The 124,849-nt window shown below is 39.2% G+C and overlaps 1 protein-coding gene and 1 long non-coding RNA gene across 2 annotated transcripts; one reads left to right on the top strand and one right to left on the bottom strand.

Moving 5' to 3' along the window:
* Window positions 1-21,192: 21,192 nt before the first annotated feature.
* On the bottom strand, window positions 21,193-85,548 carry HTR2A (5-hydroxytryptamine receptor 2A). Its single transcript, XM_033176917.1, has 4 exons — window positions 85,146-85,548; window positions 83,970-84,713; window positions 80,877-81,077; window positions 21,193-25,294 (listed from the first exon to the last, which is right to left on the bottom strand). The coding sequence occupies exons 2-4, from the start codon at window positions 84,379-84,381 to the stop codon at window positions 24,492-24,494; spliced, it is 1,416 nt and encodes a 471-aa protein (XP_033032808.1). The 5' UTR covers window positions 84,382-84,713; window positions 85,146-85,548; the 3' UTR covers window positions 21,193-24,491.
* LOC117063273 lies at window positions 41,903-46,057 on the top strand. The gene is made up of 3 exons (XR_004428845.1): window positions 41,903-41,987; window positions 43,707-43,849; window positions 45,850-46,057. It is a non-coding gene; the product is annotated as an uncharacterized LOC117063273 (long non-coding RNA).
* Window positions 85,549-124,849: the final 39,301 nt, after the last annotated feature.

The following is a 124,849-nucleotide window of genomic DNA, read 5'->3' as shown; positions in this document are numbered from 1 at the left end:
TCCTCCTGCTATCATTTCTTTCAGACTGAAGATCTTGTAACTTTCTTAGTGTTCAAATCTGCCTATAACAAATTCTCCCAATTTTTGTTTACTGAAAAAAATGCCTTCATTTTGTCTTTACTTTTAAAGAATATTTTCATTGGTGGATATAGAATTTTAGGTTGCCATTTGTTTTTTCTCTTTAAAAATGTTTTTCTATTGTCTTCTGGCCACCATAATTTTAGGTGACAATTTAGTTATTTATTTGTAATGTTGTCCCCTGTATGCAGTGTGTCTTCCCTTTCTCCTCTGGCAGCTTTTCAAGATTTTCTATTTCTTTTTAGGTCTTCAGCCATTTAACTATGATGTGCCTAGGAATGATTTTCTTTTCATTAATTCTACTTGAGCTTCAGTGATTTTTTTAAATATGTAAATTTATGTTTTTAACCAAATCTGGGTGTATTTTGACCACAGTATTTTTTCGAATTTTTTTCTGTCCAATTTTCTCTCTCCTCTTCTAGTGGAACTGTAATTATTCCTCCAAATGAATTCCAATGTTAGATGTTTTAACATTATTGCACAAGTCACCCTGGCTCCATTAAATTTAAAGAGTTAGTTTCACTTTCTGTTCCTCAGGTTGAATAAGTTCTACTGATCTATCCTCAAGTTCACTGATTCTTTTTCCTACTGTCTCCAATTTGCTGTCCAGCCCACCTAATGAATACTTTATTGCAGAATATTATGCTTTTCAGTTCTAAAAATTCTATTTGAATTTATAATATCTTCCATTTCTCTCTTGAGATTTTCCACATTTGCTCATTCATTATGACCATGTTTTTCTTTAAGTCCTCAAACATTTTTAACAGCTATTTTAAAGTACCATCTGCTAATGTTGCCATCTTGTTCATCTTGGGTGTGGTTTCCACTGACTAATTTTTCTCTTAATTATGAGTCACATTTTCCTTTTCTCTTCACATGTCTAATAATTTTTGGTAATATGTTGGATAATGCTAATGACATGTGGTTTGGTGTTTGAATTATGCTGTATTGTCTCCAGGGTAGTGAGTTTTTATCAGTAGGCACTTCATTTACTGACAATCCTTTTATTTTTTTAGTCCTGTCAGACCTTTTTGATGGTAGGCAGGTCACTTTTGGTTTGAATTTATTCTTAGGGCATACCCCTTAGCCTGGTATATGCTTTTTATTCCTATGATATGGTGTTTCTTGAGTGACAATTTAATATGTGAAATGCTCAGTGACATCTCTCTACTCTGGTTGGGATGGACTCTAATATCTTCCAGTGTTGCATAACTTCTGGTGTCACTCAGCCCTAAAACACATGATCTTTGTTTGGTCTCATGAAGTCTTGTCTTGTGCATGTTTGTGTCAGACCTAGCCAAGGGCCCCTGTGAATCCTCATGCAGAATTCTGGAACCAACTTTGTATAGCTCCCTCTTCTCAGGTACTTTCACAAATTCTAGCTGCTTCAGCAGCCCAGAACTCTAATCTTTGCCTCCTCAGGTCAATAATATCACTGCTGTACTTAGGCCCCACCTTTATGACCTGTGGCAGGAGGGTGCCACTAAGAAAAAAACTTGGGCAATTATGGGAATCATCTTGTGGTTTTCCTTTTCTCAAGGATCACCGTGCTTCACTGCTTGTTTTTCAGTACATGAAAACATACTGCTGCATTTTGCTAGGGGTAGAATTTTCTTCAGCGGAAGGACAGGTACAGTGCTAGTTACTCTGTCATAATTGGTAGTGGTAATCAGAGTATATTCACTGTCTTTTTTAAAAAATCATGTTTACTGAGGTATAATTTATAAATAGCAAAACTTACCTCTAAACTGCATAGTTCAATAAGTATCTGTAGTTATGTAACCCACACCACAAACAAGGTACAAGTACAGAAAATTTCCATTTCCCCCCTAAAGTTTCTTTGTATCCTTTCTCCCACCTCCTGCCCCTGGCAAACACTGATGTAATTTCTGTTCCTTTAGTTTTCATCCTTGAGTGTTAGTCCATTGTCAGAATGTATCAAAATGTATTTATCGATTCACCAGTTTATGCACCTTAGATTATTTCTAGATTTTGGCTTTTATGAATACATCTTCTATAAATATCTACATATAGGTCTTTGTGTGAACCTAGATATTCATTTCTTTTGGGTGAAGATGTAGGAATGAGATTTCTGAGTTGAATGATAGGTATGTTTAACTTTATAAGAAACTTGGCAAATTATTTTCCAAAGTGGCCGTAACATTTTGTATCCGCAGTAACAATGTATGAGAGTTCTAATTGCTACACATGTCCACTGGTGTTTTACCATAAATTATGATAATCAAACTGAATTCAAAATATGAGGGATCATATCTTTGCTTAAAACTAATATGAGCTATTTTGTTCTTCACTTCTTTGAAATCACTTGTAATCATTTCATTTACTATTATTGCCACATGCAGAGAAGGGCTGCCTTGTTTTTTTCTGACAGAAAAACACAGTGAAGCTCACTTCCCCATGTGTAAATTAAGGTTAAAATTAATAATTCAGCGAATAATTTGAATAGTTCCCTGATTTAGGTAATAATTTTAAACTATAAAATAAAATATTAAATACCAAATAACATCAAAGATTTAAAATTTAAAAATAAAACCATCAAAGTACTAGAAGAAATGATAGACAAATTTATTTGTAACCTGAAGGTAGAAAGGTCCTTCTAATCACAATTCATATTTAGTAGCCATAACACTCACCCAACGTATGCATTAAATTTGACTACATTAGCAACAGCAACAACAGCAGAAACAACATTTCTGCATAAGGGAAAAGCACAATAAGTAAAATAAAAAAGGAAAAAACAGAAAAAGATAATGAACTCATAGCATAAATTAAAATTTAACTTCCCTTAGAAATAAAGAGCTCCTAGACATCAAGCAGAAAAAGATCTAGAAATAACCCCATAGAAAAATGGCAAACAACATGGACCTTCACAGGAAAATGAATGCAAGTGAGACTTCAAGGTATGAAAATATGCTCAACTTCACTTATCATAAGAAATATAAATTAAAACCACACTGAGATACCATTTTCTACCTATTAGACAAAATTTGAAAAGTTAACAACACACTGTTGGCAAGGCCATGGAGAAGCAAATTCTTTCACACACTGTTGATGGGAGCACGAGGTAGAAAAAAACACCATGGAAATCAAATTATGATATTTGTCAAAATTAAAAATTCATTAATATTTGGACCCAGTACTAGTGGAATTATTCTTACAGATATGACTGCTAATGTATTAAATATTATACCTCCAAGGTTATTCATTGCAACATTATTTATAACACCAAAACAAGAAAAACAACCTGAATATCTGTATATACTAAGGTACATTACAAAATGGGATTCTATACAGCCTTATGTAAGAATGAGGTAGTTCTGTGTATAGAAATATGGATCAATCTCTAGTTTAAAAAATGTGAGGTATGGATCAAGTATAGATGTATGCAGTGTGCTGCTTTTTATATATAAAATGGAAATAAAAGTAGGTATTTGTGTTAGTGGATATTGGAAGGATACACAAAATCTAATAAAAAGGGCTACCTATAAAACATACTATAGGGAGCGAACATGAGGGAACAGGAAGCAATAAGATTCCCAATTTTATTGGTTTTAGTTTTGAAACTTACAATGTTTTTTAAAACTTCTGCTCATTCATAGCTGAATTAAAGACTATGTCTAAAGAAAAATGTGGCCTTGTGCTGTTAAGAATATGTGCCACAGAGCTGTCCATTTGATTTTCTACTTTAGATGAAAATGAACATTTTATCACACCCATTATCTTTTGTCTTTAATTTAGAATAACCATTCTTTGTAGTCCAGCTTTTTATTCTCTCAGAAGAAAATAAGTGATCGATTCAGGAAATGGATGCTACCAGCTATCAAAGGACATATATTTACTTTTAGCTATATTCTTTTGTCAACTTCTAAGTCTTTTATTTCCCTGACTCTTGAAACTTTTGTGAATGAATTGTTCTCCCAAATGTTAGGTTAGCAAAAGAGTATATAAGTACTGAGAAATATGGATTTTCTGAAAAATAATTGACAAATGAGCTGTTGAGAAAAATGCTTGTTGTGTGCATAGGAAAAAATGCTGGTTTGTGTGCGTAGAGGAAAAATGCTGGTTTGTGTGCATAGACCACTTACTCCTCTCGGTTCTGCATCTGGCATTGTGAGCCCACGTAATAATAGAGCCTTGTATAAGAGAAACAAGCAAAATGAGCAAAGTCTGGCTAAGCATGGGCATGAAAGGAAAGACTTGGGTCACCAGCTAGAAACATTAAATGAGGGGAAAAAAAGATGTCCACATCATCAATAAAATACCTAAGAATAAGTTGCATCATAAAGTTGAGAAATCAGTAAAAGGAAAAAATATAAAACCCAAAACATTACTGAAGCTATTCTCCTGGGAAGAAAAACAGATAATTAAAAAAATGCAAATTCCTTCTAAATTGATTTACAAGTTTTATGTAATCCTCATCAAAATTCCAAGGGTATTTTTGTGGAAATTGGCGGAATGAGTCAAGATTCATCTGGAAGAATAAGAATTGAAAATTTACCACCATTAAAAAAAAAAGCCAAAAAACAAAAATGAAAAATAATTGATAGCTAGGTACTAGGACAAATAGAGATAAGGCAAGTGTAGTAATACATAATGGAGGGTCCATGTGATGCATAGACGGTGTTTAGTGTACAGTTCTTTCAGTTGTTTTTGATATTTGCAAATCCTCAAAATGAAACAGGAAAAAAAGTCTTCCACAGTTCCCTATTCTTATTATATCAAGTTGAAATACCTCTGCCTGGCCTTTAAAGAAAGATTATAGTTGTGCTACACCTGTCCAACCTTATTTTCTGCTGCACCCTATCAGGCCATCTGCTGTAACCAAGTTATTTCCCTCATTATCCCTCCCTCCTGCTATGCTCATTTTCTCTTCACACGTTTGCTCTTATTGTTTCTCCTGCCTAAGGTGCCCTCATATTCTCTCCTCATCCATCCCACTCTTGCTAGTCCACACTGACTTCCTGTTATAATTCCATGGAAACTCGATAGATCCTGCCTCACATTGTTCATTCTGGTCTACTAGTCTGTTCTCACATCATTGTGAACCTGTTCTGATGCTTGTGTCACTCAGCATGTAGCATAATATTGAGCAGCAGATGATCAATAATTTCTAGTTGGCTGGTTAATTATTAATAACCATTGTTAGGAGTTTATCATCCAAAGTACCACCAGGATGGCTATAAAGTAGAAAGGAGAGTTTTATTGGTCATATCAGTTTGCGTGCTGGGAAGAGACAGTCCCTGGTGTGAGAAGATGCTCTGTCTCAGAAGTGGGAAGGAAGAAGTTGCTTTTACTTCCCACGAGTCTGTGCTACATAACAGAATCACACATACTGAGTAGGTTTGGGGAAAATCTGTACATATTTACAAGGGGAGTAAAGTGCATGCACAATAGGTAGACATATGTAACATACAGTCCATGTTTGCCTTGGGACAAGGTTTTAGTATTAAAATGGGGTGGAATTTGGCTCTTTACATCTAAAGATGTACTAGAGGATACAAAACCAATTTGTGTGCAGTCTCTATAAGCTGGCCGAGACTGGCTTGGGCTTTGCAGTTGCTTATCAGGAAATGGTGTTTCCAAGGCCAGTCCTCTGTCCAGTTAGAATTATAGTGTTCTGGGTTGTGAATCAGAGTTGGGGAGGGTCTGACATTTTGCCTGATAGCTCCTATTGTTAGGGAGTTTAGCAAGTGTTTTTTTTTTTTTTTTTTTTTGGTAGTTGTAGGAATTTAGGAAGTTGCATGCTGGCTGAGTCCTGAACCTTCGGCTTGTAAGTAACTTTTGTTTCTTTAAACGTAGGGTCCATTTTAGTTGATAAAGGGGCATGTATTTTGGTCTCTGAGATCATAAACTCAATTTTTGAATGAATCTGTTTCTTTTATACTCCGTAGTAGCCCAGTGCCTACCATGGTTATGGTGTCTGCCCCCAGGGAAGCTTTTCAGTAACTTTTGGATAAAATTGCTTTTGCTCTCTCTGCCTTCTCTATTCTCTCTTTGAATACCCGGTTGTCTACACATTATGTCTACTGAATAGGCCAGGTTTTCAGTTGCCATATACTAACAGAAATAACAAGCCACACATTCACTAGGAACTTTGTGAAAGTTAAAAGTTGGAAGCACTTTTCCCACTTGTGTCTAGAAGGGATGCTTGCCTGTGGCTACTCTGAAATGAAGTTTGGATTTTGTATTCGTTTTCTATTGCTAATGTAACAAATTATTTATGGCAGTGGCTGCTGCCATCACGCTGGCTGCAGCAGGGAAGCACGGCTGAGACTGCACACTCCATGGAGCCAGTGGGAGCCCTGCCCCTTCTGAGTTGGTGAGGGATCTCTCTGTGCTGCTGCAGCCTCCCAAACCGCAGCTGCAGACCCAGGCCTCCCGCTCTACGGAGCAAGCAGGAGTCTCCGCCAGGAGGGCATGGCTACAGCCGCCCAGGAGCCCTGCCCCTTCTGAGTTGGGAGGGCGTGTGCGCATGGGTGCAGCTGACCTCCCAGGCACAAGACCCGGGCATCTCTGCAGCCTGGACCCTCGGGAGCCCCAGGAAGGACTCATCCCCTTGGTCCTTGCAGGCTCAGGGGTGTCTGCTCCCACCGCCTGGCTTCTCTCCACTCCTGGCTGCTCTGATCTCAGAGCCGGGTTGGGGCCAAACCCCGGGGCCACGAATGGCTATGGGAGGCAGACAGAGTACTGGGTGGAAGAGGGCAGATCCCCAGTGAGGCCCCACCTTCAGGCCAGGGAGGGCCTGAAGATTGCCCTCCTGGCTACCAATCCCTGCAGGACTGGAGTTGGGTCTTATGGTGCCACTTCTGGGCTGCCCATGGCCGCCCATGGACCAATCAGTGCTCACTTCCTCCTCTATGAGGTCGGTAAAAGCCCTGGGCCCAGCCAGAGCAGGGCAGAAGATGGGCAGACAACTAAGAGAGCAGAGGATAGAGAGATGAGGAAGACGACCAGCAGCTGCAGGGAGGAGTATCTTCTCCACTGAGAGCTGCAGATAATGGGAGGGCCAGAGAGGAGCTACCCTCTCTGCTGAGAGCGTCAAAGACCTGCAGAGACATTGGAATGACTTGCCTGAGGAGAAGAGCCAACCACTCCAGAGCCTCCTCTCTGCTAAGAGCTGAACATTTGACTGGACGACCTGCCTACAGAGAAGAGTTACCCACTCCTCTGAACTGTTCTAACACCAAATAAAACTCTTCTTCTTCTTCAACCTTTACTTGTCTGCATACCTCATTCTTCCAGGACATAGGACAAGAACTTGGGCAAAGGTGCTGTGGTCACAGTTCCAGCCGGAAAAAGTGACACCCCAGTGATCCTGTAACATCACAACTTAGTGGCTTAAAACAACACAAATGTAGTGTTTTACAGTTCCAGAGGTTAGACATCTGAAATGAGTCCTTTAGGCTAAAATCAAGGTGCTGGAGGAGCTGCATTCATTCTGGAGGCCCTAAAGTGGCCCCTTATGTTTCACATTCTGGAACATTTGGGAAGCCGAGTGTGGCTGCTCACAGCTCAGGGAGTTACAGAAAAGCTCAGAGAGATGACGGTTGGGCAGGTTATGTAGGAATTTCTCAGGCATTTACTCTGCATGAGATGGGGAGCCATTGGGGGCTTTTGAGCAGAAGATTGATTTTTGTAAGGGTCCCTCTGGCTGTTGTGATGTGAACAGATTTTCTGGGTGGGGTAAGAACAGAAGCCAGGGGACCAGGAAGGGAGCTACTCAGTCATTTATGTGAGAGTTGATGGTGGTTTTGGTGTGGGGTGATGGATATATTTTGAAGACTGAGCCAACAGGACTTCCTGATGGAGAAGATATCAAATGTACGGAGAAAGACAGACACACAGGCAGGGTGAGAGGGAGAGAGAGGGGAGGGGAGGGGAGGGGAGGGGAGAGGAGGGCAGGGGAGAGGAGAGGAGAGGAGAGGAGAGGGAACCTAAAAGAGAAAAACATTTGAATTATTTCTTTGAACTCCTGGAGTGAAGGAAGGAGTATGGAGGATGGAGTGACTTACATTAAACTGTTGATGTGAAGTAGAAGAGCGTGAACAGCTGTAAAAAGGACCCTCCCATTTGGCTGTGAGCTGTTGTATATTTGAATAGTTTACAGTGACAATATGTTTTTATGTTATTTGTATATCTTCTGAAAAAGTTATAAGCAAGACTGACAACTTCTGCAAAGGACACATTTTGTTTCATTTAGGCAATGTGTGCAGTTTTAACATGAGCTTTGTCAGAGATGTGGATTAATTCAGACAAATATTTAGTATCTACAATTGGCAAGGAGAATGCCATGTGCCATGGAACCATCTGATAAATATAGCATTATAAAGAAAATGCAATCAAGAATGAAACAATTAAATTTATTATTGACTCAGGAAATTGAGATGTAAATGTAATTGAAGTTAATAGATTACAATTATAGATCATTGTGCATTTTTTAGAAGGAAGAAAAGTTTACTGATTGAAATGAAAATAGTGATCAAACCATATAAAGTACTTGAAGAGAGGGAGGTTATGGGCTGCTATTTTTTTCTCCAGCAGTCCAATAATGCTGTATTATTTGGTGAACTCAGTATAGACTTCAACATTTTTCACATTGATGTGGGAGTAGAACTAATTAGGCTGAATGTGGTTCTATAGATTCTTTTTCTTAGGATATCAAGCCTTTCCTTGCACTAGAGTCTTTTCTAGTATTGAATACAATTTTTGAAACTTCACATGTGTAAAAATAAACTGAATGCCTTTTTGAAATTAAGATTTTGCTAAGTCTATGAGCACATGCATATAAAAATGCCTTAGGGTTGTTTAGAGGACTAAATGGAATAATTTTAGGAAAGAGCTTTGTAAGCCTTAAAGTGCTACACCAACACAAGGCATTATTGTTTTCATTTTTGCTCATCTAGTTTTGAAGAGTTTTGAGAGGTTCTGGACAAGCGGATTTTCTAGATAGGTGTAAAGTACCCATTCCAGTACTATTTTTAAAGAAAATAATAATTTGAATGGACACATTCCTACTGTGTAGTCTAAACTCCCATTGAATGTTCTTTAATCTTGTGGCTCGTTTATTCTTTCTCATTCTTGGGTAGTGAAAGTCAGTGTCTTCACTTTATTTTTCATAGATCCACAATCCCCTATCCAAGACTCTTGGGCTATATATGTTTGTGAATTCAGATTGTTCTGATTGTGGGAAGGTATTCTGAACGCCAAACCATGCGTTCCTCATAACATCTCCGGCAGGATCTTGAACATCTCCCAGGAATCATATACTTTCGTATTTCTGAATGGAAACATAAATAATTACATCAAGTGGGATAATTAAAATTATGCATATTTTCCTATCAGCTCAGGGCAGGTTTTGTCAAAATTACTTTAGGTCAATCAGGTTTTGCTACCGAATCAGTTAGTCAATTTTTTTTAGTTTTTAGAACTTTTGGCTTTGGAGTTGAGGATAAAGGATTTTTGGAATTGAGGTTAAAAGATTGTGTGCCTGTTGTATAATAGTTTCCAGAGGGCATCACACAACAAGTTCTCCCCTCTCCAATTCATCCTTTATATTACCAAACAATTTCAACATTGTTGTATTCTCTACTCCTGCTCCCATTGCTTTAGAAAAGGCCCTGGCATGTGCATTTGCAACTGTTGACACCTTCACCATCAATTCCTTTACCTTTACAGGATACTTTCCATGGCCCTAGTTATCAAAGGTACAAATCTGATTACATGTTTTTGTTTTGTTTTGTTTTTGTTTTTGTTTTTTTTACTATTTTGTTTAATGGCTTATATTGACCGCAGGAGAGATTCCTAACATGATAGTTCGCAATTTAGAGTTGTCTTTGATCTAGCCCCTACCTGTACAGTTCTACCTTATCTTCTGCTGTTCCCTTCTCTCTCTCCTTCACTCTCAGTGTAAGACTTTAGGTTCACTGAACATCTTCACTTTTTCAACCTCTGGACTTACCTGTTACTTAATGCTTTTTCTCTCATGTCAGCTTAATGAATTTGTATTTGTTGTTCATGATATAACTCCAAGACCTCTTCACCTACAAAAGATTCTCAGACCTGTTGAAGTAGAATTCATCATTCTCTTTTGTTCTTTTTTTGGTTACCTATGTGTTTTATATATATATACATATATATACACACACACACACACATTTATGTATATGTGTATATACACACACACACATTTATGTATATGTGTATATACACACACATATATGCATGTGTATATATCTGCACATATATATATATACACACACATATATAAATTTATGTCCATGTAGTATAGCATTGATCACACTTTTGCAGATTTGTACTTTTGCAGATTTTGTTTACCTGTTTGTATTTTCAAGTAGGCTGTGGGCTTCCTGAAGGCAGGGACCATGCCTTTGCCATTGCTATCTCTGTAATTCTCAGCATTCTGCTCAGTACCTGGGTGTATTTTAAATTAACATTAGTTGAAGGAATGAATAACTGGGGTGCAATTCTACCTTTAGGTCCATGCTTCCCGAAAAGTGGTCCAAGGACTAACTGTTGCAGAAACACTAGGGTCTTAAAAATATAAACAAAAACAAAAAAACCTTCAGATTCCTGGGGTCAGTTCTAGAGAGGATCCAAACAGAATCTCTGGGAAGGGGGCTCTGAAATCTGCATTTTAAACCAGTTCTCCAGGGATTCTGAAGATTTAGAATTTAGCTTTGGGGACCTTTGAAGAATGTGAGATTTGTTGCCAAAAATGAAACTGTTAGGCCTAAGGTGCTTTTCTTCCATTTCCCTACCCTACTTTGTAGTTTTACTGCCTACACCTTGACCATGGTGGTCACTTACCTCAGCTGTTCTTTATTTCCTGTTTCATCTCCATTTTCCAATCTTATTTTCTAATTTATTTTGCAGTGACAAACAATACAACAGTAATTAATAGCACTTCATCACCCTATCCTCACAACAACGCCAGGGCACATGGAACTTAAAGTTCGTAAGTTGCAGGCAACATACTGTTGCTTATTATACCCATAGGCTCTGCTTCTATTAATGTCCTCGAACCTTGGAGCAGAGCCTATGGAGGTATTAAGGACAGACTTGAGTCTGTGGGTCTTGATGAAAACTACTTTGGCTACTCAGAAGCTCTTTTCACTCCTTTCTCTATATAGCTGTGTTCTGGAAGGCTGAGATTGCTTGACAGCTGATGCCCAGCCAGTGTCAGCCAGTGTATAAAACTTTCCACTTAGAAGGGGATTATTCTGCTCAGGGATGGCTGAACTGGGATGGAATGCAGCCTCCTTTTGCCCAAGCAGACAGGATGGATAATCTATTATATCATCAAAGGACAGATTTGAAAAGGAAATATAACTTCTTCATTCTTCCTTTTTATTACTACTCTAAATAATGACCCTGAAAATTTGTTTTTCCAAATGAAATAAGTTTGAACCTGATTTCTCCTTTGTCTCCAAAGGTCAATGGAAGGTCCCGTTGTGGTCACTGTTGCCAGGGACCTCACACCGTTACTTTACAAAAATCTGAAGGTTGTAGTCCAGAAGCCTTGAGGTACTCATGTAGTGGGAAGCTGGGAGGCTCACTGTCTCTGTGTCAGGCTCAGGCCTGGAGCTCTTTTGCCAGGGTGTCTGATTTTCTGTCCTCTGCCGTTCACTGACAGCCTGGTAGAGGTCTTACAAACCTTCAGGGTCCCAGATGGGGGAGAGTGCAGTGCTTTCTCACTTGTCAAAGTTCTTAGCTTATACGTTTCCTAGTCTCAGGATAACCTTGGGGTCAGGCTATCACCCCCAACTTCAGTTAAAGCATTAGTCTCCATATCCTTTTGATACGCCACGACCCCAGCAGGACTGAAAGACCTGTTTACCTGGCCCCTTGTGGGAAGGAGCCCGTAGACCTTTAGAAACAGGTGCAGGCAGGGAAAGGAGACATCTCTCATTTTACACCCATACTTGCAAAAGGGCCTAAAACAGTGATTGATTTTTTTAAGTTAAACTTTCTTCTTTATAGCAGGAATTTCCAGGAGTTTTATCTTAAAATATATTGTGAATCTTCTAGAAAAATTATAAAGTACATTTCCTATTTTTTCCTAGTTTTATTGAGATTTGACAAATAAAAATTGTATATATTCAAGATGAATGATGAGATGATTTGCTATACATATGTATTGTGTAATGATTACCACAATCAAATTAGTTAATGCACCTGTCACCACACATAGTTACTGTGTATGTGTGTGTGTGGGATGGTGAGAACACTTAAGATCTACTCTCTAAGCAGTAGTGAGATCTGCATATAAGTGAGATCATACAGCATTTGTCTTTGTTGATTGTGTTTTCCTTTGATAACCCACCTTATTATAAGAACACCAAGGGAGAAACAAAATGGGGATAGATTCATTTGAGAACCTTGCCAGACCTCATGTTGTAGTTTTGCTTTAGGCACGTTAGCTCTAGAGGTCTCTTTGTCCTCATTTTGACCCTCCTTTCTGTTGGTTATAGTCAGGAAGGCCCCACTGAGAGGCAGTTACTTCTTTTTCCTCTAGCTAGTCATGTTATTAACCATCACATATTAAGTTCTATTATAGGTCAGACTGTTCGAGAAGCTCTTCATAAATTACCTTAATTTTTGCAACTCCACAAGACATTATTATCCCCATTTAGCAGATGTATCTCATAGAGTTTAAGTAATTTTCTTACATAGCCAGTAAATTAAATAGAGAATTTGAAGTAATGTCTATGTAACTCCTAAGGCCATGCTCTTTCAAATATCCTTCTAAATCTTTAGAATTAGATTGAAAATACAACCTCGTGTAAGTTCTATGAACTTCTATGAAGTTCTATGAACTTTGTCTTTGTAATATTCTCTAAAAGTAAAGTACCCAAGCTCTATTGCATAATTTTTTCTTATTGTTTTGAACCTAATGGATATGAAATAAATAATTCTCATTGTACTACAAGGGAAAATATTTTATTCCTTTATTTTTATTAACATCCAATTCCCTAATTTATTCTTAGAGTTTTGGTTTGTAGGGAATTAAATCCATGGTCTTCTCGGGCATAATCTGGCCACCCTCCAGGGGGCTGCAGGTACAGGGGTCATCCTATATTTTTGTTCTCATGGTTATGAATTGTAACATTGGTGGATCCAAGGGTTGTAGGACTCTGTTGCCCCAATGACATAAATGTTTCAGCTACTAAATGATTTTCTCCTCCACTGGGGCTTGGCAGCTTTTTCTAGAGTGTTCAATTTTCATTACATTATAACATGGCTGTTTTAATCATGGTGCACTCTGATTGCTTGTTGAGGTCATCAAATCACAATTCCCCGGGCAAGCCCTGAAAAAGCATCATTGAGGTTGGTTCACCTCCCATCCGTTGTTTTCCCAGGATTTCAGATTCAAGCTTCTCTCTCTCTCTCTCTCTCTCTCTCTCTCTCTCTCTCTCTCTCTCTGTGTGTGTGTGTGTGTGTCTGTGTGTGGGTGTGTTTTGCAACAACTATTTTGCAGATAACCCCATAAAAGAAAATTGGCTGACTCACTTCTTGGTTATATTCTTTAAAGTGTCAACCTGTGGATAGGAAATTGGAAATAACTACATTAGAAGGCAAAAATGTAAAGTAGGAAAAGGGAGTGCTAGTTGAAAGAGGTGGCTACCCTTGCCAGAAGAGTAAGTCAATAGATTTTCTCTCTTTTCAGATAAGGTATTGATTAGCATTCAGATCCAGTGATGGATATACCCTAGCCCTCTGTGTGAAAACTCTTCTTCTGTCAAGAGATTCAGCTGGGGGAATATTCTGCATAGCCCACCACAGCTGATTAGACTGGGAAAGGCAACTGGCCATATCCGGTCAGTAGACTATAAGGGAAGCTTGGAACAAAGTCTCTGCCCATGTAGGGAGAACACGGACTGACCTAACTAGCTCTGTCTTAGAAATCTACACAAGCCAGTATAGAGAAGTTCATGTAATTAGTGGCAGCTGTAGAAGATGAAAGTCCATGAGGTAGAGAGGTCATGGTGGACTGTAAGTGAGCATAGGCTATATGTAAGAAGAAACCAAATGGAAACCAGCTGGTAGAGGCAAGATGAGTGTATCGGGGGAACCCTACCCCTGATATTTATCGTGGGTTCTTTTCTATTTCCTAGGCATCTCGGCTGGCTTGAGAAATAAAGGGAAAGAGTACAAGAGAGAGAAATTTTAAGGCTGGGTGTCCGGGGGAGACATCACATGTTGGCAGTTTCCGTGATGTTCCCCAAGCCATAAAACCAGCAAGTTTTTATTAGCGATTTTCAAAAGGGGAGGGAGTGCACGAATAGGGTGTGGGTCACAGAGATCACATACTTCACAAGGTAATAAAATATCACAAAGCAAGTGGAGGCAGGGTGAGATCACAGGACCACAGGATGGGGTGAAATTAAAATTGCTAATGAAGTTTCAGCAGGCATTGTCATTGATAACATCTTATCAGGAGACAGGGTTTGAGAGCAGACAACCTGTCTGACCAAAATTTATTAGGCGGGAATTTCCTCACCCTAATAAGCCTGGGAGAGCTACAGGAGACCGGGGCTTATTTCATCCCTTCGGCTTCGACCATAGAAGATGGATGCCTCCAAGGGGGCCGTTCATAGACCTACCCTCAGGGCGCATTCTCTTTCTCAGGGATATTCCTTGCTAAGAAAAAGAATTCCACGATAGTTCTCCTATTTGCTTTTGAAAGAAGAGAAATATGGCTCTGTTCTGCCTGGCTCACTGGCACAGTCAGGGTCCAAGTCTTATTTCCCTTGTTCCCTGAAGACTGCTGTTATCCTGTTATTTTTTCAAGGTGCCCAGATTTCATATTGTTCAAACACACATGCTCTACAAACAATTTGTGCAGTTAACGCAATCATCCCAGGGTCCTGAGGTGACATATATCCTCCTCAGTTTAGGAAGAAGATGACGGGATTAAGAGATTAAAGACAGGTACAGGAAATCACAAGGGTATTGATTGGGGAAGTGATAAGTGTCCATGAAATCTTCACAATTTATGTTCAGAGATTACAGTAAAGACAGGCATAAGAAATTATAAAAGTATTAATTTGGGGAACTAATAAATATCCATGAAATCTTCACAATTTATGTTCTTCTGCCGGGGCTTCAGCTGGTCCCTCCGTTCGGGGTTCCTGACTTCCTGCAACATGAGTGAAAGAGACCAAGTGAAACAGGTTGAGAGAGAGTAACTGAGTCCTATGGATGACTGAGGCCTTTGATGAAAATGGAGGAACTTGTGCCTGCATCCCTCCGGTAGCCTTTGATTTGGTCTGTACTGGGTTATGTGTCTCTGAGCTTCTGTGAGGCCTATTTGACATTGATTCAAAACAATGATTCCTGTTTTGTCATTTCCATGTGTATTCTGACAATAAGATCCATGTTCTCCCAAGGAACTTGGAGATTTTTCAATCTCCCTGATTTGTATTAATATCTATAACATTTATTTTAAATAGTATTTTTTCCAGTCAAAATTTATTATTTTATTGATTAGCACAGGAGGTAGAAAGGGCATATAAGAAATTTATTTTTGAGCATTCTTCTACAAATATAAAGGACATAGAGTTTATACATTCTTCCTTTCATTTAGGAGGAAGTTAATATTAGATGCATTCTCTGTGCAAGGTGAGCTAAGAGAAAAGACAGCAATCAATATATTATGATTCAAGAATTTCCTTTAGAGAATTAACCATGTTGCTGATCACCACTTCTCAACACTTATGGGTTGAAATTATGTTTATTCAACAAAGTCTAATTTACCCTGCATTTTGTAAGTTGGAGGCTTTAGAAGGAACTATATCCTTCCCAAAGTTAAAGCTTTGCTAAGCTTCACTCTTTAGTCTAAGGCAAGGCAGTCACAGGCATAATGCAGCCATGATAGAGATGTGCTTTCATTCTTTTGGGTTAGGGAGGAAATAGAGCAAGTGGCTGAGAATACAGATGTTGATTCAGAACCCAGCTCTATTACTTACTATGTGTGAGCTTGGGTAGGTTAATCTCTAATTTCCTTATATAGAAAATGGAGGTGATGATAATATCCACTGTGTAGTGTTGGCATTGTAAGGATATACTAAAATATCTAACATAATACTTGACATTTACTAAGGGCTCAAATAAATAGATGTGATGGTAGTAGCAGTGTAGTAGTATATGTTGTTGTGGTTGTAGTTTGGTAATTATTGTTGCTATTGTTGGATGGTAGTGTCCAGAGATTAGCTAACTATATAGTCCAGGCTCAAATCTGACCCAGAGTCTGTTTTTGTAAATAAAGTTTTATTGGAACATAGTCACATTCACTCATTTGCTTGTTGTCTATGGCTGTTTTCGTACTACACCAGAACCTAAAACATGTACTATTTGGCTCCTTATAGAAAATATTTTCTGATCTTTAGCACAGTGGAAATAAGAAACAGTAAAAGTTTATCATTCACATAGTCATGCTTGAATTCTGACTCTTCTCCTTAGCTTGGTGGAATTGGTCAAATTTATCTTTGAGACTCAGTTTTCTCTGTGGTTACAATGATACATAAATAGACATGTTTTGGTGATTAAATGTGTGAAATTAGCACAAAATTGTTGCTCAATAAGTATCAACTTTAGTGTCTTCCTCTGACATTCCTTATGGTTTCCTTGTTGTAGTAAGATAAATAGATTGGATGTTTCTGGATTTGATCTCGCTGTTTCAAAAAATGTGAAAACATTGCTAGTTTATGCTTTATGTATACATAATTGCCCACTACAAGTGACTAGCTGTACTTTGCTCAAATTCTTAGAACCAAGTAGGACCACTTAAAGCTATCAGCAAAAGAAGCTGGTATTTAAGTCAAATAAAAAAAATTCTCATCTAAGTCAGAAATAGTTATTTTGTCTTTCAAAGTTATTAAACCAAATTTCTCAAGCCTGAATGTTATGTAAATGCACTAGCAGTTTCAATATTTTATTTTTTATGCTTCATATAAATTGAAGTAACTTGATACTTCACATAAATTGAAGTAACTTGAACATCATGACAGTGATAATAATTGTAAGTTTGACAAGAGTTTTTTCTTTTTGAGTGGTTCCAATATGTTTTCAGACTTAGTCAGGTCTATCTGGTGGAGAGGAGCCGGACCAAAAGTGAATCATAGCTTCCACATTCTATTTTAGAGAAGTGTAGGAATAATTAATCATAGTCAAGTTCTCTGGTGAAAGAATAAATGTAGTGTTACATTTTCATGCAAATCACTTTTCTTGTTCTTCAGTCTTGGAAATGTTTAGTTGTCTTCATTTTGTCATAATTGTAATCACTTGTGAATAACTAACATTTCCTATCTTTCTGCTAATTTGGAAAAAAAAAACTCACCATCTTGTCTCTAGAAATTAAAGACTAATAAATATATCCCCTTTTTAGAGTATCAGAGAGACACATCATTACATGTGTACATGCTGAACACATTTGTTTTGATATTTACCATCGTCTATTTTTTTCATTTCCTTTTCTCTTCTTTTTAAAAATTCTTCTTGGATTGCTTGTGTATGTTGACTAATTCCCATCTTTTAGGTATTCTTCTTTATATACCCCATTGTGATCCTAGGTCTTAGAATGCAGAACTTTAACAATGGAACCTGGAGATAGTGATATTGAACTTTCTATCTAATTTTCATTTTTTCCTCATAAAACTAATTTTAAAATTCTATATTCTTAACACTTTTGCCATTGGCTCACACAGTTTTGCTTTCACCAGCGTCCAGCGTCCAAAGTGGCTGAAACATCAGCATCAGGTGGTGGCAACGCTTTAAGGGACATCTTACCATACGCAGCGTGGCATCTCTGGGTAGGCATGTTAAGTTATCTTTTATTACTTAGGCTAATTTGTGACAAAGTTGGTAGACTCAATGAAATAAACATTTTGCACAGAGGCAGAAAAATCTCCCCACCCAGGATCTTATTCAAGTTTTTTAAAAGAGTAATTCCATCCCCAGACTTCCCACACTTAGTGGTCTTACATATAACATACACATAGCAGACTCTCACTAGCAAACCTGTTAAGAGAATAAATAAGTTTGCAGCACTAGTTGCTCAACCCAATTTGAGTATAGTTTTTGCTTATGTGACACACTGATCACACAGTTAAATGAACTTTTACTTCTTCCCTCTCTAATGCTGTTGGCTCCTTCAGGTCATCTCCTGCATAAATAACCTGCACCTGAGTCTTAACTCTGCTCTTAGGGTCACCCCGACTAAGACAAGATTATCTGAATAATGGCATATTACTTTTCAATATCTGAAATAAGTGTAGGACAGGAAGTACAAATTGTGCTGTTTTCTAGAAGACAGAATAAGTACTTTTTTTAAGATCTCATAATCTCAATTATAAATGAAAAACTTAAGTGACCTTGGCATACTGTCAACATAAATCTAGCTTTTAAAAAGGAGATCTTCTGTGCACCATGACTTCTAAATCTATTTGGGCTTTTAAATTTTAACCCTTTAGGGAAATTGAACTCAAATAGTAGAAACACTTGTTCTTCAGGAAGCCTGAGGGTTATTAAACAGGCCAATCCAAAATATTGTAGTAGTTATGAAACTGTGCGGAAGAGTGAGGAAAATGCCAATGTACAAACATTTATGTTGGTACTTGCCTCCTGGCCTCTTATCTTAGCAACTTCTTAGACATTTAGAATTTATTTCATAAGATTCCCATATAAAAGATGAAGTTGTCATTTATTTGAAATTCATCTAGAGAATTTAAGAAAATGTGAGGGTTGTGCATTCCAGATTATCCTTCGTACCTGAAGCTGTGCCTTGGTTCAACAGGGCCTTGTCTGGACTCTCTAGTGTTCAGATAAGCATAGACATAGAAGAGATTCCTTGCTGAGATCATTGGCCCCAAGTCCTTTATTATATGCTTCAAGGAGGAAAAGCTCAGATTTGTCCAAGATCAGACAACAGCAGCAGGCTGGAACTCGGTTTCCTGTCTGTCTTCTGCTGTGATTGGGCCATGTGTAAAAAGGTTCCAATTGGGTATGAAGACTTCCCATAAAACATTGGCTGAGATGGACATACTGGTGTTAATATCAAAAAAGAAAGTCAGAGTTGGGCCGGGCATGGTGACTCATGCCTGTAATCCTGGCACTTTGGGAAGCCGAGGTGAATGGATCACGAGGTCAGGAGTTCAAGACCAGCCTGACCAACACAGTGAAACCCCATGTCTCCTAAAAATATAAAAATTAGCCAGGTATGGTGGTGCGTGCCTGTAATCCCAGCTACTAACAAGGCTGAGGCAGGAGAATTGCTTGAACCCAGGAGGCGGAGGTTACAGTGAGGTGAGATCATGCCATTGCACTCTAGCCTGGGTGACAGAGTGAGACTCCACCTCAAAAAAAAAAACAAAAAAAAAAACAATAAGGTCAGAGTTAAGACTGGTGTGTAAACCATTAAGGAAAAATTAAAAAAAAAAAAAAAAGAAAAACATTTGTTTTAGCAAGCCACATGCCAAAATAATCAGAAATTCACAAAGAAGTCTTGTCTCATTGCATATTTGCTGGGACAAATACATCATTAATGTTCTCAATTTAGAATGAAATCTTCAAAGTCCTGAATGTTTCTTTCAAAATCATCATTACTATTGTGGATTAAATTCAATATTAAGTTATAACACTATATAAGTTATGAAGTGTTTGAAGGTGCTTTTTTGTTGTTGTTGTTGGTCATTTGAGGGATACCAAGAAAATATTTCGCATCCCCAAATTTTCTTCTCACTTGTCTCCTTCATGCTTAACATTTTTCCTTTGATTTCTGCCTTTTGGGTTTTCATCATAGTGGGCTGCTGAAGAGATGTCAATGACACACAGTAGCATATCAGCTTCAGTTACTTAGTAGTAGTCTTCCAGAGAGTTGACACTCAAGGGAATGGCACATGGGATGGAAAGTTTTTATGTAAGTCATAAGAAAGAGTACCAAAGAAGGGAGATCTGCATTAAGGTGAGGACAAAGCAGCAGTAAACTTCTTGAAAAAGAGAAACACCAAGAGAGTAGCAGAAGCTGCTGAATTATAATATTGCCTATCCCACAGTTTTGGCTAGAATTTGCTCTGATGGCTAATAATTTACAGAGGCTTTGGAGTTTTTCCTTTTTAATAACACACTGATTATGTTTACATGGTGTTTTACAAGTTACTGAGCACAGCCAGAGGCATGATCTTGTCTAAGCTACTCTGTCAGTTAGCCAGGATGAGTACCAGCAGCTCCATTTTACAGATAGTGAAATGAAGGCCCAGAGTTGTTAAGAGACTGGTTCCAACTCACATAAGCAGCGAATGGAGAAGCCAACATGGGAACTCTCCTGTTGTGGTTTTGACAGGTGATCTTTCCCCTGCACTGTGTGAGGTTGGGAAAATATTTTATGCTTTGGGGTCAGATGACCCAGGCTTAAACTTGCCAATTTTCTTGCCAGCAGTGTGACTTTGAATATGTTACTAACTGCTGTGAATCTCAGTTTTCTTCATTTGTAAAAAAAGAAAAATAATTCTACTTTGTGAGACTGTTGTGAAAATTCCATTTGGTAAAGACGCAAAGCAACCAGCTTAACGCCTGGCACACAATAGGTACTCAATATACTTTCCCTGCAGTGAAAGATGAAATGATGAATGAGGGTAACTGTTAAATGACACCATGCCTCCTTGGTTTACTTTAATTCCCAAAAGGATGTCCTGTGAAAGAGAGAGAGAGTGTGTGTATGTGAATGCATCTGTGCATATGCACACCTGTGTGCCTGTCTTGGTGTACACCACGAGCACCTGTGCACATCTCTTAAGGCACTGAAGTTGTTCTCTATGTTCCTAGGCTTTGTGGAACCAGACATAGTGATCAAACATGGAGGATAGTTCTACTGCAGATAACTAGAAACTGGATAATGGTGATAAAGCTAATCCAACCGGATGGATCCTAGCTCTGTGACATGGCTGACTTCCAGAAGCACAGGCTTTTTTTGTTCTCAAATATCAGGATGATACCTGGAGTTCTGAGTCTGATGACCTGGAATATTTGGGGTAATTCCCTTTAGAAGACACAGCTATGGACTCACACAAAATTGCTTTCATTTTTGAGTATAGTTTATTTACAGTTATTTATTCTTTCTTGAAAAACTTTTAGCATCGCCTTGATTAAAATAAGTTCATAAAATAATCTTCACTGTATTTGTTACATATGGCATGGAATAATTTAGCACTTTATAAATATGTCTCATTGATGTGTCTCATTGATGCACAAATGGGAGAAGCACCCTTTTCTAAAAGCAGTACAGTGACTTAGTTCAATTTGGCTACGGTAGCACTTTAAAAAATTACCATGAGATGGCGCTGTGGCCAAGTAGATGAAGTACGCTTTAAACTGAGTTTTCCCTAATTATGGCAGTTAATTGCTTTTTTTTTTTTTTTTTAAATATAGAGGAATCTATCATTCAACTTAAAGTAGAGCAAGGTTTGTTACTCCGTTTTGATAGTATTGATTAAAAGTGAGTCCTTTAATCATAGATCCATAAATCATTTGACAACTGTGTTTCACTTAGGTGTGAGTCTGTTTAAAAAGCCAGAGTAGTCAGAAAATTGCCAAACTAAACAAAGGGCCCAAAGGTGCCATTTTATTTAGGATCAAGAAACTATATATGTGGATCATTGTGTTCACCATCCTCATAGACTTGTCTTAAAGTTCTTCCACAAAATTAGATTAACTTCCAGTTTATTTAAAGAGCTGATATTTTTGTTACACTTTAATCTGCTTTGCAGCAATGGAAGGTCATAGAAATATTAGAACATGAATTCACATTTAAATAAACATGATACAAACATGCACACGTGTGTATATACTGAGTGTTTTCATTGACTTGCTTTTCCTCCATATAAATATATAAATATTGAATAAAGTGCATGAGAACATGTCTGTACATATATATAGCTACACATTTGCCTATACAGTATACACTTGAATAGATACTTATGGAATAAAAAAACACATATACATTTGTAATATATAGGTAGTCAAAAGACATCTATCAGGCAACATTAATGTTCATTCTGATCAAGATTGAGTATATGGGGGTAGAATCTGTAATATTTTCCCTAATATAAAATGAAATGTGCAGTGTCATAAGTGAAGGCAAAATACATTAGAGCAGAGACATTTTAACATTTATATTTTTATCAGTTAGTATGGTATAATCATAAGGAGTAGTTCAGTTCAAATGCAACCTTGGTACTAGCAGCATCTTACACATTCTATCTTTGAAATAGTGAGCTATCTTTCAACATATCTATGAGGACATAATTAGAATTTATGCATTTCCAAATTTCACAGTGACACTTCCCACATTCTTTAGTTTTCAAATCTGTAGCTTTTTCCAAAGGTTTAGGGCAAAAACTATTTCTCATTCAATAGAGATGCTTCAGCATTGTAATCACATCTCTAACACGGATTCCAATAACAACATGTAATTTAACCTTGAGTGTTACAATATCAAAGTGGATTAACTGTTGTTAATCTCTTTTTCTCTTTAGTAACAATTTCAACGGAATATTATAATATCTGCTTTTCTATTAGGGCGCCCAGTGCCAATGAGTAATACTGAAATGAGTGAGTTTTTGGAGAAATAGAATAAAAATTTTGCTCAAAACTGTGGTAGTTATAAATCGGTTTGAGATTGAGGTGTATATTTCTAAATTAATTGCAATGTTAAGCCTCAAGTGATATTTTCCTCCTCCTTTGTTTATTTGTTGTTTGTTGGTAACCAATCAAGAGAACTTATTTTGAAAACTACTCTCACTGTTGAAACAAACTTGTTTCTGAACCAGGTAAGAAGGAAATAAGTTGAAAGGATTCTAAAAATAAGTCTGTTTATATTTTTTGACTAAGATCATTTCAGTTTAGTCTTTTGTTTTTTGTTTTTTGTTTTGTGATAGTTGTCTCGCTCTGTTGCCCAGGAGGAAATGGCAGTGATGTGAACTTGGCTCACTGCAGCCTTGAGTGCCTGGGCTCAAGTGATCCTTGTGTCTCAGACTCCCGTGTAGCTTGGACCACAGTTGTGTGCCACCAGGATCAGCTACTTTTTTTTTTTTTTTTTGTAGAGACAGGGAGGTCTCACTTTTTTACCCAGGTTGGTCTTGAACTCTTGGCCTAAGTGATCCTCCCATCTCAGTCTCCTGAAGTGCTAGGATTACATGCATGAGCCACCGTGCCTGGCCGAGCCATTTTGTTTAAAGGCAAGGATTTTGTTTTAATTATTTTTATATTTCTCATATCTAGAAATTTGCTTCACACATAAATGTACACTCAATAGATGATTGTGGAACCAAGCGAAATGGTTTTAATAAATAGTATAAACCAATGGATCTGAAAGCATCAATTTACCTGACGAGTGTCCTAGGAAAGTCACCTGCTTTTTATGGAGATGTCCTGGGACTCTACCACTGTCAGTAGCCAGAAACCTGAGTTCATCCTCAATCCTGACACAGTTACATCGATATACTGTTTACTGCTCAAAAGAGTGCATGCATGATGCAGTCATTTCACAGCAAGTTACCAAATACCTCTATGGTGCTGTTTTAGAGAAGCAATTGCTAGAAACACATTTGGTAATGTTAAATCATCCTTTTGCTAGTTTACCTAGAAGAACAAATATCAAACAAGACCACATTGGAAATTCAGAGTAAAGCACAAGAAGTAGAAGAGAAAGCAGCAATAGTTGTTGAATAACATTTGAAATATTTTTCACTTCTGAGAATTAACTTGAAATGCAGCAACCTCGTGAATATTTCAAAATGGTATCTATGAAAAAGCAGGAATGAAAAATGTTGTCAAGTATTTCATTTAATTATCTTAGCAATACAGATTTTGTAACACTGACCTTAGTGTCTTTTTTTTCTCCTTTCAAAATATATACCATAGTAAGTTTTAAAGAGATTTTTTTAAGAGACCATTATGTTCAATAAAATTTTCACTATTTATAGCTATTTTTATTTACAGCAATAGGTAACCAACTCTATTCCATGCCATCAAGGAACAGCATAGCAGCAAGGTTTCCACTTGAAAATAGAAGTTAATTTAGATTTACTTAGGGCTTCATAATTATACAATAAAAGTGAATCATTTTAAAGACATCATTTACAATGTTATAAATAAGTATCAGAAAGCTCACAGCTGAAATGCTGTCAGAACATTTTCCAAGCACACATTTTGTAGCATTGAACCCCACTTTTCATTGACAGAATAAAATGAGGCATACAGATATGATCATTGGTTCCACTATACTGGTCTAATTTTTTCCAATCTCTTATTTTTTTTCCCAGATAGATGAAAACTTGCTCAGTGTGCCCTCCACAGTTACCATGGCAACTGGCCTGTCACACACAGCTCACCTTTTCATTCACTCCGTCGCTATTGTTTTTAGAAGCATCTTCAGAATGCTGCTTTCCTAGAGCAACCATTGAGCAGTCATTATCTGTTGTCTTGGCATCTTGCTTTGAATTCTTTTTTTGTCCCATTTGAAGTTGGCTAGACTTGTAGGCCAAAGCCGGTATAGTGTTCACTAAAATTAACTGCAATGGTTTTTTGTTTTCCTTGTACTGACACTGAATATACCGTGAAAAGGCTGACCTATAAGTCTTGTTGAACAGTGTGTAGACTAGTGGGTTGACTGCTGAAGAGAGATAACCGATCCAAACAAACACATTCAGCAGGGCCCCAATGACATCCTCATTGCAGGACTCTTTGCAGATGACGGCCATGATGTTCGTGATGAAGAAAGGGCACCACATCACCACAAACAGGAAGAAGACGATACCCAGCACCTTGCATGCCTTTTGCTCATTGCTGATGGACTGCATAGTCCTTCTGCCTGTGTAGGACCCTGGCTCCCTGTGGATCGACCGCTGGAACAGCTTTTCTGAAGACAAAGAACTCTGAGGGAGGAAGCTGAAAGAAGCTAATTTGGCCCGTGTGCCGAGATCACTTACACACAAAGTAGCTTCTTTCTGGAGTGACTTGATAGTTAGAAAGTAGGTGATCACCATGATGGTTAAGGGAATGAAAAATGACACAAAAGAGCCAATCAAGACAAAGTTATCATCGGCGAGTAAGCAACTCCCCTCCTTAAAGACCTTCGAATCATCCTGTAGCCCAAAGACTGGTATTGGCATGGATATACCTGGAGTGGGACAGAAAATGAAACATGATTATTAAGGAGTTGAGTATATGAAGGCAAGAGCATCACCACTTAATGTTGGCTATTGAAAAGATTTTATATCAACATTGTTTAAAAGCTTAGCATACTTTGAGAATTTAAAATTCCTTTGGACTTACTTATGTGTTTTGTAAATATATATTATGTAGTTCCTTATATGTTATATTGCCCCATATAGCTAATCCTTTACTTACAAAGAACTATAATCTAGCTTTAATTTTTATGCCATATTTTTCTGATTATAATATTATACTTATTAATTGAAGAAACACACAGAGAGGTAAATAACTAAAAAATGTCCAATAACGTCACCATCTAGAGATAGCCACAATTAACAACTGATGCTGTTCATTTTATTTATATATTTATTTATTTTTGTCTATGAAAATCTAGAATATAGATTTGTTTCTTTTTTTGATGCTGTTCGTTTTAGATACACACACACACACACTCTTACCATGTGCACACATTTTAGAACAGAATTGAGGTTCTTTCTCACAAACAGCTCTGTATCTTTTTAAAAAATCTAATAATATGTCACAAGCATGGCTTATATATAAAAATAACTATAAAATTATAAATATAGTATCTTTTCTCTCTAGACAATTTGGGAGGTACAAAAATATAACAATGAATAAAGAAAAATAATATGTATTCTCACCAACCAGGGGCAAACGTAATTTACATTTGTATCATTTCTTCTTCCACTTACATGTACATATAAATGTGTATATGCAGTACTTTATATGCAGTGCTTTGTATCTTATATGTTTTAGATCTTCCTATTCCATTTAACATTATAAATCATGATAATTGCACATAAAATATTTTTGAGAAATACAATTTTCTAATATTAATTTAAAATTAATCAATTTTAATTCTTTTTAAAAAAGCTTTTATTATGGAAAAATTTTTAACATACACACAACTAACAAACCAAAAACCAAACCCAGTACAGTGAACTCATCACTCAGCTTCAAAGATTATCAGCTCAGTCCCAACCTTGTTTCATCCATACATCCTCCGGCTGCCATCCCTCCCATGTTATTATGAACCAAACCCTAGACATCATGTCATTCAATCTGAAAATATTTATTATGTAGATCTAAAAGCTGTGCACTCTTAGACTAACCTAATATTTTCACAATACCATTCTCACTCCTAAATAGAAGTTTAATATTTCCTTAATATTAAATGTAGAGTTAGTGTTCAAATTTCCAATTGTCCCATAAAAGTTGTATGTTTTTAGTAGTAGAGCATTTATAAGGGTGGACTACAAAAAGCAAGACAGCCATAGACTTTTTATTGACAAATATAAGAGGTAGGTACAGGATGAGATAATACAGGGGAACGTGGGCCTATATGGTCCATTGCTCCATCACCCAGAGTTGGGGGATCTGTAAAGCTCCCTCAGGCACAGAGATTAGGCAGAGGAGGAAGCAAAAGTGAATAAAGGCAACCCCCACTGGCCTTTAATCATGCTCCATGCCCCACATGATGATAGGACCTTTTTAAAGGAAGATTCTACTGGCCATGTTGTGTAGTTTCACCACCCAACCCCCACCATGGACAACCTCTCCGCTCCTGGGGAAATAGGCGTATCTTTCTCTACTGGCCTGGGATGGTTGGTCCAAGTCAATCATGAGATGGCTTATTCTCTCTGCCATAAAGGTAGAATCAGGATGACAAAAAAGAGAGGCAACATGAATCAAGTACTCTGTATAACTTAGTTTAAGATTGTTTCTTTCATGAAATGGTAGATATTGCAGGGACAGCCTGGGATAAAAAGTCAGAAAAAAAGTTCCCTTCTAACTCCTGCCCATATTTTCAGCACTCTCAGAACTATAGAATAACGAGTGTCCTGGTTACTGCTTCTGACCATCTTTAGGGTCTAATACGTGGTCTCACACCAGCCAAGAACACGTTTATTCCAGAGTTGAGGGCCACTGCCTCACTCTTGCCATCCATCTGGAAAAAGATTTTTGTAGAATATCTAATCTAACTTCCGCATTAGAATTCCACTTCATCCAAGCACAGACATGACTGTCCTAACCTCATGTTACCTCACATTGGCCATTGCGACCAGGAGAGAACACTGAGTTGATGTAATATTCAACACAAATCTTTCTTAGTGACATTTGCCATTATCTTCAAAGACTTAATTGACAATATTTGTCACTTGCCTATGCAAGCCCATCCAGGATTCTTGGAAGGTGGAGATAAATGACATCAGAGCTGTTCATAAGGACACTTATTATGGCTAATGACTCTTCATTTCCTCCATCCCTCTCTGTTCCTGACCCATTGTTTGCAATGTTCAAGAAGAGATTGATGAGCTGTGTTTCCAAGGGGGAACATCCTCTGAGACCTTGGATATTGACCAGTTTTGCTTATCCTTCAGAAAACTCTTGATTGTAAAAGTAAGGGCATGGTTTCTAAGAAGAGTGTTTTTCTCCCAGTGTTTGACTCTAGATCTGTGAAATATATTTCCTGTACTCATGTACAAGGTCTTGTTAGACAGCATAGTTGCTCATTGATTAGAAAGGATGCTTTGTTCATCCATTTGAGACATCCCTGTATTTGAGTCTTGACTGTGACTCTGGGCTCCCGAATTGTCTCCTTCATTCCTATAGTCCCCACTTCATCTATTGTGGGAGGCTAGCACCAACATACCTTCATGCATTTGGTGAGGATAAAATGGATCAAATTTGCAGAGCGCCTAGCACAGCACCCAGTCCACAGTAATGTTCTACCAGTGGTCAATAAACATGAGAGTAGCTTTCTCTGCAGAATTATTTATATTAAATATATCAACATTATTTTATTCTAATCCATTTTGCTTAGATTGTATATACTAGATTTTATATAGCATATCTTTTTAAACCAAAAGAGGCTAAAAAGGGTTTTGGCTACTGGCCATAGAGTTAACACTGATGTAATTATTAGCTTCTGCCAGGGTGATGCAGGGTCTTAATCAATTTTAATTTTGTACAGCTAGAACTGTTGATTACTTTTCAAATGTGATGAATTACAGCATTACTATTAGCCATGATACACATAAACAAGATATCAACCATCCAAAAAAGGTGTGTGATTTTGTTATTAAACTCTTGGGTGTTCCTTTTTCTAATTAATACAAAGGAAGTAACTACCTTGAGAGCCTTTTGCCCTATTTGCTTATAACCTGGTAATTTACATAAGTGGCAATTCTCAATTAACCAGAATGTGGGCCTACCTAAAATGCCAAATTCTTTAATTATTTGGAATAGTGTCTTGGGTTGGACACACACACACACACACACACACGCCCACACACACATGCCCACACACCATTCCAGAATAGCCCAGTTTCTGAGAAGGGTGATGGAGTAATCTGAACTGAAATAGATAATCCCTCTCTCTTTTTTTTTTTTGAGATGGAGTCTCGCTCTGTCTAGTGGCCGGATCTCAGCTCACTGCAAGCTCCGCCTCCCAGGTTTACACCATTCTCCTGCCTCAGCCTCCCGAGTAGCTGGGACTACAGGTGCCCGCCACCTCGCCTGGCTAGTTTTTTGTATTTTTTAGTAGAGACGGGGTTTCACTGTGTTAGCCAGGATGGTTTCGATCTCCTGACCTCGTGATCTGCCCATCTTGGCCTCCCAAAGTGCTGGGATTACAGGCTTGAGCCACCGCACCTGGCCAATAATCCCTCTCTTAAATGCCTGGGATAAAAAGCCACTCTACAAGAGGATGTGGTAAGAGCTTACAGGCAGAGTTGTTCTGTCTGGAAGGGGGACACTAATTTGGAGGTGGAGAATCCAGCTGATCAGTTATTTAAATGGCCTATTCATCTTTACATATAACAAAAACATCCTGAATACTATTGTATACCATTCTTTTTCCATGCCTCACTCATAGTAACTGGTCAGCAAGGGTTGTAGAAAGAATAACCGGAAAGTTAAAGTAATACTCTATAAAGAGAAGAGGAAACTTTATGTCAAAAAACCAGAACGCATAGATAGGCTTTGTTGGTACAATAAGCAGCTCAAAAGCATGTGCCTCTACCAAGAGAGATGAAGACATGGGCTGATCTCCAATATTGTGGTCACAGCCATCTCCGAGGCATTAATTATCTGGCTGCTTTGTTTGATAATAGGTGTTTTTGGAGACCTGACATCTCCTCTCACTTGAAATTTCTGCATATAAAGCATTTTCCTTAATGAACAAAACAGTAACTTGAATTACGTGACTCTGCATTTTGTTCAATATATTTTTCTGAGGAGTGGAAAACAGCTGTCAAAATTCAATATCAGTATTGGATCCTCTGTGTAGCATTTTATTTATTTCCACTGAAACTCAGACAATAAAATGAATGGCACACCTTGACACCCAAGAACACAAAAGCTTTGGTTGGTGTCTTTCTTTCAGCATAGCTCTGCTTACCTCCTGCACATAAACTTTGCACCTCTAGTTAACATCTTACCACAGGCTGCATAAATCACTCACTTTGAACTGCCAGCTATGAAGGACTGGCTTTATTCTTAATCTTGGACTTTTTCTGAGACAGTGTACATTTCTTGGGAAATAAGAAGATTGCCTTCCTAGCTAACCATCCTCTCATAGGGAACAGGACAGTGGCAGTCCCTAGGGCCCTCAGCTGGAAAGGAGGTGGAGGGCACAAAAGTTATTTTGGGGCTCTTGTGAAAAAGATTGAAATTTGGGTTCATAGGTTTCTGTTCCCCTAAACTGCTACCTTTTCTTTGAATTTTAATGCATGCTGTATTTTTCAAGTTATAAGAACGAATTTACTAGTAGTTTGACAGAAAACACCCCCTGTAAACACTGCAGGATAATCCTTACATGAGAGGGAAAGAAAAATTGAATATATAGGGCAACTGCCAATGGGACTCACTATCCTGATACAGAGTTGCTAAATTCCTTCTAATCTGTGTACGGTGTGTTGACAAGGCAGATGCACATAAAAATGAGAGCTACACAAACATGTCAGTTACCCAAAAACTGTATGTGTCTTTTTCTCAGATTAATTCTGAATAGCTCTGATAATAAATCACAACTTTTCAAGGTATTTTCACACATATTCATTCACTCTAAATTGACTTTTACAAAATTGTTAAAACATTACCCACACCTTCTTATGGGGCAGATGAAAATTTCACTTTACAGATATGAAAACTTGGGCCTACCAAGCTTAAGTAATTTAGTTAGAATCACACAGAAAGTTGGGGGCAAAATCAAGACCTCTACTTAGGGTTCTTAATTCTTATGGTGGATTTGTTCCTTTGAAGATAGTTTCAAAAGTCTATGACTACCTCCGAGGTTTTTAACATTAGCTTCAGGAAGTCTATGATAGTCCTAAAATCTGAAACATTTGTATATGTGTATATTTCCTTGGAGATAGATAGATCTTTCCTTAGACGAAGTTCTAGCCCCTAATATGACTAATAAGCACTCAATTACACCAATTGATATGGTTTTGTTCTGTGTCCCCACCCAAAGCTCATCTTGAATTGTAATCCTCATAATCCTTACATGTCGGGACAGGGACGTGGTGGGAGGTGATTGGATCATGGGGAGGTTCCCCCATGCTGTTCTCGTGATAGTGAGAGTTCTCACCAGATAGATCTGATGATTTTATAAGTGTTCGACAGTTCCTCCTTCCCACGCTCTCTCTCACCTGCCACCATGTAAGACTCACCTGCTTCCCTTTCTGGCATGATTGTAAGTTTCCTGAGGCCTCCCCAGCCATGTGGAACTGTGAGTCAATTAAACCTCTTTCCTTTATAAACTACCCAGTCTTGGGCATTTGTTTATAGCAGTGTCAGAACAGACTAATACGCCGATGTTGCATGTACAGCACAAACTCTCTCTCTCTCCACCCCCCACCAGTAATTGGTTGTACAACACTTAAGAACCCATCCACATCTCTCTTGTCTCAGGGAAGATTGATTTTCATCTACCATTTCCCCCCTGGACAATACGTTACAAAACCCAAAGAGAGTCTGAACCATATAATGTAATTTGAATAAATTACCAGAGCCTTGTTTTGTTGTTGGAATCATAAGTAATAAGGCAACTTCTGCTGATGACTATGTTAGTCAGCTTGATTTCATCATTCTACATTGTAGGCATTGATCAAAATATCACATTTGTACATCATCAATGATACAATTATGATTTACAAATCAAAAATAGTATTAATAATAAAAATAAAACTTTTCAATGCCACAGAAAGTTGGGGGCAAAATCAAGACCTGCCTCTTTCTTTTTTAATGAGTGGATATTACACTATCTACCCACAGCAGTTGCTCTTTTTCTAGGCTGCACATCTAGCAACATGCTCATGAGTAAAGATTTATTTAGGAAAAAACTCATCTCTGTCCTACATTATTAGGCCCCATCTTAAAAGTATTGTATCCTTTCTCCCATTTGTATCAAGGGGACAGATTTTGGAGTGATTCTCTCTGAAAGCTTGGAGAATGAGTCTTACATGTGACATGTCTCATTTCAGAGACTCTGGTCTAGAAGGTGTGGGGAAAAACAGTCATGGTGTCTGGAAAGTTAGGTTGCAGCAGGTGTGCACACAATCCAAACCCACAGCAGTCAGTTCTCTTTCCTCCAGCTTCGCTTGTATGCAGCATCCTAAAGCACCTTGTCCATCATATTACACAAGAGCCTACAGTGTCCCTAATGCTCGAGCAATTACCAGCTATGCAGCCCACGCTACAGGGTCTTTGTAATCTGATTTAACATAATTATTTTACTTTCTCAATAGTCATATGGTGTTCTCTCTCTGTCGCTCTCTTCTTTATGTTATGTCTTCAACTATTTGGGAGGATATTACCCATAGCAAGATTTTTCAACCAGTCACAGAGTGTGATTTGCGGAGCCCCAAGTCCTGCCTCCCCTCACATGTGTCTCAGTAGCTTGCTTGGTATACAGTAGTCCCCCCTTATCCTTGCTTTCCCTTTCCATGGCTTCAGTTACCCAGTCAACCACAGTCTAAAAATATTAAATGGAAAATGCCAGAAATAAACAATTCATAAGTTTTACATTGTGAACTGTTCTAGTAGCATGATGAAATCTTGTGTTGTACTACTCCACCCCACCTGGGACGTAAGCCATTCCTTGGTCCAGTGGATCCATGCTGCAGATGCTCTGTGCCCATGAGTCACTTAGTAGCCATCTCAGCATATCAACTATTCTGGGATCACAATGCTTGTGTTCAAGAAACCCTTATTTTACCTAAGAATGGCCCCAAAGTGCAAGGGTAGTGAGGTTGGCATATTGTTGTAATTGTTCTATTTTATTATTAATGATTGTTAGTCTCTTACTGTGTCTAATCTATAACTTAAACTCTACCATAGGTATGTACACATAGAAAAAAATAGTATATATAGGGTTCAGCACAATCCACAGTGTCTGGCATCCACTAGGGGTCTTGGAATGTGAGCCCCAAGGATAAGGGGAAACTACTGTACTGCAGTGTCTCTCTTAGAGTGAGAGGTCCCATTCTGTGCACCTATAATTCCCTGGAGGGTTGACTATTAACCTAAGTTCATGGTGCAGCAGCACAGAGACGCATAGCAGGGAGGACTCTTGAGGGCATAGGCCTTGGAAAGGAAGGTTGCCGTAGGAGGGAAGACATACAAGATTGCTCAGGGATGCAGGTCTGAGGGAGGTATGGTGGCTGTGCCATACTGGGCTATTCCTAAGAGCCCAGAGCACCATCGGGAAGGGGCAATGTAAACAGCTACTGAGAGGTACAGAGACTCACTTTTCATTTTTCCCTGGACCGATTTTGATACCTTTCCTTTCCCTGAAATGCTATACCAGTGAGTAGGGGCTCCAGGATTTCTACGTAGCAGGGGCTTAGGAGTGGAGGCTGGAGGGCATGGGCAAATGAGGCAACCTGTCTTGAGGCTACATTTGCATAGAAAACACATTATTGTACTTTAACTGTACAATTATTTGCGACTGCTTTGGGAACCTGAAGATGGAGATCGTGTTTCCAAACCACACCCTACAATTTTTTTCAAAACATATCTCAAGGCACATCCCTTGTAGGAAACCTTCCCCAAATTAATTCTTTCTACAATAAGAACTATTTTTCTTTCTCTATATTCCTTCAACACCTCCATAAATAAATTATACTGTGCTAGTTCACACTTTCAATATCTTAGAATTTTTCTCTAGACATGTCATTATATTCATGAGATGACAATCTCATTAATAGCAGGGATATCTTTTCCTTTCTGTATTGCAAGATATTCCAGCATCTAATGTGCTTCTGCTTATACTGGAAGCTTAGTAATGCTTGTAGGATTGATGGGTAAACAAATGAGAGAGAGGAAAAAAAAAAGAGAGTTGGGAATTATAATACATGTTATAGACACAGCTTGAAATTGCTAAATAATTTCATAATGCTTCCCTTCATTTTTGTTGGGAAAACACAGTAATGAGGCTGTCAATGAGCCACATAGGGTGGAAAAATGGAAAATGGGTATTCGTATGATACATAATTTGTATACTCTTTTGAGGGAGCCACATACAGGAATAACCAGCACATGAGCTGACCACCTTAACAGCTAAAATCACAAGGGAAAAGATCGTTGTAGAACATGGTGCCTAGTGAGAATCAGGAGACCTGGGTTTATTCCTGTCTGTTCTGACTCGTATCTTGGATCTGGGCCCGTTATTTTTCACAAAGTGTCTTTCAGGTAAATGAAACAAGTATGTATCAGCAAACTGGAGCATGAATATAGTGGGAAAATCACAGAATTTGGAATCACAAAACACAGGTTTGCCTCCAGACTCTGTTAATCAGTAGCTGGGTGACCTTAGGCTGCTTAACTTTCAAGCTTCCGTCTGTAAGGTGGAGATAATATAAAGAGGGCCCCTCTAATTTGCATGCAAGGCTTTGGTGAAAAAGCAGTGAGGTAATGAGTCTGAATCATTTTGTAAAGTTTTAAGATTTATTTAGACGAAAGTGATTATAATTGACTTAGCACTATGTGAGACTCTGGGTAATGCAAAAGACCTTTGAGATATTTCATGATGTCTAAGATTTTTTTTAAGCTTTTTATTATGGAAAATTTTAAACTCATGAAATTAGAGAAAACGGTACTGTGAACCCTGTGTACACATCACCCAAGTTCAATACAATCATGATGTCTAAGATCTTGTAGGGAAAACAAAATATACACAATTGATTTAGGGAGGCAGCAGTGCAGGACAGAATGAGATCAAGAGGCAAAATAGATGACATCTATAAATTCCTATGTTATGTCGGAGTGTGAGGCTCATTGTGGGTTGGCATCTCTGGGAAAGGCACAGGAGCTGAGCTGGGCCTGTGAATGAACAGAATCTGGACAGGGATCAGGCAAGGAGACAGGAGTGATCTCTGCATCCTGGGCCAAGGTGCGCCTGGACTTGCTGGGGCTGAGGCAGTCTGTTGTCTGGTATGCAACTGTGAACTCAGGAGCAAGTGCACACATTGCTTATCACTTACCAGAAGCATCGAGCAGCTCCTCTATCTGTGATAGCGATCAGTTTTGTTCCTTCATCCATCAATCAAGTAGTAACTGAGCCTACACTGAGCTAGGTACTTGAGGAATTAGAGAGGGAGAAGGTGGTTGAGTCTATAATCAGTTACTTTACAATCTAATACCTTCACTACCATTCATTAATTCATCACTCCAAAAAAAAAAAAAAAAAGGCTAGGGAGGCAGAGGATACAGTGATATAAGCAGAAAACTAGGATCTTATAAGGAAATATATCTGCTTCTGCTTCAGTCTGTTGTGAAGTTACATAGTATGTATCCTCTGGAAAACTCCCTACCCTCTTAAAAGGGTGACTGGGAGAAAGGAAAATAACATCATATCATAGTCATGCCCCCATAAAAATGTTTCAGTCAACATCAGATTGCACACACAACAGTGGTCCCATAAGATCAGAATAAGATTATAACACTGTATTTTTACTATACCTTTTCTGATAAATTTAGATACACAACTACCATTGTGTTGTAATTGTCTTCAATTCAATTGAAGGGTTCAGTGCAGTAATACTCTGTACAGATTTGTAGCCTAGGAGCACTAGGCTGTCCCACACAGCCTATGGGGGGAGCAGGCTATACCATCTTGGTTTGTGCAAGTATACTCTGTGAGGTTCACACAAGGATGAAACTGCCTAATGATCCATTTTTCAGAACATATCCCCTTCATTAAGCGATGCATGACTATATTTTGAAAACAGTACTGACCCCCTGGACATCCTGAAAGGATCTTAGGGATCCCCGGGAACCTGCAGAATATGTTTGGAACGTCACTGATATAGGAGAAAAAAGTTATTAGTTTGCAGTGGGAAAGCCCAAATTTAGATCCCCTCTGGTTTTAAGCAAGTCATTTAATCTGAGTTTTTTTCCCCCCATAAAATGGGGATTAACAGTGTACCCTTCAAGAGATGATCATGAGAAATATAAATGAATATTACTACCCTTATATAGTAAATATAAAATAAATACTACATAGTAAATATAGTATTGTCTAACCGCTGGCAATTATAGAGAAGAATGTTCTACAGCTGTCCTTAATGCCCAGAGTTCTTCATTCTGTCTAAAAATCTCTGCTGTAGCTGAAACCTCCAACCACTCTTGTTTGGTGCTAACAGAAATGAAAACCAGTTTAATATTGTCTTTATATTTAGTTTAAAAATCTGTGCATTGCTTGCCACTGCACATAGGTCTCTGTTAATATGGAACCAGTTCATCACCCATGATGGAGGTCCTGCAGAGCAAGAATGTTTCCCAGAATGGCTGATAATGGTCTCCTCAGTGAAAATTGAATGACCTCCTCTGTGGATGGTGACAATGAAGTCAAGTGCCAAGGGTGCTGAGTAATGAGTGTGCAATGTCATATTGCCTTAAAAGTACACATTGGGATTCGCAGAACAAGGACTAAAGAGAGACATCCACTGTATACTTTCTCTGTGGGAACAAGGGTGGTCATATGAAATCTGGGACTTTTTTTCCCACAGGTGCTGTGTTAATATGGACTCAGTTCTTTGCACAGAGGTCTGTGTTAATATGGAATCAATGCCTCGCCCAAGACAACAGAAGTACCTGCCACAGTGTCACTCGTGTCACTTCTGTCCTGGGAATTCAGTCATGCAAGCCCTGGAAACATGATACCTCAGCTGTGCTGGCAAAAATGGGGGTGGCTGGCTCCTCCTGTTTGTTCATTTTGCTCTTTTCCAAATTGCAGTTTTGGCAGCATGCTGCTCTTTGGTGGAACTGAGGCTATAAGCCAATGTCCTAGCTACAAAGAAGGGTGGGAATTTGAGTTTTGATTCTTGGGAATTTCCCAAAATATTGAAAAGCTAGTTGAAAGAAATGTGGCAGGCACCCACTTCGCTTGACCTACGACATGATTTGTAGCTGCTGTAATTGGGGCAGTGAGCGGGGGTGCCTCTTTCAAAGATGGTTCTGCTAGGATTCCTACCCTTTTTCGATTTCCCGCTCTTCCCCCCTATGATCTTCCTCTCTTTTTCTGGCATCTCTGCAGTCAACATATGTTCAAGTGTTTAACAGTTAAAAATGAATCCATCTGAAAATATAAACTATGTACCGATAGTTATCATCTCAAATGCTTACAGGGCCGGTGTAGCAATGTAATTGAGCTACGTTTGGCAGAGAAGATGGTAGGAGGAGTGCTGCTTGGTAAACTGGATAGTGTCTGAGGGCAATCAAGTTCAATACCATAAAAAACAAAACACATTGTGCAAGCCAAACAAAACAGATCTGTGGGCTAGACACATTTTTCATTATTCAATTAGCTTGGCACAGGTTTAGAGCTTTAACAACTTTCTTTTGGGTTCTTTATTCCTATCTCTTATGGACTTCTCATCTTGGCCTTGCTCTTATGGTCACTGGTCATGTCCTGATCAACTGACACTATTTGTACCACAAGGCCCAAACAACTTTTTGTTTTGGTTCTAAATCCTGAGATTAGGCAGGATCTTTCTTAGTTTGGGTTTCAGATGCATGCCTCTGGGATTCAGATAAAAATTGTTATCATGCAGATAGATAAGTGCCCCTGGGCACTATTTGGGGCACAGAAAGTCCCTAACTAGCAACTCCTTCTTGTAACCCAAGCTAAACTTCTGTATCTCCCTTTTGTCTTACCCACCATTTCCTTGAGCTTCTAGGATTCTAGAAGCTTCTTCACAGTTTCACTTTTTATCACTCAACAGTCTGGTTGGCTGAGACCTCCAAACTTCCCATCCAGCTCAGGGAAGCCCAAGATGAAGAGCTTTTGGTTTTACTATCTTTCAGCCAGTGATATGAAAGCCACCACTCTATGAGATTTCATTTACTCCATCTCCTAAAAAGTTGTACATACCCTGAAACATGAGTGATTTGGAGGGAGAAGTTTGTGTTTGTTTTGCAACATCGGAGAGACATTGCTATGGTTTAATTTCTGCTTGTGAAAGCCCTGTCTTACCCAGTCCGACACATGCCTTTAGTTTGCAGAAAGATGCACTGAGTTCAGGTTAAAAGTAGCTTTAATCAAGAAGTTTATCTGGTTGTTTTCAAGATCTTGTACAGATTTTTCTTGAAGAGATGAAACAGAGCTTAGCGATTATCTAAGGAAGCAGCTTTCTTTTACAGTTAATGAGTCAAGGTAGAGCTGTTAAGCTCTCTGTGTAAGTTTAATAGGCAAAAAGTGGGGGGAAAACCCCACATTTACAGGTGTTCACAATGTGACAGATGCTGTATAGGTCTTTACAGATGTCAGCACATTTCATCCTCACAAGGAACTCACGAGGAAGGAATTATTATTCCCATTTTACAGATGAAGAAAATTGGGACTCCAAGATGCTCTATAACTTGGTCTAGACCTTATACTTAATAAATGCACAAGCTAAGACTCGAATCTACATCTGATTTGTTTTCTTCTGTGCTTCAATTTTTTGTTAGAATCTGGACCTCATGAACCCTAATCTAGTGTTCTTTTCATGACATCAGAAGAGTTTAGTTAGCTTTTTCATTGCTTTCATTTTGTAGTTCATACTTTTTGGGTTTTAAGGATTAAGAGTGTTTACTTGTAAAGAACTTTGAGATGCATATGGAAATTACTGAGATCTGATATTACTTATATGTGGGAAGCCGGAATAGAAACGGGGGATAGGAAATGGAAAACAAACAAAACCTCCACCCCAAGGGCTAAGCATCGTCATAGTAACGAATGAACAACTGAGATACTCAGCTGCCTCCTTGGCCTCTCAACTTGGATGTCTCCAGTGGGCATCCCTAAGCTTATGTGGCCACACTAGGACTCTGGGTTGCACTTGCTCACCCTCACCTTTCCTTATCCCAGTAAAAGGTCCTACCATCTATCCAGATATACAGCTTAAAAACTTAGGAGTCTCTTTCCATTATCCTGCCTTTACAAAAGACTCACCAGCATTCTAGTAAGTCTACCTAATAATCTCTCCTAATTTTACCTGCAAAATATACTTTTTGACCAAATCTGTCTAATTCTCTTTCTCCACTGCCATCTCTGTACTCTAAGCCGCTAGGACTCCTGCCTGAATTACCACAAGACCCTCCCCACTGCCCTCGAGGGGGTCCCATCCTTACCTGTGTACCTCTGAGCCTGAGACTCTCAGAGACCCTGCACTGCACTTAGAATACCATCCAAACTCCTTACTTTGGCTACAGGCCCTCAGAGATGTGGCCCTGCTGACGTCTCCTTCCTCCCCTCCTCTCACTCCCTCCCTTTCTTACTATGCTTGAGCTGGACTGGCTGCTTTCTGCTCCTTCAACCCTCTAAGCTGGTTACTCCATCAGGGCCTTGGGACTTGCTATTCCCACTGCCAGGCACACACCACTCTTTATTGATATTCCCATGGCTGGCTCCTTCTTATTTGGCATCTGCGTAAATGCCCTCTCCCCAGTCAGCCTTCCTCACCCTGCCTGAGTCACTCTGTAGCGCATTTCTCTGATTTGTTTTTCTCCTTTAGCATTTGCCACTGTATGAGATTATTTTGTTGGTCTATTTATTTGCTTGTCATCTCTCTCTTTACACGAATGTGAGCTCCATAAAACCACATACTTTCCTAAAACAGTGCATGGCACATAGTATTTAAATATTAAACATGAAATAAAGATTTCTGGAATAAATGAATAAGCATATGCAGAGGCCTTTGGGAACACATGCAGTTCCCAAAAAGAAGAGGAGAGAACAAGTATGACTACCTAGTAGACTTCCTCATTACCTTAGTTATCTGGGCAAGGGCAAGAAATTGCTCAAATCTCACAAATTTGGTAGACTAACAATTCTGACAAATTAGGGCTTTATAGAAGTTGAAGGTAAAGCTGGTTAGTTTGAGGACTCTCCATAGACACAGCCCTTTCTCTAATATCCTAGTTAATAATAATCCTCCATCTTTACATCCTAACAGTGCATCAGGGAGGACTATGTCTTGGTTGTGGTAGTGAATAATAATGATAAAAAATAACACAATCAAATACTTATATGGTGCTTACTGTGCTCCAGGCACTATCCTAAGTGCTTTATACAGATTAGCTCACTTACTCCTTACAGTCACCTTGTGAGTTTGTGCTATTATTATCACTGTTTGCTGATGAGAAAGTGGAAGCACAGAGAGGTTAGGTAAGTTGCCAAATGTCACACAGTAAGTGGTGAAACTAGAATTTTGAGCCACAGTCTGGCTCTGTATTCTGTATTTTTCTATGCTCTGTAGCCTCAGCACACTTTCACCATCAGGTATGCAGGCTTGGGGATCAAACTTCCTCACTTCAGAAAAGTTGCTGTTTGAAGAGTTGCTGCTTCATTGCTGCTCTTAGATCTGGAGCCTGGAATTTACGCGGTGTCCTACCTATGAAATCTTTTTGTGGGGACAGGCCTCCTTTTATCTGTGCTTGTGTTGCAGGGGCTGTAAGTTTCTCATTTAGAGCCATTTACATGCTATCCGTGGGAAGACTGGCCATGGCTTCCCCTAGGAGAGATATAAAAATGAAGAAGCTATAGAAACCATCTTTTAAGAACTTAATGCTAATGAGCAGTTATCTTTTACTGCAAGTCTTTAATGCAAAACGCCAAGATCAACAGTTTTTAAAATTAAAATTTCCTATGCTATTTCTTACAATGCTTATTTTCTTTTCATGGTTTCCACCTAACTGGTGTCCCGTACCTGTGCTGATGTTGAATGTTTTTCCTCCAACTTAACCTATAGATGATTTCTGGGGTGGGGGTGAGGATGGCGCAGAAACCCTTTGAAAAGGAGTGCAAAAGTTTATGTTCATGTGACTACATACATTTTTCAGGAAAGAGGTAATTCTCCCAGTACTCTGCAACACAAAAAAAGATTCTGAATCACGGAGCCTGGATGTACCAACACTATGTCTTGTGTGTATGTGTCTGCGTATGTGTGTGTTTCCTAGTAAAACTACAGTTTCATATCTTCATAGTTCAATTTCTTCTGCATAGTACTTTTCTAAGAATATGGCAGGAATTTCTAATTTTAAAAGACGTTAAGAAACAGAAGTCACAGTAAAAATCTAATGTGCCAAATAGTTTATAAGAAAATGCAGGAAAAGGATAAAGAATGAGCTCCTTGATACATTGTATATGCTGGTTCAAACATAATACACGCACAGATGCCTACAGCACAAAACACACTAACTTTAATATCCTGCGGAGAAGGTAATTTGCTGGGTTACATACATGCGTGTTAAATGGGAGCTTTATTAGAGCAAGTCAGACCGAAAGAACACTTTCGCACAGAATATCTGTATAATGGAAACAGGGATTTCTGAAAAATAGCTGCAGTTTTCCAGGTGACTTTACAAGGGCAGGATGGGTGTAGAGTAACTGGGAGAGACTCTCCTTTTAGAAACATTCTGGGCATGAAAGGCAGTTGTGGATCCAGCCAAATAAGCTGCAAACTTCCGGATGATTTATTTACTGCTTTTCTACATTTTGTGATAGTAATAAGGAAGGTGTTAACTCTAGCCTGCTAAATGTTTGAACCTGATGCATTTTGTAATTAGCAGAATAATGGTCCCCAAAGATGCTTACGTCTAACTCCTGGAAGCTGTGAATATGTTGTGTTATATGGCAAGGATAAACTAAAGCTGCAGATGGGAATTAAAGATGCCAATCAGCTGAGCTGTAAATAATGCGCATACCCTGGATTCTCCAGGTGAGCCCAATTCTGGATTCTCCAGGTGAGCCCAATGTCTGGATTCTCCACGTGAGCCCAATGTCTGGATTCTCCAGGTGAGCCCAATTCTGGATTCTCCAGGTGAGCCCAATGTCTGGATTCTCCACGTGAGCCCAATGTCTGGATTCTCCAGGTGAGCCCAATGTAATCACAGGTTTCCTTAAAAAGTAGAAGAGGGAGGAAGGTGTGTTGGGTCAAAGTGATTCAATAAGAGCAGGATTCAGTTTGTACTGGCTGCCTTGGAAGATACAGGAAAAGGACCATGGGCCAAGGAGTGTAGGTGGCTTCTAGAAGCTGGAGGGGCCAGTGACATTTTATTCCCTTAGTGCCTCCAGAAAGAACACAGCCCTACTGACACCTTGGTTTTGGCCTGGTGAGACCAACTTTGGACTTTTCACTTCCAAAACTGTAAGTAATACATTTGTGGTGTTTTAAGCCAACAGCAGAGGTTTCGTTTCAGTTTGTAGTCATTGCTACAGCAGGACTAGGGAGCTGGTACGCATTGCCGGGACTCACTCCTGCTCTGGCACTTGGGTGGCACTGTAGGTGCCCATGTTCATGGAGGTAGTGAGCAAAGGGGGGCTCTCTTGGCTGGACTGGCCATGTCTGCTTACACAGAGTGCTTCCCTCTTCCACTGTGGTAATAGCGTTGCCTTAGTCCCTGTGCGCTTGGAGTGGTATTCTGTACAAATATTCTTTGTCAAGGTGACAAACTTAATGAGCTATGATGCCATTCAGACTGATGTGTTAACTTTTAAGCTTTGCTGTGAGGAAGATAATTGTTCTGTGATATGAGGAGTGGCATTGCATGCAGTGTATTTCTTTATGTGCTATTAAAATGCAGTTCACAGCTGTAGACAGGTGGGGTGAAATTAGCACCAGACTGGGAGACAGAAGCCTTGATTTCTTTCGTTGGCCTGTTCACATACAAGCTATGGTTGTAATGAACTTTTTTCCCCCATAAACATTTTAAAAGCACTTAGTCATGCTCCTCAAAAAATTTTAACATTTGGATTAAAACTGTTGAAACTGTAGATAATCTGGTGGAAAACGAACACCTTAGTTCTATAGTTAACAATGGTAAGTTATCTCAATAATTTGAACATGTTATATCTTTTTTTTTTTTTAAATCTACTTAGGTCTTGTCCTATAATAGTTCCAGGGTTCTTTTTTTTTTTTTCCTATAAAGTTCCTGGTAATTCTTATTTGATTTTTCTTTTTCTCCTTAATATAGTGCATTACTTCTGAATTGTTAGGTAAAAGTTGGTCTGCTTGTTGTCTTAAAGAGATTGTGCTTCTCATATGCCTAGGAAGTTTTTCTTGTGACTTTATATGCCCCCAGGGGATATAAGATGCCATGATTAATATCGTACACCAGGAGAAGGAGTTACAGCCTGTGTGCCTCCTGGTGATCTTGATTAGGAAGAAGGGGAAGGTGGACCTTAGGGGCAGATGGCCTCCAGCATTGAAATGTGGGCTCCCAGATCCTCCATCTGCCCACATCTTGCTGGACACAACCATACTCATCTGCCTGGGCCCCTTCTCTGACTCCCAATCCCCTAACCAATGGGCTGGGAGGAGAAAGAGCTCCGAAGCAGCAGGTTGCTCTCTTCCCTTGCTGTGCTCTCACATGCCGAGGGTTGTTGGCAGCACATTGGAATCACCTGGCAGCCTTAATACTGATGGTGGGTTGAATCCATAGAGATTCTGATTTTGTGCGTTCCAGGTGAGGCCAAGGGCATCAGGCTGTTTTAAAGCTCCCCAGCTGATTCTAATGTGCTGCTAAGGTTGTGATCCCCAGTCCCAGCCCTCTCCTGAAGCCACCCCACTGGCTGGAGAAGATTCTAGGCTGACATTGTTTTTTCTCTGCATTGCCATGGTCACTGGGTGGGCAGGTCCATGTCCAGGGTAGCGTGGACACCCTTCCGAGGCAGCATCTACACTGCTTGTGACTCAGCTGTCCTCCCTCTAAAACATCTTAGTTTTACAGTTGTGCTTTTCGTATGCCTAGAAATTTCTGGGCTACATTTCTCTCCCATATATGGACTTCATGACCGTCTATTTTCCCAGAGGCTTTTTGCAGTTTTTATGCTAGTTTTCGATTCACCAATCTTTTCCTTCTGTTAGGTTTAAAGAAAAAAGTCTACAGTTCCAGTTAGTCTACTTTTGTAACAGGACCTGACAACTCCACTCTACTTCCCATCCTAAAGACTACAGGAAAAACTAGCCCAAGTGACTGAGCCGGGGGGTCCCAGTCATCAGTAGCATGGGTATTTCACTTTGGAATGTTATCAAATAGGTGGGGGTGGGGGGGACCAGCACAGTAGACTTAGTGTCAAGTCCAGGATTTGATTCTTAGCTAAGAAAACAAGTTTCCTCTCTGAGTTGTGAGGATTAAATGTGATAAAATGGAAGAAAGGCCAGGAGTGATGGGCTTTCAGGAGATGCCCATAGACATTAGCTGAATTTGAACATTTTCAACTTGAATGGGACAAAAACATTAACTGATGTTGACAGGAGGATCAGTGATGTATCTAATAGGCAGCCTTACACACAGCACAAGCTTAGGTGTTCCTCTGCTACCACACCTTAGTGCTTGCTCCTCTGTTAGGATTATCTATTAGACTTTGCTATTTACTTTTATTAGATTTTTATATTACAAGAGGGGCACATAATAGAGCTCATGCAATTTAGTTCATTTCAGACCTGGGCCAGCTTTAGGTGAAAGCTGCTGGAACTAATTTTTATGCCAGGACTTCAAATAGTGAAGTCTATATCAGAACAAAATATAATTATCCCCAGCTCTGGCTCTGACACCAGTTCTTCTGAGGCTGAAAGTTGCCCTGGGGTTGTAAGATCTTATACGACCAATAACAGTAGAAAACAGTAGAGACTCCTAGGCGCAGAGATGTGATAACATATTTAACATTTTGATAGCATTCCAGACAGCAATAGAATAATGCCTTTGGCCAGGAAATCACAGATCCCTACCCACCCTGTTATGGTGGAACTGTGCTCCCTCAAATGATCCCCAGTAGCTGTGAATGTGATCTTGTTTGGAAATAGATTCTTTAGTTGATGATCGGGTTAAGGTTAAGTAAGGTCATTAGGGTGGGCCCTAATCCACTATGACTGAGCTTATAAAAAGAGAAAAAATCTGGACACAGACATGTGTACAACACTGGGATAACATTATGTGAAAATGAAGGCAGAGACTGGGAGATGGAACTACAGGAACACCAAAGATGACTAATGTCCCACCAAAACTAAGAAGAGGGCATGGAACAGCCTCTCCCTCACAGCTGTCAGAAGGAACCAATCCCGCTAATATCTTGATTCCCAGAATTCTGACTTCCAGAGCTGTGACACAAGAAATCTGTCAGTTTAAGCCAATAAGTTTGAGGTACTTTGTTACAGTAGCCCTAGGAAACCAGTACACCCCCTTTCTCTCACTCTACCTTCCAGGAGAAGTGATACTATAGATTGCTCAAACTCAAGGGAACTCCTTAAGTTTTTCGGTGGAAACATGTGAAAAGGCTGATATGTAACCACTATGACCCTCAGAAGCGGCAGTTTCACAGGATGTAGTCAAATATATTTTCTGGTGGGTGGAGCTTTGTGTGAGACATAATCTCATTGGGTAGCTGTCTCAATTTCCACTTTCCTAGTTCAGTGTGGGTGGATGGGGAAGGTGCTCCCAACTGGGAGGTATACAGGCTGCTTTTCTCGTTGACTTTCCCTCATGCTTCTGGGACATTCTTCATTCTGTGTGGCCAGGGAGCATGTAAACTGGAGACAGAACCCAAAAGCTTTCCCTCCCTAAAAAGACCCGAGGTGGGATGGCCGGTAGGGAAGGTGAGGACCTTGCTACAAAAATTTCAGGACCGAGAAAAGGAAGTATTTCTCCCCCCAAAATTCAATCTAAAAAGTAATATTTAACTTCAATATCTAAAATATAACATGTCCACTAGCCAGATCAGCTGATAGTAGAGTATATTAAGTTTATTTAATGTGGTGTATTATGTATAATGTAAGATGTGGGTGGGGTCTCCAAAAGTAAGGGTGCCAAAGGTCTGAAACAGCTTTGGGCATTGGAGCAAATGGTCTTTCCTCTGGCTACCATTGTCTTGTACTTACACCTTCTTCCTGACTGGTGTGTTCTTTGACATTCCAAAATAGTAAGATTAGAGACCTAGTGTGGGTTTGGGACAGAACAGGTAGTAAAGCAATCCCTTACCCTGCTTCATCCCTGTTTATATGTCGATCTTAGAAAAACAAGAGTGCTCTAGACAGTGGGTGAGAAGATTCAAGTACCTCTTCATCCCTGACAATATGCTCTCGTGTCTTTTGTAAGAGTACACAGTTTAAATTTCTAAAAATTCATTGCAATAAAAAGCAAAACAATCCCTCATAGATTTATAATCAAAGTAATGTACCACTTAGAAAAGACCTGAAATAAATGCAAATACCTAGTACAATGTTTTATCTTTTTAATGACACTTCAATAAAACTAATTACTTAACTTTTATTTTTCCAAGCAAAGCAAGTGGGAAGAAAAATGTAAAGTGTTTATTCATACACTGCAAGTTTATGAAATTCAAGAGGTAGATATGCAGCAGGGTTTTGAAGAAGAGCCTTTTAAATGAATGTGAGGCTTGGCTATCCCCACACTTGGGATGTGGGTCTTCTAAATGGATGTGAGTCTTGGGTATACCTTAGTTTGTGAAAGTGAAAGTCAGCAAATCCTTCCCCAGTAGGCTTTAACTCTCTTAGTTAAAACAAACAAACAAACAAACAAACAAAATAAACCAAAAAAACACTAGGCCGAATGGGCCATTTATATCATCTAGTATGATGACTCGTATGTATGTACTTCCATCCTGGGATGAAAGTCCTTAATGAAGGATTTGCAGATTAGGTTAAGAGCGTTGTCATTATCTAATTACACAACAAATCCATTCATCTGGCAAATACTTAGTGAATGTCTACTAAGTGCCAGGCATAATGCTAAACTAACTTGTCCAAAACAGCCACATGATAGCAGGGGCACGATAACAGTCCCTGTTGTCATGGAGCTCAGTTGAGTAGGAGGTATCTATAATTTCATGTGAGGATGAGGGCAGTGCAAGGTGCTGGGGGGAGCACCAGCATCTTCATCCATTCAGGCTGCTAGAACGAACTGCCACAGCCTGGGTGGCTTGTAAACAATAGAAATTCATTGCTGGCTGGGCACGGTGGCTCACGACTGTAATCCCAGCACTCCGGGAGGCTGAGGTGGGTGGATCACGAGGTCAAGAGTTCGAGACTATCCCGGCCAACTTGGTGAAACCCTGTCTCTACTAAAAACACAAAAATTAGCTGGGGGTGGTGGCGGCGGTGCACTCCTGTAGTCCCAGCTACTCAGGAGGCTGAGGCAGAAGAATCGCTTGAACCTGGGAGGCAGAGGTTGCAGTGAGCTGAGATCACACCACTGCACTCCAGCCTGGTGACAGAGGGAGACTCCATCTTAAAAAAAAAAAAAAAAAATTTATTGCCCACAGTTCTCGAGGCTGGGATGCCCAAGATGAAAGCACCAGCAGATTCAGTGTCTAATGAGGGTTGGTTTGCCCGTTTCATAAATGGCACCTCCTCCCTGCATCCTCACAAGGTGGAAGGGCCAAGGCAGCTCTCTAGGGCCGCTTTGATAAAGGCTCTAATCTCATTCCTGAGAGCTCTGCCTTCATGATTTAACCACCTCTCAAAGCACTCACCTCCAAATAATCACACTGATGATTACATTTCTACCTGTGAATTTTGGGGAGACACATTCAGACCATAATAAGTAGTGAGGGGCATTTGACTTGAATTTGAGAACTGATCAAAAAGGCTTTCTGTAGAAAGTGATAGCTGAGGCCTCAAAAACACGAAGGGCTTATCCAGACAAATGAAATAAATGCCCTGGAGGCAAGAAAGCACAGCATATAAGAGCTGAAAGTAATTTGATAGGAGGTAAGGATCCTGCAGAGAGGAGCCTGGAGAGGGAGGCAGCAGCCACTTCTCAAAGGGCCTTGCAAGCCACATGGAGAAGATTTACCTCTTCCCTGAGGGCAATAAGAAGCTACTAAATAACTTTAAGCAGAGAATGGAAATATTCAGATGATGGCCTGACTGTGTGGTGGAAGGATTAGAGGGAAACTAGACCAGTAAAGAGGCTGCTGCAGTAGGCAACGTGAGGAATGAGAAACGGTGCCACTGGGGACAAAAGTGGGGGACTCCTAAGATAGTGGCAGGGAGCATCAGCAGGATTTAGTGATTGTTTGGGTGGAGGTGCAAGTAAGAAAATGAAAGTTAAGAGTTTAGCTTTGTAGAGTGGTACCTCCCAGTGGAGCTTGAGAACTTGGAGAGAAGCAAGTTTTGCCGAGAAGGTGACGATTGAGTTTTAGATGTACTGATTTGGATATACATACAATATACCCAAGCAGAGATGCTTGGAAAACAGGCACCTGAATCTGATGACCCCTCACTCAGATAGCTCTCAGGGTAGGGGATTCCAGGAAGGAGTACTGAGCTGCCTTGAAGGATGAAGAGTAGTGGGAGGGGGTGTGGCAGGAAATGCTTGGAAGCTGGGGAATGATGGTGAGACTAAAATGCCATGAGGAATTGCAGGTAGTACAGAAGGGTGTGGATGAAAGGCCAGGAACAATTCTTGATGGGTTCTGCCTGTCATGTTTTGTGCCTAAGGAATGAGATAGAGCTAATACAATATTTCAGACAGACGAGAAACCTGATCATATTTGGGTTTTGGAAATTAGACTGGCATTGGCATGAGTGTGAACTGGAAATGGGAATAAATCAGACCAGTGAAAATAATCTAGTTTTATGCCCCTCAAAGGATCAGGTCCTAATCTAAGGCTGAACAGAGAGGGTGAGGAAGAAGGAATGAATTTCAGGGATATTGAGGTGGCAGAAATGACAGCTATAGCCATGGACTAAATGTGGGAGGTGAGGAAGATGGCAAGGTTGATATTCAGGGTTCTGGCTTGGTTGATGGTGGACCATTTGGTGAGATGGGCACTACCCATCTCAGAGGTGGAATGGCAAGGTACAGGTCTGAGAAAAGCAGGGCAGATGCGCCATAAACCCTGATCTTACAATTGACTGAAAAATCATGAGTCACTGAGACATTCGAATTCTTGATTCCTGCAAGAAACAGCAATTTTAATTACTTTCACCTGCAGTGAAAAATTTGGCATCACTTTAGCCTTTTTCTCAATATCAAGGCTTGGGAATTAGTTCTGTTTGCAAAACTACTTTAGTTTTTGAAAGAAACATATTCAACATGTTAAAAATTGACAAAATATAACTAGTATTTGCAGGGATCTCTTTCCCAAATAATGAGATAATTAAAATCTTCTGTTGATGAGAAGTATCTATAATTTGCACAAGCCCTCAAGATGCTATCACATGGCTGATTCCGCTAATTCTTCAAGTTTCAGCTGAGATAAAAAATGGTCAGAAAAGCATTCCCTGAATATCTTCTCCAAACAGGTCCCGTTATTACTATCATCACACTATGTCCTGTCATCCATACCACTTCATCAGCTTAAAAGTATATTTTTATTTACATATTTATTCTTCTCCTCCCACTATGATTATAAGGTCCTTGAGGGTTGATATGGTCTGGATCTGTGTCCCTGCTCAATCTCCTGTCGAATTATTATCCCCAGTGTGGAGGTGGGGCTGGTGGGAGGTGATTGGATCATGGGGGTGGTTTCTGATGGTTTAGCACCATCCCCCTAGTGCTGTTTCATGAGGGAGTTATCAGGAGATCTGGTTGTTTACCAGTGTGTAGCACCTCCCTCGCCTTCCTCCTGCTCTGGGTCATGTAATTCACGCCTGCTTCCCCTTCTGCCACGAGTGAGTTTCCTGAGGCTTCCCCAGAAGCCGCTATGCTTCCTGTACAGCCTGCAGAACCATGAGCCGATTAAATTTCTTTTCTTTATAAATTACTTAGCCTCAGGTTTTTATGGCAATGCAAGAATGGACTGATACAAGGTGAAGACTGTGCTTGCTTCTTCTACCCAGGTATAGCCAGTGGCAGCTTTATGCCCTGGCATATCATCACCATTCTATAAATACTAATTAAGTTCACAGCTAGAGAACAGTTGAGATTCCTGTTCTCAAGGCTCTTTTTAGCCAGTGTCATATTTATGGCTATGTTGGTTGGTAAAATTCAAACTCCTTCTATACTTAAATCAATAACCTCTGCTCAGAGTCCTGGAAGTCCCCCAGTCCTTACTTATTCTATTTACCCTTTTCAGGGAATTCTCAGAATTTTCCTCAACCCACAACTTAAGGCCTAACACCTGGGCCAGTGTGCACTAGCTCTGGTACTGAGACCTGTGTTTGTTCACCTTGGTTGGTGTCTGTGCTGTACAGGTTGGTAAATATTTTGAAGGTCATACCTGCCTAGACTTCTAAATCAAACCCAGAGTCTACTTTCTGTTGCTATATAATATGTGGAAACGTCCATAATAATGACATAGAGTAACATAGGAAAAGATCCCTATGGCTAATTATGAACAAGTTCAGTTCATATTAAAGTAAAACCATAACCTCAGGTAGGGTAAACAGATGGGGAGGTCTGTGTGAACATATTTGTGTCAGGGTTAGGAGTTAGGGAGGTCTGTGGCAAGGGAGGATTGCAGAACAATCACCTTTATGTTCTTTTGGATTGAAGACAAAGTTTTATCTCTTCCAAGGAGAGAGAAGAGCTTAATTGAAAAAAGTCAAACTTCAACTGTGAATATATTCCTTAAGTGGAGAGATCCTGGGTGAGCCTCTATCCAGAAGCTGGCTTAATTGGACTCCAACTGGGCAGAATGAATTCTTAATCAGAACATTTTATTTGCTTAAAATGAATATTATAGCAGTTACCCCCTATTTATCAACAAAGTGGCCATTAACAGCCATCAGTGGCTGACCTTGACAGATTGCATTGCTGAAATAATGAAATTTGATGGGTTACTATTAAGATTTGCTAATGGTTTTACATTGCAGAGCTTGAGACCAGTGAAACAGAGCTGTTTACTCAGGCAGGTTGACCACAGGGAAAAGGTGAGGGAGAGAGTAATGTAAAGCACAGGGAGCTTGATGAAAAATGAATGGCTCCCAGGCAGAATTTCCACAAATGAAATGCAAATTCAGATATATATCTCTTAATCACCATACTGAAAAGGTTGATTACTTAAAATTAGACTCACCAGATGTTTTTGTTGTAGGCAGGAATGGAAAGCTGACTAAGTGGGAAAATATAAATTTATTCTTTAAAGGTCCTAGTTATCTCATAATAGCTGGTAGGAAATTGAACTGAAATCATAAATGGAAAGCAGGTAGGTTCACAGGAGAATGAGGAGAAAAGCTCAGAGGCAAGAACAGGAGAAGAAATAAGACAATTCTATTGTGTTAGCTTTCCTGATATTTGTAAACTTGGACTGAAGTGCAAAAGAAGTGATTTACTTTTTTTCTCCTAACAATTCATTGGTTGGCAGCTTTCTTCTCACATAATTTTAGATTGTAAGCATTTTACTTCCCTTATCCTGAAAGCCATTATTAATGTCCATTACCTTCAGACACGAGCCAGCAACAAGAAACACCAACCCAATTTCATTTGAGTGGAACCAGTTTGGGAGACATTGGAAAGGCCTGTTCTTAGATTGTTTCCCTTACCTTCCTGGTTTTCCCATCAAATATTTGTTTCTTTGGATCTGTCAAGCATTTTGAACTTACTGGCTTCTGTTTAAAATGCAAACACTTCCGAAGAGGCAAAAACTGAGAACCCATTAGGCTTATCAACTAATACCTTTGCCTAAATAGAGATTCTGTCAGGACAAAAGTTTTGAGGAGTGGATTATTTCAGAGCAATTAGTGTTTGGGAGAGGGAAAATGGCACTCCCAAGAGTTGGAAGAGATCATTTTGGCCTATCTTACAGTTTCCAAGAGGATGGCCTTTCTGTGGCTTAACTAACCTTTATTGCCAGAACTTTTTGGATCAATAACTCCCAAATTAAAGTCAGTTTTGGTTTCCTCATGCCTCTCTATATTGCAAAAGAACCCTAGATAATGAGGAATATTGGATGCACATGGAGATAACCACCTTGTTTATAAGATAGAAATAGATTCTGTCTTGCTATTGCTTGTCCTTCAGTTTCTGGGTCAGTGGTCCAGGATCCCATTAATTTCTTACATAAGAAATTAGCTGTGGACCTCAATAACCTCTGTCCAACTTTGTAAAATAGAGAACCAGATATGAGTAAGTTCCTTGCCAGATCTATTGTAATTAAGTTACTATAACTTCTGTAAGTGTACTAAACCCCAACAGTCAGTACACAGCATATAGGAAACACATATGTGATTTTCAATCAATCAGCTTAAGTGTATTATACATTAAAGGAGATAGTTCAAAGCATGTAATTCCTTTTAAGATTTTTTTATATACATCACATTCATCACTAAGAGCTTACTGTGTGGTAGGTATCACAATCCAGGCGTGCAAAGATAAGAACTGTGTAACATGAGGGCCTATTCTATGGAAATGAATGTATTAGGGAATCTGTTATATTTTGCTATCAAGTTTAATAAAACAAAAACAATAGAGTTAGCCAGGGGGGAAGGGTATTGTATAATCCATTTTGGGATAGATAAAAGGTGGCTTTGGGGAACATAGAGCCCCTCCTGTCCCGTAAGAAACTCCAGAAACAGAAAAGAGAAACAGGAAAACCAAAACTGGCTGACCACTTACTTGGGAGATCGCATTTGTTAGTGGCTTCTGCTAAATGAGCTCTGTGAGACAACTTATAACTTACGTAGCTCTAGAAGTGCCCTCTAGTTGATAATAAATAGCTTGTAATATGTCTGGTTCATATAATAAAACTTTATTTGAATGCCACTATTGTCAGAACATGTAGAAAGATACTATATTTGCACTACCTATAGAATGCTATTTGTTCTACAATGGTATACAATTATAGGGAGATAATTAAAATGCTTAGACTTTTCAGGCACTTGCCAGTCATTTCTGTGTAAATGACTTAAATCACTAATTGTAAAACATTTTAATTTAATCCTCAAGATACCTCAAGGACCTCCACCCGCTGATATTCTTTCAGGTATAACACTAGTTACCATGTGCATTGGAGAATCAAAATTGATCTGAAATAAACTGCAATTTTGACTCTTTAATTCAGACTTACTTTCTCAACAATTAGTCAAAATTAGTTAAATAAGGTGAAAGTATAAATGGTTATACAAAACTCTTCATTTCTTATGAAGACTATAAGGGCAAATATACTTGAAAAATAAAAGGCTTAACTCTCTCTTTTAAAAATAAGAGAACCCAGTGTGATAGCTCTGATGCTCAAAAAATACAAAGAGAATAAGAAGAAAAGTTCTGTTTTCTTAGAGCATTTTCCTTTGTGAACTTGTAATTGGCCTGGTGTGGTGGCTCACACCTATAAATTTCAGCACTTTGGGAGGCTGAGGTGGAAGGATTGCTTGAGCCCAGGAGTTCAAGACCACTCTGGGCAACAGAGCAGCACCTCATCTCTACAAAAAATACAAAAATTAGCAGGAGTTCAAGGCTGCCGTGAGCTATGCAGTAAGCTGTCACTGCACTCCAGCCTGGGCAACAGAGTGAGACTCCCTCAAAATGAAAAAAAAGAAAAAGACAATCATATGAAAAAAGCTCAACATCACTGATCATTTGAAAATCAAAACCACAATGAGATACCATCTCATGCCAATCAGAATGGTGATTATTAAGAAGTAAATAACATGCTGGCAAGGTTGTGGAGAAAAAGGAACACTTATACACTGTTGGGTGGGAGTGTAAATTAGTTCAACCATTGTGGAAGTCAGTGTGGTGGTTCCTCAAAGATCTAGAGGCAGAAATATCATTTGACCCAGCAATCACATTACTGGATCTATACCCAAAGGAATATAAATTATTCTGTTATAAAGACACATGCACACCTATGTTCACTGCAGCACTATTTACAACAGCAAAGACATGGAATCCACATAAATGCCCATCACTGATGGACTGGATAAAGAAAATGTGGTACATATGTACCATAGAATACTATGCAGTCATAAAAATGAGATCATGTCCTTTGCAGGGACATGGATGGAGCCTGGAGACCATTATCCTTAGCAAACTAAACCATATACATGTTCTCACATATAAGTGGGAGCTAAATGATGAGAACACATGGACACATAGGGGAACAACACACAACTAGGGCCTGTCTGAGGGTGGGGCCTGGGAGGAAGTTAGATGATCAGGAAAAATAAGTAATGGGTACTAGGCTTAATACTTGGGTGAGGAAATAATCTGTACAACAAACTTGTGCCATGACACAAGTTTACCTACATTGACAAACCTGCACAGGTACCCCCTGAACTTAAAAGTTCATAAAATCCTTCTAATTATAAATTCTTTCTTTGGCTCTTTGAGATGAAAACTATTTTAAATATTTTAAAAGGCCCTTGCAGGTCTTACAAGCCAGGAGTGTCATTTTCTAGGACCAAGGAGCCATCTCTGACACAAAGGAGACAACACTCCTATCTTGCGGCTTCGTTAAGTAGGTAGGAGCCTAAATTTCCGAGGAGCCTCTTCCTCCAAGTTGCAAAACTACTTCTTGTCATTAAGACATGAGAAGTTTGTTTTTCCCTTTATATGACACTAATTAGCTAACACAGATGGTCACCCCAATTACCAGGTATATTTAGGATGAACTATGTGAAGCACATGATGCTGTCAAATTCTTATTGGAGGACCGGCTAGTTGTTTATCTAGAGAATGCCTATGGAATAGGATGCGTCTGTTTGGCTGTATAAACGAGTGAGATTTGTCTTTGCAATCCCTCAGTGGATTCCCTGTATGTGTATCACATTCTGTTTTGTGTTTATTCAATAATAAAGCTGCTTTCTTTCTCTACTATATAAAAAGGGTTTTTTTTTTTTTAGGTTGGAAGATGATTTTGTCTTTAAATTTACCCAACCTAACCTCATATTGATTTTAGATACATTTCACACGCTCTTAAAATACGTCCCTAAAACCCCAGCAGATGTTAACATTAGCTTTACTGCCTAAGGCTTAACCATTCATATCAAAACTGATTCTCCTTCCTCCAGATCTTGCTGAGTCACCCTAGAACATGTTTTGCCACCCCTCCTCAGTCACTTCCTGGGATTATCACTGATAATGCTCGGCAGTTTTAATTTAAATTACAGGATTTTTGGTATCTCAAATAATGAGATAACAGCAAGTAGACTATCTTAAACTTCACGCGTCAGCTAGCTGAGAAAGACTGCAAATGATAGGAAAGAGGCTGAGCTGTTGAGGATTTAAGGTCAGTGAGTATATAACAAAAAATGAAATATTACATGCCTAGAAAGGCAGGACGAAATGAAGCAATGGCTCAAAGTTCATGAACAGAAAAGAAGCAATATAAGAGATTTCAGCCTTAAGGTCTAGCAACAGACAGCAATACAAAACAATTCTGGCTCTTCTAGGTAAAGATGCTGACCTAAACCAGTCCTGTGTCACCTGGACTGTACCTGGAGCAGCAATGTCCATTGGAACTTTCTGTGACGGAAGGGTTCTGTATCTACTGCCCGGTGCGCTAGCCACCAGCCATGTGTGTACTGACCACTGAAAATGTGGCTGGTGTGACAGAGGAGTTGAATGTTAAATTTAAGTTGATAAAACAAAAATGAAATGGCAATATATATGGCTAGTGGCTACTCTATTGCACAGCATAGAACTATATGATTCAAGGGAAGATGATTTTTGGGGTCATTTACTTAAATATTACAAGGCCTGTGCTATTTGGAGAGAAATCTCATGTGTAGGATACTGATCAGCATTTATCACTGATTGGAAGATGTACAGATACTACAGTTGAAGTGGTCCTAGATGTTATTGGCAGTGATGGAAACATTTGGGTGCTTGAGACAAGGTACCCTTTTCTGGGTTCTCTCCAGCCATCTCCTGAGACTACTTGCTGTATTTTTCACATATTTCATTATTTTCAAGTTCTGCTATCTTTATCTTGCTCACATCCCGGGAATCATAAGAAGATTAATTCGTGAGTTTTATAAATTGTTTTATAGGTTAAAATTCCCTATTAAAGTGTCTACTACTATCTGCAGTCCTGACTTGGAGAGATTAGACTTCTGACAATTCCCATTTATAGGATTTGGAGCAATGCATCTGTGCTATTAGCCCAGGAGGCAGGCCCACACAGATTCAGTTAGATTAAGCAATAAGCTTCCCGATAGGCTTACCGAGAAAGCTGACTTGCCCTTCAGCCTCAGCCTTAGCCTGGCCTCATGGTTCCTCCCTTCTCTACCTGCTTCCTGTCCTAGAGTCTATCAGCCCCTTTGCAGAGCTAGCCTGTACTGCCTGAGGGGCTGTGCAATCAACTCAGGCCTTAGGGGAGACAGCAGCTGAGGAATGTAAGTGGTACACAGTGTAAATAGTAATTCACTCGAAGTCACAAGACCTGGCTTTGAGTCCCAGACTTGCCTTGTTAATTACGAAATTCTGACTAGGTCCGTAGTCTCTTTGAAACTTAGTTTTCCCATTCCCATTCATTTAACAAATATTGAGCTAGATACTGTGTTAGGAACTGGAGAGTCATCAGTGTACTAGACTAAAAACCTCTACCCTCATGGAATTTACATTTTCAGCCAGAGGAACTGAAAATAAAACATAATAAATGCATTATATAACACATCAGAAGGTAATAAGTAGGCTGGGCATGGTGGCTCATGCCAGTAATCCCAGAACTTTGGGAGGCCAAAGTGAGTGTATCACCTGAGATCAGGAGTTCAACACCAGCCTGGCCAACATGGTGAAACATGGTCTCTACTAAAAATATAAAAATTAGCTGGGTGTGGTGGTATGCGCCTGTAATCCCAGCTACTTGGGCAGCTGAGGCAGGAGAATCGCTTGACCTGGGAGGCAGAGGTTGCAGTGAGTCGAGATTGCACCACTGCACTCTAGCCTGGATGACAAGAGCGAAACTCTATCTCAAAAAGTGGTAAGTGAGGGAGATAAATAAAGCTTGGTAAACTGGATGGGGTAAGCTTGGTAAACTGGATGGGCGAGAGCATGGTTTCTATGGGGGAATCGGGATAAGCCTCACTGAGAAATAGATATTTGGGCAAAGGCTTGAAGGAAATAAGGCATGTACCTATCTGTGAAGAACCCTCCAAGTTTAAGTCCAGAAATAAGACAGAGAAACCTGAAAATAAAAATTGGTTGTTGATCCTCACCTAGAGATAAATTACCCACAAAATGCCTACTATATGCTAGGTGCCAAATACTTATTTACATTTAAAGGCTGATGCTGACTGACTTCCTTCATCATGGAGAATGAAGGTTATCCCAAATATCTTGACAAGTTAAAAGCATCTCAGGAAAGGGATCATTTTCAATTTGAATCTGTCTTGTTCCACCATTTACTATGAATTTGTAGCAATATTATGAGATAGCTTGGTGCATATATGTATGTAATATACAAAACTGTTAGCCAATTCTACATGGAAATCTGAGTTGCTAATTTCTCCAGAATCTCACTTCAAGGATTTTCGAACAGTGAATAATCTTTCAAGATGGAGATAGTGTCTCCATCTGGAGCAAAGGTCAGGTTTGCTTCCTGCTCATTATGAAGATTTGGGTTTGTTCAGCTCAGTTTTCTTTCCTGTAATACAATCCACTGTGTCTGTAGTTGCCATGTGGCCCTCTTTACATGACCCTGTGAAAATTGGGACTTGGACAACCAGTGCAAGAAAGTGGTGATACTCTGGCTATTTTACTGTGGTGAATCTCTGATCCAAGAATCTCATGTCTTCTGCCAGCATCCATGAAACTGCAGCAAGATAATGTGTTAGCCTGCAACTAGAATAAAATCCAAAACCTGCTTTTAAGTCTTGACATCTATGATTTGTGATAGAGATTTTTTAAGGAGAATATTCAATCTAAGAACTGATAATAAACCATATAAACATCAGTTATGGCAGGATTTCCTGAAATCTAGAACTTTTTGTCCTGAGTGAAGTACAAAGTACCCAGATTATAAAGCAGAAAATAGAATGGTTCATCAATTCTCCCAGCACCACTGCAGAGATAGTTAATTCTTAAGTAGCTGGTTTCCTTAGGCAACTGGAAATCTAGATAATATTGTGAATTTAATTGACTACTAATGGACGTTCTCTATTTTTAAACATTTTTCTTTCCATCTTTCTGAAGTGATGGGAATATCTTTTCCCTAGAAAGGTCAGACTTCAGGAAGCACATAACATTTAAATAATCTGAAAGCTCAGCATCCCTGGACGTGCAAAACTGCCAGAGCTGGGTCAGAGGGTCAGGCTGAATGGAATTACTGAAGGCAGCTATATGGCTGGAAATGCAGTCTGAAGATGAAGTGGAAAGTTAGGCTCTAACAGCTTGGTATTGAGATTTAACATTTGTACAAGGTTGTTGAGGATAAAGGCAATTGCCAAGAACAAGTAAAACTATTCAGAAGTTCATAGATTTGAGGGGGTCATTCATAGGACCAAAAGAAAACGCCACCTCAAGGAACTGTATTACCTGTGTCTAATATTTCCCCAAAATACTGCTAATTTTTTTTCTTCAAAATTAGGTAATTAGCACCCTTACAGATGTATCATTTTTACTATTAAACGGAGTTCTTTGACAGAACCTACTCACAGGGGGTATATATGAAATTCCCTATGTTCAGCTGAGTTCCTATTTTATCCTGTATGCAGCATTTCCATTATTTGTCCTTGGGCAATTCCCGAAGGAAGTCTAGGGCAATTTTTCATCCTTGAGGCATCTAAATGTGCTCTATAAACTATATTCTATATTCACCAGTTACTTATACAGTGTCATTTCTAAATGTGGAACAAAAAAGTTATTTACTGCCACTATTGGCACACAAATTCAATATGTATTAAAATATTCTTATTAAGAAGTGTTAGAAAAATAAAACTTCACGAACATCTTTTAAAATTTCTGGATACATAAATAAACAGTGACTGGACTCATGGTGATAAAGTAGCTTAAGGAATCTGAAGAGACTAAAAAGGGAAATTAGATTAAAGGAATACAAAGTGATTGAAGTAGATACGTCACCAAAAGCACAAGCAAAAAAAAAGAAATATAGATAAACCAGACTTCATCATTATTAAACACCTTTGTGCATCAAAGGATATTACCAAGACAGTGAAAAGACAACCTACAGAATGAGAAAAAATATTTGCAAGTCATATGTTTGATAAGGGTTTCACATCCAGAACATAAAGAATTTCTGAAACTCAACAAAAAGATAAAACAGCCCAATTAAAAATTGGGCAAAGAATTTGAATAGAGATTTCTTCAAAGAAGATATACAAATGACCAACAAGCACATGAAATGATCAACCTTGGTAGTCATTAGGGAAATGCAAATCAAAATCACAATGAGATAACCACTTCTCACATGCTATGATGGCTATAATAAACCAAAGGAAAATATTGTTGAGGACTTGGAGAAATCAGAACACTTGTATGTTGATGGTGGGAGTGTAAAATCGTACAGATGCTGTAGAAAAGTTTGACAGTTCATCAAAAAGTTAAAGGTAGAACTATCATATGGCCCAGTAATTCCACTCCTAGGTATATATCCCAAAGAATTAAAAACAAGGACTCAGTTATTAATATGGCAATGCTCTGAATTGTCACATTATTCAGAATAGTCAAAAGCAGAAACAATCCACATATCCAACAGATGAGTCAATAAAATGAGGTACATATATATAATGAAATATTATTCAGCCATTAAAAAATGAAGTTCTGATATGTACTATACTACAGACCCTGAAAACAGTATGGTAAGTTAAATAAGCGAGATAGAAAGAACAAATGTTGTGTAATCGCACTTGTATAAAATACCTAGAACAGATGAATTAAGAGACAGCAGATTAGAGGTTACCAGGGAGTTGAGTTGGAAGGAGTGGGGAGTTATTGCTTAATGGTTACAGAATTTGTGAAGGTGAAAAAATTTGGAAATAGATAGTGGTGATGGTAGCACAAGATGGTGAATGGAATTTTTGCCACTAAACCATTATACTTAGAAATGGTTAAAATGGCAAATTCTCTATTATATATTTTACTGCATAAAGTATATGACTTTATTTGTGACTTTTAAAAATATGAATTCTAAATTGGGCAAATATATATATAAAGGATTTTTTAAAACAAAAAAGTGAAGAAATTATTGGGGTCTAGGTAAATGTACCTGAGATAATTACAGGCAAGTGAAACTAAAAGGACAGACTACTGTAGGGGTAGATTAAATCAGATCAAATGCTTAACTACTGTCTTGAAAATGCTACTTTATTTTTAATGGTCAAGACTAGAAACAGAATTGGAAGAATAGTTAACAGATTGTGGTATACCAATACGAGAGAATAGCTTGCAGGCATTAAAGTCACTATAAAGCCCATGTAGAAAAGCAAATACATTGACAATACAATGTTATGTGAAAGGATTAGAATATAAAACAGTATATGACATTTTTGCAACTTTGCTAAGATACGTTGTATGTGGCAGACAAAATATGAAAAAAGTTGTGCTAGGATTAAAACATTTCTACTACTGTTGCTTTATTGTTAATTCAGGTTTTTAGAAAAAAGGATACGTGAAAACATTGGTTTAATACCTTGTATCTCTATTAGTAATTATCTATTGTGCAAAATAACTTTGGAGATTCAGGCTAGCTTCTCTTTATTCTAGAGTTGTATCCATTATATACTGTTTTACCATGCAGATTTGTTATGTCTAAATTGGGCTGTGATTAGTGATATTACAGCTAAGCCAGGGATTTAAAGAAGTTAAAAGCTAAAGAAATTCCACAATGAGTTTTGCTTGGGATCTCACTAAATATTCTTATTTAACTCCAATATTTCAAGGTTCAACATATATAACTAAGATTATATAGTTTGAAATTAGCTTAGGAATTCAGTAGTCCAAGTTCTTTTAACAAAGGAAAAAACGGAGATATACAGCCCATGTGCTGACAAAAGCCAGACAGTAGCCAAGGTTGCCTAAGTCTTAATACTCTGCTCTTACCATTATGCCAGAGCAATTTCTTATCTATCCTCAAACTCTACATTACCAAGTAGTATAGACACATGCCTGCATGAGCTTGGTGCTAGAAGACATAACTTCAAAAGGACGCTAACTTATTGCTGTTTACTTGTACTAAATTAACTGAACCCATTATCCCTTCTGACATTGTGAGAATTACTTCAACTTAGCAGTCGTTGGACTTCAGCACATGCCAGAAGCTTAATGTGGAAGTGCAAATGCAACCTGATTCAGATTTCTTATTCCATCCTTGTGAAAAAGCTATTCCAAATCCATAAATTCAGTGGGCCAATTTTGATCTGAAAAAGCGAAATCAGTAATGAAAACATTGCCTCCTTTTATGATTATTCAATTCTACTTGAAGCAAGAGACTGGAGGAAAAAGCCACCTCTTTTGGTCCATCAGTTCTCTTTTGGTCTAATTTTATTGCCTAACTATTATAGGCTGCTGAGCCACTGATCAGGCTGCTAACTAAACAGTTTTCTATCCTATACTTATCCATAATGGAAAAAGAAAATAAACAAGCAATTTGGAAAATACATTATTTAGCATTACTCTTTCAATAGGGTCTAGGATTTAGTTTATTACACGAAGAGCCAACCCAATTTCAAAATAATTACAAAGTGTTAGTAAACTCTCCAGGTAGGCACACAGAGACATGAGTTGCAGATAACACTGCATGTATTGGTCAGGCCAGTAAGAGGTTTCAGTATCTTTCCCTGCATTTTTGACACCCAACTGGCTTGGAGTATGGCTCTGTGGGTCACGTGGAAACTTAGAAGTAGAATCTTTTGCCAACAGGACAAAAGCATCTTTGTTCAGAGGCTTGCTGACAATTTTAGGTGTTGAAACGCAACAGTAGAAAATGGAATTATAGAGCTGGAAAGGATTATCAAAATGTAATTTCATTCTAGACAAATCCCGCATAAGATGTGATTTTCTGAACTGTTTCAGAAGACCGCCATGGAAATTAGTTGTGTCTTCTATTTTTCCTCTTTAAATTCTGATAAATATCTTATTAGTGGACAGTGATATCTTTAAAATACCATGGTGTTCTTTCAAATCTGAGAAGGTACTTTTTTACTCTGACTAATTTGGAATGAAAACTACACTTAAGTGTAGACTTTAAATCAAAGATAATGTGAGAGAAAATTATAAGAAAGTGATGTGCACCTGCTTAAGGAAATCAGAATTGGTTATCAATGGCCAGTTTTAGCACTTATTAAGCACCTGTTTTACTAGTGGTGAGGAACTCAGACAAATAAGACACAGCCCCTGTCCTTGAGAGGTTAAAAATCTAGCATGCTGGATTGCATGGTTTATTTGACCACTCTATACTACTAATGGAAGTGCTAACATTAACAAGCGTATGTGCAAAAAGGATATATGAAAACATTGGTTTAATACATTGCATCTCAATTAATAATTATTATGAAAAATAACTTTGGAGTTACAGGCTAGCTTCTCTTCTATAGTTGTATCAATTATATACTATATTAGATAGACTTGTTATGTCTAAGTTGGACTACAATTATGATTTGTTATGTCTGTTTATTTGACCACTCTGTATACTACTAATGGAAGTGCTAACATTAACAAGTATACGTGCAAAGAGGACACATGAAAACATTGGTTTAATACCTTGCATCTTTATTAGTTTAATACCTTGCATCTCTACATACAAAAGCCCTGAAATGTAAAAAAGTGTACATGCAGTATAATTCATGAGTAGATGTTAGAAGTCTGCTCCAATCCTAAACGGATAGTTTAGGCAGTGCTTCTCAGAGTGTTCCAATTTTTGGGCTTCCCATTAGTTCCTACTCAGATTCTCTGGGAATGGGCCCTGAGAATATGTATTTCCCAGTAATTATTATTATTGTTGTTATTATTTTGAAATGGAGTTTTGCTCTTGTTGCCCAGGCTGGAGTGCAATGGCGTGATCTCAGCTCATTGAAACCTCTACCTCCCAGGTTCCAGTGATTCTCCTGCCTCAGTAGCTGGAATTACAGGTGTCCGCCACCATGCCCAGCTAATTTTTTATATTTTTAGAAGAGACAGGGTTTCATCATGTTGGCCAGGCTGGTCGCGAACTCCTGACCTCAGGTGATCCACCTACCTCTGCCTCCCAAAGTGCTGGGATTACAGGCATGAGCCACCGCACCCGGCCACTGCCATTGTTTCCTGACTTTGCCTAGAAAAGTTAGCCTTCAGAGACAAATTCTCATTCAAAGGTGAAATGATCTTCAGTTATGAGTGATTATTTTTGCTTCTATTTTACTTTCAAACTTGTCTGAGAACGGTTAGTCTGGATGTTCAAAAACACTTCACTTTCACAATTCAGTCATATTCTTGTCTTTCATTCAAATATCCCCAAACATAGGCAGGTGAGCAAGTGCTGGCTAAGGCAGTTCACTGAGGAAAGGGCTAGAGGGGGAGAGTTCTGAAGGCCATAGCCAGAATCTAAAAGAAGTTCATTCCCCTGAGGAAAATTCCCTATTAACACTGTTCCCATAATTGCTTTCACTTTTATGAGAAATGTAAACAGTCAAAAATGAAACCTCATTAACATAATGAAAATATTTCTTGCTGGAATTAATAAAACTCTCTCCTGCTGAGTTTAAAGCACCAAGTTATTGAAAAGACAAAAGTGCGACTTTCAGCTTTTGCCTGACGATTGGAACGTGAAATTCTCATGGTATGTCTCTCATTCTTAGCTTCTGTCTACAACCAGCCTTGCCAAAACGATTTCCATGGAAACAGACATCAAATCTGAAAATGTTGAAAAAGCTACCATGGGGATGATCATCTAAACTCATTTGCTATACTTTGCCAAGTAAGGTCGCGGGTGTAAGAAGGCGAACACGGGCTGGCATCCTAGTATAAAAATGACTTTGCTATCAGGGAAAAACCACAAGGGTCTCTCAGGGAACCATGTTTCTTCCTTCTATTTCCCTATCCCTCTTTTGTTTCTTTTTCCCTGCCTTCTCATTTATTCATTCGTTCCTTCACCCAATATAATCGAGTTCCTATTTATGGTTAAACACATGTACACATACTTGTTTTCTCCCATGTAGGTCAGGAATACTGATGCATGGTTTTCAGAGAGAAACCGATAGATACTCTCTGGCATTCTATCTAGGAAGCATCTCTGTTTAAACAGATACAAACAACGGAAGGGTAAGGTTGGTGTCTTGCCATCCCTGGCATCTAACACAAAATGGCTCCATCAACATTAGGAATCCTGATGCCTGAACAGAATGGTTGGAGCTACAGTAGAACTCTTGAGGACTGGTATAGGAAATGTGTTGGAGAGTTAGAGTAGCTGAGAAACACAAAAGGAACCTCTTTTCCTTTGAGTAAAGAAGTCACAGGTGTGTGGTTGGGGAATTCAGAAGACTGCGCCTAAGGTAGAAATAGTAGACATAAAACCACAGTGCTTCACAGCCAATAAATGAGGATCAACTCTCTTTATACCAGACAGGATTGAAGATCTTCTCTCAGATGAAACAACTTTAATACATAACTGCCCTTATCAAAGACAGATGGATTGATTGGTCTATTAGAAAAAGAAAGAACAGCTCTGAGTAGACAGACCTTTGATTTCTGTAACAACTGGGTTATCTCCAAAAGTTCTTTATTAAATGTATAATCTGAGTGGTTTCCTTGAATCATCTGTACAGTGGGAATTAATTGCACAATGTATAAATTATGGGAATGTAGCCTGTAAATGTCACTCATATAAACCTTTATACTTCATTTGGGATTTAAAAAGTTTGAAATATGAAAAGGGATCATGAATCCACCCCCACAGAAAACAGGGAAAGGTAGGAGAAAAATCAATTCCCATTTTTAAAGACCTTTTAAAAAGCAGAGAATCGCAAGCATGTATGATTGTTACCCTAAAGGTTCTTATTGACACATGCTAATATAAATTGAGCAAAAGGTTTTGTTCATCTTTACATGTCACTATAGCTAATGGTTCTAACTCATGAAATCAGTAATTAATAATTAAAATGAATTTTAAAAGACAGCAGATAATTGGCTTTGAAGACATCACTTTTTAAAGTGCCATTATACTTCATGTTTCTCAGCTCCTCCTGGTTAAAACAAAAGCTATTATAGACCCTTAAACAGGGCCCTAGAATTCAAGGAAAGGTCAGAAAAATGCTGCGTTCTGAAATGAGCCAAGGAAGATCAACATAAAATGGATGAAAATATTCACCTACAGAAATCTTCCTAGAAGTGACTCTTCAGAAGAAACGTTTTGAAAATGTTTCTGATTAAAAACGTGGCTCCCTGTTCATCCAAGACCCCAAAACGGCTCTCCAAAAGTAATTAAAAACAAATACCCACCGCACAACTAGAGAAAGCAGATGCTAATTTTGGAACTGTAATAGTAATATATGTTATAACAATTTTCATGATTGACAAGAAATACTGAAAAAGATGAGTATAACAGCTAAAAAGTCCTCAGCATTCTTTCCAGGGGAGGAAGACATTCTGATTTTAGAATACTGATCTTGCTTATCTAATCACAAATATCCCTAGAGTGGAAAATGGTGATTCATCAATGTTATAGAGTTACAAAAATATCCTTTAAAGAACATCTAAGTTCATATATCTCAATCTGTTGCTTATCAAGCCATATCATAATGTCTTTTTTCCATATTCTATCTTCAAAAGTTCTGGCCTATTCTCCATTTTCACTGTTGAAGTTCTGCCCATCCTTCAAGGTTCAACTCAAGCATCTCCCTCTTGACACAACCATCTTGGATCCCCAATTTTTGCCAGAGTTCTCTGCATTTTTATTATAATGGCAGATTCTGCTTTCTCTTAGAGTTAGCAGTTTCTCCATTCAGTTGCTAGCCATTTGCTGTGTGCTAGTATTTAGATTCATAATTTTAACAAAAGTTTATGAGAATGTATCTGTCAAACCCTTTTGCTAGATGCTTTTTGTTCACTGAATCCTCACTGTGTCCCCCATGTGCTTGTATAGTCCGTTATCCGCTGTGGACCCTTACTAACTTTGCACTACCATTTAGTATGACCAGCTGAGAAGATTCTCTTATCAGAAAGGTGTGTCCCCTGCAGGTGAATGGATCCAGGAAAATGGGTTCCTATTACATTCATTTTAAATAAGTGAGTTTATTGTAATTTGAGTCATATAAGCCAACTTCCCAGAGTGCAATCATCTCTGGATGAAGGGGAAAACATAGTAATCTAAACTTAAGTTGATGCCTAGACTGTGAAATGTGGGGACTCCACTAATGAGTAGCCATTAGGGTGAGACCCATGAAGCCTCTAGAAGCTGTATTATACCCCTTCTTATATATATTTTCCAAAAGCATCAAATTTAAAGAACAAAAATCTGCCCTGAGATGATATGTGTATTCCTCTATGGCAGAACTCAGATGAGAACGATTCTTGCAAGCTTCCCAAAGAAATCTCAATCTGAAACTAAAGCTCACCAGCTTGGTGGAGCAGGTGGAGTTGGGGAGAAATTCAAAATAAATCAACAGCTCAACAGCTCTTTTTTTTTAAACAGACCTTACTAACTACTTCTGATTAAAACTACTTACTTCTGATTAAAAACGTGGCTCCCTGTTCATCCAAGACCCCAAAACGGCTCTCCAAAAGTAATTAAAAACAAATACCCACCGCACAACTAGAGAAAGCAGGTGCTAATTTTGGAACTGTAATAGTTCCAAAATTAGGAACTATTAGAATCCTAACTAGGCTTTTCTAATTACAACAGGGTGGTATTAAGTAGACAAACAAAAGTAGTTTATTCTTATATAAAGTTTAGGCTTTTATTTAAAGTACCGTATGGGGAAAGTAACCTAAAACTTTTGAAACCAAGGGCATAAGGAAACAATTTTTTTTTTTAAGTGCCTGCAGAGTCAGACTCCAGAAACTAATTTTTGTATGCAGTCAAACCTGGATAGGCATTTTCTATTATATAGTTTGTACTCAAGATGAAGTACATTTTCCGCTTTGCTTTCCATTCCTTGCTCTCTGAAAATTTGTGACCTAGTATGGGAATAAACTAATGATTATAATTGAATATGTGAAAAGATAGAGATATGGAGGGGTTCTGGAAGAATCAAAGCAGACCAAGTACCTCCTTTATAGAGGAAAGGGGAAATGTGAAGGCTTTCTGAAAGAGGTGATACCAAAATCATAGGAAAGTAGAAAAGTAGAAGGCAGCTAGGCAAGAGGATGAGAAGACTTTTCAAGCAGAGGATTAAAAAATGGAAGTGTAGGAGTGAAATGACATGAGAATGATGGGAAATTTATTGTAGCTGGAGAATAAAAGGTGAGGCAATACACGGTAAGAGATGAAATAGAGGTATGGACCAGGACCTTATTTATGGGGACTTCATGCCTTTCGTTTAAGGATCCGTACTTTATGGGGCAAGAGAGACACTGAAGAGTTTCGATCAGAAGAGTGATTTAGTTAAACCTGTTTCATAAGGCAGGGAATGAGAGCAACCATCCTGTGGACAGGGCAATGTCTGCAGCAGCACCAGAGAGAGACGATGAGGGCTGACGGGGAGGAGAAAACTGATCTAGGGAACAGTGAATAAGTTAAAAACAAAAGAACCACTCAACTGCTTGCATGTGGAGGTGAGGAAGAGGAGAGGAATTCTGTGAGTCTAATGGGCTGATTAGATGTTGATGGCCGATGCTAAGACAGACTTCAGGAGAAGAAACAGGTAGACAATGAGTAGAAATTTTCACCTGAGAAGTCTGGGGGACTTCTGGCTACAAGTGTCCATCAAGTAGTTGGATGCAGGGGGTTGAAGCCCTAGGAAGCACTTCATGCTAGGATGTGGATTAAGCAGTTTGTCAGTGTTCTACTAGCTGAATCCATGAAAAGAAACAGGACCCAGCAGAAGCAAGAATAAAAAATGAGAAGGTAGAGAATGGGTCCCTGAAGGGTATTACCATTTAAGGAAGAGAAGAAAAGGAGTCTGCAAAAGCCACAGAGGAAGAAGATCTAGGGAGTGAGAAGGAGCTGAGGAAGAAGATAGATGTGAAGACATCAATCCACAGAATCAAAAAAATTGGATTAAACAGTAACAGTAGATGATTGTGTGCATATATGTGTAGTATACACATACGATTCTGTTTTTGTAGACCAAGATAGTATCTGAGCACAGGTTTATACTACCTCACCCCTAAAATTCTGTTTAATGATACAAAAGAATAAAAACAGAATTCCCAAAAAGAAAATGTCATTTTATTAGTATTTTTTAAATGATGGCAGAATTTCTGGAGGAGAGCAGATGGGATCTGGTTTAGAGGGAAACAGAACTTGAAGAAAGGACAAAAATAAATATAAGAAACTGCAGTAAATGTCAGCAGGGTTTTGAGGAATCGGCATGAAATGCAGGATCAAAGGATATACACAGGGATGGGAATTGAGGGGCATTCTCCAAGGGCTGAAATCTGAGGCAGCTTTGCTTGGCAGTGCTCCTCTCCTGCCTATGCTCTGCGCTGGGGAGGAACAGCATAGTTCAAGGTTAATGCAAGAGCTGTGGGTGCTGATCCAGAGAGGCAGAGAGGGATGAAGGATAACTTCACTTTTATTCTCTATAGTCCTGAGCTGTTTGATTCTTTCATGTTGAGAATGTATTTGTGTATTACCTGAATACATTATTGAAATAGTCTTTTGGATTCAACTGGAAATGCAGAAGGCCTTGGTGATCTTGACAAGAACAATAAAAGGGAAGGAGGCTGCAGACAATGTTGCTTTAAGATATGAATGAGAGGTGACAAAATGGAAAAAGCAAGGGCAAAATCTTGAGGAAATTAACACAAGTTGAAGAGAGATGGAGAGAAATCAAATTCTCGGGAAGGACAGGAGGTAGAGACAGGAAGTACAGAAGATCAGGTGTACAATTGGATGATGGGAGTAGAAAAAAACAATTGTGCATGATGGTCTTTTCTTGGGGAAGAATGGGAAATGATTATCTGCCTTAGACAGTGGCAATCAAAGGCTATAAAAAGGATCTACGTAGAAAAATCTAAAAAAATTGACTACCTGGCACAGTGGCTCATGCCTGTAATCCCAGCACTTTGAGAGACTGAGGTGGGAAGGTTGCTTGAGCCCAGGAGTTCAAGATCAGCCTGGGCAACACATTGAAAGCCCATCTCTACAATAAATACAAACATTAGCCAGATGTGGTGATGTGCACCTATATTCCCAGCTACTCGGAAGGCTGAGATGGGAGTATCTCACGAGCATGGGAGACTGAGGCTGCAGGAAACCATGATCACACCCCTGCATTCCAGCCTAGGTGACAGGTAAGACCCTATATCAAAAAGAAAAAAAATCCAAGAACAAATTCAGGACTGATAGCAATGAAGAAGAGATTCTAGCTGAGGTTGAAAACCACAGATAGGTGTGTGCCCAATTCATGGAGTGGAATTTTCTCCAGCAGGTCTGAGTTACTTGAGTATAGCAACAGTAAAGGCTGGTTTGTCAGAGCCATCCTGGTTGGGATTTGGTTAGGCCAATGAAGGAGTAGGATACCAGGACACAGAGGATGCTGGTGATAATAAACTGATCAGAGGATCCACCTTAGCTCCTCGCATGGTGAGGATTCCTATCTTTTAGCCCAGGAAAGACTGATCTGGAGAGAGTGGAAGCCTCAAGAGCATACAGCCTCCTGACGCAGCCCAAGGGCAGGGAGTGGGCATGAAGGGGCAGCATGCAGATGTTGTTCCTCTGCTTTAAATAGCCAGAAGCAACACAAATCCCCTGTCCCTTCTCTTCCTCTTAGAAAGAATATTTAGCAAATGAATAAAGAAATTCATAGTCCATAAGCCAGGCCAAATCAACAGACTAACAAAGAATAAAGCACTTCTGGCCGGGCATGGTGGCTCACACCTATAATCCCTGCACTTTGGGAGGCCGAGATAGGCGGATCACCTGAGGTCAGAAGATTGAGACTAGCCTGACCAACATGGTGAAATCCCATCTCCAATAAAAACACAAAAATTAGCTGGGTGTGGTGGCGGGTGCCTGTAATCCCAGCTACTCGGGAGGCTGAGGCAGGAGAATCACTTGATCCTGGGAGGCGGAGGTTGCAGTGAGCCAAGATGGCACCACTGCACTCCAGCCTGGGTGACAGAGTGAGACTTCATCTCAAAAAAAAAAAAAAAAAAGCGCTTCTTTCTTATGACCTGATCGTTTCTTAATTATTCACACTAGTTTCCGGTGGCTATGGAGTGTCTGTGCTGTGCTAAGTGCTGTTTTTTTGAGCATGTTTTCCCAAAGCTGTAGTTGAAGTCTACCATGCAGAGAGAAGTCAGCTGCCACTCTGGCAGGCTTTCAGCTGCCTGGGTCATTAAATGACTTCTTACTCATGGGCTAATGTCCTGAAGGACAGCCAAGGACATGTCTTTCAAGAGCAGAGGTTTTTGTGATATTTTACCATATTGTACTTCTAAGTATGAGACAACTGGCCAGGCAAGGAGATGTCCCTAAATTCTCCTGCATTTGTGGGCAGAGGAGGGGAAGGGTCACTGCACTCAGGGACAAGAGAAGGGGTGGACCAAGTGGTGGACCTGCAGATCCTTGGTTTCAGGGTAGAGACAGGCATAGATGGTCACTGGATACTTGACAGCTCTCCAGCACTGCCATACTCTAGAGACAGCAGCACTTTCTCTCAACATGGCTGTGAACATCTCTGTTCCTGAATGCCAAGCCACTCAGCTGCAGGCTGGGGCAGTGCCTGGATCTCTCCCTGGACCTCTGGGGAGGGTAATGAAGCATGGCAGGGGCAAAAATAAAAGTACAACAAATGGAGGCAATTTCACTTCTTCCCCCCAGGAGAGAAAGTGAGAAGACAGAGAAACCAAAGGAGACTTGGACGAATTCAAGTTTCCGTTTGTATTCTGGTAGATGCTAACTTACAACATGATCTCCCAGCAGTAGAAGCGAGGACAGGTAACCCAAAGCCCTTTCTGTCCTGGTTGCCTGAATAGTCTCTGACTAATCTCCATGTAAAGGAGTTGGACATAAACCTGGAGGGTCCCAGGAGAGACAATCTCAAGTGGATTCTTCAGATCGTTTGTTTCAGGCCGTGGGGCTGGGAATGTCCTCCAGTGTAAAGGCTGACAGAACACCATCTGGTTTTGAGTCTGGTTTCCTCAGTTGATTAATTTTTTCAAGAATTTTTTTTCCCAGAAGATATGGCATCATGGGAAAATATATTTCGTTGTCATTCCTCTTGGACCTAAATGAGCATGCTATTTTTTCAACCTAAGTGCTTAGATTTTATGTAGTTACATTTGCTTATATACATTCACTTCATTCCATATAGAACTTGAGGTTGCTCATAAAAAAGAAATAAAAGACCAAAAAAAAGTGCAAAAAGTACGCCAGCCAAAAGGTCTAGAAAGTAGATATATAAAGTTACATGCAATTCCAAGTATAGTAGTTTTTGGGAAATGAGAGGCTGAGTTTTGAAACCTATAAGCAACTGAAAATGATCAGGGAAGTTTAAAAAAATGAGACAGTACTAAATCAGACAATAAAAAAAATCCTTAATTAAAAGTATACTCTGGTGAATGAGTAGATCAGTAAAAGTCAATAAACATACCTAAATACACACGGAATGCAGTAGATGACAAAGGTGGTATATGAAATCAATGGGGAAACAAATGACGTGGAGACAGCAGGTGGCCATGCAGAAAAAGATAAAATTAGATCACAGGTTAATTTCTAAATGGTTCAAAGACTTACATTTATAAAACAAAACCATAAAAGTAATGGGAGAAAACATTTAACTTTGTAGTCTGGTTTCATTACTACGCTTTTGTAGTAATGATTCAAAATTCAGAAGCTATAAGAGAAAGGAACATTTATAAATGAGACTCCATAAATCCATGTTGAAAAAAAACAAGTAATGTCAAGTGACAAGTGACAAACTGGGAATATACTAGAAAGCTGTGATAACACAAAGAGCTTAATCCCCTAATTAACCAATTAGGAAAAAGCCAAGAACTTTATAGACAAGAGTTCAAATTATATTGAAAACTTAACACTTACATGACAAGCATTACGTTTACTTAGTCTTTAAAATAACCTCACAAAGACAAAATAAATCAGCATCTATTATGTTTTCTCACATGGCATTAGCATATGAAATAGAATCCAAGAGAGATCCATCATGCAAACAGACCATAATACGGGTACTGTTACCATCACCATTTTATCACCAGGAATCCGAGACACAGGTGAAGTAACTTGCCCAAGGTCACACAGCTTATGAGGAACAGAGCCAGGATTCACATCCAGATAGTGTGGCTCCAGACATTTTGCTTATATTCCCTAAGTCCTACAGTAAAAACCATGGACAGCCAATCATAGAAAACAAAACATAAACATAACATGAAACGATGCTAAACATGAATAAACTTGAAACGATGCTAAAACCTCCATATACTAAATCAGCACACAACTACAATGAGAGCTTATTTTCACTGTCCTTCAAAGATTCCTGAAACATCTGCACTGTCTAGGAAGGTAGGATTTGAGCTGCACGAAGGCAAGAGGTTAGGTCCGGTGACCTCAGCCTTCAGGTTAAGATTCTATGTAAGGTGTCACAGCTTGCGGGGAATGGCCCCAAATAAATGTAACACAGCTTGCCTTTCCTCCCATTACAAAAGTAATAATGCAGAAAAGACATGGTCATGTTTATCCTTGAGGGAAAAAAATCTATTTAGACCGACAGTACTTCAAAATTACCCCATAAACTGCAAATGTATTTCTGAAATGAAATAATGTCTGGAAAAGGAATTTAAAGTGGTATCTTTGGTTGCCTGTCAGAATATGACAATGTGAAAATAGTCATTTTCACCTTTTCTGAGATACATCTTTGCTAAAGACAGGAAATAAAGTAGCTTCTATTTTCTCTTCTCATGGCATTGGCATATGGAAAAAGGATACATCATGAAGCGTCCATTATGAGAAAGGAAACCATCCTGAGGAAAGGATGTGCTCGTTTTATAGGTTGCGGTGAAGTCACAGTTACTGCTGATCATGGGAGGTAGGTTTATGAAGGGAAAATGAAACCCATAGAGAACAGCAGGATCCCTCCCTCCCCACCCCCCAGGATTATTCTTAATCCAATGCTTCAATCTCCTGTCATTGCTGCTTTACTCAGAAGCTCCCACACAGAAAACACAATTGATTTGCGATTATGTTCCTTTTCCTCAGAATTAGATGGAATCTTTGGCAGGCAGTGAAGTGACCACACCGATAATGGTGAGCAAGGGAAAAGCAGCAGTACATTTCAGGAGTACTGAGTGCAGGAAAACTTGACTAATCTATGATGTGGTTACCACGGTGAAAATGTGTCAGATCCTTGCTAACTTTGAAAGTAGGCTGCTTCATCCAAGAAGCTGTCTTTGACCCGTGATGCAGGTATAACAGCTGCATTCTGGATCATCTGAAACACTTTGGAATAAAAATATTTGTGACAGGTCAGTTGCAGTGGCTCAGGCCTGTAATCTCAGCACTTTGGGAGGCCAACGCAGGTGAATCACAAAGTCAGGAGATTGAGACCATCCTGGCTAACACGGTGAAACCTCGTCTCTACTAAAAAAGAAAAAAAAATTAGCTGGGCATGGTGGTGGGCATCTGTAGTCCCAGCTACTCAGGAAGCTGAGTCAGGAGAATGGAGTGAACCCAGAAGGCAGAGCTTGCAGTGAACCGAGGTCGCACCACTGCACTCCATCCTGGGCGACAGACCAAGACTCTGTCTTAAGAAAAACAAAACAAAACAAAACACAAAACTATATAGAAATGCATAAGGAAAAAGATGACAATCCTACCATTCTTTCTAATTTAATCATCTTGATAAGTGTGAAGTCTTTTGACAGATTCTCAACACTTGTGTGTGTATTTGTGTGTGTATGTATACATATATCTATATCCCCACATATTATCACTATATTATTATTAGTTTACCAGAATGAGCTCACACCATGCATACCACCCCAAAACTTGCTGCTTGCATTTAACATCATGAACATTCCTTCACTTAAATATTAAATACAGTAGTCCCCCTTATCTGAGGGCCATACATTCCAAGACCCCCAGTAGATGCCCAAAACCAAGGATACTAAACTTTATATAGACTTTTTTCCTGTACATGCATACCTATGATAAAGGTTAATTTATAAATAAGGCACAGTAAGAGCTTAGCAGCAGTAAGAATGAAAGTATTAGTAAATGATTGAGTAAAATAAAGATGACCGCAAGCACTATGATGCCATGGCAGTTGGTCTGATAACTGAGATGGCTACCAAGTGACTCACAGGTGGATAGCATCTGCAGTGTGGATATGCTGGACAAAGGGATCATTCACATTCTGGGTAATACGAGGCAGGATGGTGGGAGAGTTTATCCCTCTACTTGGTATGGAGGGCAATTTAAAACTTTCAAATTGTCTATTTCTTGAATTTTCCATTTAACACTTTCAGAGTGTGGTTAACTGGGTAAACAAAACCATGGAAAGGGAAACTGTGGATAAATGGAAACAACTGTAGTCTCAGTATTTTTAAGATCTTCAAAATATTCTGCAACTTAGAGAAAAGTGATGTATCTCAACATAATGCAACCTTTCCATTTCTTCCATTCTGAAGAAATTGCTGCATTAAAGATCATTACATGTACTCTTGTTTTTCTATAAAATAGATTCTCTCAAGTGGAATTGGTAGGTCAAGTTTGAATAGCTTTTGCTAGATAGTCCAAGAACAAATAATTCACATTTCCACAAGCAGGGTTTTGAGAGAGCGCATGTGGTACCATATTCAGGGCAGCGCTGGCTGTTTTCACTAATTTCATTTTGCCAACTGGATGAGTGAAAGATGTTACTGCGTTGTTTTAGATTATATTGCCATGACTGTTTTTTTTTTTTTTTTTTTTTTTTGAGACGGAGTCTCGCTCTGTGGCCCAGGCTGGAGTGCAGTGGCGCGATCTCGGCTCACTGCAAGCTCCGCCTCCCGGGTTTACGCCATTCTCCTGCCTCAGCCTCCCGAGTAGCTGGGACTACAGGCGCCCGCCAACTCGCCCGGCTAGTTTTTTGTATTTTTTTTTAGTAGAGACGGGGTTTCACCGTGTAGACCAGGATGGTCTCGATCTCCTGACCTCGTGATCCACCCGTCTCGGCCTCCCAAAGTGCTGGGATTACAGGCTTGAGCCACCGTGCCATGACTGTTAAAGAGGCTCAACATGTTTAATAAGTTTTATTGTCCATTTCATGTTATGTTTCTGTGAACTGTCTGAAATTTTAGTTTGCTTATTCTCTCGTTGTTAGATTGTTTCCTTTTCCTCTTTTTCAATCTGTTGCTATTTGTATCTTAAGGTTATTAACCCTTGGTCTGCCGATCATATACATTGAAATACTTTGCTTACACTGATTTTAGCCACATCAAACTTATATAACTGTTTATGTATATATTTTTCTTTACGGCTTCTGCATTTTTTGACTTGCTTTAAAAGATCTACTCTGCCACTAGGTTATTTAGAAATTATTGGAAAACCTGTGACTTGGGACTCAGGGTAATGAGGAAATAACTTAATGAGATTATTTACTTTAGATATATTAATAGAAATAATGTGATGATTTGCAATGGGACTGTAATCATGAGAGCAATGGAAGAGGCCCATAACAATTCAAACTGACTGGGATGGAGAAGGAAATGGAGACATTGTGCAAGTCAGTGAATGAAATAGTTCATTTAAAAAATGAGCTATTAAAATATGAATATAAGATGGAAGGGCTAAAATGGTGTTGATTGTCACAAATGTGGGCAGGTCAAATTTCAGTATTAAAAAGGCAAAGACTAACGGATTTTGTTAAAAATAAATCTGTCCATATGTTACTTGTGAAAATGCACATAAAGCAAAGCTACAAAAAACATATTAAAAATGAAAAGATGAGAAAATAGCTTCGGGAGAGTCAAACAAAAAAGGTAGAGTAATATTAGTACCACATAAAGCAGAATTCGAGGTCCCAAACCTGTCCTTGGGATCAGGGAGATAAAAAGCAGTTGGTGAGAGGGTACCAAGGTAGCCAGGATGTTAAGAAGTTAAGATTGTGGAATGAAGGGAAGAGCAAGAAAGCAAGATAACACTATGAGCTACCTTTCTACTGAGACAATTGCCAGTTTGTTGATCGAACAGATTGAGAGACCGAATAGCTAAAGAGAGTTAGCAGTAGTTTTACGATGTTGAGGATATAAAACTTGAAGTTCAGGGCTCCTCAAAATGGAGAACACGTCAGGCTTTCATCTGGGATCACGAAAAAATACATCCTAGGTGTAAAGGCAAACTGGAAATAGACTGGTTTTTATAAGAACCGTCCCTTAAATAAACTCAATCCCTTATTGGATTAAGGGGACCTGTGCTTACTTTAACTGCTGCTAATGCTAAAAGACTCCACTCTGAGAAAGACAGCATCAACAAAACATCCAAACGTTTTATTCCAGTGTCCAGTATTCAATTAAAAAGAATTACCAGGCATACACAGTACTCAATTTAAAAAAAATTACCAGACATACCAACAGACAGAATGAAGAAATAAAACCTACAACTCAGAAAAGAGAAGTCCCTAGGTTATCCCACAACCCAGAAAACAGATATCCAGATACTTGTGATTAATATTTAAGAAAATAGATGAAAACATGAAGAATTATTCTAAAAACCTGGAATCTATAAAGGATTAAATGAAAAAATCTAGAACTATAAGTGTAGGAATTAAAATTAAGAAAACGAGATGGGTCTTAAGCAGATTAGAAGTAGCTGATGAGAGGACTAGAAACAAAAGAAGAAAAGTCAGTAAAGCTATCTAAAGAAATAAGAAAAATGTAGAAAATGTGGAAGTGTTTAACACTGCATGTTTTCACTCATATGTGGGAGCTGAATGATGAGAACACATGGACACATGGCGGGGATCAACACACACTGGGGCCAGTTGTGGGGGGAGCGGAGGTGGGAAGGTCAGCATCAGGAAGAATAGCTAATGGAGGCTGGGCTTAATACCTGGGTAATGGGATGATCTGTGCAGCAAACCACCATGGCACATGTTTACCTATGTAACAAACGTGCACATCCTGCACATGTACCCCTGAACTTAAAAGTTGAAGAAAAAAGCAAAAAAATAAAAAAATAAAAAAAAAATAAAAGTACAAGTGTTCGAGTTATAAGGAACTTGGGTAAAAGGTTTAGCATACATGAAATTGGAGTCCCAGACATGAGGAAGAGAGAGAATGGGGCAGAAGCAATATTTGAAAAGGTGATGGCCAAGAGTTTTCTCAAAGTGACCAAAGTCACAAGTTTAAGAATCAATACATATACCGTGCAGGATAAAAACAAAAACTAATTCACAATTAAGTACATCATAGTAAAGCTGGTAAAATAGAGACTGAATATTCTGAAGCAGCAGGGCATGGCACAAGGTGATGGTTCTGAAGGAATAACAATAAGACTGACAGCTGGGTTCTTATAAACAAAAAATACAAGCCTGAAATGTTGGATTTGCCACCTATGAAGTGCTGGAAAATAGATGACTGTCAACCTAGAATTCTATACTGAGCGAAAATGTGTTCGAAATGAAAGCAAAATAAAGATGCCTAGGATAAGAAAAACAGAAAAAAACTACATGATATTCTAGAGAAAATTCTTCAGGAATGAGGAACCCAGGCAAAATCATGAAAGTGAAGAAAACAATAAACAGCAACAGGGGTTAATATGTGAGAAATACTGAATAGAATGGCTATAATGATGTCTTATGGGTTTAAAAAAAAAGACATTTAGTAAACAGGGAAAAACCCAAAAGACAACAGGGATAGATGGAGTTAAAAGGTTCTAAAGTTTTTGCACTAACCAAGAAGTGTTACAAGTAATAATTTGTTTTAGACTCTAAGGTCAATAAGGAATGTTGTAATCATTAAAGTAATTTAAAACAATGGATAAAAGCTCATAAAGGGGAATGATGGATTGACAATTCTTGATTAGTCCAAAAGAAGGTAAGAATGAAAAGAAACTAGAATATAGAACAAAAAGGAAAATAGAAAGCAAATTGTAAGATAACAGATTTAAACCCAAATATGAGTTAACATTATATGTAAAAGGACTAAATACTCCAACTAAAAGACAAAGATTGGGTTAAAAATAAAACTTTATATGCTGCTTATAGGTTAACACTTTAAAGTCACAAAAGGTTTGAAAGTAATAGGATGAAATAAGATATATCCAAAAATGATAATAAAAAGAAAATTATACTAAGATCAAATAGATATTAAGTCAAGAAGCATCACTAGATATAAAGTGGGACATTTAATGATAAAAGAATCAATTGTCTTTGCCTACCTTACTGTGAAAGATCTTTGAATGCATATCTTCTTCATCTTAGTCTATGCGGTGCCAAGCACATAACAGATGCACATTACAACACTGGCCAAATGTGGGCACAGTAATCCCAGCACTTTGGGAGGCTAAGGTGGGTGGATCACCTGAGGTCAGGTGTTCGAGACTAGCCTGGCCAACATGGAGAAACTTCATCTCTACTAAAAATGCAAAATTAGCTGGGTGTGGTGGCACATGCATGTAATCCCAGCTACTCAGGGGGCTGAGGCAGGAGAATCGCTTGAACCTCAGAGGCGGAGGTCGTGGTGAGCCGAGATAGTGCCATTGCACTCCAGCCCGGGCAACAAGAGTGAAACTCCATCTCAAAAAGACTGGCCAAATGGATGGATGAATGATCCCTGCCCAGCACCACCATAGCCATTCCAGCCTGCCTGCCTCCTGTGGTGATAGTCTGCTTCTGGCTCTTGCTGGCTATCTTTTGGGCAGCGGAAGGAGCATGGGATTTGGACTCCGATTGACCCATATTGACTCCTGATTATAAGCGATATCATCCTGTGCAACTGAGTTCTCTGCAGCTGATTTTCTTTAAGGGGCTTTGTATACTACTGGGTCTGTACTCAGTGCTCAGAAACTGTTACCTTACTATTGTTGTTACCATGAAGCTTGAATGAGATGGGGGAGTCAGTGTGGCTGAGGAAAAGATGCTTGACCTTCTCAGCATTTGTCTCACCGGTGGCACAGTATATTGGGGTAAGACTATGGACAGTGTATCAGGGTAAAAATAAATAGCTTCATTTGCTCCCTTTCCATTATATTCTTGATTCTCCTACTTATCACACTGACCACCCTGAAAACCTGTCTCAGTGGTCTTCAACTCTGACTGCTCCTTAGAATCACCTGGCCTCACCCTAGGCCATTAAATCAGAATGTTCCCCAGGAGTATTTTATGTGTAACTGGGAATGAGTGGTTACTGGCCCTTCACTTTCTTGCTCCTAGTAGAATGAGTTCAACTTGCACAGTCCCAGAAACTACAAGCATTTTCTAGGAGCAAAAACTGTTTCCTAAGGACGGTACAGAAAGAATAGGGCTTGGTGCCGGAAGTTTAGAGTCCTAGTCTTGCTGCAAGTTGGAGATATGACCCAACAAGCCACAATACCTCTGTACTCTGGTTCCCTCATTTATCAAATAAGCACCCTAGAATCTTCTATCTCAAACTGTAATGGGAAATTTAAAACAGAATGTAGGTAAGACTTTTTAAACATTTGAAAGTGACACAAGTGTGATTCGTTAGTGTTTCCATCAGATGTTCCCATCAGACTTCAATAGAATCCTCATTGTGCTGCTTACTGGCTGTGGGGCTTTGCACGGCTCGTTTTGCTTTTTGAATCCCAGTTTTTCCTCTTCTATAAGATGGAGCTACCTACTCTTCCAATTGCATAATAGTTCCCATTGCTAGCAGCAAAGTAAACAATGGGAACTAAAAAAATACAAGCTACTGTATTATTGTGTTGGCTCTTATTATTGGTGCTATTATCTAATGCTGTGGATAAGCTCACTCAAGCCCTTGATTTCAAGCGGTGGAATCTCATAGTCTCTCATATTAGCAGATGCCGGCACCAGCGTGGCCAAAAGCAGGTGTAACACTCCTGCCTGGCAGGCTTTTGGATTTTAAAATGAATGTCAGAGAATCTTCGGTTACCAACCAAGCTGCCGAGGTTGACAGGTACAATTCACTTCACTGCCTGAGACCTGCCCCCTTAGCTTCCATTCCCTTGGCTTTTCTGACTGTTAGGTGTATGACAGAAGATCAATACTGGCAACAGATGAATGTATGTGATCAACCTAACAGAAGCGGGTTGAAATCCTTTGGTGTGTGGTATCATAAAAGGAGGAAGGTCATTAAGGACACTGGGGCAGACTGAGAAGCAGCCTTGCCCCAAAGCAAATCCTGGCACTTCCCTCTGGCCCACCTTTTCCCTCCAAGCTTCAGCACGTGGGACCTTTCTCTAGAGCCCAGAGGCTTTATGTTCTCTAGCAAAGTGGTCTGTATCTTTTTTTTTTTTTGAGGTGGAGTCTTGCTCTGTCGCCCGGACTGGAGTGCAGTGGCCAGATCTCAGCTCACTGCAAGCTCCGCCTCCCGGGTTTACGCCATTCTCCTGCCTCAGCCTCCCGAGTAGCTGGGACTACAGGCGCCCGCCACCTCGCCCAGCTAGTTTTTTTTTGTATTTTTAGTAGAGACGGGGGTTTCACTGTGTTAGCCAGGATGGTCTCGATCTCCTGACCTCGTGATCCGCCCGTCTCGGCCTCCCAAAGTGCTGGGATTACAGGCTTGAGCCACTGCCCCCGGCCTGGTCTGTATCTTTACGTTGACCATCAGTCCAGTGATTATGAAAGCTGAGGTCTTTGGGAAACCCAATAATTGGAGTCGTGGACTTGAAAGTAAGAAATAGGGAAAACAGCACAGTTATTTCTGATTTTTTTTGGCTCTACTGTTTATAGTCAGTCTTGCCTGTGCAAAGCAATACAAATTGATGTTGTCAGCCAGTGACATAAACAGATTTTTCTTTCCTGAAGCGAATCTGATAATTACGATGTTGTAACGTATCTTGTACCACCCAAAACAGTAGATTGAGGATGTCAGGTTTCAGTACAACAAAATGGAACAAGTCTTTTCAGAAAGCACGAACTGTCATTTCAAATGAGACTCTGAAATATGTTCCTACTTACCTACTGATATGGTCCAAACAGCAATGATTTTCAGAAATGCCTTAGTTCTGGAGTTGAAGCGGCTGTGGTGGATGGGATTCTGGATGGCGACGTAGCGGTCCAGCGAGATGGCGCAGAGGTGCATGATGGAGGCCGTGGAGAAGAGCACGTCTAGGTAAATCCAGACCGCACAAAGCTTGCTAGGCAGAGGCCACCGGTACCCTACGAGGCAGCAGGTTGGTGTCAGTGAGCAACCTTGTGCCTCCTGGAGCATGCGGATCCCTACCCTATGACAATTTCCAGCTCTGGGACGGGCACAGGTGATGGCAAAGGACAACACAATATATTTTTAGTATTTGAAAAACGAAGCCCACTGGCAACTATACTTAACTATGATAAGCTAGCACTGGCTGATGAATGCAGGGTTTGAAAATTTCTAGCGTCTGGAGTTATGTGAGTGTGGCATGGAAACTCGGATTGTCTCTCTTTGGGGGTTCTCTTTCTTCCCCCTTACACCTGGCAAAACTTTTCTTAATGGCTTATGTCAAAAGTTGTGTTTTGGCTCCTCTTCTGGAGCACCTCTCACACTGTACTGTCAGGATTTAGTCAAGATTCTCTGGATTGTATTTCCCTGAGGTTAATCTCACCTCTTAGTCATTATTATAACCATCCGGTCCCATACAGTGATGGCAATAAATTGCAATGGTGCGAATGACTAAATGATTATAAATTCAGATTGTGAATATGTCTATCTGTAAAAATGAAAAATAATGATCTAATAATGCTTTGGGTGCCAAACTCAAATTTAGGATATGTGTAGGGAGAGCTGAAGGCAAGGGTGAAGAAAAATAAAGGAAGGTGTCCTTGCTCTGAACTTTGTTTTAGGGAAGCATTTCTCAAACTTGAGTGAGCCTCAGACTCTGCCACGCCTCTTACTGCTGGACCTCCCTCCGGAGGTCCTGATGCAGTTAGTCTGGAGCAAGCTGTAGAATTTGCATTTGAATTAGCAAGCTCCAGGGTGATGCGGATAATGCTGGTCCAGGGACCACGCTTTGTGAACAGCTGCTTTAGGGTGGTGGCTCTCAATCCTGGCTGCACATCAGAATCAGCTGGAGAGCTTTAGAGAAGGTCCTGATGCCTGTGCCAAATCCAGCCCAATTAAATCATCTTTGGAGGGTGGGCTGAGGTGGACATCAAATGTCCAAGCGTTTGCAAAGCCTTTTCCAAGCTCCCCAGACAATTCCAATGTAAGACACACTGCAGATCACCTGCTATATGAGGAAGGTTAGAGTGTGCCTTATGGACATAAACAAAGTGTCCTGGTTTTGTGTTTTGGAGGTGGATCAAGCAGTTATATAAACTTTAATTAGTTTTGATCACAGTATAAGCAGCGGAGTTAGATCTGCCCGCATGTGAGAAAGAAAATTTAAAAGTCCACTTTTCTTATTACAGACCCACAAAGCTGAACAAACTCCAACGCAAACATACACTCTCTACCAAAGTGCCACAGGAGATACTTAGACAACTAAAGAGCGTAGGTACAAGCCTAATTTACATCCATTCACTTGTATTATTTGCGAAGAGCTTGAGCTGAAATGAAAGCCTTTTCCTTTGCAGCGCCTGATGGGGGAAACCACATTCTCTCTGTTCGGAACAGTTGGCCCTCGGAGGGGTTTTCTTGGCAAGGAGGCAGCCCAGGCCTCAGTCCGTGTTTCCGATGCGGGATAAGGAGGGGGCATTTCCTTGTGGGAGAAGCCTCATGCCCCACGCCCCGTGGACTCGGGGAGGCGGGAGGAGCAGCTCAGGGAGGGGCGGGGCTCCGGAGGGAACGGGCTGCGCTCGGAGCGGCGGCCGCCAGGGGGCGCCCTTGCTCCTCAAGCGGGTGACGCCTGGGGTCACCCCACCCTCCAGCCGCTGTTTTGGTTCCTGCTCTGTCACTCCTCCTACCCCCACTGGAGTTTGACCCCTAGGGGAGGGGGTTTGGGAAGGGAGAATCTTCCCCAGGATGCCGGGGAAAGGACAGGCAAATTGAATGAAATCATTCTGGTGTGGCATTTAAATGGTCAAGCGAAGGCTGGACTTGCAATGAGCTTTACTAGCTTTGTGCAAACTGGCGCCTGCTCGCCCTTGTGTACCGCCTTCCTTCTTCACATTCTCCAGGGCTGGGTTGATTGTTTTTAAATCTTAGCCCCTAAGACTTGGCCAGAAAATTTCCCCTTAAAGATAGCTATTATAACCTGTCTCTAAGCTCTGGGTGACTGCTGCTCGTGCCTGTGTCAGCAGTCACAATAGTCTCTCTCTCTTTTAAGGAGGTATCTGGCTGTATTACTCATAATTTGGAAAGAATATCACATTCTGGTCCCTTGCTGAGAGGTTTGACTGTTTCAAACTCTGTTGAGAAGAAAGCAAGATTAATCCCTTCCCATTTGTTTCCCACCCTCCTCCAAACCAGACTGGAGGAGTTTATGCATATGCAGTTTTAAAGAGTTGAGGATATAATTCAAGGCACATTTCCAAATTAGCTTCTCTGGGCAGGGAACAATTAAAACTGGAGTAATTCATTTATTCTAATGGAGACTCTGCATATTTTAACATAAAACCTACTGCACCACTAATGTCCTCCCTGCAAATGTTCCAAGGTAATTGGGAAGGCTTTATCACTCCATTAGAAGCGCTGAAAACTGTGTGACAAAGATGAGACTGTTCTGTCCTGAAGGCTGGAATATTGGTTGGGAATATAAAGGAGCAAAAATCAAGTAGATTCAGAATGACGGGTAAGTTACTGGTTTATGACTGTATTGGGGTAATTTATAAAAATGTCTACATTAAATGTACATGTTTTAAAGCACAAAACTTTCCAATGATCATTTTTACACAGGATGTACATGTTTTAAAGCACAAAACTCTCCAATGATCACAGGTCATCGACTGTCTGATTTTTATGTGAAATCCCATTTTAAGAGTAAAATATAAGTAACATAGTAGACCCTAGTCTATAAATAAAGCCTTCTATTTATAATTTGTTTGCCCCCTGAGCCCCATCTCATCTGCTGATGGCATGCACATGCTCTTTATTACCAGTGCGAGTACAGCTGGGAAAGTAATGCCACTCACCATACAGGATGGTTAACATGGACACGGGCATGACAAGGAAACCCAGCAGCATATCAGCTATGGCAAGTGACATCAGGAAATAGTTGGTGGCATTCTGCAGCTTTTTCTCTAGGGACACTGCCATGATGACGAGTATGTTTCCAGCAATGGTTAGAATAATCACTACAGCTGTCAATAAAGCAGACCAGTTTTTTTCCTGGAGATGAAGTAAGGAGAGACACGATGGCGAGAAGCACCCTTCACAGGAAAGGTTGGTTCGATTTTCAGAGTCGACTGTCCAGTTAAATGCATCAGAAGTGTTAGCTTCTCCGGAGTTAAAGTCATTACTGTAGAGCCTGGTGTCATCATTTAATTGCATTAAGGAGTTCGTAGTTGAGCTCAAAGAAGTATTTTCTTCACAAAGAATATCCATGTCTAAGCCAGAACTTGTAGCAGATGAGGTGTGGAAGGACTAACACGTTATAGCCTCTGCTCACCATTCACCTTGATGTCCCCATGCTCTGTAACACTGAGACTGGTGTACATGCTGGTCTCTCGGGGCTGGATTTTTGTCTTCCATTATTACAATTGTTACAATGATAAAGAACCGAACTGTGGTGGCTCTTAAGTTTTCTTCATTCATAATTTTAGGAGAGTCCACTGTTTGGTTTTATTATTTTCTCGGCAAAGTGAGGACAAAAAAGCAGAATGAACTTTTAGCATAAAGGTTGCAGGTTTTTTTGAGCGTTCGGGGAGATAAATGTCCTGGACAAAGAAGAAAAGTTTTATAACTACTGGGACTCTTGTTTATATCTCATTTTGTTGGTTATGCCGATAGTACTAGTTTAGCCACAGTATTATTAAAATAGCATGCAATCAGAAACAGCAGGGATGTACACATTCTACATTAAGGAAGTCAATTAAAAATACATCCAGTGTTAATCCCATAGTAATTGGATGTACTTTGGGTTACGGTTCTCAGCCATTCTTAGGCTGAATTGCCACAGCTGCTGTCAGGAATTTCAGCTCCCACAATGTTGCTTAGCTAATAAAAGGAAAACAAAGTCTTAAGTAAAAATTAGCAGACAACTTTGCTCACTAGAAATTCTCATTGAAATGATTACATGTTGGCCAAGCATGATTTCAAACCAGAAAGAAAATTACATAGCAATAAAATATAGCGGCACGAGAACTTACATTTGTCTTCAGGGTCCACACATGAGATGCGGCAAGTCACAGAATAACAAGTGTATCTCTCACTGTAATTAAACTGGTGTCGAGTCCCCTCTTCTTGATCTTCCACCAGCATAATATGATAGTAATTTGGTTTCTGTTTTGCTGACTTCAAAAACTGCATGCAAGAGCCGAGCCAGCTCCCGCACTGCTAGGATCCTGTTGGCTTCCTCTGGCACGGCTCGGCTGGGTTCCTCCCTCGCTGTGCGGCTCGCCTCAGCAGGCACACATTTAGAAATCATTCACGAGCCCCTCAAAGTCACACAAAAGAACTACATGGGAAAGTAGGAAGAGCTGTCTGCACCAAGGGACTCCTGGTTTCCACGGGAATGGAGTAGCTCTCTGGCTGCCTCGTTCACTTCATCAGACCTCCCTCTATGTGTATGTCATAAGCTGCAAGGTAGCAACAGCCGGGAGGGCGGACCAAGCAGGCTTTCTCTTCTCCCTCTTTTTGCTACATATTAATATTGGGAAGTTTTCCTTTGCTTTTGAGAGAGAGAAACTGGAGAAATGGCCTTTCGTGCAGATTCCCATTAAAGTGGGTAAGTGGCACTGTGGTAATTTTTTAGGCTGAAGGGTGAAGGGAGAACGTAAATAAGGCTGAAAAACAGTACGTTCTGGGAGTGCTGTGAGCGTCCAGCACGTCCATCCAAAGCCAACAGTGTTTGTGTCCAGAGTGGAATTACTGACGTTGGCCACATGGGCTCAGGGTGGCCAGGCATATCTGTGGTAATAACTCTGATAAACTATTAGCACTATTTTTATTGAATAGATATGCCATTGAAATGGCTTATTTTCTTCAGCAGAAGTATGCCACCCAGATGTTATTCAAAACCTCACATGTGGTAGGAAATAAGTTGGTTTTGCAGTACCAACTTTTTCCCCCACCAGTAATGACAGCTTGCCGTACTTGTAAAGAAAGCCCTTTCCCAAGTAGGTTTCTCAAGGAAGTAGTTCGATCTCTCTATTTTTGCAGGCATGAAAATATTTTCCTCAATAGTTGGGGTTTTCTAGAGTTCCATCACCTTCCGTTCTTCACGTTCTCCCTAGACAAATTCAGCCACTCTCATGGCTTCAATATGTTTGTGGCCAAGTCTGTACCTTCATAGCTGATTATTTCCCTCAGTTCCAGACCTAAATCTCCAGCTGCCCATTGGCTCCTTCCATGGTAGCCTATGAGACCTCAACCTCAGCATCTTCCCTCACTCTCCATCCCCCTGCCCTGCTCTCAGTGCTTGTTCCTACCCATTCACTTGCGTGATGGAATCACCACCTCTTCAGACAGCTGCTGTTATCTATAACTCTTCATTCTGGCTGCCAGATCCCGCTTAGTCTCCAGTGCTACCTCCGTATGCATATTTCTCACGTGTCCTCTCCTGCAGCCTGCAGCTCGTACCCTGTGGTCGAGACCTGGGCCATCCATTTCCTGGGTGGGTGCCTTAGTGTCCCCCTCACTGCCCTGCCTGCCACCCTCCTACCCCTCCATGTCAAATGTGCACACTGGCGAGCAGGCAGCGGAGAACACAGACCTTAGAGTTCCTTGGTTTTGAATCCTAGCTCTGTAATTCATAAACAGTAGAACCTGGCATCATCTAGTTGCTTCCTTTAAAGCTCAGTCTTCTCACTTGTAAAATGGGATAATGGTGGTACTTTCCTCATAAGATTGTAGTGAAGCTAAAATGAGATAATGTGTGTGAGTATTTGGCCCATGTCTGGCTTACAGGGAGTTCTTAAGGAATGTCAGCCACTTTCATTCTTACTGATATTCTTACTGATATTATTTAATGACAGAATTGGCATCACTCCCATGCCTACACTCCTGCAGTCCCTTCCATATGGGGCACATGACACTTTTCTTCATCTACCTGTACCCTGCTTGCCCCACTTTGTGGGCCTGGACTCTGGTTGCTCTCCTGGTCAGCCTATATGCAGACTGAACTTACATGTTTCTGACCATTTTTATGTCTCTGTACTTGCACTTGCCTGTGCCTGGAGTGCTTTTACCATTCCTTGTGTGTGTGTGTGTCCATCTGGCAGATTCCTGCTCAGTTCCGGAGCAGCTCTGGATCCCAGGCCTATCACTCATCACCTGCGTGACCTTGATTAAGCTACTTAATCTCTGTGTTTAAGTCTCCTCATCTGCAAGTAGGGAATATTAATAATTAAAAGACCTCAGAGGATGGATGTGAAAGCCAAATAAATTTACATATGTGCCTGGCACATTTTAAGCACTCAGTAAAGGCTAGTTGCTATTATTCTTACTAAGTTTACTGTTCCTAAGCTTTCCTTAGCCCTCTTTCCCAGTGGAGGCAAAGACTATAGCATCTTCTGCAGCCTTCTATTTTAACACATCACATCTCATGTAAACCTCATAAAGGTAGGAACTGTGTCTATCTTGTTCACAGCTGGGCACATAGTGCTTAAGTATGTTTGTTGAATGAATGCATGACAGACATCTGTGTAAATGTCTTCTCTATTAGATGTTGAACTTCATTTCTATACCCTTAATATAGAGGTAATGTCTATTACAACTATATTATACTATTATCCACCCAGATGTAATTCATAAACCTCACATGTGGTATCTAAGCATGGTATCTCATAATGGAAGGTCCTCAACAGATGTGCTCTGATTGAATTGTTATTAGCATAAATTAAGATGAATTGATTGTTAAAAAGGAGGACCAGGGAGAAACCTAGAACCTCTCGTTCTTTCTTGTTACTTTATTGGGATATCAATTTAATTTTATTAAAGAGAACAAAGGGAAATGTGTTCTAAAAAGTACTCCAGTGTTAGGAAGTTATTCAAAAGTTTTCTGAGGTTGAATTTTACAGATTTTCTTGTTAATTCTGATGATCTCAGTCCATTATGTCTCATGAAGAACAGCTAGGCTTCTAGTCATGTCAAAACTAATCAGTGTTTCTGATATGGTTTACACTGGGAAATACTTTTTTGGCAACCATGTAAGATTATTTGTAGTTTTTATTGCAATTTTATGAATACTTGCTATGGACAAAGTAGTAGGGGCACAATCTAGGCTCCTGATTCTTTTTTTTTTTTTTTTTTTGAGGCGGAGTCTTGCTCTGTCGCCCGGGCTGGAGTGCAGTGGCCAGATCTCAGCTCACTGCAAGCTCCGCCTCCCGGATTTACGCCATTCTCCTGCCTCAGCCTCCCGAGTAGCTGGGACTACAGGCGCCCGCCACCTCGCCCGGCTAGTTTTTGTATTTTTTAGTAGAGACGGGGTTTCACCGTGTTAGCCAGGATGGTCTCGATCTCCTGACCTCGTGATCCGCCCGCCTCGGCCTCCCAAAGTGCTGGGATTACAGGCTTGAGCCACCGCGCCCGGCCGGCTCCTGATTCTTTTACAGAGCTTCTTGGTTAATAGCATGAGAGTTAGATTAGGTACGAATGGTTTCTTGCTGGGCAGATGCCCCTTGTGAGTTTGGTGAAACAAGTGTGTGTTGGCTGCTGTAGTGTGCGCTGTGATGCATCGCCCAGCTTCTGCTTCAGGCCTGGGACACTCAGGCTCCCTGCTGCTGGAAGGATTGGCAGCTGGTTCTTCATTCTTTCTGTGAAGACTCCCCTCAGCCAAGGAGGCCAACTTGCCAGTGGTCATACCCCTTCTCTGGCAGCCAGCATGCAGACACTGGTCTGCTGTGAGGAGAGGATATAAAGGGCTGGCCCTCTTGCCTGATGGCTGAATAACTTTGGTTCCAGTGCTTCTATGGGATCCACTGAGGCCTTTGTTGTGCCAAATCCAAGTTAAATTTCTCCCCTTGTCCAGTCTGGCTTCTCTTGCTCCCTTGCCGATGTTGATCTGAGAGCTCTCCCCACACAAACCTCTTGCACACACATCAGTCACAGAGTCAGCTTCCTGGGGAGCTCAACCTGTGACCTATCATCTTTAGCTGTGTTTTAATGCCTTGAATAACATCTCTGGCTGAGTTGGATATCTTACACAAAACAGGTAAGTGTTGTCTATATAATGATGAATGATGCTTCCTTGCCATAAGCTTAGAGTTCTTCAATATACATCTGGCTTTGTTATCTAATTACTGCCAGAAGGAATTTAAGGTCAACAATTTCAGAACTATATTTATTATCTTGGGCAGAATTTCTCTAGTCCTTAATTGGACCTTATATGGGAATACATTTTATAACTAGTTCATTCTGGAAGGTTCACCACAAACTCATTGCTTAAAATTAGATGTTAATTTTTTCTTAATGACTTCAGTGGTATTTGTAGCCCTTGTTTGAATTTTTTCCAGGCTAAAGTTACTGGGTTTCTGAAACTGTAGTGCCTTATAGATGTCAATGTATATGAGGAAAAAAAAGTTCCTTGGCCAATTAAATCTGGAATATTACTGTATCGTATAGTCTCCTCTTAGAAATATACAGTGCATAATTGCATATTAAAAGCTGTGAAAGATCCTGCAGTAAGGAAATTTGTTTATATTTATTGATTTCATTCCTCCTCTTCCAGAACACACATTGAAGGATGCTTATTTTGTCTAAATTGGGTTATATTTTAAATTTATTAAAATGTAATTCTCTTAAGTATATGATTCACTGAGTTTTGACAAATATATACACCCATGTAACCATCACTCAAATTAAGATATCCACCATTTTCATCATTTTTGAAAGTACCCTCCTATTCTTTTTTGGCTTTAACTTAAATGGAAACATGTGGCCCTCCTTCCTAGTGGAGGCAAAGACTGTAGCATCTTCTGCAGTCTTTTATGTCCGGCTTCTTTCACTTAACAGTGTATCTGAGTTCATCCATGTCGCTGTGATTAAATTATTATTTAATGGATTGTAGTCTGAGAAACTGAAATGGCCTGGATATTTGGGATATCAACATTTATTTTTTTTTCTTGTTCAAAGGAACATAGACTCGGTCCCTTTTCTTTGTTGCATCTGTCCTTTCTAAGCTGCTTAATTTTTCAAGACAGTGCCAACCTTAACCTTCAGTCAATTGATTATACCTGATTTTGTTATGAATTGGCAGCATAGAATTGTTTTACTCTATGATATTTAAGAATATGTCTCTAAGATTTCTGCTGCTCAAACATTACTAATGGCCTGAGAATGAGGAAAAAAATATTAACAGAGGTTTTACTGACTGACATTTAATCTATCACTTCCTTTCGGTGCTCTGATTCTCAGGTTTGGAACAAGTCAGACCATCTGACCAACATATACTTGGAAAACAATATCATGAACTGCCTTCTGTTGTGGCACTGGCTTGTATTAAAAAAAAAAAACTACTTGAAATTAGCTAATGACTGTCATCTATCTTTTTAATTTTCTCTCAGTGGCATTGAGTTGCACAATTTTCATTAATTTAACAGTTGATAATTGACTGCTGTGTCAAGCAGTATTTTAGGTGCTGAGTATAACCATGAAGATGAGCATAGTTCCTGCCTTCATTTGTTCAAGAAATAGTTGGCAGTAGCATGGATGAGTAGAGTTTAGAGAAGAGACATCAAGTAGCCAGTGGCATATTGGTATTTAAGGTATGATACTAGGTGAAATCATCTAAAGAGTGAGTGGAGATAAAGAAGGGAAGAGGTCTGAGAACTGAGCCATGGATTACTCCAATATTTTAGGTCAGAGAGTATGGAGGAACCTGTCAAGTAGACTGAAAAGGGGCATCCAGCAAGTTAGGAGAGACACGAAGAGAAAGGGTAATCCTTAAGTAAAAGAAAGACTGTCAAGGAGAATGAGTGTGCAACTGGGTGAAATGCCTCCGGATCGGCTGAGTATAATAAGGACTGAGAAATCACCATAAAATTTGTCAAAATGGTAGTCTTTGGTGGCCTTGATAAGACCTGTTCCAGTGGAGTAGTTGGAATAACAGCCCAACTGAATGGGTTCAAGAGGGGAGGGGGAGGATAGAAGCAAGAACATCAGTTTAAGGTGAGAGATGGTGTGGCTTGCACTAGGGTAGTACTAGTGGGTTTGCGAGAAATGGTCAGATTCTGCGTAAGTTTTAAAGGTAGAGCCAACAAAACTTGATGACAGGTAATGATAGGATATGGGACGTGAGAGAAAGAAGACAGCTGCGTCACTTTTAAGGTTTTAGATGTGAGCAAACAGAAGGATGGGACATTGTCCTTAACAGAAATAGGCAAGGCTTCAGTGGGAGCTTATTTGGGGTGATTATCAGACCAGTCTTGGATATGCTAACTTGAGGTCTGTACAAGACAAATAACTATGTCTATAAGACATTGAACATAGGAGTCTGAAATAGAGCACAGAGGTCCAGGATGCGGATATAAATTTGGAAATTGTCAGTATATACATGGTTTTGAAAGCTGTGAGGTAGAATGTGATTCCCTAAATATCCGAGTAGAGGAAGAAGCAGTTTAAAGACTGAATCTGGAGCTTCTTCAACACTTTAGAGGTAAGGGAGATAAGAAAGATGTGGCAGAGGAGACTGGGGGTTGGTGAGGAAGGAGGAAAAGTGAAGAATGTGGTGTTCTAGGAGCCAAGATAAGAAAATATCTCGAGGAGAGAGACCGAATGAAATATGGTGAAGCTGCTAAGAGTCATAATACTTGAAGAGCATTTCATTATGTGAGAAATCATGCACAAGTTAATGTTAAATAAGAATGAGCTCTATAGTCCATGTTCTCAGCTTTAAAAAACCATGGATACATGGTTCTAAACGAGAAGGGAGTACATTCAAATGTTGACAGTGATATCTTCTGGGTCAAGGAGTTGTGTTTTTTTTTTTTATTTCAATGCTGATTTTGAATTTTGTAAATATTCTGAAGCATGCATGTGTTTATAAACATAATTATTTCAAAAATATTTAAAATAAGTTCAGGTAAAGGAGGGTCAGAGATGACCTTATACTTTAATCATGACTGAGACAGACTGGCTTTAAGTTAAAATTTTTAAACCGCTTGTTTTTGTTAGGTGTGGCAGTTGTTTTATTCAGGATTATTATAGACAAATGGCAGAAATCCAAGTCGAAAAGGATCAAGGGAGATGTGCAAGTAATTGACAAGTCCCAGGTGGGACTAACTTAAGGCATGGCTGGATCTAGTGGCTGAAAGGACCTTATTAGGACTACGTTGCTACCTCTAGAATCTGCTTCCCTTTCACTGACCTGATTCTCTTCTGTAGATGGCTTCTTTCATGTAACTGGAAAAGGTGGTGGTTGAAAGTTCTGATTTTACATGACTGCAGCCTGTGAAACAGGATTTAACTCTGCAAGAGAGTATTTTTCACTTGCAGACAAGACCCTGGTTAGACCCACATGCCCATGTCTGAAATGATCATGATAGCTAGGGGAATAGAGTACTCAAATTAGCCAGTCTGGGTCACCCTCCTGTCCCTGTGGACAGGGGATCAGAGCAACACGACTTACCAGCTTCACTGACACTATAGGAAATGGACCCTTTCCCAGATAAATGTTTTTTGCCCAGGCCTGTAAAATAATGACTCTCTATTAGCAGAAGATACTCTTCGGCTTGTCTATTTTTTGTTGTGTTTTTACTCAGCCACATTGGCTCTGGTGTCTGAGTCATACTTAGTTGTTTCACGAGGCACCACATTTTTTTTGAGGTCACAGGGAGGTCATTTTTTACATTTTTACTCTGGAGGTAAATAGCACTTCAGCCAGTCAGTGATCTAAAAGTGTGTTTGCCAAAATATCTAATTTACTACCAGGCATAACCCAGGTTTTGGGAGAAATGAATATATTATCACTTAGATTATCATAGAGCAAGATAATTACCTTTCTTATAAGAAAAGCGTAGAACTATTTGAGGCAAAAGATTTTTGCTAGTCCCAAAGAATTACCCTCACCGGTTTTTGCAGATGCCTGTTGGTTGAAACTTAAGATGTTTGGCCAGGATCCCAAATTTTGTTCCGGCACCAACTGTCAGGTGTTTGTGGCTGAATGGATATTCAAGGTACATTTACCTCTTACTTTTAAAGAGGGCATGTAGTGAACCAGATAGGACCATTTGGGTTGTAAGGGTTCTGTTTTCCTGGTCAGGGTCTGGCTAGCAGCCTGTTAGATCTGTCCTCTGAGCCCATGCCGGTTCCCACTTCCGGCTGAGAGGGATGGGGAGAGACTGATGGTTCAGGTACTTCCCACGGAAAAGAGGAGCCTTTTGGACCAATTTTATCAAACCAGCTATATGAGAAAAGCAGCCTATGGGAGGAAAGAGACACACCTAAAATGAAAATAACGAGAGTTCTCTACTCAGAGGATAGATTTTTAACCTCTTTGCTGCTTTCAATGATCTGTTAACAATATGGCCTAATGGCGTCCCTGGTCTTGACTCACGCCGGTGCTCTCCCTCTGTGGTGAGTGGCAGTTTAGGAGAATGGAAGTCTTGACTTTTGACTTCAGGGTAGAATGGGTCGAGCAGATTCTTGCTTTCTCTGTATTCCAATGGCTTCAGCAGCCACAGGTCAGTCAGTATGAATATGAAATGCTGCCTTTGGGAGTCTCCCAGTATATCGGAAAAGTCAAGTTTTCACCTTCATGAAGATACTTTTAAAAACCAAATTATTGTTCCTTCTGTCCACCTGATAGTGATGATTTAGGCACTTAGTCCCCTCAGAGCATTTTACCAATATCTCAGATGGTGTCCTAGAAACCACTAAAATGGATCAGAACATCATCTCAATTTAGTTGAAATTACTCTTCCTGTTCTATTTTCTATCTCAAATTATGCTTGATAGTGTTGTCCAGGATAAGGTTGTACATTCTATTTCAATATGTCTGGTAAGACATGCTCCATAATTTTGGAGTACAAAAGATAGTTACATACTTTATTTGTAAAAATTAATCATTTGGGCTCCTATCTGCCCTTAAAACAAGATGTCTAGTATCTCCCTTTTGAAGCTCATTACTATACCCACTTTCCCCCAAATTGATGAAGGACTCTGGAGTCTCTGACCAAAGAGGTCAGTCCTACACCAAACCTCATGTGGGCAGGGGAGGTAACTGATCAGTCCTCTACTGCCATTGCTTCTTGCTGCCACATAGTGTCTCTGTTGCAGCCTTTTCTGCCCTTTTCAAGAAAAGCTGATTTGTCATGGAAGCACCCTTGCTCCTTGGCATTTTGCAGTGGTTAGGTGGCCAGTACAATTCTTCATTCATACTCACATGGTGGCCATTGGCCCTGGAGTACAAGACTATAATAGGGTGACTTGGTTCTGGGATATTTCTGCCAGAACCACAAATACTTAGGCACCAGGAGGTTGTGAATTCTCAGAACAGAAAGGTTGAAGAAGACTGGACAACTGTATTTTTAGAATCTCTGGAGGAGAAATATTCATAGAGTGAGTTGGCTTTGATGTCCTTGTAGGTCCCTTCCAACCCTAATGTTTGATTCTGTGATCTAAAAAAGAAAAATTAAACATTGGTGCTGTATCATAAATTTGATCTTTATTTCATTTTTAACTATAAAAATGCATAGTATAAAAAAGTCAAACCATGTTGAAAGAACTCTTTCATACTCCTCATATTTTATATCCTTTCAGATATTTCTTTGCATATACAAGTGTTTACATATATGATCATATGTATTTTATATATATATATAATACATATGACTTAAAAATGTATAGATTGGTAATAGAATTCTCATGAATATACCATAATTTATTTAACTGGTCTTTCTTTGAACAGGTGAAATAAATTATTAGGATTGCAAGTGCTAAATTTCAAAGATCTCACCAAATAGCTGTCTAAAATAATATGCTAATTTATATTCCCACCTACAATGTATTAGTGTTTTCTTCACATCTAACATGGAGTTTTTTAAACTGGCAACTCTAATACCTTTATATCTTATGAGCTGCCAGTCAGTTACTCTATTAGAACTTCTCATTGTAAAATAAAATTCTTAGTTTTTCTAATAAAGATATTTATGAAAAATTTCACAAATATATAAACGTTCAAGGCCTAAAAATATAGCAATATTTTTGGAAGTCACAATCTTCATAAGTAAAAAAAGTGACCATATCCCCATATAATATCTTCTTCCCACAGTTTGAGATTCCCTGTTTTTACCATTTCCATCAGTGTTTATTTTATCTGCATTTCAGTAACTTGTTTCTAGAAAATTTCTCTACAAAGCTTAAGTACTTCTCTTTACATCATTTGCCATAAAGAAAATCCAAAGGCTATAACGTGTTTGGAGAAAATATTTCACCTATTAATGCACTGTGGAAATTCATCATAGCCTTGTGCAGAGCTGTGACTCATCAAGGTCTTTATGGATCATCTGACTCTTAAGCCTATGTATGCCTTTACTGCTTGATTTGCCAGCTTTAGCTAATATCTATAAAAGAAGGAAAAACCATCATACATATTTTCTTTCTTGTCTTTCCAGTTTTGTTAATTATATAATTTCTAAACATTTCTAGGGCTTATAATGTTAAATCCTGTTTTAGGAACACAATTCCCACATCTGTCCTGGTCTTAGTCCTATAGTTTAATGGGATGAATATTCCTCACCCTCCATTTTGCTATAGCTTCCCAGTTAACTCATGGTTGGTTAAAGATTGTTTTCTAGTAGTTTCCTCAAAAATGAGTCATGGAAAAGTATTTCCTGAGTGATTTAAAGTTCAACACCAGTTCTACGTTGTCTTTATACTTAAATAACATTTCATCAGTCTAAAATTCTTGTCACATTTTCATTCCTTGAGCATTGTAAGTATTAACTGTTTTCTGGGGTTGAATATGGCTGCAGAGAGGTGTGAGTTCAGTGCCTTTTTTTCCCCATTTAGGTGTCTTAAGCTTTTTGTCTGGATGCTCAAATAACTCTTTTATTCATTTTGAGCTTTTGATATCTAGTAAGTTTTCTAGAATGCCTATTACTGTTGGTTGTTTTGTGTCAGGTTTTCCTGGAACATTGTATGCCCTTTTCATCTGCAGATAAAATTCTTGAATGTCTCTAAAATTTTCTTTGTCTCCCCTTCCTCTTCCCCTTCACCTTCCCTCCCCTCTCCTTCCCTCCTCTTCTTTTTGACAGTCTCCCTCTAGTACCCAGGCTGGAGTGCAGTGGCATGATCTTGGCTCACTGCAACCTCTGCCTCCTGGGTTCAAATGATTCTCCTGTCTCACCCTCCCAAGTAGCTTGGATTACAGGCGTGCACCACCACACCTGGCTACTTTTTGTATTTTTTAGTAGAGACAGGGTTTTGTCATGTTGTCCAGGCTGGTGTTGAACTCCTGGCCTCAAGTGATCACCTGCCTTGGCCTCCCAAAGTGCTGGGATTTCAGGCGTGAGGCACTGTGCCTGGCTGAATGTCTCTAAAATGTTCTTGACTGCATTTTTACGTATCTTTTTGCTATCTTGATTAAACTGTCTTCCTTAGGGGCACCAATAGTGAGTATATGTTGCCTTTCTTCACTTTTATTTCTCTTAGTCACTTTTCTCAATCCTGTCCCCCTTGTCTCTTACCGTGTTTTAGCAGTGTCTATTCTTCTTGCTGCTTTCAACGTGGTCCACGTTCCTGTGACTGCTTTTTTGTTTTTCTTCATGAGCCAGCTCCTGGTATGCTTCCTTCCGATATTCCCGCTAATCTTACATGAGGTTGAGATTTAGAATTGCTGCTTCAAGCTCTTATTTATACAAAAAATTGCTTGATTAAGACCTTCATGTTCATACATGTCATGTTTGGTCAGTTTTAATCTCCATGGTCACTTTTTAGGAGGGGAGAATATTCTTGGTCTGCCTCTTTTTTTTTTTTTTTTTTCCCCTGCTCTGTTCTGTTCTGTTCTGTTCTTTTTCTTAGGGAATTTCTCCATAGGTCCTATAGAACTAGAGCCTAGTCTTAGTGGATTTATGGCTGGTTTGGTCAAGCTTCCTATTCCACTGTGTGTGTGTGTGTGTTTCTATTTTTATAGACTTAGAGAAGGTACAAGTGCTGACTTGTTATGTGGATATATTGTGTCATGGTGATGTCTGGGCTTTCCATGCAACTATCACACAGATGGTGTACATTGTACCCAATAGGTAATTTCTCATCCCTCATTCTCCTTCCACCTCTCAGATGAGAGGGAGAGGGATTCTAATCTTTTCCCTAGCCAGCAGAGATTGATGCTGCAGGACAGCAATCAACGCAAACCATCTCCTGTAGTCAGCCTGTCCCACTCACTGACAACTGCTTCCTGACTTCTCATCCCTCCTGCCTTTTCTGTTCCAGATGGGATTAGGGAAGCTCTTGCCATCAGTGCACCTACCCCAGTCTGTTACCAAAAAAGGAATTGTTGGTGTTCTCTCTCATAATTTGCCACCTCTTGGAAAAATGGATGTGGCTTGCTTTGTCTGATGTCTGTAACCACAGGCATGCTCTTCTGACATCTTCCCACACCAATTCTTTTGACTTCCCCTGAATTTGGCAGCCCTTTCTCATATATGGTGATTCAAGGCCACAGTAGGTTACCAGTTTTGTTGAAGATAGAGCCTGCATTTGTTTCTAACTCTTACGTTTTTTTATAGTGTCACTGAAAGGAGAAAGGAGCAAAATTGTCTTGCCTGCATACATCTTTATTTTTTAATTGTAATTATTTCATTTCAGTAGCTTTAGGGATACAAGTGGTTTCTGGTTACATGGATGAATTGGATAGTGGTTAAGTATGGGATTTTAATGACCTATTACCTGAGTAGTGTACTTTGTACCCTATAGATAGTTTTTCATCCCTCACCCTCCTCCCACCCTCCTCACTTCTGAGTCTCCAATATCTATTATACCACTCTGTGTGCCTTTGCATGCCCATAGCTTGGCTCCCACTTATAAGTGAGAATGTGCAATATTTGGTTCTTCATTCCTGAGTTACTTCACTTATGATAATGGCCTTCAGTTCCATCCAAGTTGCTGCAAAAGACATTTTTTTCATTCTTTTTTATTTGCCTGCATATTTTAGATTATAAGCCCTTGTTGCATCAGAATGAATCATGTTTGAATCAGTCACATAGACTGGATTTTCTTCCCTTAAGAATTCTATTTTGTGTCAGGCATTTATCTTTCATTCATTTTAAGGTTTTGATATTATGCTTTCTAAGCTTATGAAAATAGGTGAAATATGTGCTTAAATATCAAGAAAGAAGGTCTTCTATTTTTTCTAAGTGTAAGAAGACTTAAAGAAGAAGCTAGTATCTTATGAGAATAAGTGCCCAAGCTTTTAATATGGCATTGAGGGCTGATATCTTCTCATGGCTAGATTTATTAAAATGGGTGTTTGATATATTCCACTGAACAGAAAGGTGGTTTCAATAGTACTCTCTAGAGTAGGGGTGGGCAAATGATGATCCTAAGGCTAAGTATTTGCTACCTGTTTTGAAAATAAGCTTTTATGAGAATACAGCTGTACTCATTCACTTATATATTGTCTACGGCTTCTTTCATGCTGTTACGGCAGAACTTTGAGTAGTTGTGCCAGAAATCACATGGCCTGCAAATTGTAAGGTATTTATCTTTCCCTTTACAGAAACAAATTGCTGACCCTGCTATAGAAGAGCAAAATCTCTGTCACCTTACAATTAATGCTCTACTTCTATGGTTTTCCATTATAATCACTCTAAAAATAAATCAGAAATCTCCATCTCCCATTTCTGTCCTCTTACTAGTTAGCATGTGAACGTTTGGTATGTAAACAGACCTTTTAAATTGTTAGCCACAGACCTGACCCAATGTTTGTCTGCAATCAATTTACTTTTTGGAAGATGCCTGAAAATTAAGTTTTTAAAGATTTCAAGGTAAAGAGCAAAGTTATGATATTTTACTATTGCCTTTGTCATCCTTTTTGATATTTAGAAGACCGTCATGTAGTATATTGATCTTTCATGGCTGTGTAACTGCCTCCAAATTTTCTTAGTATCTATTTTGGGGATGATCATGATCCATGACATTTAGAATCATTTGCAATAGACCCTAGTAGCCAAGACCGTATTAGAAGATTGTGGAATATAAAACAACTTTATTCATTCAAACACTTCTTTTTCATCTACTTTTTCTTTTATTTCCAGGCATTTTTTTATTGCCATCAGAAATTATAGTTATTATTCCCTCACTGTATTTGTTGTTCTAAAAGCAAAATAAAGTCAGTCAGGAAGGCATCATTCTTGCCTGGGAAAGCAGTAATTGAACCAATATGCAGGGCATTAAAACCACACCATAAGGTTTATCACTTTTGGTTTTGTTGCCTATTTATTTCTGTTATTTTTCTTCAGAAATCATTGATGTTTTGATTCAAACGCAGTTAACGGTTGTTGAAGTGTCCTCAACTTTTCTCCCTGTGTGAAGAATGCTAGTTAATTTAACATTTTGCTTACTTGTCTTAGACTTCAACCTTTGCTCCTTTCAGTCTTTTCCAAGTCTCATCTGCTCTGGAGCCCAGATGAGAACTGGGGGTGAGGGCAGATGTTCCATACTATCAGAGCGCTGTGACAGACCATGCCAGCTCCCCTTGCAGCATCAGGTAATGGGCTGTCTTTTAAATGAGAACATACTAGTGCTTACTCCTATTCAGCTTGAAATCGTTCAATATCCAGATGTTTTTTCTGTTGCATCTGGATTTGGCTGCTTGAGTTTTATCATCCTTTCTTCAATGACACAACAGATCCAAGTTGTTGAACCGTGTATCACTGCCAGTGTTTTCTTAGACATTACATTGTCCAGCTCATGGATATAGATGCTGGAGAAGGTGTGTGTCTGGTAGCTCAGTCACTACCACCATTTGTGTTCTCACTGCAGGAAAGAATGCAAATTGGAAATACCTAAAAATCCTCAGGGATTATGTAATTCTGAACTGATGTCAACGTTTTGTTGTATTCTGTACGCTCACACTGATATTGAGTTGTACATTGGCTATATACCCTTACTACATTTAAGAATATAGCAGTTGGCTTTCTATGAAACTTATTTTCATATTTTGCTTTAGAGTCAAGGAAGGAATGGAGATGAATGAGTGCTTATTGAACCAAGTGCCAAATGTTAGGCTTTACATACATATGTTACATAATCCTGGCAATGACTCTGCGAGAGAAATAAAATAGAATCTATGACATAGATGGCCTCAGGTCAAAAGATGCGCCTGAGTTTATCTCATGCTCTAGTGCCAGGATCTCAATGCCTACATCTGTTACTCCTTCCCTCCCTATTACGTCACCCTTTCCTTTACTGTATATTTTAAATTTTATTGTGTCTTGATTTTAAAATGTTCAACTGCCTAATAACTCCTGTTTATTTTGTTATGGACATTTTAGATATATTTTACCTTTTATTTTATTGCTGTATAACATATTATAGTAAAATGCACATAGTGTTAAGTGTACAGCTCAATTTTTCTCCAGTGAACATACCCATGTTATTAGCACCCAGGTTGAGAAACAGAAAAATACCAGCATCCCAGAAGTGCTCTTTATTCTCCGTTTTATTCCCCAAACTCCTCACTCCAAGAGTAACTGCTATCCTGACTTCTAGCAGCAAAAATTAGTTTTGTTAGTTCTTGAATTTTATGTTAATGGAATCATACACTACGTACTCTTTTATATCTGGATACTTTTTCTCAACATTTCATTTATGAGATTCATCCTTACTGTTGCTTGTGGCTGTAGATTGCTTTATAACCTTCTATTGTGTGAAGATTCTCATTTATCCATTCTTCTGTCTCTAGGCTTTTGGCTAGTTTCTAGTTTGGGGATATTATGAATAGTGCTGTTATCAGACTAGTATATGTCTTTTGATAAACATACGTATGTTGGGTACATACCTAGGAGTGAAATTGCTGTCTTTTTTTTTTTTAAGAACAATTTTAGTAGGGATACTAAATCATTGGTTTATTCAACAAATATCTTTGAAGATTTTTAAACATTCCTATGTCTAATTCCACCTTAGCAATTTAAATTCAGGTCATCCGTCTGGAGTAATGATGTGGGACACAGGAGCCCTAAACTGGGGCTTAGCCTGGGAGGGTTCTTGGCTTTGCCTAGGAAAGAATTGCTCTGAAGTGCTATGGCTCTATGACTGCTTCCGCAGAGCAGGGCTACCCCACAGGCAATGTGCTGGGCATAGCAGCTCAGAAGGAGTTCTGTAGTCATATTTCTACCCATTTCTAATTACATGCAGAATAAGGGGTAGTCGATGCAGAAATTTCTAGAAAAGGGGTGATAACTTCCAGGTCATTGGGTCTTTGCCATGAAAAGGTGTGATAACTTTTGGGCATTGCCATGGCAATGGTAAACACGGTACATTGGTGGGCATGTCTAATTAGAGGATACTTCCAGACCTTGTTTTTAACTAGTCCTCAATTTGGTCCTGTGACTGAGCTCTGCCTCCAGAAGTCCCACTTCCTACCTGATTAAGACTAAGTTTTCTTCATTAAAAACAAAACCTCTTGGAAATTCAGTTATGTGGCAGAAGTTGAGAATAAGTGATCTTTTTTATGGCAAACCATGTTAAACATTCCTTAGATATATTTTTTACACTTCATATAAGGGTATGTGTATATACATATATGTGTATATTATCTAATGATATTTTATAAGTGTAAACAAACACATTTCTATTTAGCTACTTTCAATCATTATCTTTCCTTTTTAAAACGAACAAGATATTCTAACCTGTTTCAGTTCTATCTAGTGTTTACTTAGTGCCTGTTGTGTGTTTAGCTCTCAGGGATTTGATGTTTTCATATAGCAGGTGTTTTTCAGACCAAATAATTAAATTGTTTTTATTATAAAAGTAATTCATACTCTTTGTAAAAAAAAAAAATGAGACAGTAGAGAGAGATATAAAAATGAAAATTCTGCTGGTTCACCCACCACCTCTCAGTCTTAAGTTTCCAGAGGCAACCACCATCTCCCTCCTCCATTTTCTAAGCATATGTGAGGTGTTTGACTTTTGTTTGGTGATATGGCACTCTCGTTTGTGACCTTAGGCTAGCCAGGTCATTCTGAGACTGTTTTCTCTTCTGTAAAGTGGGGTGGCAATACCTCATAGGATTATTGTGAGGATGAATGTGACAACATCCAGAAAGTAGCAAATATAGTACCTGGCGTGTGATAGGCACTTCATAAATGGAACAATTAGGGTTATAATTATGATACTGACTAACAGTCTGCCTTCAGAACAAAGCACTTTAATGAGGTAAGAGGAAAGTGTTTTATATGATACATTTAGGCAGTATTGCCTACCTTACAAAAATGGCTATTCCATTTTAATCCAATTTCCACATACGCAGAAGCAAGTTGGAAGCTTTTGCCATTCACAGAAAATGTCAGAGACAATGTTCTTATAATTTGCTGAGTTACAAATATGCCAAGCTTCCTGAAGGTAAATTTTCTGGGATCCAGACATCTCTCACTGTCAGAAATATGACAAAGTTTCATGCTTATATTCACAGCTTGTGTGGCATAATGCATTTTTGTTACTATGCCTCTATTCAAATGCACTTTTATCATGGTACAAATACAAGATTCCTAATTCCTAAAATATTGTATTGCATTTTGGTTTCTTTCGTTTTCCATGAAACTTGTTCCTGAACTTCACTAAAGGCTTACCTTTAGTTGGCACACCACAAGCTATGAGATGGTCCTCTCGGCTCCTTGTTCAATTTCATGATGATGTGATTGGACTTACAACCCATAAATACAACCCCACTAGTTCTACTTTATTACTTGATTGACAGGGTTTGGCTCTGTTGCCCAGGCTGGAGTGTGGTGATGTGGTCAGAGCTCACTGCAACCCTGAACTCCTGAGCTCAAGTGATGCCTCTGCCTCAGCATCCCGAGTTGCTAGGATTACAGACATGTGCCACCATGCCCAAATAATTTGTGTGTGTGTGTGTGTGTGTGTGTGTGTGAAGATGAGGTCTTGCTCTGTTGCCCAGTCTGGTCATAGTTTTTCTTTAAATAGAATTATTTCTGCTGATTTCCTCTGCATGTCGCAACACATGCTTGCTCATGTACAACTGTGAGATAGCGTGCAATTAACAGGCCCACTACAGTTCTCACTGCTTGTGAGGATCTTAAGATATGCTGTTCTACTTTATAGATGTAGTCCAATGTGTAACAGTGTGAGTACCATAACTATTGAATAGAATAAATAAGTATGTGGCTAAGTGCTCTTCACAATATGTAAGGAGGTACATATATATATATATATATATGTAATAGATGTGTTCTGAAAGAATTGTGGCTGATTTTTATAAACTTGAATTTTATTCACTTATTTTGTAAACTTGAATTTTATTCAAGATGGAAAGGTAATGGCTATTTCAAACAAAACTGAGATAAATGCTTTTGAGAAGATTTTTTAAATGAATCATTCCTCTGCTTTATAAGAAGGGATCAGAATCATCTTTTGCATTTAATTGGGGGCCATATGAAAAGCTAAGGATGATCATAAGCAGAAGAGCAAAAGAATTAGGTTTTACTGGAGGTTCATATAGCTCAGTAACATAAATTGATTCCCCCTCACAGTATCCAGCTTGAAAAATAGATGTCCTCTAAGCAATCACATTGTTCTTAAACATTCTCTTTTTGTTTTTCTAAGCATTGAACATGATGATCTAATTTAAGGAAAGTAAGGGAAGCTTAAAATGGTTTGTTTCAACTACTAGGAAAACAATTTGAGATTCTCCCACTGAAAATAAGGCATTTCAATCCAAAAGGTTAAATACAAGTCAATTGATCTGAGCAGGTGCCCTGTTTACAACTATAATCAATACTGGTAATATTATGCGTATTTCCACAAATTAGCCATTTCATATTACCCTTAAAAAATGAGTGCCCTGGTGGAACCCAAAACAAAAGGAAATCTACCTCTGATGTATTCTATACATCGTTTTTAAAAGGACTTTTAGAGCAGTCTTAGGTTCACAGCAAAATTGAGAGGAAAGTACACGTTCCCATATATCACCCAACTCCCCATTATCAACATCCCCACCAGAGTGGTACATTATTATAATCTATGAACCTACATTGATACATCATCATCCCAAGTTTATAGCCTTACATTAGGGTCTTCTGGTGTTGTATATTCTATGAGTTTGGACAAATGTATAATGACAGGTATCCATCATTGCAGTGTTAGTATATTTTTCACTGCCCTAAAAATCCCCTGTGCTCTGCCTATTCATCCCTTTCTCCAGTCCCTGGCATCCGTTGATTGTTTCATTGTGTCTGTAGTATTGCCTTTTCCAGAATATCATGTAGTTGAAATCATACTGTAAGTAGTCTTTCAGACAGTCATCTTTCACTTAGTAACATGATCTAAGGTTCCTCCATGCCTTTTAATGGCTTGACAGCCATTTCTTTTAGCACTGAATAACATTCCATTGTCTCGATGTACCACAGTTTGTGTTAAACTTACGTCCTTTTGTCTTGGAGTATTTTGTGAAGATTTATTGGGAGTTTCGGCATAGTCATGTGATTTGCAAACAGGGCTACCTTTCTTTCCAATCTATGCCTTTTATGTCTTTTTATTATTGCGCTGGCTAGAACTTCCAGTACTGTGTTGAATTAGCATGGTAAGAGTGGACATCTTTGCCCTATTCCTGTCTTTCATCATTAAGTATAATGTCAGCTGCAGGGTTTCAAGTATAACATTAAGTATAAAGTAAGCTATAAACTGTTATGTCAAGGAAGTTCTCTATTCCTGTTTTTTTGAGAGTTTTTATAATAGTTATTGAAGTTTGTCAAATGCTTTTTCTGTGTCCATTGATATGATCTTGATTCATTCTTTTTTAGCTTGTTAATAAGGTCAGTTACTTTTTTTTTTTTTTTTTAATTAAACCAGCTTTGCATCCCTGGAGTAATCCCAACTTGGTCATGCTGTATACTTCGTTTTGTATTGCTGAGTTCTGTTTGTCAATATTTGGTGGAGAATTTTGTGTTGATGCTCATGAGGGATATTGGTCTGTAGTGGCTTTTATGATACTTTTTGGATTGGTATTGGTAATGCCAGTTTTATAAAATGAATTGGGAAGTGTTTTCCACCTCTTCTGTTTTCTGGAGGAGACTGTGTAATATTGATGTTAATTCTTCTTTAAACATTTGGCATAATCTACAGTGAAACCATCTGGGGCTAAAGATTTATTTTTTGGAAGTGTTGAAATTAAGAATTCAAATAACAATAGTTACAGGGCTATAAAACTAGTTATTTCACACTGAGCAAACTGTGGTAGTTTGTGTTTTTTAAGGAATTGGTCCTTTTCATCTACATTGTCAAATTTATACATGTAGAATTGTTCATAGTAGTCTCTTATTATTCTTTTGATGTCTACAATGTTTTAGTGATAACCTGGGTTTAGTTCATGATGATAATTTGTGTCTTTTCTCTTTTTTGTCAGTCTTGATAAACCTCTAGATTTTTAATTTTTAAAAGTGTTTTCAAAGAACCAGATTTGTTTCATTCTTTTCTTTTTTCTTTTTAAAATTTCAAGTTTTATTTTTGATCCTGGGGGTACATGGGCAGGTTTCTTATGTTGGACTATTATGTGATGCTGAGGTTTGAGGTACAAAGTCCATCACCTAGGTAGTGAGCATAGTACCCAATAGGTAGTTTTCTGACCAATTCCTCCCTCCTTTTTCTTCCCCCACCCTAGTAGCCTGTAGTGTCTATTGTTCCCATATTTATCTCCATGTATGCTTAATGTTTAGCTCCCACTTATAAGTAAGAACATGCAGTATTTATTTTTTGTTTGTTTTTCTGTTCATACATTAATTTGCTTAGGATTATGGCCTCCAACTGCATTCAGGTTGCTGCAGAAGACATTATTCCATTCTTTTAATGGCCAAATAGTATTCCTTGCTGTCTATGTACCACATTTTCTTTATTTACCATTGATGGGCACCTGACTTGATTCCATGTCTTTGCTATTGTGAATAGCACAGTGATGAACATATGAGTGCATGTCTTTTTGGTAGAATGATTCCTTTTCCTTTGAGTATATTCCAAGCAATGCGATTGCTGGGTCAAAAGGTAGCTCTGTTTTTAGTTATTGGAGAAGTCTCCAAACTGCTTTCCAAAATGGCTGGACAATTTACATTTCCACTAGCAGTGTATGAGCGTTCCCTTTTCTCCACAGCCTCACCAGCATCTGTTGTTTGGCCTTTTAGTAGCCATTCTGACTGGAGGGAGATGGTGTCTCATTGTGGTTTTGATTTGCATTTCTCCAATTAGTGATGCTGAGCAGTTTTTCATATGTTTGTTGGTCACTTGTATGTCATCTCTTGAGATGCGTCTGTTCATGTTATGTGCTCATTTTTTAATGAAGTTGGTTTTTGCTTGTTGACTTAAGTTTCCCATAGATTCTGTATATTAGGCCTTTGTCAGATGCATAGTTTGTGAATCTTCTCCTATTCTGTAGGTTGTCTGGTTACTTTGTTGGTAGTTTCTTTCACTGTGAAGAACCTCTTTAGTTTAATTAGGCCCTGCTTGTCTATCTCTGTTTTTGTTGCAATTGCTTTTGGGGACTTAGTCAAAAATTCTTTGCCACAACCGATGTTCAGAAATGTATTTCCTAGGTTGTCTTCTAGGATTTTATAGTTTGAGTTCTTACATTTAAACCTTTGATCCATGTTGAGTTAATTTTTGTGCATGGTGAAAGGTAGGGATCCAACTTCAATATTCTCCATTTAGCTAGCCAGTTATCTCAGCACCATGTACTGAATAAATCCGTTCTCCATTGCTTTTTTTTGTTAGTTTGTCAAAGATCAGATGATTGTAGGCATGTAGCTTTATTTCTGAGTTTTCTATACTGTTTCATTGGTGTATGTTTCTATTTTTGTACCCTGGTGTTTTGTTTTTTGTGTTTTTTTTTTTTTTTTTTTTGAGATGGAGTCTCACTCTGTCACCCAGGCTGGAGTGCAGTGGCATGATCTCAGTTCACTGCAAGCTCCACCTCTCAGATTCAGGCCATTCTCCCACCTCAGCCTCCCGAGTAGCTGGGACTACAGACACCCACTACCATACCGGCTAATTTTTTGTATTTTTAGTAGAGACAGGGTTTCACCATGTTAACCAGGATGGTCTCAATCTCCCAACCTTGTGATCTGCCTGCCTCAGCCTCTCAGTGCTGGGATTACAGGCATGAGCTACTGCGCCCAGCCTACCATGCCATTTTGTTTATTGTAGCTTAGAGTTTGAATTTGGGTAATGTGATGCTTCTGGTTTTGTTCTTTATGCTTAGGATTGCTTTGGTTATTTGGGTTATTTTTGGTTCCATATACATTTTAGAATAGTTTTTCCTAATTCTGTGAAGAACGACATTGATAGTTTGATAAGAATAGCATTGAATCTGTAAATTACTTTGGGTATATGACCATTTTTATATTGATTCTTGTAATCTATGAGCATGGAATGTTTTTCCACTTGGTTTGCTAATATTTTATTGAGGATTTTTGTGTCTATGTTGATCAGGGATATTGGCCTGAAGTTTTAATTTTTGTGTGTGTGTCCCTGCTAGATCTGGGTATCAGGCTAATGTTAGCTTCATAGAATGAGTTAGCAAGGAGACCCTCCTCCTCAATTTTTTTGAATAGTTTCAGTAAGATTGGCACAAGATCTTCTTTATACATGTGGTAGGAGTCAGCTGTGAATCATCTGGTCCTGGGCTTTTTTGTGTGTGGTAGGTTCTTTATTACTGATTGAATTTCAGAAGTTGGTATTGGTCTGTTAAAGGTTCCAAACTGTTCCTGATGCAATCTGGGGAGATTCTGTGCTTCTAGGAATGTATTCTTTTCCTCTAGATTTTCTAACTTATCTGCATGGAGTTGTTTATAGTAGTCTCTGAGAATCTTTTATATCTCTGTGGGATCAGTTGCAATAATATTGCCTTTGTCATTTTTGATTGTGTTTATTTGGATCTTTGTTTTTCTTTGTTAATCTAGCTAGTGGTCTACTTATCTTAGTTTTTCAAAGAACCAACTGTTTATTTCCTCTTTTGTATGGATTTTTGCATCTCAAGTTCATTAAGTTCTTCTCTAGTTTTAGTTATTTCTTTTCTGCTAGGTTTGAGGTTGGTTGGTTCTTTTTTTTCCGAGTTCCTTTAGGTGCAAATTTATATTGTTAATTTGACATCGTTCTAACTTCTTGATGATAAGTGATTTGATTAGAACTATAAACTTTCCTCTTAATGCTGCTTTGGCTGCTTCTTAGAGATTTTGGTAAATTGTATCTCTCTTTTAATTTCAAAGAATTCTGTGATTTCTGCCTTAATTTTGATGTTCACTCAGAAGTTGTTCAAGAGTAAGTTGCTTAATTTCCATGTATTTGTGTAGTTCTTAGAGATCTTCTTGATATTCATTTATATTTTTATTACATTGCAGTCTCAGAATGTGCTTGGTATAATTTCAGTTTTTTTCAATTTATTGAGACTTGCTTTATGATTGAACATGTGATTGATCTTAGAATATATTCCATGTGCAGATGAGAAGAATGTATATTCTGTGGTTGTTGGGTGGAGTGTTCTGTAGGTATCTCTTAGGTCCAATTGGTGAAGAGTCAAGTTTAAGTCCAGAGTTTGTTACCTTTTGATAATCTGTCTGTCTAATGTTGTCAGTGGGAGTGTTGAGGTTTCCTATATTATTGTGTGGTTGTCTAAGTCTTTTAATTGGCCAAGAAGAACTTGTTTTCTGAATCTGGGTGCTCTGGTGTTGAATGCATATATATTTAGGATATTTAAGGCTTCTTGTTGCATTGTACCCTTTATCATTATGTAATTCCCTTTATTATGTATTAATGCATGTCCTTCTTAAGTTTTATTGGTTTAAAGTACATATTAATGTCCTTCTTAATTTTTATTGATTTAAAGTCTGTTTTATCTGATACAAAGACAGTGATTCCTCCTCTTTGTTTTCCATTTGCATGGTAGATTTTTCTCCATTCTTTTACCTTGAGCCTATGGGTGTTGTTACATGTGAGATGGGTCTCTTGAAAACAACAGATAGTTGGATTTTGTCTTTTTATCTAGCCTGCCACTATGTGTCTTTTAAGTCAGGGGTCCCCCAACCCCTGGCCTGTACTGATCTGTGTCCTGTTAGGAATCAGGCTGCACAGCAAGAGATGAGTGGCAGGCAAGTGAGCAAAGAAGCTTCATCAGTATTTACAGCCACTCCTCCTTCTACCAATAGCTATATTTTAATTGATATATTTAGATGATTTCTATTTACTGTATTTCTTAATTTGGAAGACTTAAACCTTTCATTTTATTTTTTTCTTTCTTTGTATTTTCTTATTCTTAGTTTTGTTTCTGCCTTCCTGTGGGTTACTTGAACTTTTTATTCTTTTTTGGAGACAGAGTCTTGCTCTGTCACCCAGACTGGAGTGCAGTGGCCATGCCCAGCTAATTTTTGTATTTTTTTTTAAATAGACACAGGGTTTCTCCATGCTGCCCAGGTTGGTTAGTTGAACATGTTTTACAACTCTATTTTGATTTATTTATGTTACTTTTAAAATATATCCATTTGAGCAGCTCTTTTCGTAGTTACTGTAGCTAATATATTATGTATATATGACTTGTTACAGTCCATTGGTGTCATCATTTTACCAATTCTAGTGAAGTATGAAAACCTTATTTCCCCTTGTCAATTTTCCCAACTTATAAATATTTTAAATATTTCCTCTACAGACATTTAGAACCTCATCAGTGTTATTTTTGTTCTCACTATCAAACATAAGCCAACTGAAAAGAAAAGTCCATTGTATTTATCCATATTTTTTGTCCTGTTGTTTCAGGGTTCCTTCTACTAATATCATTGCCATTGGTTTGCCTTTAATGTTATAAGCTGCCCTCTCAGCATTGCTTTTGCTGCATCTCACAAATCTTGATATAGTTTATTTTCATTTTAATTCAGTTCAGGATATCTTTTTTTGTAGTCCCTGAGACTTGCTCCTTAACCCATGGGTTACTTAGAAGTGTGCAGCTTAGTTTGGAGAATTTCCTGTTATCTTTTTCTTATTGATTTCTAGTTTGATTTCATTGTGGTTGCGATAATGTACTTTGTATGATCTCAGTTTTTAAAAATTTGTTGAGGTTTATTTTAGGAGCCAGGATATAGTGTTTCTTGTTATATGTTCCAGAGTGCTTGAACATAATTTGCATTTTCAAATTATTGTATGTTCAGTGATGTGTTCTATAAGTGTCTGTTAGATCCTGTTGGATAATGGTGTTGAATTCTTTTATATCCTTGTTGATGTTCTAATTGTAGAGAATTTTGTTTAGCCATTTTAAAAATGGGTCCGCTGGCAACACTAGCTTTCTTTCACCTGAAAATGTCTTGTTTCTGCTTCATATCGAAAAATATTCACATTTGAAAAATGTGCCATTTCCTTCTGGCACACGTGATTTCTGACGATAAATCCATTGTCATTTGAATTGTTTTTCCCTACAGATAAGATGGTGTTTCTCTCTACGTTTTTAGAACTTTGACTATGATGTATCTTGGTGTAGGCATGTTTGGGTTTATCCTGTTTGGGGCTTACTCAGCTTGCAGATTTATATCTTCTGTCAGATTTGGAAAATTTCTAGCCATTATTTCTTTGAATACCTTTTCAGCATTTTTCTTTTTATCCTTTACTTCCCACCCTCCAATGGCTGAATATTAGATCTTTTGGTTCCACATGTCCCAGAGGCCCTGTTAATATATTTTTAGTATGTTTTCTCTCTGTTCAGGTTGGGTGATTTCTGTTGTTCTATCTTCCAGCTCACTGATCTCACTGATTGTTTTCTTCTATCCTCAGGTGGGCTCCTCCCTGATTCTTTTCTTCTGTCCTCAGATGGGCTCAATTCTGTTATTGAGCCCATTCACCGAGTTTTACATTTTTATTATTATAGTTTTCAGTTCTCAATTCTGTTACTGAGCCCATTCACAAAGTTTTACATTTTTATTATTGTAGTTTTCAGTTCTCAATTCTGTTATTGAGCCCATTCACCGAGTTTTACATTTTTATTATTATAGTTTTCAGTTCTCAATTCTGTTACTGAGCCCATTCACAAAGTTTTACATTTTTATTATTGTAGTCTTCAGTTCTCAATTCTGTTATTGAGCCCATTCACCGAGTTTTACATTTTTATTATTATAGTTTTCAGTTCTCAATTCTGTTATTGAGCCCATTCACCGAGTTTTACATTTTTTTATTAGAGTTTTCAGTTCTCAATTCTGTTATTGAGCCCATTCACCGAGTTTTACATTTTTATTATTATAGTTTTCAGTTCTCAATTCTGTTATTGAGTCCATTCGCTGAGTTTTACATTTTTATTATTATAGCTTTCAGTTCTTAATTCTGTTATTGAGCCCATTCACTGAGTTTTACAGTTTTATTATTATAGTTTTCAGTTCTCAATTCTGTTATTGAGCCCATTCACTGAGTTTTACATTTTGGTTATTGCGGTTTGTAGTTTTAAAATTTTCATTTTGTTCTTTCTTATATCTTCTTTGATGAGACTCTATTTTTTTGTTGGAAGTATGTTTGCATTTGCTCCTTGGAGCATTTTTATAATGGCTGCTTTAAAGTAATTGTCAGAGTAATTCTAACATATCTGTCATCTGACTGTTGTTGCCTGTTGATTATTTTCATTCAGTTTGAGATGTTCCTGGACTTCTTTCATATGATCTTCACTTGAAAGCTGACATTTGTATATTTTATTATAGGATCCTGCATTTTATTTACACCTTCTGTTTTAGTTGGCTTTCTCTACCACTGCTTATTCAGGGGAAGGGATAATGCTGCTTGTTACTGCCGTGTGGGGATAGGAGTCCAGGTTTCTCACTTGGCCACCAATATGGTTTGGCTGTGTCCCTACACAAATCTCAACCTGAATTCCCTCGTGTTGTGGGAGGAACCCAGTGGGAGGTGGTTGAATTATGGGGGCGGGTCTTTCCTGTGCTGTTCTCGTAAGAGTAAATGAGTCTTAGGAGAGCTGATGGTTTTAAAAATGGGAGTTTCTCAGCGCAGCTCCCTTTTTTTTCTCCCTGCTGCATCCATGTAATATGTGACTTGCTCCTCCCCACCTTCTGCCATGATTGCGAGGCTTCCCCAGCCACGTGGAACTGTAAGTCCAGCAAACTTCTTTCTTTTGTAAATTGCCCAGTCTTAGATATGTCTTTATCAGGAGCATGGAAATGGACGAATACAGCCATTATTGATAGCTGAGGGTAGGGCTCATGTTTACTGCTGAGTAGGATTTCTAGCTCCTCTCTAGGCCTCTACTGATTTCCTCCGAGGCTAAAGTGACACCAGCACCTCATTACTGTTCCCCCCAGGGCCTTCAGTGACACCATGGGAAGGGGGTGGCCTCATTACATGCAACAGTGAACATCCTGACTATCCACTGGACTTCCTCTGACACTACCACATTGTGGGAGAGGAAAGGCACCTTGTTTCTGTTCCATGGGAGTAGAAGTCCAGGCTCCCCACGTGCTTCCACTGACACTGAGTTGGGGTGACTTGTTATCACCCAGCAGGGGCAAACGTCCTGGCTACCTACTCAGCCTTCTCTGACACCATCTTGGTGTGAGGGCTTTCAGTGCCTCAGGACAGCCTTGCAAGTGTGGCAGTCTCTCCATTTAGCCTTCACTAGATGGGGCCACATCTAGTGTATTCTGTGGTATTTGACTTTAGTAGAGTGGTTCTTATCTAAAAGTTTTCCATCTTTCTAGGCTGCCCCTTTCCTGGTTCTTTGGTTAGAAAGAGTCTTTTGTTGGGACTTTTCTTGTTTGTTCCTCTTGGTGTTTCCTAGTTGCCATTTTCTGAAGCACCCAGTTTAGGATATCTGAGATAAGACCCCACCTACCTCCCCCCAAATAAACAAAGAAATTATTAATATGTTGGTCCTTGGATTGTAAGGACCCAATTGGCCTTCTACACCTTTTAGGATTATCTTATTATTATTTTTAAAAATATGTACAGCATCCAAGGTTTTAGTTGTAGTTAGAGGGATAAGTAGGATAAAGTATGTCTACTCTGTATTCCTGGAATTAGAGGTTCCTTTGCTGGAGCTTTTGAAGATTATCTCAGAATTATGGGCAGAGACCATCTCAATAGTCCATTTGGGTTTAATTGTACACTCCTGTTCTATTTGTCTATAGGAAGGGCAATAATGCCATGGCTTGCTACTAGCTCAGCTTGCAGAGTGGAAGCAGAGGCTTTGAAAAGAGTTTGAATGAGCTGATGTTCTAGGAAATGGTTACTATATACTCTTAAGGTTTTTAAGAACTGTGGTGGTTAATATTGAGTGTCAACTTGAATGGATTGAAGGATGCAAAGTATTGATCCTGGGTGTGTCTGTGAGGGTGTTGCCAAAAGAGATGAACATTTGAGTCAGTGGACTAGGAAAGGCAGACCCACCCTCAATCTGGTTGGGCACAATTTAATCAGCTGCCAACATGGCCTGAATAAAAGCAGGCAGAAGAACATGGAAAGACTAGACTGGCTAAGTCTTCTGGCCTCTATCTTTCTCCTGTGCTGGATGCTTCCTGCCCTTGAACATCATACTCCACGATCTTCAGTTTTTGGACTCCTGGACTTATTTGCCAGGGGCTCTTGGGTCTTTGGCCACAGACTGAAGGCTGCACTATCGGCTTCCCAATTCTTGGCTCCTCAGCTTGCAGATAGCCTACTGAGGGACTTCACCTTGTGAATATATGAGTCAATTCTCCTAATAAACTGCCCTTCATATATACCTCTATCCTATTAGTTCTCTTCCTCTAGAGAACCCTGACTAATACAAGAACTATTACCTTCTTCCTAAGTTGTGTTCCATTTGTGAGAAAAGATATTAATTATCTAGGTTAGCAATACCTGGACAGTTTGAAGATTGTGTATAAATGAACAAATTAAATACAAAAGGAGATGAGAACATAGAATGACTATTTCTCTTTAAAAATTGAGTCAAATTTTAAATTATAAATAAATAATAAATATAAATAACCTTTAATAATAAATGAGAAATAGCACATAACATGAATTTACAAAGATAACTGGAAATGATCAAATTCCATATGCAATACTTAAGCATATTCCAAGATGCAACCTCTTAATCATAGCCTACTCAGTCATAAGATGTTCATTACATATTCTTGATGAATTTTAACTGTCATTTTCCTGTCAGGAGTTTGACATTCTCTGCAGTGTTTGCTGTGCTTTTTTAACAGTATTTAAAAATCAGTTAGATTCCTGCAAACATAATTAGGTTAGCGATGTTCTGTCTCTGATAAAAACTCTTTAATTGAACAGAGGGATGTTTTCTGTAACTTCTTTCAAATTCCAGTTACCCTGACAGTTCCTCATTTTTTTTTCCAGTTTCTCTGAAACATCTTCTGGCATTTTCCTCACTCATTGCTATTTATTAGGGGCCTGCTGTTACCCAGGTATTATTCTAGAGGCTGAGCATGTATAGATGTGAGTAGAGTGGAACAGTGCTTCTCCCTTACAGAGCTTCCTTTCTATCTGGGAAGACAGACTACCAAAAAAATACACAAAATGACACATAACATTTGGCCAAGTGATGTGCATAGAAGAACAATGGTGCAGTGTAAGAGGATGGGGGTGATGAATGGTGAGGGGTGAGGAGTATTTTAAATAGAGTGGCTAGGAAAAATCTTTCCTAAGAGATAATATTAGAGCTGATATCTGAATAACAAGGAGATGAGAGTTGGAGCAAGAACTTTCCAGGGGAGGAAAAAGCAAATGCAGAGACCTTTGATGTGTGATTGGCTTAGGATATTTACAGAACAATAAAGTACAGGATAGCTAGAGTAGAGGAAGTGAGGGGAAGAGTGAATGGTGGGACATGAAGTTGGAGAAATAGGCAACCACCAGATTATGGAGAGCTGTGCAGGTCATAAGATTGGGACTTCAGAAGAGAAGAGTGCTTTAGCTGTTGGGTAGAAATTTGATTGTGGGAAGCAAGAGAAGTAGAAGGAATTCCAGTTGGAGGTTGTGGCAGTGGTCTACGCTTGGACTAGCTGGTATTGGTGAAAGTGATCTCTTCAGTTTGGGGGATATATGAAGTAGGCAGACCTCAATAGGACTTGCTGATGCCCTGAATGTGGGGTGTGAGAGAGAGAGGGAAGTCAAGAGCAACTCTGGAGTTTTTGGCCTGAGCAATTAAGATGGAGTTGCCATTTAATGAGATGTGAAAAATTATAGGAAAAATGTATTTCTGGTGGAGGGCAAAGATTAAACTCTATGTTAGACATGTTAAATTTGAGATGTTTCGTAGACATTCAAATGGAGATGCTAAATAAGTCATTGGATATATGGGTCTGGAATTGAGAGATGAGATTAGGGATAGAGTATAAAATTTGAGAGTACTTGGTACTTTGAAGCCATGTGATTGGAAAAAGTTGCCTAAGGAGTTTGTAGAGATGAAGAGAAGAAGATGACTGAAGAGTCCCTGGAATGTTCTAAAGTGTAAAAGAAGGAAGGCTAGCTTGGAAAAAAAAATACCAGAGATGCAGTCATTGAGGTAGGAAGAGACCTAGGAAAGCAAAAATCTGTGAAATCCAAGAGACCAGCAGAGTTTTTCAAGTTGACCAGAGGGTGTCAAATGTTGCTAAATGATGAACAAGGAGAAGATGGAGAATTGACCATAAAAGTTACAAAATAGATCTTGTTTTATTACCTTGCTGACAGAGAAATTTCAGGGAAATATAGGGACTGAAAGTTGTCTGATTAGGATAGATTTAAATAGAATGCGAGGTGAAAAAGAAGAAAGAAGATAGTGAATAGAGACTGTTCTTGGTTTTGCAGTAAAGTGCAGGAGAGAAGTCATGTGGTACTGGAGCTTGTTTCTGATGGAAAATGTTGCAAAATGTTTGTGTTGCTGGGAATGACCCCATAGTGAGGGGGATGGACGTACTGAGACAGAAGAGATTGCTAGTTGCGTTAAACGTGAAATGGAATAAGATGAAGATTAAAATAGGATAGAAGAAAAATAAAATACAACAAAATAAAAACAGATTAGAATAACATATAACAAAATATTTTCATTTCAAACTGTTATTTTCTTTAGATTTTTTTTAACCATCTCTTTTAACATATGCTTTTCAGTTTAACTAAACACAGGACTGGTCATGTGAAATGGACATGTATTACTTTTGTCTGTCTGGCTCCCTTCTTTAAGTGGGGGATCTGATGTCTCTTGAGTTCGGAAGTTCTAATGGACCTGCTCTTATTTCCTACTGACCTCTAGGGTGAGCACAGGACCTAGCCAGGCTGATTGGGAGACCTTATTCCTTTCACCACTGTGTTGGTCTAGGTGTGCACATAGGATATAAGAACACTGAATTAGGACCGGGCACAGCGGCTCACTCCTGTAATCCTAGCAGTTTAGGAGGCCCAGGCAGGCGGATCACGAGCTCAGGAATTCGAGACCAGCCTGGCCAACGTAGTGAAACCCTGTCTCTACTAAAAACACAAAAAATTAGCTGGGTGGGATGGCTGGCGCCTGTAATCCCAGCTACTCCGGAGGCTGGGGCAGGAGAATGGCTTGAACCTGGGAGGCGGAGCTTGTAGTGAGGCTCCATGTCAAAAAAAAAAAAAAAAAAAGACTGAATTGAAGTCTTGTGACATTTTAAATACAGATGTTGAGAGGTAAGAATTTAAATACAGATGTTGAGATGGTAGGATGACTCTTTTTGTTTTGGAGAATAACCTATAAATTTAAGGCAGGAAAGAATGAGGTAAATACACAGAGAAGCAAAGACAAGTAGAGCCCATTGGTGGAGAGACAGAGCGGGAGCAGCCTCATTCAGCTCCCTAATTTATGCCCAAATTGCATTCTCCCTTAAAATTTCCAGTTACCTGAGCCAGTAGTTTCCTCTTCTTGCTTGAGCTAGTTTGATTTAAGTTTCTATCAGTTGTATCTGAAAGAGTCCTAATGATACCTTGCATTATAGCACACAGTTAAAATTATATATTTAAAGGACAAGGTTATTGGATGACAAGAATGCTAATCAAGAAAGAAAAATGGGATGGGCACAGTGGCTCACGCCTGTCATCCCAGCAATCTGGGAAGTGGGCAGATCACCTGAGGTCAGGAGTTAGAGACCAACATGGTGAAACCCTATCTCTACTAAAAATACAAAAATTAGCCAGATGTGTTGGTGCATGTCGGTAATACTGGCTACTCAGGAGGCTGAGACATGAGAATCGCTTGAACCCAGGAGGCAGAGGTTGCAGTGAGCTGAGATTACACCACTGCACTCCAGCCTGGGTGACAGAGAGACTCTGCCTCAGAGAAAGAAAGAAAAATGTTTTGTTTGTTGGAAACAATTTTTGTTTTTGCTTGGAACATGGTAGATATTCTATGAAGGGAAATTAGTGGAGAAGTATGTTGACTACATTTTCCCCTGAGTTTCTTCCCTCAGATTGTTATGTCTGCCCACCTCCTAATAACGAAACCATGTTGTCATGCTGGCTGCCAGCATGTGCTCAGATCGTACTCACACTGCTGAGATATACATAGAGTAATTGAGTCTGCGGGTCTGTGAAAGCAGGCCACATCTGCTTAATGAGTTTACCCACATTCATCTTAGGAGCCCACCATGGCATTCTCATAAAAATAAAGGAAGTCTCTTGCTGATAGAAAAAAAAAAACTCTTTATCACTAATATTTAGATATAGTGTTTGAATACACACACTGACAATGTTGAAATATGGAGGAAAGTCATTATTTACTAGGATTGCTTATTTTTGGTCATGATTTGTAAAAGTCCACATAGGGCCAGTTCTCCTGCCTTCTCAGCAAGAGAAGATTACCAAGGTAACTTGGATCTAAGCAATGACACCTGCACTTCCCCAGGAGGAAAAGGGGATCACAGACTAGGAGGAGAATTTATTCTCTAACTCATTCTCCACTTTCAAAGCTGTCAGAACTCCAGCCTTCTCTCTCTGAAACCCTGAGGTTGAGGGGTCCTTACATGTGTGAAGGGCTGTGGTGGCCACGTGAGGTGACCATCCCCTACCTCTTCCAGGCTATGATGGGGATTTTCTCTGCTGCTGTGAAGCAGAAGGGGAGGCCCAGGGTCCAGGTTACTTCCAGCCTCTTCTACATCTGATATTGGCAAGATGCTCCACATCAGCTTGCATTATGTTTTGGCTTAAAGCAGAGCTATCGGTCTCTTTGGTTTCCTAATGATGTTCTATTATCCTCATTCTGCACTGTGGTCTCCTCTTCATAAAAAAAATCAATCTGTGTGCCTGGGGTAGTAGGGTAGTTTGAGTAGCATGTACTATATATATCTGGAGTTATCCTCCTCTGAAACACAAATAGCCTAGTGAGGATAAAACAAGTAGACAACCATCTGCAAACCAGGAAGTGGGGCCTCATGAGAGACCAGAGCAGGCCCGCACCCTGGTCTCAAACTTCCTAGTCTTCACAACCACAAGAAATAAATGTTTGTTGTTTAAGCCACCCAATCTATGGTAATTTGTTATAGCTACCCAACTGACCAAGACAATACTTCTAAGTTATAAAATTTCCATTTGTTCTTCTTTGTGTCTTTTATTTATTTGCTCTTTTAAGAGTGTTTATAATTGCTTGCTGGAGCATTTTTATAATAGCAGCTTTAAAGTCTTTGTCAGAGAATCCTAACAAATGTTTAATCTTTGATGTCTGTAGGTTGTCTTTCACCATGTGAATGGAGAAGTTCTTGGTTCTTCATATGTCGAGTGATTTTGGATTAAATCTGACACATATTAAATATTATGTTGTGAAACTCTAAGTCTTGTTTAATCCTGTGGTGAAGATGAATAGTTTTGTTTTAGTAGTACGATTAGTCAGACTGAAAGTTTAAATGGTTCCAATGTCAAGTCAGTTTTAAAAGCCTTGCAATTTTTGGATCTACTCCATCTGCGCATCAGCTGTTGGTCAGTTTGGGATCACCAAACTGGGTGGAGATCTGTCTTTTAGTTCAATTATTTTATTTTATTAAATTTTATTTCACTGTGGTAAGAACTTTTAACATGTGCTATACCTTTTTGACAGAGTTTTAAGGATACATTATTGTTGACTATCGTTAAAAGGTTGTACAGAAGATCTCTAGAGCTTACTCATCTTGATTAATTGAAACTTAATGCCCCTTGATTAGAAACTCCCCATTTTCCTCCCCCCAACCCCACTGACAACCACCATTCCACTCTTTGAGTCTAGAATTTGATCATTTTGGATACCTCATCTAAATGGAATCATGCAATATTTAGCTTTCTGTGACTGGCCTATCTAACTTAGGTTCATCTATGTCCTTAAGATTCATTCATGTTGTCACATACTGCAGAATTTTTAAAGTTTATATAATATTTCATTTTCTTTATATATCTGTCAATGGACATTTAGATTGCTTTTACATCTTGGATATTGTGAATGTTGCAATGAACATGGAAGTGCTGATAGCTCTTTGAGATTCTGATTGCAGTTCTTTTGAATAAATACCCAGAAATGGGATTTCTGGATCATATGGCAGTTCTATTTTTTAATTTTGGGGGAAATTTAATACTATTTTCCATAGAGGCTGCACTATTTTGCATTCCCCCATCAGTGTGGAAGAGTTTCAGTTTATTCACCTCCTTACCAACACTTGTCTTTACTTATTTTGACAATTTCTACTCTGACAGGTGTTAGGTCATATCTCATTGCAGTTTTGATTTGCATTTCTCTGATCAGTGACATTAAACTTTTTTCATATACTTTTTGGTCATTTGTATGGCTTTCTTGGAAAAATATCTGTTCAAGTCTTTAAATGTTTTAAATGTTAAATTATTAGTCTTTTTTGCTACTAAGTTGTAGGAGTCTTATATATTTTGGATATTAATCTCTTATCAGATAGATGGTTTGCAAGTGTTTTCTCTCATCCTGTGGGCTGCTTTTTCACTATGATTCTTTTGCTATGCTAGAAGCCTTTTAATTGAATACAGTCCCACTGGTTTGTTTTAGTTGAGTGCAATTTTGGTGTCATATCCATGAAATCATTGCTAAGACCAATGTCGTAAAGCTTTCCCTCTGTTTTCTCCTAGAATTTTACAGTTTCAGGACTTACATTTAAGTCTTTAATTCATTTTGAGGTGCTCTTTGTGTGTTAGGAGAGAGCGGTTCAGTTTTCAATTTTTTATTTACTGTTTAAGATCTTATCCACATGTGCACAGCTCCTGGATGAATCTAGGAGCTAACAAACAATTTTAGTTCTTTAGCCAGACATATGGGGCTTCAGTTATCCTGTTCTGCCCTGGACTTCTGCATCTGTACCCACCTGTGGGGCCAAGTGGTGGAAATTCTGACTAGAGGGATAAAAAATGGTAAATTCATCACTGATTTATTGGTACTTTGAATTTTGATCTTTATTCCCAATTAATCTGCCACTATTTACTTTTCAGAATGTCCAAAAGGTTCTGCATGCAATCTGTCCAGGTTTTATAATTGAATTCAGTGAGAGACAGTGAGGAATGTGTTTACTCCATCTTGCCCAGATTCAGAAACTCTGGCTTAGAATTTAGACACTACCTTGGAATTTTTTCCCTAAAGGGCAAGATAGGAAATATTTTAGGTTAGTGGGTCATATGATTTCTGTTGGAACTACTCAATCCTGAGGTTATAGCATGAAATCAGGTGTAAACCATATATAAATGAATGGGTATGACTGTGTCCCATTAAAAATTTATTGATTAAAAACAGCTGGCTGGCCTGCAGACCATAGTTTGCCAACCTCTATTTTAGATAATGAGTGAATAATACTGAGCCAGGAGTATGGAATGACAATAGGAAATATTAAAAGGTTTTTCTCTTCACCTCACTGTGGAAATCTTGTTGGGGTGGCCAGACCCAACAGCAGGTGGTGGGGGCAATGAAGTCTGGTGGAGTCAAAGAATTGAGAGAAGACAGTTTGAGAGAGAGAGAAGTGGGAACAGGGGGCCATTGCGATCATGGAGGCTGCAAAGGCCCTGAGTTCTGGAAGCCCACACTATTTATTGGTAATCCAACAGAGAAACAGGTGGTGAGAATGTGGGGGTCAAAAGGGCAGGTGCATGATCTACAGCTGTGATGGTTTAGCATTTATATGGAACATGTTCTGCTACTTGAGATAATGGGAATAGGCATCTAGGAGGGCTTAGAAGCAAGGAGCCAGCAAGTCGAGACACATTCCAGAGGACATTATGTCAGTCATGCAAGCCCTGCCTCAGCTTTCTTCCCAACCCTCAGCTTTTTTTGCCAACAAATCTTGTGTGGATAATGAGAACTCTCAAAGGTAACCATTTATTTTATGATGTTTCATTTAAACAATGTGATCATTCCTATCTTTTGCAACATACCATATTGGACATTTAAGTGGTAAGGGTTTACTTCTTGAATTATAGGCTAATTATGGTCTTTTACTCTTCCTGCCGATTGTTACTTTCTTATTATTCTTCAGAGCTACTTCTTAACTAAGATTTAGTTACCTGTCTTTTATCACTGTTGATGTTTGACAGGGATAGGGTGGGACAGCTAACTGGCTCATTATTTGAGCTGGATTTGTGAGCCTACATGAAGGTGGTGCTGTCTCTTTGTATGTCAGCCAAGATGGCAAGCAGCAATAATACTTTAATTATAGAAGGCTGACATGTCTAACCAATTCATGTGGGCATATGAGTACAATATTTTCTATTCACAACAGAAAAGATTGCTGATATTAGTCCTGGTTAAACAGAAGCATTGTTTGTCACATTGTCCCCAGGCCACGCAAACCAACTAGAAGCACATCTTGACCAGAGAAATGTAGCCAATCTACCCATGTGGAAACAAATGTTTGTAGGAGGTCTTTTGGGATGGTTACTTCTCAGGCTTAGACGTTATCCCAGTGACTCAATTTTTTGCCCCATGGAATCATAAAAAAATGTTTTCTAAGACCCCTAAGAACCAAGTAGAATTGGCAGAGATGTGTTATCTTGATTTCAAGAAGAGATCTGTAAGAAGAAGTGTTTTGCAATTTTTAATTTTATACTCCATGTTGAAGTCTGGTCACTCTTGTACAAAACAGGCATCCCTTGAGACTCTGTGACTTACATCTGCCTAAGATTTAACATCTGGTAGAAGCTGGTATGAGGCTATTTCCTGGAGTTCTCATTGAATTGTTTGATGAACTTCTCACCTAGTCCCACTTCCCGCAATTCTCATTGAAAAACAATACATTTTGTTATAATCTTTTTTTGAGGAGCTGATAATGAGGAAATAATAAAGAAGAGAAGGAAAAAAGGGAGGAAAAAAGAATGTAGAGGGAGGAAATTAGAAACCAACACTACTTGAAAGAAGAATAGCTTAATACTTTTGTATATATGATATAATTTAATATTTACAACTGTTGACAGAAAAGCCAAATTCCGTAAAAGCATATTGAAAGAAGTTTATTCTGAGAAGAGGCAGAAAAAGATGGTTGAATAGAAGCCTTCATTAATCATCATCCTGCAAGAACATCAAATTTAGCTGACCACATATAAAAGCACCTTCATAAGAACCAAAAGCCAAGTGAGCAACCACAGTACCTGGTTTTAACTTCATATCACTGAAAGGCATTGAAGAGGGTAGGAAAGACAGTCTTGAACTGCCTATGCCACCCCTTCCCTATTCCCTTGCCGCATCCATGTGGTAGAGAGAGAGAATCCATGTGCTTGGGGGAGACAGAACACAGTGATTGTAAGACTTTTCACTAGAGCTCAGTGTTGCCCTCTCATAGTAGAAAGCAGCACCAGGCAGGACTCAGCCAGCAGCCACTAGAAGGAACATTCAGATCAGCCTGAGCTAGAGAAGAATCACCCATTCCAGCAGCTGGAAACTGAGTTCCACTAGGTGCTGCCACTGTGGGCTAAAGTGCCATGGAGTCCTAAACTTGGAACGTAGTCCAGGCTACAAGGACTGTAATTCCTGGGCAAGTCCTGGTGCTTTGCTGGGCATGGGTCCAGTGGACTTGTGAGGGGCACGTGAGCTAGTGAGACACCAGCTGGAGCAGTCAAGGGAGGGCTTGTACCACCCTCCCTGAACCCCAGGCAGCACAGCTCACAGCTCCAAAAGAGACTCCTTCCCTCTGCTTGAGGAGAGGGGAGGGAAGAGTAAAGAGCACTTTATCTTGCAACATGGATACCAGCTCAGCCACAATAGGACTGGGCACTGGGAGAAGTCCTGAAGCTCCATTTTAGGTCCTAGCTCTCAGATGAGAGTTTTTTTTTTTTTTTTTTTTTTTTTTTTTGAGATGGAGTCTTGCTCTGTCACCCATGCTGGAGTACAGTGGCACCATCTAGGCTCACTGGAAGCTCTGCCTCCCAGGTTCACACCGTTCTCCGGCCTCAGCCTCCCCAGTAGCTAGGACTACAGGCGCCCACCACTATACTCGGCTAATTTTTTTTGTATTTTTAGTAGAGATGGGGTTTCACCATGTTAGCCAGGATGGTCTTGATCTCCTGACCTTGTGATCCACCAGTCTTGGCGTCCCAAAGTGCTGGGATTACAGGCGTGAGCCACCGTGCCCAGCCCTGGATGACATTTCTATGCACACCCTGGACCAGAAGGAATCAACTGCCTTGAAAGAAAGGACCCAGTTCTGGCAGGATTAGTCACCAGCTAACTAAAGAGCCCTTAGACACTGAATAGGCAGCAGTGGTAGACAGGTAGCACTTGCTGTGGACCTTGGGTGAAACTCAGACACATGCTGGTTTCAGGTGTAACAGCATATTCCCAGCTGTAGTTGTTATGAGGAGAGACTCCTTCTGCTTGAGAAAAGGAGAGGGAAGAGTCTGTGGGATTTTGTCTTGCAGCTTAGGTACCAGCTTAGACACAGTAGGGTAGAACACCAAGAGGGTTGTTGGAGTTCCTGATTCCAGGCCTTGACTCTAGGATGGCATTTCTGGACCTGCCCTGGGACAGAGGGAGTCCCAGGCCTGGCAGCATTCACCACAAGCTGAAGAGCCCTTGGGCCTTGAGTAAACATTGGCACTAGCCAGGCAGTACTCACCACAGGCCTGGGGCAGTGGTGGTGAAGGGGAGAGAAGAGTGGGAAGGGCTTTGTCTTGTGGCCTGGGTTCCAGCTCAGCAACAGTAGAAGAATGTTCCAGGTAGATTCCTAGGGTTTCTGGCTCCTGAACAGCATCTCTGGACATGCTTGGAGCTGGGGGAACTTGCTAACCTGAAGGGAAGGACACAAGCCTGGCTGGCTTGCCACCTGTTGATTGTAGAACTCTAGGGCCTTGAAAAAAACATAGGCAGTAGCCATAGTGGTTACCATGGGCCTTGAGTGAGACTCTCAGTACCATGCTGGCTTCAGGTCTGACCCAGCACAGCTTCAGTGGTGGTGGCCACAGGAGTGCTTGTGCCACCCCTATCTAGCTCCAGGCTAATCAGGGCAGAGACTACATTTGTTTGGGAGAAAGTAAGGAAAGAGAACAAGGATCTCTGCCTGATGATCCAGAGAATTGTCCTGGATCTTATACAAGACCACCAAGGCAGTACCTCCATAAGTCTGCAAGAGCTACATTGTTAGTTGGTTTGGGGTGCCCTCCAAGGCAGATACCTGGAAAGTATTTCCAAGAAGGGCAGGTACAAACAAACCCAGACTGCAAAGACTACAAAAGATATTTAACTCTTCAATGCCCAGACACTGACAAATATCCATAAACATCAAGACCATCTAGGAAAACATGACCTCACCAAACAAAC

The sequence above is a fragment of the Trachypithecus francoisi genome, unplaced genomic scaffold (genome assembly GCF_009764315.1).
Source record: "Trachypithecus francoisi isolate TF-2019V2 unplaced genomic scaffold, Tfra_2.0 Lachesis_group18, whole genome shotgun sequence".
NCBI lineage: Eukaryota > Metazoa > Chordata > Mammalia > Primates > Cercopithecidae > Trachypithecus > Trachypithecus francoisi.
Note: the sequence above shows the minus strand (reverse complement) of the source record. Positions and strands in the feature narration are given on the sequence as shown.

Coding starts and splice junctions, on each gene's coding strand:
- HTR2A (XM_033176917.1), bottom strand. CDS start 84,381: ATGGATATTCTTTGTGAAGAAAATACTTCTTTGAGCTCAACTACGAAC. Junction 81,078..83,969: donor CATGTTAACCATCCTGTATG/GTGAGTGGCATT, acceptor GCTGCCTCGTAG/GGTACCGGTGGCCTCTGCCT. Junction 25,295..80,876: donor TGTTTGGACCATATCAGTAG/GTAAGTAGGAAC, acceptor GTCCCACTCCAG/GTATATCCATGCCAATACCA.